Source organism: Micrasema longulum, unplaced genomic scaffold (assembly GCF_059751315.1).
Source record: "Micrasema longulum isolate JH-2025_06_02 unplaced genomic scaffold, ASM5975131v1 h1tg000381l, whole genome shotgun sequence".
NCBI classification, from domain to species: domain Eukaryota; kingdom Metazoa; phylum Arthropoda; class Insecta; order Trichoptera; family Brachycentridae; genus Micrasema; species Micrasema longulum.
The window spans coordinates 293151-406922 of NW_028277582.1; the positions used below are offsets into that span (position 1 = coordinate 293151).

The window sequence follows — 113772 nt, forward strand, 5'->3', positions numbered from 1 at the left end:
ATGTTTTACACACTTTATTGAAAGATTATTTGAATTACAAACTGAAAACGCAAAATTATAATTTTAACTATTTGTGGACAAGAAAGTGTGCGAAAAAGTTTTACAAGTTAAGGTGATAATATGAGGAATATTTTCTGAAAGGGCAATATACGTCAAGCTATTTGCAGGTTTGCCATTGGCTGGTTTAAAATATGATCTCTTTGTTTTATTCTGCTTTCATTTACTGAGATTCGTTGCAGAGATAATGTAGAACTATTACTAATTCGTTGCAGCAAACGCTCTCATCTCCTCCGATCCTCTAGCTCCCTCCAACTATGTGTAGTTCATATATCTTATAATTTGATCGATGTACTCTAGGTGGAATCCTTTTTTATGGTTCGTGTCTATTACCGTTTCCTCTACAACAGTCTTATTCAAATTTACGTGGCATAAAAGTGACCGATCCACACTTAATTAAATCCATTGCATCCCTACAAACATTTCAAAATAATGTTGATTAAAATTATGTCCACAAATACTTAAAAGTAAGGTAACTTTTAAATAAGGTATCATGTCATAATATAACTGCAAAACCATTGAACTACCATGCTTGAGGCATTGGGAATGTCAGAAGGTAAGGTTAACATAAAATACTTATACTAATGAAATATATGTAATTTCGCTACACCATTCCACGTTAAATCAGGACTGTTTTTTGGTATTGCAGATTTCAACTTAATATAATAAATTATTGATGTAGGTCGAGTTGGTGTACAAACATATAGATAGTACAGATATGGGGTATGAACATGATATAAACATAATTGAATAGCTAAATAAATCAGTAGGTCTTACAAAAACTATCATAGCATTGAATCTCACATATTTTTCTCGGTTAAGTTAAGTCCTATTAATTTATTATCTACATCAGAACCAAAATGCGTTTGGTATATAAAAACCGAATTTATTTGACATTAAAAAAATGATGCTGGATTCATCTAATGTTGCCATGTTGCTGGGAAAAATACGGCTTTTGCGAACAAACTAACCCCTCTACGTATGGCAACACTAATGAAAATGTCAAAGAATTAATGGCGTCCTCTCTGTGTCTGTTTACGTTTTTTTAGAAACTTGTCAAGTTAAACGCCGATTTCTCGAAATCCTTTTTATAACATGACACTTAAAAAGCAGGTAATGCAATAGTATTTAGTTTTCTTAAAATTATTTACGATTTCATGTCCTTCAGACATGTCAAATCCTAGGTTAAGTAGTCATTGTTTATTATAATTACGAATGTACAATTCGACAGGCAAATAGCAGCACGGAGTCAAGCTCAGGCTCTAGCTCGGACTCAAGTAGTAGCTCGGGCTCGTCCAGCAGCTCTGGCTCGGGTAGCAGCACCAGCGATACAGACACCAGCAGTAGTGAGGAGTCTCCTCGGCCGCAAGGCAACGCAGCCGCTCCAGCCGCTCCCGCCCCCGCGGCTGGATCGGAGGTCCCTGCAAAGCGCCTCACGCCCCGCCGCAGTACCGACACAGCCCCCGCTAAACCTGCCGCGTCAAACAATAAAGTTCAGGAAAAAACACCCGCGCCTAAAAGCAAAGTAGACAAAACACCGGCCAAAACTCCGGCAAAAAAGCCGTCTATTTCCTCTAGCGAAGAAGATGTGCAAATTAAGAGCGAAAGTAAACCTGCCCTCCCAAAGAGGCGCACTTCCGCTCCCACTAAACCCAAGACTAGCGCTACCGTTACTCCCCGCAATTCGCGCCCTCCCGCGCGCCCGCCGGCGCCCCCGCGGCCGCCCCCCCGCGCTCCCCCTCCCAAGGCTGCGCCGCCTGCTAGTAAACAGGAAGTCAAGAAGCCTCTTAAGAAGAAGAGTATATTTTCACCTGATAACAGTTCGGAGTCCGAACCCGAGGCCAGTCCACCCAAGCCGCAGCCTAAGCCGTCCGGGAAAACCATCCCTCCGTCGCAAGGGAGGCCCAAGGGGCGCCCACCCAAATGTTCCAGCTCTTCCTCGGATAAAGGAAAGGCTCCCGCTCCGCCTGAGAAGCCGAAAGAGAGTGAGCCGCCCCCTCGGCAGAAGCGAGGAAGTATTTCTAAAGCCCCCCCGACTGTGAAGAAAAAACCGGACAAGGATAAAAACTCAAAGTATCCATCCAAGGCGTTTGTGTCATCATGTAGTTCTACCAACAGTGAATCCACTGCGTCCGCCTCCAGTTCTGACAGTGAGAGTAGTTCTGTGTCTAGGAAGAGTGCAGCTTCGGACAAAAGTGACGTGTCTCGAAAGAGTCCGACATCTTCTAGGAAAAGTCCTTTTTCTTCCAGGAAAAGCCCATTATCTTCGAGAAAGAGTCCGTCAACTTCTAGAAAGAGTCCAGTGTCATCCTCTAGGAAAAGCCCTTTGATTTCTCGAAAGAGTCCGTTAGCTTCCAGGAAAAGTCCTCCATCCTCCAGAAAAAGTCCTGTTGCTTCTCGCAAAAGTCCTCCAATTCTAAGGAAGAGTCCGGTCCCTAAGAGAGCGGCCATTTTGACTGCCAAATTAAATAAAACTAGATCCAAAGTCGATCCTGTGAAGACTGAAAAGGTATGTTGAAGTGTATCCTAAATAATGTTCTATTTAAGTGCCTTTGTCATATGCGCCTTATGAATTAGGGTTACATGTTATTAATTTGTATTATTTTCATTCTTTATTCGGATAACCAGCAGCTACATTTATCATTTAAAAAAAGGTACATTCTCTGTTAGATAACTCCAAAAGCAGGATTGGTAGAAAATGTGACTAAATAATATGAACACACATGAAAAAAATGAAACACCAACTAGAGTAATTATCACAAGAGTCTCAAAATGTTCGGTAGTATGCACGTATATAGCAGAAATGAGAGCTAAATACGATTTTGATAGCATAAAGGGAGATAAATATATGAGATATGAATAAACTTACAAATCGCAGTCATGACATACTGGGGTTTGATCTATTTAACCTATATATTTTTCATGTTGAATATTTGCATTCTCATACTATTCCCAATTATAAATCGTACAGTTCATTATTGATTGGACAAGTTTTAAGGTAATTAGAAAATATTTGTAAAGAATTCAATATTATTGTTGTTTTTTCATTCCATCGAATTGATTTCACGATCTTTTTCAAATTCCATTCTAGGGCTTTGCAGTCATAATTGTTTTTTGGTAATGTATCCAAAATAAAACACGTTTATTTGATTTTAATTCTACTTTAAAAAAAAAAATACAATAGGGTATATTGTGACGCGTTTCGCCTTGTTAGGACATTTTCAAGCTCTGTCAAACATTTCCAAATTTAATATGGAAGTCTACCAATTGTCTGCATACACAATAAATAATATAACTGTTTTAATCGTAGGGCATATAAAAAAAATTGCTTTTGTCGCTATTAACAATTTATCAATTTATTAGTTTTGTTTTGGAAATATAATACTATTAATTCTTACGGATACAGTTAAAATGCATATGGTTTGATAGAAGATATATTAAAAACGAAGGTACATATTACATTGAATTGATAAACAAAACATTTAGGGCCTGTTTTATAAACATTCTACTGACAATTGTGTGTTTTATAAACCAATTTTGTTAACTGTTAGTCATAGTAAGTGTTTTTAACGGAATTCAAATTTTAGCTGTTATTTCTATGTTTTTTGTCTATAATTTTGCCTTTTAAGTGTTAAGCGTAAAAGGTACTAAAAAGATCACATATTGCGAATGAATTTAGTGGAGTTCTCCTTCGTACAGAAGAAATGATCAAATAACAGTGTGTCAAAATATCTATCAGTGTCAAACGCGGCAGCGGCGAAGAAGACCGATCGTAATGCATTTAACTGGCTGAAATGGAGTAGTAACCATTTAACCACTTTTAACCAACTGGTTACGCTACGAAGGTTTATAAAATGCTATAATTGGCCAGTATACCAAATACTAGTTAAAAATGGTATTTCGGATGTTTATAAGACCGACCCTTAGCATTCTATTTCATTGTTTCTTTATGTACAATAGTTTTGATATCACTTAGTGACTCAATAACTTTAATTTATAACTGTAAAAATTTAATGTATATTTCTAGGTGTTACATTTGCTCTCCTATCCCACCTATCTCCTATCTCCTATCTACCAACCATTTCCGTGATGAATTAAGACGATATGCGGTGTCAGAGAAATTTGATGAATAGGTATTTGAATATAGTTTTGCTGTCACTATGCAGATATTGTGCGAAAAAGACAACTGCACGTCACACTGATTATTCCCAAATAAAATTGAGGTTTTATTGTCCCATTTTCTGCACCCCAAAACTGAGCCGATTTGATTTATTTTTTGAGAAAAAGTATCAGAATAAAATTTTCTGCGTCAGTACCTTTTCCGTTTTTCAAAATTATTTATCATATTTGTATACCCTACGTCCAAAGACAGCAGATAAAACTGGGTGCTTTTATTAAATTTTAATTAAATTAATTTATTTGAAAAATAACATTTACATTACAAACTTAAATAAGTTCAAGACGTACATAATATAAAAAGAAAAAAATACACAAAAGAAACTTGTCTCGAAGTAGTAGGAGAATCCTTCCATGGAAAACCCCTTCAGATACATGAAATATATCAATATCCAGAGCGATGTTGTTTCAGCATAGCGGTAGCCCTTCCAACAGATTTAACCATCATAATTTCATAATTATCAACAATATCCCGCAACAATTGTTATAAATATGTAGTCAAATACATTTATGGGTTTTTGGATGGTCCTACCTCCCATAAGAAACGATTGATCAAAAAAGCAAAATGATAGAGACACGCCGATGGTAAATAACTATCGTAAATCACTGCATAGTAAATAACTATGGTAAATCACCGAAAATATGGGAATACATTTGTATGAAGAAATGTCAGACCCCTTTTCCTCTTAAGGGATGAATCACTACCATAAGTCATCTGCAAGTTATGTTTGGTGGCCTTTAACTGTAGGTAAATTATTATTGATCAAAAGTCCGATCCCATCAAAATATAGGACATAATGTAAATCAAGTTCATTTTATGAAATAGTGTAATCTGATCGACATAAAATGATGTGTGGGGTTTGACATAAAAACATGTGGAAGTGTACCAAATTTTTAAAAATGTAATAAATATAGAAGTCTAGGTTTATTTTTCTTTTAGTATTTTTTGATATCCAATGTGAGCACACACATGAAATTACGTAACACAAAATAATAAAATTATTTAGTTAGGAGCGTAAAAATACTAATGTTTTTGCATTCGAAATCCACTGTTTATTCAAAAGCTTTTTTGTTAAGAAGTTAAATAAACATTTTCTGTAATTATATATTTTTCTATCAGTCTAATTGAATATTTTTCAAATGTAGTCGTCTAATTTTATTATAATTTTTTTATGATCCTTTTTTATTTTTTTATTGTTTTGCTCCTAATTTTGTAGAAAAACAAAAATCCTTCTGTCTTTGGTCTATAGTGGTACCTACTATGAAAATGCTATCACGGCCATGAGCGAAATCGTTCGATGACTAAGCCAGACAGAAATCTTTAATACATATATTTTTTTAAAAACAAATGTGACAAATTTTTCAACTCTGCATCAAAAAGTTTTACCTGAAAGGTTGACATTAGGCTTTTTATGGTTTAATCTTAGGTACAGAAATAATAGCCCACCATTTCAACTTGTTGATCAACTTCTTTCAGAATACGCCTACGAAGGAACCGGCTTCTGTATTAGTAACGGACTCTGACGCCGAGAACAACAAGTCGGTGACAAACACGTCGAGTGCCACGAACAGTGTGACGGGGGGAAATGTGACACGGAAGTTGACTCGCTCGGCGAGCGCGAGGAAGTCACGGCATGTTATGGGGAGGGCGGCCAATAGTGACACAGACTCTGATACTGAAACTGGACCCGCTAAAAGGTATTGTATTTTATGCTATTAATTAATTATCAATAATACCGACCGCCTTTAACATAATAATAATAATTGATATATCACATCAGAGTTTTTTATTTTTATTTTCTTTTATTTAGGAAACATACAGTACAGTTACAAAGTTTAATATTTTACACGATTAGACTTAATTCTAATGGACCAGTGAAGTTTCCATATTATAAAGCAATTATATGTAAGGTTAATTATGAAAGTATAAAAAAGAGAAGGAAAAAGAAAAACATAAATGAAAGTTGTTTAAAAATTAAAATTTAAGCGAAAAAAATATATTTTAAAGTTTGTAGTTTGTAGTGAGTATACAAATGGAAATAATATTAAAAATGAAGAAAATTTGTAAGAGTAATTAAAAATTAAGAATGGAAATGAAGAATGAAAAACATGCTAAGATGTAAAAATAAAATAAAATAGTAATAACATTTTTTAAAAAAAAAGGAAAAATATAAATATACACATATTTATTTTAAGGGATTCAAAGAAACGATGAGAAGAATCTTTATGTGAAATATAAGACAATAAATTTAAGTCAATTTAAAAAACATCTTCAAAATTAATGACACATTATAGTAAGAGCAGCAATATATTGATTTTATTTACATATATAAGTAATTAAAAGTAGTTTAAAAGTATAAAAACATGCCAATGCAGCAGAGAAAAAAGAAAAAATAAATAAGGAATAACAAGTATAGCAAGTAATCTTTAAAATTTGAAAAAGCAATATAAGGAGAAGATTTTAAACCATGAGAAGTCGATAAAATTTCATTAAAGCGATTTTAGTAGTAATACAAATTTCAAAAGAGAAATTTGATTTATAATAATAATATTAACGTATGTAATTTGAGTGATATAAGAGAAAAAGGAATCATCGGGAGTTTTATTCAAAAGTTTGCAGAACATTAATGTCTAGTCATTTACAGGATTTATGACCTGTAATTGACTGGTTTATGTGGCCACTTTACACGCTGTGTAGCATTCACCGTTCTATGTTTGAACATCCATATTTATTTAATTCTTTCATCTGTGGATTTTTGCGAATTTAACTCTCAACCCTTTATAGGACATGTAGAACAAAATGGTACGTACATGTACTACCAGAATTCAGGTATTAAAAAAAAAAAAATCGTATCAATAATAAGTCTCATGTCACAAGAGTATTGTAATAACGTACACTGGAAGATCTGTCTTCCACTCAGCTTTTTCAAATGCAATAGGTTTATTATCTTAAAATCTCATATCACAACAGAAATTATGAACGTTTCAGAGAAACTAATATTTATTTATTTATTTAACTTTTTGTACATAATGTTATTTGTACATTGGCGGGCTTATTGCCAAATGGCAATTTCTTCCAACCAACCAACCACTAATATAGAAGTCTAGGCATCTACAGGGCTTATGACCCATCGTTGGCTGGCTAAAGTAGCCACTTTACACATTGTGTAACATTCTGCCTATATTTTAATATCATCAGAAAAATATTTTCAGGCGTTGCCTGGTATGAAGGTGAAATAATTAAATCAGATGAATCTCATCCGCATCAATAAAGGTTTCAGCTCTTTAATTTCACAAACATCAACAGATGGACTTTCCCTCAAACGAACAGGGTATTTTTTTCAGTTTGAAAACTGATAAATAAATCTGCAATATTCATGCATTTGTTCTTAAAGTATATGTTTATTCAGTCAAACTATGCACAGTATTTTTTCGACGATAAGACGCATTGGACCCTAAGACTCACCCCAATTTTTGGTTGAATTTTCAGTGTAAAAACGTGCGTCCTTTGGTCTGAAAAATAAGGTAGTTAAATTAATTTAAAACTTGCCTTAAATATCATTGAGAAGGATGAGTGGAATTTGCTTCCTAACAAACAAGCCATCCATTATCATTTGTAAAGTAAACCTTTTTAGCTGTTTTTCTTACTCCATATCTATATTTTGCACGCATATATTTTTAATATATCGATAATTTAACTAGATATATTTATTAAACTCTTTTTCAGATCATCTTCCAAGAGTCCTGTTAAGCGAGCTACAGTTTCGTCTAAAGGCCCCCCTGCTCTGTTATGTCCTGTAAAAGGCAGGGGGGGTTTGGGCCTGTTTGGAGCCCCTACAGTCGCAGGGGGAGAGCGAGGGTCACGGCAGGACACAGAGAAGGGGCAGGAACTGCGATGTCCCCTCCCTGGCTGCGATTCCAAGGGACATCTAAGTAAATATCATTATATCTGATTTGTATTATAATTGACTCAATTACTGGTAATTCGGGATTCAACCAAAATATGTTAGTGTGAAGGCTAGCGCTAAAAAGCGAAATTTAATTTGAAATATTTTGAGAGGTTGGAATTCTTTGAATTCTAGAGCATTTTAGTTTCGAGGTACATTTTGAGGTCATTATGATGAATGACAATATCGGGCATAAGATCACCTATTCGCTAAACTTACAGTGAAAAGGGCAATGGAAGCTGAAGAGTTAAATTCAATTAAAATTGTGGTTTATGAATTTGAAATTTAAAAAATTAAGTTTGATTTTTTACTTAAAAAAATAGTATTGTTTAGTATGAGCGAAACCTATAGTAAGGTCCCCTAGTTTTTTTTTAATGGTTTTCGGTTATGTAGAGAAAGTGCTTTCACTGTATTTTTGAGGAACTACTGAGTACATGTTTTGGCCATAACAATTTGGCTATACAAGGTGAGGTTAGTGTCGTAGTCACTGCGCTGTTTCTGCAGTGTAAGACATTTACTTTGTCCACGGGAATTTTAGGCTCGATTTCCGGTGAGATTGAGTGTGTTCGCAGTGTGAGTATTTTTTATTTTATTACAGGTGACAATTAAGCCTCGAACCTGTGAAACATTTTATCAATGAAAGGTCTGTGGGTGTGTAGAATGGTAAGCCTCCAAAAAAACTCGTGGCACCATCTGTCAATCTATAAAAAAATCTATCGGACCTATAAAAAAAAGTATCCATCAATTTAAAAATACTCATTAATGATTCTGTATTTGTTTCACACATACAACTTTATTATTTTTCTACCCTGACACAGACTACTGTTCTGTTCTCATAAGCAAAAGAGATATGACACTTTTGAGTATTTAACAACTTTATGTAAATTTTTAAGTAAAAACACAGTATGTCAATTGTTTCTAAGCAGAAAACCAATATACTGTTTTTTTTTGCTTATGAATCTCTAGATCTTTACTGCTCTTTGCTTTAAATCAAATAGTTTGAAATTTCTTATAGGACATTATCTCATATTGAATTAATTTTGTGATTTTTGTCAAAATGCTGTCTTTTTGCTTATGGGGGCAGTAATTCTACACTTGGCCAAAATCAGAAGTATTTTACAAAGGAAACGTTAACGAAAAAGTAGACTGTAATTATATAAAAACATTATAATTACAGTTGGCGGCCTCCGTGGTGTAGTGGTCAAGACGCTTGACTCACAGACGGAAGGTTCTGGGTTCGATTCCCGGTGAGAACACTAAAATTAAAATGTGATTTTTCTCAAGCCTGGGTGTTCTGTGATGTAATTCACCGCTGTAATTGGGCCTCCTGGCCTGTTGTGGTGCAAAAATAAAAAAATAAATAAAAATAATCATTCAGTTGTGTTAAAGATTGCAATATTAGAGAAAAGGAAAGGAGCACGGGAATGGACCTACCTTCAATGTGAAAATGGTGCTTCGTTCATCTTATTGGTACACTTGATGATAAAACCTATTGCACTATTAATTATTTTATTACCTTATATAATGACTTTTCACTTTCACTCACGAGATTGAAGAATGTTGTGTCTAATTTTGAATACATTCCAATTCCAAAGACTTCTATTTATGTATCTTAATATTAATGTAGGTACCACGAGGATAGATTAAGGGAAAGATAAGAATGAAAGCTAATAATCGGCTAGGGATAATATCGATAAAAGCTTTTTCGTACTAAACAGTTAGTCTTACAATATACACTGGAACTTTTTTTTTACACAGGAATACTTCCACACGGTACTGTGTAAAAAGATATACTAAAATATGAACAATGGTGGATAGGTTTCCGTGTATAGAAATCGATCCAAGATTTAGAAAAAAATATTATTCATATTTAAAGCATTTACTTTGAGGTCAAAAATTTTACTAAATGTGATTAAATATTTGTATATAACTACTAGTCAATAAATAGTTATATACAAATATTTAATAACATTTAGTAAAAAAAAATAATTGTTTTACCTTAATTTTATTAAAAAATATAACATGACTGCAAAATACTTTAGCGAATGCCATCATATAATATTATATGCCTAGTAAGTAAATGAGCGATTTAGAGAATTCTAAAATCAAATCATACAATTGTATTACTACTCATGTTAAATTAATGTTCAAAAATTTACTTAATTTTTGTACCGTGTTATTTCAAAATCTTGTGAAAAAATCCGTTTAAAAGCGGTTCTGGTGTAAAATATAATATTTGAGCTTATTAATAATTATTTGATTATATTTTTCAGGTGGTAAATTGGCAAAACATTTTACGATAGAAGCTTGTCCTATTTACCACAACACCACCCCTGATGAGTGCATAGAACGCTGCGCACGGACGCGACAGGCTGTGGACGCACGCAGGAGAGCACAGCACGCACTGGCTGTGAGACGGACGCACCAGCCCAGTCTCGAGCACAGAGCATACCAGCTCAAACTCAAGGTTTGTCCCGATGCTAGTACCTTCTTTTTCTCGGCGCTGTCTCAACCAATTGCCTTGGTAGGCTATTGGGTCGGCTCTTTTCTTTCTCTAGTTATATCGACGGTCCCTACATTAACTATCGAATCTGCATTTAGTGAGGTTTACAGGAGAGCAAAAACAAAGCTTAATGTTTTTTTAAGAAGCTATCACACTTAGTTTTTTCTCGCCTATAAACCTCGTAAAATGTAGATTAGATAGTGTACATAGCAGGGGCGAATCGCCCAAATGAGCGATTATGCACAGATTGGTTTATGATGTTTTATAGTAACTATGTTTGTGAGAAAATAAATAAAATAATTATTATTTAATGAATTACCACCACCGTTTATCTCTCCCTACCAAAAAAATATCTATTAAGTGCGCCCAGTGCCTAGCCTGTTCTCAGTGAATGATAAAACTAGCCGATTACCTCAGTTTATTCCTCCATTTAAAAAAGTACACTATATTTTACATCTTCAACAGTCACGGTTTTTTAGTACTAATACAAGCTTACAGATTACAAATATTATTTGAAGATTCTCTATTTGGAAACTAGTATTTCAAACATTATTTTCAAAGGACTAGGATACTGTTGACATATTATGTATCACAAAGGGCATGTGGCATTCGAAGTGTCAACATGTAGTACATAGTATGAAATAATAGAATAATTCAAAGTAAAAAATTTAGTGAAGATATAATACAAAAAAAAAGTAAAAAAGAAACATAACATCTCTAAATAAAATATAACAATAACCATGAGAAAATCTTATGCTCTAAATATAAATATAACACAGTAAAGTTGAGAATAAGTAGATAATAATAATTTTAAAAAGTAATGCAAAATTAGTATTTTAAAAAATAGAAGTTTTTTAAACAATAAAATAAAAAAACTTTAAATTAAATTAACTAAATAATACCTTTATTTAGTGAAATCATCATCATCAGTTGGTTGGAAGAAGTTGCCATTTGGCAATAAATCCACCACTGTACAATTTAAATTATGTCTAACATGTTAAATAAAGAAATAAAAATCACGTATTTTAGGAAACAAAGTTAAATTAATATTATATTTAAAAATAAATCCATTATTTTTCTAATAAATACCGAGTGAGAATTCGTTTTAATTCATGAACAGAATTTGTATTGAAAATATAGATTATTTGTTCTAATTCATTTCCATACCTATGTATCCTGGGTATAGGAGAGTGCATTTCGAAGTTGGTCCGTGAATTGTTGCAAAAAAATAATTCCTTCTAGTGCACCTACCAGGTATTCGAATTTGAATTAGTTCAAGCAGAGCAGGGCTGTCAATTATCGATTTCATTATTTTAAATAAGAATAATAAATCAGATATAACTCTACGATCAGATAATTCAAGTAATCTCATTTCATTTCTAAGGAAATCATAATTTAAGGATTCTACAGGTATTTTTAATTTATGTGATTAAAAGAAAATAGCATATTTATGGAAGAAGAAAAAAAACAGTGCCCACGTCCACATGAGTAGATTAAATGAGAAAGCATATTTATATACTAGTGTTTGGAATCCATAACTTAATACCTACCCATATACTTAATAAATATTATTATTATAATTTACTATTTAGAATTGCAGCAAAATTCTGACAAAAGCAGGAGCAACCTGTGTATATTTTATTATCGTATCACATTAGCAACAAACAAAGCAATAGTTGTCTTTGTCACTCGTAATACGCGTGTCTGAGCGTGAGAGAGACAGATAGTATTTTGATACTTCACAAAATGTTCTTCCATTCTTTTTTTATGTAATGAAGGGAAAATTTAAAATATATAAATTATTCAAAATAAGGCGATGAGGATTATACTCAAAAGAAATATGTATTCTAATGTAGAAATAATGCACAAAGAAATCGGCTTACTCGCAGTAAAGCAATAAATAAAATATAATCTAGCAATTTTATACATAAAATAATTAAGGGGATAAATAGAAAAACAAAAATAATATATTTTAACCAAAAAAGTCATACATATGAAGCTAGGGATAAAAAAAGATAAGTTTACCAATGAGGAGAAAAATAGAGCCTAAAAACTCAATTGTACAAGGGGTTGAAGCTGTACAATGAGTTACCTGAAGAAATAAAAAGCATTGAAATCCTTCAAATTAATTTGAAAAAATATGTTTTTGAGAAATTTTTATGAAAAATTGTACTGTTATCAAAATTTTATATCAGTTCTTAAGATGTTATGAACTAACTCAATCAAGCATAAATAAATAAACAAACGAAATGTGTAAATGTGTTGTTCGCGCCAGTTCACCCTAACACACCTGTTTATTATTTGTTCCAACTCGACACAGGACCTTAGTCCAATGTAGTTGGGACATGTCTCAGTAATAGTAAAAATTAATGTGGAAACTATAGACCAATCAGCTTACTCAGTTCACTCAACAAAATGTTTGAAAATGTGCCACATACTAGATTTGTCTAATTTATTAACAAGAATGGAGGTTTCGATCTATACCAGTATGCTTTTCAGAAAAATCTTAATTATATGAGTGATAAGATACATATAACTATAGGGGTCCCTCATGGGTCAATATTAGGCCCCCTATTGTATTTATTGGATATTGATAACCTTAGACATTCAAATGTATCAGGGAGGTATTTTGTATATGCAGATGATACTCTATTGATATATAGTGGTGATAATGAAACTCAACTGCAAAACAACATCAATGAGGATCTAAATAAATGTATGTGCTGGTTAGATAAAAACTCATTAACAATAAATACAAATAATACTAAATATATGATACAAAACAAAAAAACATATGCCCCATAAAACTTAACCTAATAATTAAAGATGAGCAAATTAAAAAACATTTGGAAGTGGATGACAAATAAGCGTGGACAAAACATATCAAAGCAGTTATTAAAAAACTGAGTCCAATTATTGGAACAATGAGAAGAACAGAAGTCTTTGATAAAAGTGCAAAATTAATGATATACAATGCTTTCAAACTTCCACTCTTTGTATATACACCGCAAGACAAATAAATTTACGAGTTCTCAAAAAAAACTAAAATTGACATATAATGAATTATTCTTGATATTTAATTAGTTTTTTTTATATTGTTTGACATATGTGATGACTACTCGTTATTTCAAGGTTAAAATAAAAAATCTTACTCATGAATTGTACTTAGAAATTGCCATTATATATCAGGTATCAGATTACCCGAACCTTAGAGACCCATAACGGTTCATTTATGGTCGAGTGTTTGTGATGGAATAATAAAAGACATGTTATTTTTTAATTCATATTTAAGAAGTAGGTTCTTATCGCTTTATTTTAAATTAAAGTATTTTACATTTAAACATATTTATAACATTTAAAAATATTTAGTACTTAGTGAATTCACCTTTATTTTTTATAACATGTAAAATTCTATTATTTAGAGAAGCGTAAAGCGAATCTAAAATTTCTGATGTTATTTCTTCTTCCCAAACTTGAATTAAGTTTTTTTTTAATTCCTCAATGTTTTTTGATTTTTTTTTCCCGACTTTTTTTTCATAATCGCCCATAAATTTTATATCGGGTTCAAATCAGGGCTATTCCCGGGCCACGTCAACGATTTTAAGCCAATTTTCTCCTTGAATTCATTGATCTATAAAAAAACAATAAATTATTTATCATGTGGTCACAAAATGCATTTAAAAATATATATATTTGTACTCACAGTGCGGGCTCTATGGCACGGCGCAGAATCGTCCTGAAAAATTGGGTCCGCGGTATACTGCGTAATGTCCTCGATTGTTGGAATAATATGTTTTTTTAACACTTTTTTGTACTGAATGGCATTCATCGTACCCTGTACAAAATTTAGAGGTCCTAAACCGTATGCTGTCATGCACCCCCAAATCATCACGTAGGGTGAATGTTTAACGGTTCGAGTGACGCACGACGGATGATATCTTTCCCCACGTTTTCGTCGAACTATCTTTCTGCCGTCTGGACCAAAAAGGTTGAATTTTGATTCATCAGAGAAAACAACATTTTGCCAATCCTCCAAGGTCCAATTCTGGTGCTCTTTCGCCCAATCCAGTCTAGCCTTCTTCATTTTGTCCGTGAGTAATGGTTTCTTTGCGGGACTCCGTGCTTGGAAACCATGCTCCAACAGCCGCCTGGACACTGTTTTTACTGAAAATGTTGATGTGCTGGTAGACTGCACCTCTGCGTGTATTTCAGGTGCCGTTAAAAATCGATCGCGCATAACAATTTTTTTTATTAAGCGATCATCTCGGGCAGATGTCACGCGCCCCCGTCCGCTTCCTTTTTTCCGTTCTATGGATCCAGTTTCTTGGATTTTTTTAAATAAAAACCTCACTGCACCTTCTGAATACCCAACTCGACGAGATATTTCACAATTAGATATGTTTTCTTGCGACAATGTGATTATTTTGGATTTTATCGCAATCGACATTTGCTTTGCACTTTCCATGATTGTTGTGTTATGTTCACTCAAACGCGGGTAAAACAAGACTGTTGAGACATTTTAAAATGTAAATATTGTAGAAAAGTGACACATAGTGTCCTTAATTTATTAAACAAAAGAAAGAGGTATCGATAAAGGATTTCTTAGAAAAAGGGTTCAGTAAAGTCAAGGGGCGCGGTAGCAGGTAAACTCGTAATTTTTTTTGTCTTGCGGTGTATATTAATAATATGGTCGCAAACAAATGCAAGAATCAATACAAAGAACAATGAATAAAGCACTTAAAGTAACATTTAATTTTAATAAATATACTAAAACAACAGATTTATATAGAATAACAAAAATGCTCAATTTAGATGAATTAATTTACACAGAAAAGGTAAAGTTGATATTTCAGATGAAAAAGAATAAAATAAAGACAAATATTAAATTTAATTTTAACTACAATATACATAAAATAAATACAAGAGCGTCAAATAATTCAACTTGCGAACAACCTAGGACTTGCGAACAACAGAAAAAGAAACAGTTTTTTGTATACAGCACTAATTTTCTACAATTCACTTTCTAATGACCTAAAAAATATACAAAACATATACGTACTTAAAAAACACCCAAATAAAACAGTTCCTTCAGCCCGTGTGACGAGTGATATGTGATGTTATATTATCGACTTTTTATTTACAAATACGCCCAATAGGTATTTTTATGACATATTTATACATAAAAAATTATAATAAAGGAAAGTAGATAGACACAATGGTATAAAGTAGACTTGGTGGGAGTGGAAGCGGGATAGAGGTGTTTATAATTGAATTTGATTCAGTGATCGTTTGAAAGAAGACAACTTGTTATCAAAGAAATCAAGACTGGTATGTTTGTTGGCAGACCTAAGAATTCTGGGCATAGGGGAATGAAAACCATAGTTAGTTCTATGGTTATCGGTATGAAAGAGGAAGTTTTGTCTGAGGTTTCTAGTTGGGATATTTCATTTTATTGAGCTCAGTAGTTCAGGCGCCTCAAAGAGTGAGTTGAGAATTTTGAATAGGACTAGAAGGTCGGATTTATTTCGACGGTCTTAAAGAGAAGATATATTTAAGACAGTTTCTAACTCATTATACGTATATTGGTCTCTGGTCTTATTAAAACTATTGTTTCATAATATAATATATCCCCCCATACCAGCCCTTTTGCTAATTGGGAATATTTCATTCAAATAAAATATGTAATGTAATATAATATGTAAAGTTAAAAATGATGTATTTTGTCATACATAAATAAATCTAATCAAAATAATATAGTCAGGTTTTTTCGCAATGTCTGGTGATTTCTTACTTCCTACCCTTTTCTGTTCTCTCCAGCGATGCTTGACCTAAAACAGAATTTATTAAGTTTATTCAACGTGATTTATACAATGTTTTTAGGAAATGCGCTCCAAATGGAAACCACCCTCAACGACGTCCCCCGACAGGAAACACAATGAGGAGCGGGAACCGGTGCTGGAAGGGTTTGTGCCCGACTATGACCTGGCTCTCTTCAGGGAGGCACAAGCTACAGCGGCCTACAGGATTGAGGCAGAACTTAAGAATATGCCTCCATCTAAGGGCACAAGGTAACATTTGTTTTTAGGATTCTTGTTCATAAAAAAAAATATTTTCATTCTAATAATTAATGGTTTTACTATTAAAAAATTACAACAGAGATGGAGAACATTTTACAGAAGGGAGTATGAAAGTCTAGGTATTTACAGGGCTTATGACTTGTCATTGGCTGGCTTAAGTGGCCACTTTACACAATGTGTAACATTCACCATTTTGTCTATGTTTGTTTCCATCCATATTTGTTCAATTCTTCCTTCTGTTGATTTTAGTGAAGTTAAAGAGCTGAAACCTTTATTGTTGTGTAGAGATTCATCTGATTGAATTATTTCACAAACTAACTATAACTAGTCAACGCCTGAAAACAATTTTCCAATTTTTAAACTTCTTGGACCAGTTGGTTTTATTACAATATTTTGAATTTGTTCAAATATTTGTAGACAAAAGACTGGATTTCACCCCCTAGGGAGTCATTAAGATTAACAAATTACAATAGAGATGGATTGTAATTTGTTAATCTTAATTTCTTAATCCATAAACATTTGGACAAACTCAAAATATTGTAATTGTTTTACTGATTAAATTTTTTTATTAGAAAACTAAGTTATAGTGATTTAGGGTTTCAATTTGTCAGTCTTGTATCACAAAGGTGCAATACGTCTATTTCAGTTTCTAAAACAAAAAGTTTAATTATAGCAATATAACCTAATTTAAAAATACCTGTTGTTAAAAAACATGTTTTAATACAGAATTTCACCTCATACGTTCAAAGTTTGAATAAGGTATCATTCGTTATGGCTGTTTTCTGCAAAATTACATATTTTAGGTTGTGTGCAGCCAGACAAAAACAAAAATTCTTTTAACACATAATTAAATTATTTTGAACGTTATTATAACAAAATAATTAAGTGATTCTTTACAATTAAGTACCCTAATATACATACAAAATAATATGTTCAATGAACATTTGTTAAGGATATTCCATCTTTCCTGCATTCTGCTTCATGATAATAGTGTTACAAGCTGTAAAATAGACATTGAAATTGCAAAGGGATGGTGAATTTTGTCTATGCGATAATATCTCACATAACGTTAAACATCTGTTATTTTCAATATTACAACAGAGAAAAATATGAAACCCTAAGAATTAACAGGTGTTATGACTTATCACTAATTATCAGAGAGCCGGTACAGAATTACAAATCAAGCGTTTCATCACAAAAGTTAATATGTAGGTCTAATAAATATGTATCTAATAAAGAGATTTTTAAAAATAATATTGAATAACATTGTGTTTTAAGATATACATAAATGAAGATAAAATATGTATTACGTAAAAGTAGGTAGGTACATGATGAAATATTTTCAAAAATTATTACTGTTTTAGGCAAAAAAACTAAGTAAAAAATAGGTATAGGTAATTAAAATACTAAATTTCTGTGATTTTTAGAGAATTCTAATAGTTGAAGTTATTTTGATTTTATCGCCGTAAGAATTTTTAATCTTAAAACCGACAACATAAAATGAAACATAAATTTTTCCACTCTCGTTTTTCAGTGTAGTCTGACGATTGAAAGATTTTCAAAATAATTCTGTCTACCAGACGCCACAACAATTATAATGATCATTTTATGTAATATCCAACACTATTGTAATACACATATTTTGCATTCTTTTTTTTTTTTAAATCATCTCTTTGTATGTATATTTACTTGAATTTTTTTTTACAGATATGTGTGCATGGGCAAGTACTGTATGGAGGCGTGGTACCAATCCCCATACCCCGCTGATGCCGCAAGATTACCCCAGATATACCTGTGTGAGTTCTGCCTCAATCATCACAAGACGGGCGCTGGCATTGCCAGGCACAAAGCCAAGTGTGTCTGGAGACATCCACCTGGAGACGAAGTAAGTTTAATTCTTTCATGTGAGCTTTATAATGTGACACTAAAAAATATTGATCTTGTGATGATACAAACAAAGATAAATTTCAAACATAAATGATGATTCCTTAAAATGTAATAATTTATTTGATTTTATTGTAAATTCAGCTAAGAACTGAACCCGTGACGTATCAACCGAGTTGCCTTTCGACACGTCATTGTAAATGCCCGAGCATTCTAGGTATAGAAGCACCAGTGGCTTGTGATCAAAAACACTGGCAGTGTATTTCTTTACATTTCTTCTTCCTCTCTCTTTTCCGCACCTAATGGTGCACTGCATCGGTACACCAATCGCATTGTAGTATCTTGATCATTTTTGTTACATGAAGGAAAGATGATCAGTCTTACGCTTTCTTTACATTTTGTAAACTTTTACTATAAGTAATGGATTCACATAGTGGTTTGCGATCTCAAAAGGGGTGTTCCGTGAGGCTGATTATGTAGTGCAAAACAAGGGAGTCTGGTAGTGTCCATTCTTTGGATAGACCCTGCCAGTCCCTCCTTGTGTGTCCCCAGCCGGACATATCTCTATAATCCTGGTATTTCTCACGCTATCATCCTCGGTGTCTTCATCTTGGAAGTCCAGGGCTGGTATTCTGAACGCGATTGCGCGCGAAGAGATCTCTCTGTTAGCTTGTATTCAGTACGTAAATACGCGTTGTGTGTTTAAAAATGTGTTTTTTATGCGCGCTTTTGAGTTCAGAATACCACCCCTGAATACTTGTTTGCTCCTTACTGTCTCTGCCCTTGCTTCAATGCCATATCGACGGTAAAAAAGCTAAATGACTGATACGCCAATTTTACAGGAGAGCCAATCAAAGTTTTTTTTTAAAGGAAAAGTGAGCAAAACTTTTTTCATTTTAAATCAGTTCTAAAACTATGTAGGCAAGAATATCATAAAACTTTTTTTTCCGGGACATGAATCACTATAACCACTCACATGCGTTGAAATCTATGATTCAAATACCCGTCGGCATTTGAAGTCCGCCATTTTGAGTTGATTTGAGTGTGACTGAAGTGCCAGCCTAAATAAAGAGCATTTTGCTTAAGCAATAAAATCCTTATTTTACTCACAGAGGAATTTTACCTGAAATGCCAAATGTGCAACAAAAACAAAATGGGTAAAACAACTTACGTTCGTTTAAATATGGAGTTCTACAAAATAAACACCAAATCAATCAATTACGTTTTCTTCGTACTTTATAGGTTTTGAAGTTAATTAGTTCAAACGGTATACAAGGTTCATTTCTATATGAAATAAAATGTTTGATGTGGTAACAATATTTGTTTACCAATAAGCAAAATTTGCTGAACAGTCCAAAAATATTTTTTAAAGTAAACCTAAACAACAATTCTTTAAAAAATGACTAAAATTTATTTCCGATCTGGTCCGATGGGAGTCGGCTCATATGATGCAGCTGAAAATTAATATATAACTCAATATCGCCGAAAGTAAAATGGTATACATAACTCAATATCGCCCAAAGTGGCGCATCAGTCACTTAGTTAGAAGCCAACTGGATTATAATTCTCCAATGTGGTCACCTTATCAAATCACTTTCTCAGATTCTATTGAGAGAATTTAGAGTAAGTTTCTTAGATGTATTAAATTTAAGATGGGTTTTTTTAGTCATCAATTAAATTATAACAAAATTCTAGACTCTCTAAAATTAACTAAATTGCAAGAACGAAGAAAATCGACCGATCTTACGACTTTATATAAAATAATAAAACCAATGTTTGATACCCCTGATCTACTGAAGTTGATTTCATTCTATGTACCACCTAGGTTTAGCAGAACATCTACAATATTTTATTGTCAAAATTCTCGAACGGTAGCTCAATATAACTCACCTATTTTTAGATTACAGAATACCGGGAATGAATATGCATCATTTTTTGATATATTTAGTTTATATCTGCCTAACTTAAAAAATAAAGTTACCAACATATTTTTATCAAAAAGAGCAAATCAACTTCAAGAAATTGGGTTAGAATAGTTATAATTTGATTGATTATTGTATTTTGTTATTGTATAATTACTTTAAAATATGTATGTATTTCAATTAATTTATAATATGTATAGTACGAGTATATTAATATATCATACTCGATTTTTTTATAATATTTATTGTCAAGCACTCTTTAAACCACAAATATGCAAATGGCGGAAATGCCTTATAATAAAAAAAAAAAAAAACAGTGACTTAGCCTTTATACCGTCGATATGTTATCATTGGTCTCTTACGCACGCTTTATAAATTCTTGTCTTACTCCTAATGACCATATCTTATTTTATATATCTTTATTTTTTCCATTTTGTGGATTTTAGAGCACCAGAGATTTCAGTCTGAAAGTGAATATGCTTATTATTTTACTAAAGGTATTTAAAAAAAAATAATATTTTAATTTTAATATACTTTTTTTTTAAAATAAAGAAATGACCCTTTAAGCCTATATTTTAGAGGCTTGTCAGCAGGTCGAAAATATAGGATATTGCAGGAAGTTATGAAAAATATTCCACAACACCCAGACTTAATAATTGAGAATTGGATTTTCTTCATGCAATTGGCGGGAATCAATTCCATGTCGCCATTCTAACCATTTGCGCCATTCATTAATTAATGAATAATTCTTATTATAGGTATATAGAAAGGGGAGCCTCGGTGTGTGGCAAGTGGACGGGAGAAGACATAAGCAGTACTGCCAACAATTGTGTTTACTCGCCAAGTTCTTCCTCGACCACAAAACGCTGTACTACGATGTGGAACCCTTCCTCTTCTACGTAATGACCCTCGTGGACAGCGAAGGCTGTCATACGGTTGGTTACTTCAGCAAGGTAAGTGATTTTATTTTTACCACTATACAATCATCTAGTAGCTTGAAGCTGATACGTTATGACGCATACATTTATTTGTGATTGTTAATACAATCAAGCGTATTCGGCAACATGCATTTTTTAGGTTTCATTTTTAAACAAAACTACATTTCTTTGTGTTTTAACAAAGATTCGCTAGCTACTTAACAGTCAAATATTAATGTGGTAAAATTCTATTAGGAGACTGGATCCATATATTAAGTATAAAATTTGTTATTCTTTCGTAATATATATGATTTTTTCTTTCTCTGAAATGCTTCCTATAGCAGGGGTGGCCGGCCGGTCGATCGTAGCCTTTAGGACTGTCGATCGCGACGAGGCAAAGAAATATTGTAGGCTTTCAAAAATACGAAGACTCAAGATTTTTTAGTTATCTAGTTCATGTAACCCAGTGTTTCCCAGCCTTCTTTATGCCATGCCCCACCGTAGTCTTTTCAAATGTCAGATGCCCCACCGACATATTTTTTAACTAAATAGGTAAATTTTCAAATCATATTGTAATATGTTTGTAGACACATGAACCCTTAATGAAATTAAATAAAACCTATTCTAATATATATATTATAACTGAAATTATTACAAAACACAAATTGAAAATGTAATTAAGTAGAATAAAATAAAAATTAAAACAATAATAAAACACTAATGGCAATTGAAATTTAGTACAAACACACACATATCTTGACGCCTAATTCATTATTAAATTTAGTAACGCTTCCTACAAATAAATTTTATGTCCGGATCTAACTTAGTTAATTTCAGTCTCAGGTTATTATTACTATTAGTTATATCCAACCGATTTCGTTTTTTAATGAGTAAAACGCTTATGGCGCTAAAACCTCATTCCACCAAATAAGATGAGGGAAAGGGTTTTCATTTCTTTCATTTTCATTTGAAAACAGGTTTCATTCTATTTTAAGTACAATTTGGCGTATATTACAATTTTGTACATCTACGGCATTTTTTGTATGACCGATGAGTATTCCATTTTATATGTGGAATGCCGACGTGTCTCATCTCTGAAGCGTGGTGCCCCACCCCTGAGGCGTTATGCCCCACCAGTGGGACTTACGCCCCACCGTGGGAAACACTGATGTAACCGATGATCGAAATACGCTACATTTGGTATTCCAATGGGAATGAATGTAATGGTAATTAAGAGCTAATTATTATATGCGTAAAAAATAAATATTTTATTAAATGTTTGGTAAAGTTGAAAAATACTGAAGGTGAAATACAACCAGTATCCTGAATTAGTATTTTCGACTCCTCGGGGTCCGAGGTTTGAATCCTGGCAGAGTCCAAATGATTTATTTGATTTTACACTGCAATGTGTCAGTTTCTGGACTAGATCGTGATGCGTATGACTTGTATTACTTATCTTCTTTGTAACAAAAATGATTGAGTTCCAATGCGGTGCCCTATGCGCCACTGGGTGCGGGTAGGGAATAATGATCGGTTTATTGCACGGACACTGGACAGTAACAATTAGACCTCTGGTCTGATCTAGTTGGCCACCCCAGCCTTATCGGATCTTATCATTTTTTTTGTTGTTAAATAAGCGACAAATTACGATGATAATGGCATTAATATTCTTTCCGGGCGATGTCGGATAAATTTTCTACAAAGGTTTAAAATACATATATTTTTAATTACCTGAAAACGAGACGTTTGGCGCCCTATGGGACAAACGCCGCGTATTACAGGAAGGGTAGAAATATCTTTTATGCGACTCCACAAGGTGGGAAAGATAAATCTACTCTATTATTTCATGCAAGTATTTTATGTCAATGCTTCAAGGTGTTTCAAATGACACACACATGTATAAATATTAAGAAAAGCTGTTGTTTCATTTACGTACTCACACTCTTGCGCAGCTCTTATGAGAGAGCTTGTACGTAATTTGATGATTTCTTTAGTCATTTAATTATATCAGTCTTCTATTCACACATAATTATTATAATATTGTGCGGTAACTACAAGTAGGTAACTTCAAAATCAGCATTTTTCAGTAACCCACCAAACACATCAATAAAACACACACAATTATTGTTTATTCATATTTTATTTAAGTAATTTATACACCGGTTCGAGTTCAGTAAAAAGGTAAAAAAACAGCGATGAGCTATTTAAACAAATGGTTATTAACACAGTTTGACATCAACATGTGGTGTCAAGATTATGATCGAGAATTTATTTATAGTAACCTTCTAAATTATTCATAAAACCATCAAGCAAGGTCATACGTAAGGGCCCAAAGAAGGGCGTGCATTCGTATTAATTGTCTAGTGAGTATTATGCAACTCTTTACAAGTCCATCAAGAATAATCTCGGGAGGCTGGCTAAGTACGCGAGCTGTTCCGAAGTATGCATGGAAGCGGCTGCTTGCAGCTTAGGCAAACCTCCATGAAGTGCTGAGATTCATCTCCCAGTACCAGGACTTTTCCTAAGTGCATGGAAGCGGTCCGGGAGCTGTGGAGATGAACTCCAGGCTTGAAAGCAAATATCTTTTTGTCATGACTGCCCCTAATATGCCACGATTCGGTTAAATTTTGAACTTTATGACCATTTAAATTTAAATAAAACATCGTCACAAATCTTGATGTCAAACATGTCGCGTTTTTGTTTACACATTTTTTAACAATTTTATTCTAAAAATTATGTATGAAAACATTTCTCCATAATATCCAAATTGATTTTGAAAATACAATGAATTTTTCTACATCCATATCACATGTTTTTATCAGTATTTGTAGTATATGATATTTCCCTATTCCGATACATCTTGGTATAAAATAAATAATATTTTTCCTGAACTCGCTCGTTATTACAATGTTTATTAACATGTGTATCCATTTTCGTGCGCTTACGTGTGAACTGTGGCCGAATGTTCGTATTGTCCCAGCGTTCTGTCCTGCACAGTCAAGGCTGTTCATGGAGCTGGGACAAGACAATATTGTTTTATCTATTGTATTGTTCACGTGTAAACGATAGGTACTTAATAGATGGTGTTGCTATCAGGCTGGTTTCGTAAATGTTATAACTACAGGCGGAAATATCTGTCATCTCAGTCATTTATATTACTGCTAATTCCTTGTGAGTATGTTCCTTTAGTCATTTTATTTATATTGGGGTACCTAGTACCTAACCCCCTCTTCCATATCATCCCCCTTTCCCCCCACATGACAACCACAACACCCTCTCAGCCGACCATTTGGGCCAGACAATTCATGCAAATGCGATTTTCCTAACATTTGCATCCACTATACCGCCCTCCCTCGGGGTGGGGTATTTAATGAATAAGTACTGCCATAAATACACCTCCCTGAAGAACTGGAATGTATTTTCAACTGGGAGAGAGTATCGATGAATGATATTGATGTTTTTTGCCTATATTTGATAATAAATTAAGGACCTTGCATGAAGGAGGGGGACAGGTCTAGTTTAGAAACATTTTAGGAAATTAGAAAAAAAACTGTTTAAAAAAAATTGGTAATACCTGGAAGTATAAATTATACATAAAATTTTAATATACCTTTACATTTTTTATGGAGCCCAATCAGATTCTTTCCTTTAATTCCTTATAATTTCTACCTATTAATTTTTTGTTACTGGATTTTTGATAATACTAAAGTAATATTAACTAACACATAATATATTTTTGAAAATCATATTCCTGCATAAAGTGTACTCCTGTTGGTAAGAAGAGAGGAGTTTGACGTTTGCAAAAAGAGTTCTATATTTGAAATTTAATTATCAAATATATATCAAAATTCCATGTCACGCATATCTTCACAGTTTATGTAATCCAAAACACGAAAATATTCATGTATATGTACATATTCAATTTGAACTAAGTACAATCATTGATATCAAACTTTTGATTGTGTTCATTTAATCTATACACGAGTATATACTTAAATCTAGCAATAGCAAAGTATTGCCGGGTTCAACTCGTAATGTACGCTATAGGAACTTTGACTTATTAACTATAAAGGAATTACAAAAATATAAATATTAAATTGTACATTACAGTCCCGTTTAACCGAATGTTCGGATCAACCGAATTTATTATTTATTTATTTATTATCATTATATTACATACACAAAATTATAATTTATGTAAAGTTGCTTTGACTGTCTAACTAGGGTTATTTACCCCGTTCTAAGACAGTCAAAAAAATATAAAAAACAGTAATCAATTTATAGAAACAGTTATAAAGATACAGGACAAAGTGAAAAACAAAGTAAAAAATGGAGTAAAAACATGGTAAAAAATGTAGTAAAAACATAGTAAAATGTAATAAAAACATAGTAAAATTGTAGTAAAAACATAGTAAAAATGTAGTAAAAACATCATAAAAATATAGTAAAAACATAATAAAAATATAGTAAAAACATAATAAAAATGTAGTAAAAAAAAACGTAGCAAAAAAAATTAATTAAAAATTACCGATATACTTTTTGTATTACCATATTCTATACTGCTTTCATACAGTAAGCGTTGCGGGTGCACGGATTGTACACAAGCATTCGCGTAGAAGTCGTAGCTGCTGAGCTGCTTGTCATTAAACGTCGTAGAGATTGAGTTGCACAGAAACAGTCTTCTTGTACGAAGCAAAAGAAAATATTCAATGCTGAACATTTAGCTATGTACATATTTTCCAGCCTTAGCCTCATCGGTCCCATCAAATTCGGTTGAACGGGACTGTAGTGTATCTAAGAACTCACGAGAACTTAGAGTCGCTAGCTATAAGATGCACCCGAGTACAGCTGAACATAATCCGACACATCCCGGCCGCAGGTTTCGGCTGAGCCGAAACGGAAACTGTCGCCGAAACTCGTTTTATTCTTACCTTGCGCTTGATTTCTCGTGCATCACGATCTATAAGGTTCATAAGCATGTTTAAAATGGGATTGATTTATTACCATTTATTATTTATTTATACACAAATATATATATTTCAAAAACTAATAACGTATCCCCTAACTCTATGAGGCCAAGGGCCCTGTTTTGAGTTGGGATACAACATAATGGGAAGTGGAAGCACGTACAAAATTAAACAATAGCGAAATTTTTTAAAAAATATTATTACATAAACATAAGTTTCATGAAAATGTAAGAAATTTAAAAAAAAAATCAAAACGAACTACTTTGCACGACGTCACTAGTTCTTCCGAATCAACCAATGATAAAAGAGTTGTGTTAGGTTTCCGGTTTACGGTAAGTCGAGTGAAGAATTAGTAGAACTCATCTAGAAGAAGGGAAGAGAATTTGAGACGTCACATTCAGAGTAATTTTAAAAATACAGAACTTTAAAAAAATCATAGCGCTGATAATACGATACATAAAAAATATAAAAATATATTTTTTGGCCTAGTTCAATAGTCTTTTAACAAATAAAAATACATTTATTTATTAAACTTTTTGTCTATAATGTTATTTGTACATTGGCGGGCTTATTGCCAAATGGCAATTTCTTCCAACCAACCGTATATAAAATTATCACTGAATTTTTTTTTTATTATTCTTTTTATTTTAAAAGGAGTAATCCACTAAGCCTCTTTAGAGGCTTGTCACGGTGGGAAATGGAGGATATTGAAGGAAGTTATTAAAAATTACCACAACACTCAGACCAATAGAGAAAAAAATCTTTTTTGGATTTTTTCTTGCAACTGGCGGGAATCGAAACCGCGACACCAGCTTCACAGTTGGCCGTCTAACTACTTCGCGACGGCGGCTGTGCAATGATACAAATATATGAAATGGATTTTTAATAAATAATTGTATTTTCAAAATTAATATGGATATTGTGGAGAAATATTTTCACACATAAATGTAAAAAAGAAATTTAATAAATAAACGTTGCTTAAAAAACGCGACGTGTTTAGCCTTAGTGGCTGTGACGTCAATATTCGTGATAATGTTCTAAACAAATTTCAAAGGCCAGGAACAAATAAACATGAATCGTGACATATTAGGGGCGTGGCCAATAGAATAACCATTTTTGCGGGAATTCAAAATTACAAATTAAAAAAATATTTTTTATATTACTAATAATAAGCAATTTTTTTTTTTTGCTGGAGAGTATTTCATAGACCTTTATTACGTTAAACATGTAAAAAAAGTTATATTTCCCTATTATTTCTCTTTATTTCTATTGTAAAACGAGAACTTAAGTCCTTGATTTGAATCTTGAAATAGGGCGCACATGAACATATTCGTATGTGCTCTAACAATAACAATGCACATATATTTAATTTATAAGTTGTTTAATACATATTTCTTAGTCTCCTGTTATTATTGCCTTGCATGTGCCGCGACCCCCCAAGCAGAGCTTCGTCCCCCTCTGGGGTTCGCGATCCACAGGTTGAAAAGCACCGGTGTATAGTAAACTATCTAAATATATCATGTACAATACATGTGATTACCGCCATGACTCCGATGATTTTTCGCTTCGGAATAACCCGAAATATTTATTTGCGTGGCGGCGCGGCGTGCATTGGGTCGGCTCTAGAAATAGCGACCGGAGTTCATATTCGAGGAATTTGCGCACGCGGTCTCGTCAAATACATACCTGGAACTCAGCGCAGGAGGAGGCTTTTATTTAAAAAATATATATCCACTAAGAAGAATTCTCCGACGAGAACTAATGACGTCACGTGCGGAGTAATTTCAAAATTACGAAACTATAAAATCGTAGCGCTGATAATACTATACATAAAAATAAAAATAGGAGTTTTAATTCCAATATTTATGTTTGGAAGTGAAAACGGAACTGGCTGAGGAAGGATGAAATCCGAGTGAACGCGGTCGCAATGCAATCTCTTAGACGAACGTGTAAGAAATCAATGTATGACAGGGTTGCGAATGATGAAATCAGGCCAGAGTGTAAATCTGAGTCACGCATGATTGATTGATTTGAGATCAATAAATTTAAATATCCCAACTAGAAACCTCAGACAAAACTTACTCTTTCATATAACCATAGAACTAACTATGGTTTTCATTCCCCTATGCCCAGAATTCTTAGGTCTGCCAACAAACATACCAGTCTCGATTTCTTTGATAACAAGTTGTCTTCTTTCATACGATCACTGAATCACATTCAATTATAAACACCTCTCTCCCGCTTCCACTCCCACCAAGTCTACTATATCCCATTGTGTCTTTCTACTTTCCTTTATAATAATTTTCTATGTATAAATATGTCCTTAAAAATGCCCATTGGGCGTATATATAAATAAATAAGATAAGATGGTTTGGTCATTAGAAAAAATATCGATTTAGCACTTGTACAATTCATGTTCACTTTTTAACATGATGCCCTGGCACTAGCCAAATGAATTTTTCAAGGTTTCTTCTCCGTAAATAAGAATAGTTTTTAAAATAGGTTGAAAAAAATAATTTTTCTTAAAAAGTTTTTTTAGAGCCCTTAAAAGTTAGTTGAAAAATTAAGGCTGCAGATTTATTTTTATTCGGAATTAAATCAAATAACGACTCAAAACTGTATTGTAGGATGAAAGGCTTACTATTGAGCTACTTGAAAAAAAAATTACGATCGTAGACTTAATAGTTTGGCTACACTTGGGACATCCAGCCTAAAATCGGATTTTTACTAAAATTTCTTAAAAATCCGAATAACTTTTAAACGACTGAATATCGCGGAACATACATGGGGGTTACATCGATAGGCATTGAGGTTCCCCATCGCTCTGCCACCGATAATCCATTCTCCCAGTTACCGGCTGTATATTGTTGTGTTATATTTACTTATAAAGGTGCTAAGCTTGCTTTGTTTCTTTGTTGTTCTCAAAATGTGTTTTTTTTATGTTAATATTATTTATGTCCCGAATTGAGTTATTGTAATTCATGGGAATGTAATTCATATGTATTATACTTGTAAAATACTTTGTGTTATATGATTTTTCAATAATTAAAAAAAAAATAAATGGAATAGTCCAAAAACCGCATACGCCTCTCAAACGGAATCCGACTAAACTACTCCCAAATTATTAGTTTTTCATTTTGGCCATTAGGTACTCCGTAGACGTCGCTTAGTACGCAACTGCCGATTTAAATTCAATTATGCCGTTTTGTGTCGTTTGCAAGTGTCAAAATACAGTAGTATCACATTTCATGTGTAAGAAGCGAATTTACAAGTAATATTCTTTAAGAATTTGATTATTTTACCATCTGTTAGATTGTTAAATAAAAGTACGTGTACATTTTGTTGGTATTGCCGGGTTAGTCGAATTTTTTACCTGGCTTTCTATTAATAAGCCTAATATTAAACGGTATTAATTAGCTTAATTACTATATTATTATTTAGTAGTTTTTTTTTACGTTTGCCTAATAAAAGTACCTGATTTTTCATAGTCTAGTCAGTAAAATATTATTTCTTGTAAAATATAACAACACAAAATTATCTTATATTTGTGTATATTGTTCATGGTCTGGCAACATTACGGGGCCACTTCACGCATGCGCGCAGGCGGTATGTCGGGTAGAGGGGCGACTTTTGGACACAGTACGATGTATACAAACTGGGTTCTACGCGCCTTCTGGTATGTTATAATTCCATGAAAAAAACATTTAAAAACAAATTATTAGAGGTACGCCAGTTATTTAATATATTTATATTTGATTGAAGTGCGTAGCAGTCATTTTCATTTGTTATTTCCTTGTAGATCTTAATGTCGTAGTGTAGCTTTTCAATTCTAACAGTCTGGTAACCCCGAGCCTTCAGTTTCCTGGTATTCGATTGATTTCTAGACAGACACACATACGGTAGTTCTAACGCTTGCCGGAAATCGCTAATCCCGAAACAGGCTGTTAGTTTTTTTCCTGTGAAAATCGTCCGCCTTTAAGGTGTGTAGTATCTGCGTATCGCATTAGGCTCACGCCATTTTTTACCCAGCTGAAATTCAATTAGAGTACATTGAATCGATGTAGACTGTGATTACAAGATTGTAAGATGTAATTACTAAGTCTAGACCCAGACACTTGTACTAAAAAAATCATAGAATTAAGAATAGTCCAGAAGGAGCGTAGAATCATATTTGAATACATCGGACAGTGTCCAAAAATCTTTGCCCCACTTTCGCCGCGCGCATTCGTGAAGTCGCCGCGTAATGTTGCCAGATGGGAAAAATATAATCATAACACAATTGTAAGGCAAAAAAAGCAATTTGTTGATTTTTCTAAAATTTTAATGTGCACGCGGAAACATTGATTGACACAACAGAGTAGATAAGTAAAGGGTCATTTAATAAGAGTAATTGAATGCATGAACCTTGAACTAAAATATAAAACAAATGTTATTTCACATAAAACGGATATTTTTATATCATGTCAAAAAATATTTGATGTTTTAAAGATAATTTACATATAAAAAAAAATGCGTTCTTATGATTTGCCCAAATATTTAATTTTGAGGGCCATTTTCAACGAGTTGTAAATAACTCACTATTAGAAAATGGAATCATGTTGGGGTAAAGTGGGATTAAATTAAATTGACATTAAAAATTAATATTTAATCCCTAATAGTAGAGTACAATATGCTATGTATATTTACATTTTTTTTAGGCATCTATCTATGTAGGTAAACCCGTACCAAGAAAATGAACTATTAAACAATATGTCTCCATGTTTTTTTTCAAACGTCTGAACTTTATATTCTAGAATATTCCGTCTTTTGCTTGTGGTAACACGATGTTACATCTCCGCACGAAGGGAATTATTTACCATAGTCTTTTAAGAGTTTAATACCAAATTAGATGAATATCGTCTAAATTTTTTAAATCCGCTATTCTAAGAATATTCTATTCATTTGAGAATTTTACGGTAAGGGACGATCCTATTCTATAAACATATTGTTTTTTTGTAATGTACAGGGTCGAATTTGTCAAATCTAAGGGCTCAATAAATGGCATAATTATAATATACTGTTGCGTTTTATTTGCCAACGAACGCCGTTTTTCGGCACCGAAAGTTTCCTTCAGTCGAAGGTTACCCGGTTATCTTTGAATTTTTCTGGGCTAACGTGCCGGCAGCCGGTGCGTACCGTCCGCGCCTCGTTCCTGGTTCTCGGGCGCACACGAGGGCCGGCGGCCGGGGGCCGGCGCGAGCCGCAAAAACCAGAGTACCGCTTCTCCGGCCAGACGTCGCGCTCCGTCGGCCGCCATCAATAATACATGAGGCGGGCAATTAGGGGAGCTTGCGCGAAAACTGCGCACTACGTAGACGAATTATCCCGTGTGCCGAGCACGAGAGTCAACGGCGCACATACGTTGATTTAAATGATTAGGCGGTCAAAATTATTTTACACTGCATTTTGACTTTCAATCATAACATTTTGTGTAAAGCATTGCCCTTTGTAAAATAGAATATTTTCCCCGCAAAAAAAGAAAAAAAAACACGCGAACTTAAAAAACACAAAATTGATTTTTAATGACAAATTTCACGAACAAAGACATATTTTAGGCACAAACTAATAATTTAAATGCAAATACATATTTTGGATTTGATTATTCATTAATAGATAATTCTTGATCCGTGTCTAAAATATTAAATTCGATATTTGGGTCAGCTGGTAGTAACATATTGATTTTTTCAGGGCAAAATGATCTTGGTTTTTTTTTTGTTTGTTTCATGCTACTTAATAATAATGAGTCTTAACTCAACAGTAGTCGACTGTATATATCAAGGTTACATTCCTCCCTCGAGAACATTCTTGTGCAGTTTTCACGGTATAACCGAAAGTGCTTATTTCGGGCTTCTTCTGCCTCTTCTGACAACTGTCCTATAATATGGCATTTTCAATTATTCTTTCTAACCAAGGTTTTGAGAAATAATGCTTCTCTTTTATGGGATTTATACCATTTTTCTTTTATTGGTGTTTTAAAGTACGCAAATCTTTGTTTTAAAATGCGTAAATTATCTGGTGTATCACCTTTACTTGACAAGGGGTGATTTTCCATAAATGTATTTACTTTTTCCATCTAAATTAGGCAAATATTGCTGTTGTATTTCATCGTAAAGATATTTACGGCTCCGTGTTTTTGTACCCGGCGTATCAGGTATACCTAAAATAATTAAAAAATCCCAGTTTATTACATTTTAAACAAAAGTTGTTTTTTTTTCATGTCATCCTTGAAAAAACCTATAACCTGGCCATCCGCTGCTATCCGCACTCAAATTTTATGTTATTATTTAGCCTAAAATATGAAGTATACAGCGCAATAACAAACATTACGCGATAAGAGGCGATAATATAACAAAATGTCTTATAAACATGAAATTTAAAATAAAAAATCATTACAAAACAACCTTTTTATGAAGTTCTACAAATATTATAAAATAAAGTTAAAAATCGTGTAAAAGTATCAAGACATATAAATTATTATCTGAATTATTCGAATCCATTACAATAATTAAAAAAAGTTACGTAGACATCACAAAATGTATCTTTGTTTAAATGTTTACACGGAGCGCTGAGAACAATGACGACCTGCACTTCGCGAGACGACCAAGTTTCAACTAACTGCGCGCGCGCACGGTCAAAGGTGCGTGAGTGGGGATGGTAAATTTTTGTTACTGTGACATTTCTTCTACTACAAGATTTTTTTGGTATTTTTAACGTCACTTTTGAAATTTCACTTTCGACCGGCTAATTCTTAAAAATAAACGTTTGTGCGGCGTTCGTTCGTATGTAGCCGAAGCAAGAGCGAAATACAATTTTTATGGAATTAGAGTGAGGTAGTTGCATGGGATTCAATCTGTGTCCAGGCGGGTGAGGAATACAGTTCTGTGTGTGTGAAATAGAACCAGCTTGACGGGGTTATCTTGGATATATAGTTATTAATGAGAATCTACCGTATTTTTTTGACCATTAGACGCACTTTTTTACTTTGAAAATTCAACCAAAAATTGAGTGCGTCTTATGGTCCGATGCGACTTATCGTCCGCAAAATACGGTAATTGGTTGAAATTTTTTGTCTGCCTTTTTGTTCCCTTCATTTGGAAAAAAACCGATACAGCTTACGTTCAGAATTCCATGTCCGCTCCCTAGTTGGAGCATATGGTATCCACAAAGAGCCTTCTCGCATCTTTATCGGCTGCCAACTCTTCTGCGTCCTCCTAAGTCAGGTTCTCGTCCCAAAGTTCTGACATAACTGCCGACTAACTGTCAGTAGTGGACGTCCAGGACGTCGAAAACTTATTTTAAAAATATTTTTCTCATAAAAACAAAACACATAGAATTTATACAATGGTTTCAATATGTCGGTAGAAATATATATATATTTATATAATGTGTCTCAATTACATTATGAGGATAACTTTTATTATAACATAATCATATTTATGCTAAGTACTTGTTTTAGTGTATCAGTGTTATTATTGTTCATGTTAGTGAGGGTGAGTATGTATATATTGTGTGAGGGTGTGTGTTATATGTGTATGGGTGTGTGAGTATTGTATGTATGTGACGATGTGTAGTGAATATAAGTAAACTTATTGTACAATGATCATAAAAAAAATCTGTTCAAAATAAAAAAGCCTCTTTACAGGTTGGTCCAAGATCCTTCAATCTTCTAACCAAGGAACTACAAAACATAAAATCACTGGTACAGTTCAAAGAAGGTTTGAGGTCTTGGATTAGCATGGAAGGAGCAGATAGTAACATTCTTAAATAAAAAAAATAAAAAAATAAATGCATACTGCAAATAAATCATATTTTCGTAATTTCAGCATATGTTATTTTGGTTTTTCTTTTATTTTTCTTTTCTTTTATTTTTCTTTTCATGGTCATGTCATACCATATATTTGTGGTATAAACTTTTTAATCATTAAAAAAGGAATGGCCCACGCTCAGACGCTGAAGTCTTTGTGGGCATTTTTTCCAATTCATGTTATAGCTTAATTTTAAGATGTATTTTTCTTAAGTGTATTTTTGTAATTATATTTCTATGTAAATTATATATGTATGGAACAATAAACAAATTAAAAAAAAAAAAATATATATATATATATATATATATATATATATATATAAATATATATATAAATTGAACGCGAACTGAAAGGGAGTCGAAAATGCTCACTTTCATATTGAAGGCTTGTAATCAAATAAAATAATAAATGTAACGTAAAAGCAAACATATTATCTTGTAGAGCAGAAATTTTTCTTTCGAATGACGTATAACCCTCACCATTTTGTTTTGTTTTTGGTGTTCATTTTTAAATCTGAAAAAAAAAAAACGGACACTACTTATGTTAACACCTTATACATGGTGTGTCCGGAAAGTAATGTCAGTGAGTCGATAACGAAGAATTTATTAAACTTTTCTTATCAAATTATTGAATTTAATAAATTATTAAATTTGTTGTAATAAAGGGAAAGCACTTCTGAGAAGGGGACCAGCCAACTACAGGTCATAAGCCCTGTAAATGCCTAGACTTCCACATTCCCTTCTCTAAAATGTTCTCCATCCCTGTTGTAATTTGCTCATCTTAAATAAGGATGTTTTATTTTTTGTAATCTCCAAATAGACGTTTTCACTCGGATTTGAAAAGTAAAATTTGTATAAATATGCTTGGTTTTGACACTAAAAATATTTATCCTCACTATGCGAAGAATAATTAAACGAATGAAAGTGACGCTAATACCACAATAAATATGTTTTACTGTATTAGAAAAAGTGCGAGAATAGAACTTATAACAAGAAAGACAGTGACGCTGACAAAAACAAAATAAGAGATTCGTTAAATGAGTCGGTTATTGGCAGTGAGCAGGAGTGCACGCTAGTTATATGACCGGCGTATTTCTGATTTTTAATTTATTTTACTATAACAGGCCTAAATTATATTATGATTTTTGTAAATTATGGAAAAGAATTTATTTTACATTTGAAATGTTTGAACTTTAGAATATTCTGTCTTGCTTAAGCTAACACGATGTTACATCGCCGCGTGTAAAGGATTTTTTAGCACAGTCTTTAAGAGCTGACCAGACGAGACATAACATGACGTTACGTTTTTATACGGCTTTTCAACATTATAAATACATATTTTTAAATGTAATAAATTGTTGAAAGTAAGGTTCCATAAAATAAATAAATAAGACATCGATTTGCGTCCATTTGGCTCGTGTGCCAATTCCTGGATATTGGCAATGTGACTAAGTCTTCCGGTCAGCCGCTCCTTCCTTCCTGTCTCCTGTCTCCTGCGCACGGGACGCCGGGCACGTCCAGCGCATGATGCGTGACGGCCGAGGGTACTAACGGACACGTGGAATATATTATATCAACTTGCTATTAACATTGTGATCGGCTACCTGGCTGTGGTTAACCTAAAGAGACGTCGTGACCACAAGGAAATTTGGCTTCACAAAAAATTGGCTGATCAGCAAATTAAAACTTTTTTAAAGTAACATTGATAAAAATATGTGTTCTATATATAACGTATTTTGTGGTTCTAGTTTTGCATCAATCAACCGAGGAAATATTTATATTAGGTACTTAAAATCAATACTCTTATTTTTCCACAGTTTTAACAAAGTTTTTCGTTCGTCTATAAGAACTAGCTTCCTCGGTACATTCGTAAATATTAATGTAACATCTGTAAAACAACTTTATGTAAAAGCTCAGTTATTGTACAAACGCAAAAATTATTCTCTACCTTCCATAACTCATTCCACAAATACAAGAGTTACTAGAGTCCTTAAAATATAGCATGATTAGAATGACAGCTGTCAAACTAATTTCATTAGTGATGGGAAATTACTGATCACTGATCAAATCGTTTTTATCAGTTATATCATGCAATCATGAAACTCTGTTTCCGAAAATTGATATAAACAACGAAAAAACAAGCCTATTATAGTTTGTTTAACATAATTGTTCACCAAAAATGAGACATTTATACTTTTTTCATGACACCATCAAACGAATAATTTTTTTATTCGATTTATTTACATTGATCAATTTGTCCCATCTCTAACGTTTTTGCAAAATGATGTAACCTTGTAAGAACGTCGTTAATAATTAGGTTTATTTTAGTTTTTTTAGTTTTAAAGCTGATTTTATACATTGATGTTGATTTATGTTTCGAGTATTGTAATAAAAAAAATAATTAACACGCCAGATACCAATGATTTTTCGTGTGTCAATATAAATAACTCCTTTGACGTTACTACAAAGTTATGTCGTCACCTTTTCTGACAACTGTCATTCTAATCATGTTACATTTTAAGGACTATAGATACTCCACCCTGATGCTGCAAAAACAATTAAAATATAATAACTTTGGTCAAAGAGGATTGGCCTACTACTCGGTTTAAGTGTGCAATCTACTTCCATTGTCCATGAGGACAATTAGTAAGTACTTAGTATAAAATTGCTATTAAGAAATGAATAGTGGAGTTGGGTTGCGCACGGATCGATGAGTGGATCAAGCAAAATAGGTAAAAAATTGTGTCCGTGAGTCTGCAACACTAATCACGGAACCACAACCCGATTTTTTTTCTTTCTAATAGTGAGTTATTTACAACTCGTTGAAAATTGTCACCGAAATCAAAATATTTTGATAAATTATAAGAACGCTAATATATATATATTAAAAAAAATATTAACCGAGGCGTTTTTATTGATATTTGTACTAAAGTCATAAACTATGGAGTTTTATAAAAAAATAAATATATATAAATATTATCAAATTTAAATAGGTACTAACGAATCTAGTAAATGTCAATCCACTATAATTTTACCGTGCCGTTTAGATTAAGATAATATGTGTGAAATTGGCTATTCTCCGTCGGGTATCACGCGGCTGGTTTGTTTATTTGGAAATTCTTATAATGATGAACAGACTTTAATGTAGTTATTCCGAAGTGCAGCATGAACTTTATTATGATTGGAAACGAGACATCAGTAAAGCAAGTCGTTCGTCGGTTTCTGGCACCAAATGCACGTGGAATGATTAATAGCACCTGGAGCAATACCCTGCTGACCTTGGTTTGGCAACCGACTACCGATTATTGCCAATACAGACTACGGACGCACTCGGCCTAACCATTGGCACATTACAAGCCCACGAGCCTGACAGGTCTGTCTTACGTCTAATTCGGGACACATTCGGCGAACTTTATATATTATTGGTTTTTTTATTTATGTACTTATTTAAAAAAAAAAAAAAAAAATTTTTATTGGTGATATTAACAGTAATACAGGTTTAAAAAAACATAGCAAACAAAATATACAGAGAAAAAAACCAATGACAGATATCCACAGAAATACAAGACATATGCGTAACTCGGTTTCTTTATTTATTTATTCATTCATTTTTTCCCATTTTAAACAAATATTAATAATAAAAATAATGTGACGTCACTGGGGTTACGCGTGCCGAGGACACTTAACAGTATACTTTTTAAAAATATTTTTACATGATAAAATATACAAAGACATAAAATACAGAGATAATCAACAAAATATTTTATTAACATAAACGGCACATCTACCTTTTACAAAAATATATAATAATAACGTATTCGGCTTCTTACCAGTCTTGAAGATGCCTACTTAGGCGAAAGCGCTCGTTGTTTAAATAATAAAACAGTACAACTAAACCAATAAGTTTTATTGATAACTTTATGTGTAATTTTATCAAAATCATGAATGTGCATTTTTTTTATTTTTTTTTATCAAACATGTTCAATTACAGGTTACCGATGAAGATATTAACAATTTTCGTGCACACTTTTGCACGTAAATTTTGATTTTACTTTACAGACAGTCGAAGATAACTCTGTTCACTTCCCACTGTAACCGGGGCCCTGAAGTTGCATTCGGATCCTTCATGCTTTTCTAAGGAACTGATTTGTTGCAGCCAAATACATTCAATTAATCATATAACATGTATTATAATACATGTTTTTAAATTGAGATTAAAAATGTATTTGACCAACGAAGCGATACGCACCGGACCCGGACTAGGGAAGCGGGGAGGGGTAGGAGCTTGTTGAAGGGATGCCGTTCCGAGACAATTAGGATTAACAAAAAGTTTACCACGAGGAATGCTCCTCTGAAGTTTCGCGATCTGGCCCTGAAACACCGCGCATATAAAATTCCTAAAATAATTATTTACCCAATTATATTTTTATTGGTAAAACAATGTTTAATTTAACAAATTAAAACAGGGATGGAGAACATTTCAGAGAAGGAAATTGGAAGTCTAGGCATTTACAGGGCTTATGACCTGCCATTGGCTGGTTTAAGTGGCCACTTTACACACTGTAACATTCACCATTTTGCCTATGTTTGAACATCTATATTTTTCGATTCTTACATCTGTTGATTTTGGCTCCCAAGGGGGGATCCTCTTTTGATGACTCCCTAGGGAGTGTCTTTTATCTACAAACATTTGGACAAATTCAAAATATTTTAATGTTTAATTTTCTCAATGTTATTTTTTATTTATTTAACTTTTTCTACATAATATTAATTGTACATTAATTTTTTTTTATTATTCTTACAAATACATACACATTACAAAATATATATAATAATAACGTATCCCAAACTCTGAGGCCAAGGGCCCTGAGTTGAGTCGGGGTACAACATAATAGAAAGTGGAAGCGCGTACATAATTAAATAATAATAAAATATTTTTTTTATAAAAACATACATATATTTCAAAAGGCATCTGTACAACACGCTTAGTAGTATATAAATCTATGCAATATTTCGCAGCAGTCTCCTGCAATGGTCTCTTCCCTTAGACAAAATCCAGACTTGTACAATCCTCCTGAAAATGGTTTTTGTTTTGGAGAACTTAATATGTTCGTCCAGGATACTGAACACTCTTGGGGCCACAAAAGAGAAATTACTCAGAGCAAACTTTATTGGCGGGCTAATTGCCAAATGGTAATTTCTTCTAACCAACCAATAAAATGAAAGTTTTATTTTTATAATTCAAGTTACAAAACATATTCAATAGAAAATAAAAATAAAGTTAGTTAAAGATACGTGTATTAAAATAGAAATAAATGTATTTGTGTATAAATTATCTTAAATCAATTCCATTACTCAATGGAAAAAAGGAATAAAGAGGAAACGGAAAAGGAGGAGAGATTAAGTAAGAGAAAGGAGATGTTCAGAATACATGCATAAGGTACATTTTTGGTCTTAGGAAATATGACCACATTTCTGATTAGCGTAGGCAACTGAAATGGCTCAAAATTAGACAACAGAGAGACTATCACTCCCTCTCACTTCTGTTCAATGTACTTCATAGTCCTAACGCTCCTATATACCTGCTTGAAACATTTCAACGCTTATCAGTTCATGGTTACCCTTACCCATCCACAATTCCTCTTTCTTCTCTAACTCATATAGTGTCCATGCGGCTCGACTGTGGAATCATCTCCTATCCACCATCAAAGTTACTACATTATCACGTCTGAAGAAACATCTCCTTTCTCTTCCTTAATCTCTCCTCCTTTCCCTTTTCCTCTTTTTTCCTTTTTCCCATTGAGTAGTAGTTTTGATTTAAGATAATTGATAAACAAATACGTTTATTTCTATTTTTATATATCTTTAGCTTTTTAATCTTGTTTTATTATTGAATTTGTTCTCTAACTTGAATTATAAAAATAAAACTATTATTTTATTGGTTGGTTGGGAGAAATTGCCATTTGGCAATAAGCCCGCCAATGTACAAATAACATTATCTACAAAAAGTTTAATAAATAAATGTTTCTTTAGTTATGATTTAAACAGATATACTATAGTAACATCTTTGATGTATGTAATGTATGTAAATAAAAGCTTGAAAATAAATCATTTTCTTTACATTTCTTGTACTTTTATCGCATGATTGGCTGTTCTATTTACTCAGTTGTTTATTGGCTTCCGGCCATAATTTACAATTTGTTTTCTCTCGTTGGAATTCAAAATATTGCGTTTTGAACCAGCTCAGCATTTTTTTTATAACAGAAGAATTATACTGGTGGTTTAACTTAAGCTGGCGGGTTCAGAAAACTCACACTAACGCATTTAAAATCTACAGAATGTTGATTTTAAAAAACGTTGTATTAAATTTTAACCAAATGCGCTACCTTTTTTTAAAAATTCGATGTTCGGTTAGAGGGTTGTGTATAAAAAAAATTACAATGGGTTAAGAAAATGTTATATTAATTTACTAAAAAAACTTTCTTTCATTATTTTTAATTTTTCAAATCATTGTTTTAAATGATGCATTTTACTAGTTATAGTCCTTCCAAAAACAAGGGGCAATTTAAATTTAAAAAAAGATTTTTTTATAGTTAATTACTCTAGAACTAGAATGTGATGTTGTGAAGATCGTTTAAAGTATATAAATAACAAATTTTTTTGTTCATCAATAAGTGTGTATACATATTTTTTCCGATATAATTTGTACTGTGCATTTAAATTACACTTTATTAATTATTATTATGACGAACACAAAATATTAAATAAAAAACATGCTTGTTTAAAAATAAATACTCGTATGAAGCTACATGGACGCGTAATAAGATAATGAACAAATTGAAATTCACAACTCATTTTTGCTTAAAATAGTCAATTGAACATTAAAGAACTACGTTAGTTTATTTTGCAATAAAAAAAGAATTTAATGATGTATCCATAATACATAAATGAATAAATATTTGACTAGTTTTTATGATTTTTAAAGTTTGGCTGACCACACGACTTAAGATGTGCATTTTGCAGAAAACAGCCAGCCCCAGTAAAACTGATGTATATTTATTTATTTCGACGGCTTACGCCTTTGACAAAGTATAAAATAATATTGAAAAACGATTATAATGAAACAAAACACCTGTACACAAGCATAGAAAATATAGATACATAAAATAAAATAAAATCAGCAGAAAATAAAGAATTAATAAAGGAAAATTAAATAAGAAATTATAACATAGACATGCAGCAAATTAACGAGTTTAAATATAAAAAGTATTGAAGTAACAGAGGCGATGTACGAGTATCATAGTATAAACAGTAAAACAAGTGTAACACTTAGTACATTTTTATAATTTAGAAAAGAAGTGATTGAAAATTAATGATTTTAATTTGTATAAAGATAAATGAAATAAATCAAAGTTTCTATGTTTGTTCGCTAACATATTGTATCATGTATTGAACATATTATTTTTTATTAATATTAGGGTACTTAATTGTAGAGAATTATTTAAGTCATTTGTCATAATAACTTAAAAAATAATTTAATTATATGTTAGAGAAATTTTGGAAATTATTAAAGTCTGGCTGATCACACAAACTAAAATATGTATTTTGCTGAAAACAGACAGATCTAATATTGAACGATACCTCATTCAAATTTTGAATGCCTGAGGTGACATTCTGTATTAAAACATGTTTTTTTTACTACAGGTATTTTTAAATGACTGAATTTATAAAATTAAAATGCTTAATTCACTCTAATTTATTTAAGAGAACTAGATTTCTTTGGTGGTATTTCGAACGAATGTATACGTAAGAACGCGCTATACCGCGCTATAAATGCTTTCGGAATACCAGTCCTGGAGGCATTTATTTTCCCATCGGCATCTACACCGTAACATTTTTCTAGTGCTGGGGGTGTTTTCTCCAAATTGAGAAATGCCGTTTTTGTGATCGAAACTATTTTCAGAAGGTGACAGCCTGACTGTTTTTAGCAGAACATAGAGTTAACTTATTGTACACGATAACACCAATATCTTATTTTTTCAAAATTTCTGCATGACTACGTTCATTTGTAAGTCGTATTAGCTTTAGCACTAGAATTACAAATATTATTTTCGTAAAAAAAATATTTGTGCCACGCGCGCCGTCACTCCTTTCTGGGAATCTTGGAGAGATCATTAGGCGTTGTCGTGTGCCACGTGTGGTATATTTTGACACGCTAACCTAAAAAACTATCATAAAAAAATTGCAACCATTCCAAACTTTTAAAATAATATCATTCTAGTTTTTCAGTTTCTTTTAACCCCTTAATGCCCTATGTTAACATACGAATCAAAATAGAATTGGTTTTATAATATTTAGCAACGTTAAATTTTTAGTAAGCACGCATAATTGCGTTTATTTATTTTTCTTATTTTAGTTTTATTTATTTTATTTATTTACATACATGTAGTTTATTACACATTATTTTAGACATAAGTCCCAACTCCACGGGAATAAAAGTTCTGTGTTGTGATGAGACGAGCAATTAGTTGACACAGACACATGAGTATATCACCACAAATAAAGGATCAGAAACAAAAAAAAAATTTAAAAAAACATATATATGGGACATCGATATGGTAAACAGTAAACTTAAACATTCTGAAAATCATTAATGAATGTAATATTGCGAAACACTGTATTATTTTATATCCATCTTGAAATTAATTGTATTGTATTTATTTATTCATGTTTTTTCACATTGTAAACACTAAAAAAAAAACTTGACCTCATATTGTAATTTATATCATAATTTTATTTATTTTAATCTTCAAGTACAAAGATGAAGTGCTTTGGCGGACTTATTGCTTAAAGAAATATCTTCCAGTCTACCAAAAAACAGAATGATCAGAAGAGTTGGTCAAAATTTTCTACTAAAAACAAAATACTTTATTTATTTATTTATTTTATTTATTTATTAGTTTATACATACATTGTTACAAAAATGCCACAAAAACACTCTGGCAAATTCTGCTTGTACTAGGAATAGGCTCAGTATATGAAGGGTCGGCAAGCCAAAAATATTAGTATGCCTAATGTTGCGATCGGTTCCTATATGGGCAAATGCATGTTCTAAGAAACCGATTTGTTGCGGCAAATATGGTTTTCGAATATGTTTCCTATAAATAAAAATAATATTGAAGAAATAGAAAAACAGTTATAGCCCAAAAGAGAAGAAAAGAGAAAAAAAAATAGTACAGTTTACATTAAATGTAAAAGTACAATTAAATATATAAATATATAGCATACATACTACATACATACATATACACATACATACATATATACACACATATACATACATATACATATATCAAAAGATACATACATGAAAAAACCCCGATTAATTAAAAATAACAGCTGTTTTTTTTAAGTATGGAGATGAGGCTTGCACATATAAACAAAAATTAATATGTATTTTTTCATGTACTTCTAATGTTTTTTCATTGTATGTTATTTTATATGTTTTAATTCCGTGTATTTTTTAATGATGTTTTTGTTCTGTACAATAATATACATGTTGATTTGTATGTTGTTAAAGTGCAATGCATATATTTGTCCAAACTCGGCACAGGACTTTGATTTCATGGAGTTGGAATTTTTGTCTCAATAAATGTTACATAAATGTATTGTGAATAAAATAAATAAATAAAAGTACGTTGTGTCATACATATTAAGGCTTTAGTCTGGTAAGACGAACGCAAAATTAGGAAATCATACGATTTTGCCATTTTAAAACAAATGTCTTTTTTTAATCGCGCAATAATATAACCGAAAACAATAAGGGCAGGTCTGAAGGTAAAAACGTAAATAAGATGTTGTTAGAAATTAAATATTACAACCAGAATTATCTTCTTTAAAAAAAAAAGAAAACAATTCTATAAACAAGGTTTATTAAAGTATTTTAATATTTTATTTTTTTAAAGTATTACGTGAAGAGTTGAGAAAGTGTGGATATTTCAACATGGTCAGTGTTGCGCAATGTCCAAAGTGGCCACTTAATCCAACCAATGGCAGGTTACTACTACTACTACCATCATGCCGTTTTCCCGTAGGGGTAGCCAGAGAGGATGGTTTGCCACACGTCTATCCTGACATACATTCCCAGCTTCTTCCATATTCATACATCTTGTCTTACATGTTTGACAGGCGCCGTGGCGCAGTTGGTAAGACGGCCAACCGTGAAACTGGCGTCGCGGGTTCGATTCCCGCCTACTGCAAGAAAAAAATCCAAGAAAGATTTTTTTCTCAATTGGTCTGGGTGTTGTGGCGTATTTTCCATCAGCTCCTTCCATATCCCCTCTATCCCACCTGCTGACAAGCCTCAAAATAGAGGCTTAGCGGGTTATTCCTTTAAAAAAATAAAAAAAAACATGCCACTCGGTTCTGTCTGCTTTTTGACATGACTAGACTTAAGAGTTTGGTTAATTTAGATGACAGGTTATATATAATACAGGTTATAAGCTCTGTAAATGTCTTGATTTCCATATTCCCTTCTTTATTTTTTTTTCGCTCTTTGTTGCAATATTTTTTTATGAAAACGGCCTATTTTATGTGTTACAAATATTCATGCGTGGAAGGTATCACACGTCATACGTCAACAGTATTTTGATATTATATATCCATTTTTTTTGCTTTTATAAAATATATTGGATTTGTATTTTAACTTTGTTTTGTAAACACAAGAATACGATGTGCATTTCGGGGTTAAATCCAGTTTAAATTATGGTCGAAGCGAAAGTTACGCAAAAGTTTTTGCACACATTACTCACTCAAGAGTGTCATGCGTCATGCAGCAGGAAGCTATTAACGTATAAAGGTATTCTTAACATTTTCCTCATCCGATCGTAAATGGCTATCTCCAAACTGATCGATTAAGCATGCATTTTTTTTTTATGGAATCGAGTGTTTTAACGAAAATTTGAGTTAACATCGTCGGCGTAGACATGTATTCGTGATCGGAGGCCTGGGCTGCAATTACAAACGCTGTCTTCATCGGTACATACCGAGACGGTATACTTAACTTTCCTAAAATCTCTGTCTGCCTCGTATGCTCTACCGTCTTCATTATGTCATTTCAACTAATACGTAAGCGCGGAACTTTACTCCGCGTTCAATGCTTAATTGAAATTAGAGTATTTCGCTTTCATATTTTAAATAGGCTGATCTGATAAAAAGTAGCCACTCCAAAACGACTTAAAATTTTAATAAATGACAATTAAAGCAAAAAGTCTTCGCTTGAACGTGATTTTTAAATGGCATTTGACAATTCCTGAAACGGTATCTTAAACTTTTCGTCCGTATGTATCTACTGAGATATTACAAAGTTGGCTTTATCGATGTGCAGATAGATGCTTTCAGAAATATAGGAAAAAATGTGGAAAAATTAGAATAATTTCATTTATTTTTCATAGTGGAAATCTGCTTCTATATTATCTCCGTACCAGCCCTTTGGTTTCGAAACTGACCGTTATGTCAGAATTAGTTCTACCTTCAAAATTAACCTATTTCTCTTTCATATTTTAAATACGCTTTTAAGAAAAAAAGGGCCGCCTCAGAACGATGAAAAAATCAAATAAATCGTAATTAAAGCAAAAATTGTTCAGTGCAACAAAATTTTTAACACGTTTAATGCGTAGATATGTGTACCGTGGCGTACGCGTCCCCTTGGTACATATCAATGTACGTACCCAAAACTTGAAGGTGAATCGCTCGGGAGAATTTATAATTAACTAAACCGTCATTATGAAGGTATGACAGTTATCTTTCATTTTCCATAAAGTAAAATCGAATTTTTAAATTTAAGTAAAAATATTGTATAATATTTTCATTTTTGCTTTTAAAGCCACGCAAGTATAAAAAAATACGCTGTTAATTTTTTACCTAAAAACATAATTATTTGTGTCGTGATTTTTCTTTCTTTTTTTTTTGTTAAGTGTTATATCATTCTTGTAAGAGGGTTAAAATATGCCATATTGTTTGTTAAAATAAAGATATTATTATTGTTTGTAAAAATAAAAAAACAAAAAACGAACGACATATCAAAACATCCTTCCTTCGATAATAATAATGGATGAAATATTTTTCTTATTACTTGTAATGAAGAACTAAAATGAGATAAATTATTAATGATAAGAAATTCAATAGGCTGTTAATATTAATCTTCCTAAAATTAATAACCAAATGAAAGATTTAAATAACAGACCTTAACTAAAAGACTTTAATAATTGAAATATCCTTCAATTCCATTTCACACGTACGGTAAAATAAGGGTGAATTGAAATTTATTGTATAGATGATTTTGATATAAATACCAATAAAATTCCTTGGTTTAGTTTTATTGGACCAACTAGCGCGTTTGCCTAAGTAGGCATGTTCAGAGCTAGTAAAACGTTTACTTAGGCGAAAACGCTCGTTGGTAAAATAATTTGAAATACTAAAACTTAAACAAGAAATTTTATTGATATTCATATCAAAATGGAGATTTGTCAATAAATATCCAGAAAAGACATCGATGTATTCTTTTGTATATTTTTATTATTTATTCAGCAGCTACTCAGGTGAAAATCTTGTAAAAGGAAGTCGTGTGGAGATTAGTCGGGCTATGGTGTACTTGTTTAGTACGTTTGCCTGCCATTAAATAAATAATGAAAAAAAAATGTAATACATACAATAAATTAAACCATCCACCTATTTTATTTTATCATTCCGTGTGGATTTATCCACATAATAAAATATTGTATAAAATGGTTTAAAAAAAAAAATTGACTTACAGGGGCGAATCGTGTATAGAAGCGATTACGCGCAGCTTACCATTTTATTTAACTATCCATAATAATGTTTTACGGTTACTCTATTTACATAAAAACAAACAAATAATTACTATTTCTTATAAATTATTGCCACCATTCGTATGTTTCTCCAAATATAAATAAAAATATTAATAAAGCGCGCCCAGCGCCTGCAATGAGCGAAGGAACTAGCCGATTACTCTAGCTTATTTTTTTATACAAATAAGTGTACTATATTTTGTACATATTAAACCCAGTGGCGGGATTTTTCTCCTAGAGTTAACTTGCAGATTACACAAATTCTTTCAAAATTCTTATTTTGAAAATAGTATTTCAAACATTATTTCTTAAGGACTATTTTTATTTGAGATGATACTTTTGACTCGCAATACGCGTGGCGCTCAACGCGGCTGTTTTTGGCATTATTAATTTCTAGAACAACTCGGTCAGTTGACATTTCAATCGTTATGAGAATACTTAATACTGACTGAATTATAAACTTTTATATAAGTTATGTGTTAAATTAATGGATAAAATAGCTGCACAATTAGAATATATCACGACGTTACGTCGTTTCAGTTGATTTTATAGATGAGAGTTGTTGTATCACACAGAACCACAGAAAAATAGCAATTTATAGTATATATAACTTTATTATGTACCTACTATTTAGGTACAAATAAATGATATTTTTTTTAGCTCACCTATAAATAAAATCACCGTTCGCCACTGCTGACTTATGGTTAAGCCAGTAGGTGTCAGGGGTGTTCGGTGAGGTTTTTCATTAAAAAAGAAATCATTAGGTATGTACGTAGGTAAAGTAAATACCTACCACCTACGCTATTGACCTCAAGCGACTAATGTGATGCCTCCCCATAAATAGTTCTTACCCTCCAAGCCTAGGTATTTAAATAGCCAGGGTACTGTGTGAAAGGCAAGGGTTCTTATTTTGCTAAATCTCCCATTAACCACAGTAAAAGTATCTCTCTCTTCAATTCGTGCCTCGTGTCTGAGGATGGTGATCACGCCTGACTCCAGGCATGGCTCACCTGTGGACAGTCTCCCTCCATCCGGAACGGTCTTGTGCTTTTCTGTAGGCATTTTCCAGTGATAATTCAGTGACCAAGCCGCTCCATCTTGTCGGTTGACGTCCACGAGTCCTTGTCCCTTGATATGTATACATTGTGATATATACAACAAAATAAAACAAAGCCATTCGCGGTTAGTGGCGGAACTATTGCCACTAGAAATTTCTAACAGTGTGATCAAAAACAAATAAAAAATATAATAATAATATAAATAAAAATTAAAAACATTATATTAGTTATGGTGTCTATTGCTTACATTATTTACATTTGTTTGCTCGGGGACACTTTTTTATCTATAGCTCCAAGAGTATTCAACGTCTTGGATGAACATATTAAGTTCTCCAAAACAACGTCTATATTTAAGATGAAGATCCATAATTGGATTGTATCGAGGGGTAGAGACCACTGTATAAGATTGCTTCGGGAATAAATATATAACATCGCTGCTGTCTTCATTATTATCCATATACGCATATGTGTATTTCATCACTGTCATACGTATTATATAACTTTTCTGCATTCCATTTTTCGACATGTATAAATTTTTATTATTTATATTTTTCTATTATTATTTTTATTTTTCTATTGTTATTTTGTATATTGTTTTGATTATTTTGTATATTGTTTTAATATGTTAATAAATATTTTTAATGTATTTATCGAAGAGTCCCGACTTAACACGGAATTTTATAATTAGTCGGGACATAAAAAACATATTATTGTGTCTATGATAAAATTCTGTATTTTGTGCATTAAATAAATAAATAAAGTTAATAAAATTGAATATGTTTTAATTTATTAGGAACTCTTTAACACATGCAAATTTTTTAATACAATTTATTTCCTTAATTTTTTTTGGGAAGCTTATTATAAATTTTTTCTCTCATGCATATGGGCCCTCTTTGTATAAATAATTCTTTCGCCAATGGAATTTTTAAAATTACTTTTATTCCTAGTGTAATGAAAGTGGCATTTTTCTCGGTAACTAAAATATTCAGGAGTAGGGGGCGAGCTCTTTAGCATCCTCAGTTTTAACCAGAGAACCCCGCTTAGTTGCGGACTAAACGAAAATTTCCATTATACAACCTCCAACGTGGAGATAATGAATGGTAATATCAAAAATATTTTTTTGATTATTTGGCAAGTGTGAGAAATCGTATTTCCTCCGGTTGACGTCCCCTGTCGCTCAAGCGTCCGTCAGCACCAATGACTCACGGTCTAGTAATGCCGGTGACGTCACCGCGGGTCAGGCAAACCGCCGGCCGCGGTCCTAATCGGGTCCGCGGAAACCGCGCGCATTCTTTCGGCCACAGGACGCCAGTGACTAAAGCACAATAACATTTGTAAATAAAGGTTGCAGTGACGTCATCTATTTATGCACGCACCGTATTGAGATATGAATTTTTGCACCGCCGACGTCATTTAATTTGTTACGTTCGCCTTCGACATAAATTAATACCTTAAAAAAATAACAATAGAATTTAACGAATGTGTAATAACTGAATTGGATTAGATTGACATACGAAAAATTATATTTTAAAAAAAATAACTTAAATACATATATATATACAGGATCACTCCGTGTCGGGGCGGATAAAAAATACAACTCTGCGTGTAAAATACATAGAACCATATTCCTGAAAGGGTGTTATTGACTGGCTGCTTGCTTTTAGGTAAAAATCATGAAAATGGAAATCGAGTAGTGGTATTTCACCTTGTAATGTAGTGGATAGCGCGTTTGCTCACCATGCTTGTCGACATGAAATATTCGGTTTTATCGTTGAACATATTATTACACATAGACATGCCCTGAGCCCCTCCAAAATGATGACACTTAACTCATGCCCAAATGCTCAGTCATGCCCAACGCGTATTTATTTTATTTAAAACCTAAATTACAAAGAATAAGTACTTTGGCGGACTTATTGCTTACAGCAATATCGTCCAGCCAACCAAAAAACAGATTGGTCAAAAGAAGAGTTAGTCAAAAATTTGTACTAAAAAACCACCAATATATATATATATCAAAAGATACATACATAAAATAAAAATAACCTAATTAATTAAAACTAACAGCTGTTTTTTAATTGGGAGATAAGGCTTGCACATATGAACTTTTTTTTAAAAGTACATTATGTTATACATATTAAATTATGAGGAGTGTGAAATCAGATAATGAGTTTGGAAAGAGAGAGAAAGAGGAACCAAGGAAAGAAAAAGGGATAAAAATAAATATTGGGAAAAAAACAGTAACTTTCAGGGAGTTCAGACTTCTGGGGATATATAATCATGTTTCAGGCGTTTCTTGAAGGTGGCTGGAGAAGTTGTACTTTTTATATGAAGAGGTAGCTCATTCCAAAGTCTAACAGCTAGAACGGAACGGAAAAGGAATAACATCATGTGTCATGTCGAGGAATGGAAAGTGTTATCTCCTGAGAAATAAGATAAATATTGTTTTGTTTTGTACACCATTTTGTGAAAAGGACCTAAACTATATTGTTATGGTATTTGTTACAATCAATGTAGTGTAAAGTTTCCGCAAACCAAGTTTTGTAAAATTGCCATTGAAAATAAACCTAAAAATGGGAATTTTTAATAAAAAATTATAAAAGTGCCATCTATGAATAATTAGTTTCATATTTTGTTTAGAATCATCTTAACTGCCACAATTAACTTCGTATAGACGCATACGATAGTAAAAATAGATTTATTATATTTTTTTATTCATTTTTTATCCACATAATTAATCAATGATTAATATTAAAAATAATGTGACCTCAATGAGGTTACCTGTGCCGAGGACTAACAAAATACTTTTAAAAAAATATTTTTACATGTGAGAATACACAAAGAAGACTTTAATATACAGAGATAATCAACAAACTGTTCTGACAAAACAATCGATATCACAAAATAAACTGCATTGAATGATTTGAGTATGTCCAAATGTTTGTAGACAGGCTGGGTTTCCTCCCTAGAGAGTCTTGTAAACGCCTAGACTTCCATATTCCCTTCTCAAACATGTTTTTACTCTGTTGCAATAAATGTAGTTCTAAATAACTCCTCGGCGAAGAAATCCAGCCTGTCTACAAACATTTGGACATACTCAAAACATTGTTGATAATTACAACTAGTTTGCAAAACAGTTCATTTTTGATGTATCGAGTTTTTCTACTGACATTTCTTGGTGCAACTGCATTTTAATTATAATAAAAAAATCCACTTTTGGAATAAAACTATATAGGTATGTATTTTTATTATTATAGTTTATTTTTGGGAAAGTTTGTTATGGGACCGAAATTGTGCTTAAATAATATTTATTATTTAAAATTGCCGAAGTTAACTGATAAATAATGCAGTCTTCTCTTCTTTGTTTTAATACAGCTGCATTTTCCCGGAACAGCTGCAACTATGTACGGTCAACAAAATGATGGTTTTATATCTCACTCTTTCATACAATAGTTACATTTTAAATGCTGAAAAGAGACATCATGAGGAAAACACAAATATATTTATATTGTTTTGAAAATATTATTTGGGTTTAGTGTGTGCTTAGTAGGTACATAGTTCAATAATAATATTTGATTTTGCATCTAAAAAAATACTCGCATTTTTTAATATTTGTATTTGTGAAAAACTTTAACAAAATGTTAGATAAATAATACAAAAAGCAGTACATACTGCTTTTTGTATTATTTATCTTAAATTTTTTCTATTTTTTTTTGTAAAAATGTATTTACCAAATCAATGCTCTTTTTTTTATATATTTTATTTATTTACAATTTTAAAAAACCCGTTAAGGTTACATGAAAAATTTTGTATTGTCTAGTCATTTTATTTCTCGTCTAGTCTAGTTAGTTCAGTCATCGTGTGCTTTTTCAGATGATTTTTAATTAATTATGTGCGGGTAACGGCAAGGAAAGGGTTAAAAAGACAGACAGGGTAAATAATATTATCGATTTGCATAGTACAGAGCGATTTATTATTAAATGCTTACAGTTTGTGGATATATCAAATTTGGGTAAAACCCTTTTGTATGAACAATGGTTATTGGTTAAAATCACCGTCTAGTATATCGAGCCATGATCACGAAAACATCGTAACCAACAAACACAGCATTTTACTGGTGAATACATTTTTCTTATATACCGCCAGAATAGGGTCTTTTCACTTTTCTTATTATTTTTATTATTAATTAAGCAAGAAATTAAGATGGTAACGGTATAAATATTTTTTTCTTGTGATTTCGGATAAATTTTCTGCAAAGGTTTAAAATACGCATCTTTTGAATTATCAGAAAATGAGACGTTTCGCGCCCTGTTTAATAAACCGCAGTATTTATTAAAAGCGTAGTCGGCGGTCATAACGCGTGACGTCAAAATGACGTGATGCCAACTGCGGTGCGCTTTGTATGTGCCCATTTTTAAACCCGAAAATACTTTAAATATAATAATAGTTTTATCATTAGAATCGTAAAAAAATTGCTCTAAATATTTATTTTAATTTTAATGTTATTCCAATGAGGAGAAAAACAGAATATCAAAACTCATTGTACAATGGATTGAAGCTGTACAATGAGTTACCCGAAGAAATATAGGAAATAGAAAAAAAAACATATTTAAAATTAATTTGAAAAAATATGTCATTGAGAAATTTTGATAAAAAAATTGTAATATTATTAAAAGTTTATATAAGTTCTTAAGATGTTATGAACTAACTTAATAATGCATAAATAAATAAAATAAATAAATAAGAAACAATTTATCAAAAAAGTAAAATGATAAAGATACGCCGGTAAATATGGAATACGTTCGTATGAAGAAAAGTCTGGCTGCGTTTCCTCTCTAGGAATATACTTTGAGAACTATTTTTTTTTTGAACGTTTATTTTGTCATATCAATAAAATAAATCTTCTCTAAGTTACCTGCCAGGTATCCCCTACGTTGGCAATCACTCTGGCGAAGCTCGCTCTGTCTTGCGCTGCCTGGAAAATCTGCTCCACAGCCCTGAAGCCAGTCCAGGATCGAATATTACGCAGTCTGGAAATTTGCCTTCTTCCAGTCAAATCAAATGAAGCAATAAATTGTATTCTCAAAGTTTATTCCTCAAAAATTAATAAGAAAACGTATTCTCCCTTAGAATTTTAAAGATTTATAAATTTCAAATTAAACATTTCAATTGAAGAGCTTAACTATAAATGTTTAATGAAGCAGTTAAAATTAATGTGTATTAGTGATCGAAGGGAAATTTTAGATTTAGCGCTGCTTTTCAAGTTATTCAATAATCTTCTTGACAGTCCCGAACTTTTAAATTGTGTTAATTTTTATGTGAGACAGCGTGAGACGAGACAAAATACTTCTATGACTGTTGATTTGTATAGTTCAAACTATGCCAAATATTCACCTATTCCACGGTTCCACATGTTAGCAAACAAACATGGAAACTTAGACTTATTTAATTTAAGAAATTTAAGGTCCATGAAGAAGTATAGAAATTAAAAAAAATAACATTTTCAGGCGTTGCCTAGTATGTAGGTTAAATAATTCAATTAGATGAATCTCACCCGCATAAATAAAGGTTTCAGCTCTTTAACTTCACAAACATCAACAGATGAAAGAATAGAAGGAATATATATGTTCAAATATAGGCAGAATGGTGAATGTTACGCAGTTTGTAAAGTGGCCACTTAAACCAGCCATTGACAGGTCATAAGCCCTGTAGATGCCTAGACTTCTATATTACCTTTTCTTAAATGTTCTTCATCTCTGTTGTAATATGTTAATTTATTTAATTTATCTTTAAACCAATTAAAATCAGTACTTTTAATCAGTTCTTTTCTAAATTATAAAAATGTACCAATTGTTATACTTGTTTTACTTTTTAATGCTATGATACATCGCCTATGTTACTTCAATCTTTTTTTTTATTTAAAACCTTTATTTATTGTTAATTTGCTGCATACCTATGTTATAATTTCTTATTGAATTTTTATTTATTATTTACTTATTTTCTGCTGATTTTATTTCATGTATCTATATTTTTTTATACTGTGTTCAGGTGTTTGGTTTTATTATAATTGTTTTTCAATATTATTTTATACTTTGTCAAAGGCGTAAGCCGTCGACATAAATAAATAAATACTGTTTTTGTCGGTTTCGATGTTTTGGCGATCATGGCTGATACGATACGCTCGAATTTCTGGAATCATCCGTGCACGTGTGGTTTTTGACCTAAACCGCCTCGCGTCAGTGTTCGTAGAAAATGTAAATAAATGTGCGAGGAATTTTGCAATATCCACTGGAAGAAATTCAATTTGGTTTCACTGTGATGTAAAAAAAAGAGCTTCGTGGAATAACCCCTTATTAGAATAGTTTAATCATCGCTCTATTTCAGAAATTCCCTAACAAAATTGCATCCGCAATCCATTATTTTAACACAACCCTAAGTAGTTGCTTCGGTCTATTGACCCCATGATCCTATCTCGAGTACTTTTGTACGATAGTTATCAAATAAACACATATAATTGATCGTTCTCTTTCAATATAGGTAAACGCCGGATGGTGATCGAGACCTAACGTCTGCCTGGTTACACAAAAAAAGTTAAGGCGCTGTCAGTTCATAAAACGGGGCTTTTAAAGTAGTTATGACACCGTAGCTCTAAACATAATAATTGTACATTAAAAAAATTGCAAAAATATTGTTTTTTTTTTCTCATTTTAAAGCGGTTTTTCTGCTCATCAGCGTTTATTATGTATACCGTGACTGGATTCAACCTCCTAGGAGGCCCTTAATATTAACATATTACAACAGAGATGAAGAACATTTTTAGAGAAGGTAATATAGAAGTCTAGACATCTACAGGGTTTATGACCTGCCATTGGCTGGTTTAAGTGGCACTTTTTACACTGTAGCATTCACCATTCTGCCTAAAGTTGAACATCTATATTCTTTCAGTTATTTCATATGTTGATGTTTGTGAAGTCAAAGAGCTGTAACCTATATTAATTCGGGTGAGATTCATCTGTTTGAATTATTTCACCTACATACTCCAGAATTATTTAAAAAAAAAAAAATGCTTCATGGACCGGGTGGATTTATCAACAAACTTTTGTAGACAAGGACTGAATTCAACCCCCTAGGGAGCTGTTAATATAAATTTATTACATCAAAGATGAAGAACATTTTATAGAAAAGTATTTTTTTAGACGTTGTATGTAGGTGAAATAATTCAGATGAATCTCTACACAAATTCATTATTATTGAATAGTATTTTTCTCAATTTTTTCCGAGATGCGCTCGCTCGATCCTCTTCACCTCTTCGTATTCATACAGCGCGCAGCGGCCGGATTGACGGCGTCTTGTGTTTAAAAAGATGACCAATTAAAAATTCTAGCGTTTTTATTAACTTAGCCTAAATGAGTTGCATGAAAAAAGTAAGACAAAACAGAATGTTTGGACGAAAATTCAACAATTAATTATTTTACTTTTAACTTGATTCAACTTAATATTTTGTGGTGCAACTGGTTATTGACATATAACACCGTCAAATCACCTCATTGCATGTGACTCATATCTCGCAAATTTACAGGCAAGCTTAGACGGCAAAATGATCTAGGTTATTTTTATTTATTTGCCAAACAGTCCATTTTTATGTTAGGAAAGTTTGTTACTGGACCGCAATTGGGATTGAGCAATATTTATTATTATTTATTTTTCAGAATGTTTGAGTTTACTTTTTACCATGTTGATGTGCGTATATATATATTTTTTTTTTTAAATTGAGCTGTTTTGCAAACTACTTGTAATTTTAATATCTGTCCCTAAATAAAATACATACCTGATGTTCTTATCTCCCAAAAGCCTTATATTTGGATAATTATTTTCTCTTAAAAGACAAAGGTAAATAATTCCCCTGCGCGCGGTGATGTAACATCGTTTTACCACAAGCAAATCGGTGAATGTAGAGGAAGCGAGATCTGTATCCAAAGATAGAGACATGTGGCGTTCTATCCTCTCTGCCTGCCCTTACGGCGTGATGGTTTGTTTGCTCGTTTGTTTAATGTTAGTATTATCTAATAATAATGTTAACATTAAAAATATAATTTCAAACAATTTTGAGTACACTACGCTTTAGTGTATTTGCAATGACCAATTATGGATTTTATTTTTGAAAATGAGGTAGGAGGCATTGAATAACGTTGATGCTTCGGAATTTAAATTTCTTCGGAGAAATCTTCTGTTAATTGGTGGTTCTAGAAATTTCATAGTTTCTATTTTGGTGCGTCCAATATCCCCTTCGACGCACCAAAATAGAAACTATGAAATTTCTAGAACCACCAATTAACAGAAGCTTTCTCCGAACCCCGAATTTAAACTTCCCGAAGCATCAACGTCAAGGCCTCTAACTGACCCACGGTATCGCAAAACTCCGCTGCACGTTGCAAATACAGAATCAAAAGTAGAAGGCGAATTGAACGTAGTTATGCAGAAAGCAGCCCGTCCGCAATTTTGAAAAGATGTGACATTGGTGTTATCAAGTCCAGGAAGGTCAATTCTATACTCTGCTTAAAACAGCCGGGTCGCTTTCATACAAAAAACTGTAATAATCACCTTGTGAAAAATTCCTCGATGTCAAAACGTCATGAAAATTAATATCACCTCATACATTCGGAGTTTGTATGAGGTATCTGGCTGTTTTCTGCAGAATGCGTATTTTAGGTTGTGTAGTCGGCCAAACTAAAAAAATCACAAAAATTCCTTTAAACCATAATTAAATATTTTTTCAAGTTATTATTTATTTAAAACATTTAAGTTTGTAAGTGAAAATTCTTGATGGAAGTTCATTGTAATTTATTATATAAATAAAAGACGAGGGATACTTTAATCCACAAATTTCACTAAATTTGTGGATTAAAGTATCACTCGTCTTTTATTTATATAATAAATTATTATTTATTGATATATTTTTTTATATAATTGTTGCATATTTACATATTTATTACAGCAACTTACATTTAATTATTTATACATAGGTTAATTGAGTAGTAAAAGAATACAAACATATTTTTTGTTTTTGCTGGGGAGTCATCTAAACTGCCTAACTAGGGATACCTTTCCCGTTCTAAGGCAATAAATAATGTATTTTTTATAGTTATTTTTGTCACAAATATAATTTACTTAAATAAAACATTTTTATAAATTTTGATAGGTTTTCAAATTTTAAGTTGTATTATAAAATTGTTTTTAATTGAGATTTATGTATTTACAGTATTATTACTAAAGCATATTATTACTAGAGTGTGTCCTAATTCCAGATTTAAAATGAAATAATATATGTACTATATTTGTATGGCACGGTCATTTTGTAAATTTAAATCTCAAGCCTGTCATTGGTCGAATAAAGACTGATGGATATTGCTGTTTGCTTCCAAACACTATTTTCAAACCATCAGAAGTACGATTTTAAACTACAATTTGCAACTCAACTCATGTTTTTTTATTTTTAAAAGATGTAAAACTATAGAATGACATCGAAACCAAAAAAAATTTTTTTTGGAGGTCGTTATCTTTGCTTCCAATGCCCCCAAAAATCTAAATCATATGTCATTACCATTAAAACTTGAAATTATTTTATCTATCTATTTACATACATACTTTTAAAAGAAATATATCAATAAAAAAAAACATTTCTATGTATTAAACTGCCTGCTTCCCCGTTAAAGAACAGTAAATATATTTTTGTTTTCAATAAATATAATATACATTTTTTTTATATTATTATTATTATTATTAGAGCACACATAATAATATCCCCATGTGTGCCCTACTTCCAGATTTAAAAGTAAATTAAAAATATACCACTAATACATATACGCCACTAATAAAAAATACCTAAATCCTAAGTCATTACCAGTAAAACTAGACATCAGCTTACGTCCTTCTGCATCGGACAACAATTTCTCTGACTCCCTCCAACCAATACAGATTAAAAATGCAGTCAACATCTTTTTATAAAAAAAAGAATAAAGTGATATATATTCTTTTTCTTTTCATTTCAATGATACTCTTATTTTGTTTTTTTTTAATACTACTATATTTTACTATTACTTTGTTGATTTTAATGATACCATTATTTTGTACATTTGATTATGTGTGATTCTTAATTTGTATAATTTATATTTTAAAAATTATTTCTGATTATCTTTTTTGCATTGTATTCTTTGGAGTTTTATTATTTATTACATTTACCTTTTTTTTCTAGATTATTATTCTATGTCATTATAATTTGATCTATTAATTTTACCATGTATTTTTATTGTTATTTATTGTGGCTTGACACGGGCATAGCCTAAAAAGCCTTAATAAGTTAATTAATATTAAAACTATTTTGAATGAATAATTAAATAAATAAATAAATGATTCTTTACAATAAGGTACCCTAAAATAATAAGATCAATGCGTAAGAGTTTTACAGAGGCTGACTGTTTTCTGCAAAATGCACAGCTAAGGATGTGTGGGCAACCAGAACTCTTGTCATATACATAAATTAATTCTTTTTTGTATTATAAAAAAACTAATGCATGCATTATTTATAATTTGTCAAAGTAAAAATCATTCAAACTGTTTTGTAGATTCGATTATTCACCCTTTTCACAAAAGTGCTATTATCTCAGTTTCACTTTTCTATAGCTGGCTGCTTTCTGCGTAACTACGTTCAATTAATTCTAGACTTTTTTTTTTTACAAAAGAAACTTACGCAGCTTTAAGGCAGACGAGAGTATTCGATTTAAGTGTTTAAATGCAACCGTTATTTTCTGTTTTATAGTGTTTAATGAAATTCGTCGGAATTTCATCAAATATTGTTATAAAATTAGCCGACAGAAAACATCAGAAATGCTTCTACTTCTACTACTGTCAATAGCACGCTGAGAGGATGGCATATACACCGGCAAACATTCCTAACTTCTTACACGTTCATACATCTTGTCATACATGCCCTTCGGTCGTGTCTGCTTTTGACATGACCATACTTAAGATTTCTGTTTATCTGGTTATTCCACGTCTTCCTTGGGATCTCTTCCTACGTTATTTATTTATATATACGAAAATTATTATAAAGAAAAGTAGAAAGCCACAGTGGTATAAAGTAGACTTATGGAAGTGGAAACGGGAGAGAGATGTTTATAATTGAATTTGATTCAGTGATCATTTGAAAGAAGACGACCGCTATTGTTCATTCTCGCCATATATATCTGTTTTACCATTCTTTCGTCATCCATTCGTTCTTCGTGACCAAACAATCTCAGGGACCCTTTCCTAATCATATCTATTGAGGGTATGATTTGCCTCAACAGGGAAGTATCGCATACCACGAATACCATATATGTAAAACGAATTTAGAAAAATTCATTGTATTTTAAAAATCAGTATGGATATTGTGGAGAAATGTTTTCATACATAACTTTAAAAAATAAATTATAAAAAAACATGTCCTTACAAAAATGCGACATGTTTGGCCTTGATAATTGTGACGTCAAGATTCGTGACGAGGTTCTATTTGAATTTAAACGGTCACAATGTTCAAAATTTCCCCGAGTCGTGACGTGTTAGCGGCCTGGCCAATGCCATGGATCGTTTTCAAGGGAATTCAAAATTGTAAAATAAAAATGTTTTATTTATATTTTTATTTCAAAGACTCTTGTTAATTTAAAATTGTAAAAAATGTTATGTTTTTACGTAATGCTTGTCTCAGATTTGCACTCTCGTCTGATTTCATCATCCGTAATCCAAAAGAGATCGCATTTCAACCGCTGTCATCTTTCATCTTTATGGTAAAAACAAAATAAGCGGACTATACATTGTATGTTGAAGTTGTTTAATTATAACAAATCAACTCGAATAATAGCTGCAGAAAAGCAAATGGCAAGTTCTACGAAATACCTTTGTAAGGTTTGTCCTTAGTATATGAAGCAACTAATAATCCGGCAGTTTTATGTATATTATTCTTCAATTAACTGTTATTTATTTAATCCAAGGAATGTGAAATATGCATGTATGTATGTATGTATGTATGTATGTAATACAATGTGCTCTTTGATTGCTAAATACAATAAAAAACTTTATCGGAAAGCCATATTGTGCAAGATGAATCGCCCTCGTGTACCTGCTCAATAGAGGTTTCTCACCGAGTGCCAATATCTGATCAATATTTTTCCAGCCTCCCGTACCCGGCTGTACCGGTTGGCAACAGCGCTGGACGATTTCTGCAACATTGTTGCAAATTGTTGTTCTGGATATCGGAATGGAAAAAAGGCAGAAGGCCGCAACACGGGCACTAGATTATTTTCCAAACCTGTCCCCCGAAGGATCCGATAATTTAATGCGCAAAAAAACATTAAACACTGCCCTTTTGTCCCGAACGCCGACAGTTTAATATGTAATTGAAAACTGATACGATTTTTTGATATTTTTTTATAATTAATGGAAATTGTGAATCCATATGTTTGATCTCCGTTAATTCAGAAAAGTTTGAGGCTTTCGTACCTTATCACGTCATTTTATTTTAATAAATTTACGAACTTAATTAATTTATTTATTTATTTTAACACTCTAAATGGATATTTATTTATTTATACATCAACGGTTCAAAGAACCTTTTACAAAAAATAATAATTTACAGAAATAATCACAGCAGTGCACAATAATCATGTAGTACATAGTATGAAATAATAGAATAATTAAAACTAAACAATTTAGTAAACATATAATACAAATAGTTAAAAAGAAAAATAACATTTCTAAATTAAGATAGCAATAACCATAAGAAAATCTTATGTACTAAATATAAATATAATACAGTAAAGTTGAGAATAACTAAATAATAATAATAAAAAATTAATACAACATTAGTACTTAAAAAAAAAAGTTTTTTGGACAATAAAACAAAATTAATTTTAAGAAAGGTTAAATTACTAAATAATAATACCTCTATTTAGTGAAATCATCATCATCAGTTGGTTGTAAGAAGTTGCCATTTGGCAATAAATCCACCAATGTACAATTTAAAATTATGTATAACATGTTAAATAAGGAAATAAAAAATCACGTATTCCAGGAAACAAAGTTAAATTTAATAATATATTTTAAAATAAATCCATTATTTTTATAAAAAATAACGAGTGAGAATTCGTTTAATTTCGTGAACAGAACAGTTTTTATACAAATAAGGGCGGCCATATTGCCTTAAGGCAATTTCTTCCTACCTACCCAAACCGTTCAGTTTGAGAAAATTACAAGTACATGGACATATTGAATCTTACAATTTTAGACAAAAGTTAAAAACACAGATTAAGAAAATAAAAATACATAAAAAATAACACTATACTATGAAGAGAGGAGAGGGGATGGGAAGGAAAGAAGAAGGATAAAGGAGAAACTTAAATATTTAGATAGTGAAATTTCAATCTTGACTTAAATGTGAATAAAAAAGTGGCGTCTCTAACATTAGTGGGTAGATTATTCCACAATCGAGCCGCTACTACTGTGAAAAAGGAGGCAAGAAAATTAGAGCGATGAATTGGTATTCAAAGGGTTCTCTCGTCACTAGAACGAAGATATAGTCCGTGTTGTGATAGAGGTTGGAAGAGCTCTCTCAGATAAACAGGCGAAGTAGGATTATTTAAATATTGTAAAGAAGTGATAGAATGTGAATGTTTCTTCTATGCCTGATACTGAGCCAGTGTAGTTTAGTAAATTTATTTAATTTACAATCAAAATAATTCAGATCCTGGTTTTCGTTAACGAGTCTGATAATTCTGGGCAGAGGTAAATCATCTGAGTTATCATAATTTAGCATGGGATATTTTCAATAACCCGACTCGTAGTTTTAATGTTCTTTGGTTTAGTTTTATAATACCTACATACCTCTATTTATTGACCAATTTACACTTTCTCCTAAGCGGACATCTTCTAAATTGGTTCTGTGGTAAACGGCGAAACATATGTAAAACTAAACCAAAAAGGTTGTTTGATAATTATTGATAGTATCGATAATTATCAACAATGGAGTTTCACAAAGCAATAGCCACAAAATATAAAATAATTATGTCTTTTTTCTTTTCTTGGCATTTTGATTTAGTTGGTATCGGATGACGTACCGAAACTTTATACTCCTAATTAGCGCCACATAACACCTACTTGTTGGCTATTTAAAAACTTGTAATCCTACACCGAAGTCGATGACACAAGACACGAGTCGACGTTTTTTCTCCGAAGTTACGTCACAGTAAAAGTGTGCCAATATCTCGACAGCACCATGTTTACTGCATTTCGGAATTACTTATGTTTCGAGAGATTTATATCCGCCGAGATTGGGTTCTTGCGAGTGGGTGCGTGATCGCCTACACGTATAAAGGTCGAGAGTTCAAACACTTTATATTCGTGCAGAAATACGTCCTATCGTAATCCATGGACGCCCGGATGTCCTCCATGAAACAAGACACCGAGAATCCAGAAGAAACAAATTCAATGCATCGTGACAGCAACAAGGCTGTGTAATTCAAAAGCTTTTTTTTTCTATGCACCTAATTACGGTGCGACGTTCAATTGCTGTTTTTATCCGTGAAATTCCATTTAGTTCTCGTCTTTTGGATCATTGTTTCCCAATTCGTCCTCGTCTAGTAACAAAGCAATCTAAATTATGATATTTTACCGCATAAATCAGTACGAAATATTATATGGATACACTCTAAGTTATATTATGTTTTTTGCCGTATTAAGGTATTTATGTACATATTTTCAAACGGATATTCATTGTAATATATTTTTAATTAATAAAATGTTATGAACGAATGAATGTACTGATGTTCTTAATATTCAATAGAGCATTTTCAAGCGCGTTACAGTTATTCTGCAAAATTCAGAGGACGTTGATTCTTTGTAGTCGCAGTCCCACATAATATTTAAAAAGGCATTTGGATTCTCAGAGAGCCTTTTTGGACTTCCACGAGTGGCACAATGTCACGAGTTTTTGCCGCCTTTTCAATATTCATACAAATAGCTAGGTAAGTGAAGTTGAATGCAAAAAACAAACACGCAATAGAGGTTCAAAAAATTCGTCAGATAGGGTGACTTTGAATTGTAATGTCAAATTTCAGTTGATATTAATTGGGAATCTTAAGAGGATATGCGGCGAGGGCGCTTTGATGAATAAGCACTTATTATAATATAGCTTTCTTCCAAATAACGCCTGCTTAAAAACTATTCTCCTCTACGATTGCGAATCGTGACACCTCACTAGGGCCCAAAACAGCGAAATATCGAGTTGTGAGTAATGGTGCCTCGGAATAATCTTGGGTGTGCGGTGGTTTGACTTCGTGAGGAATTAAGTAATAAGAGAATGGACGCAGCAAACTCCGGTGACTGTAAACTGTCATCAAGCGGAGGCGATACGGTTGGCTGGGCCATATACCGCGGATGCCTCCTGAGAGCCTTAACCACGCTCGCCTACTTCGCGAGGCACTGCTGACTGTTTGTCGGCAGTTTATGTCAGAACTACGGGACGCGAACCTGACTTGGGAGGACGCACATAAGCTGGCAGCCGATAGAGATGCATGAAAGCTCTTCGTGGACACTATATGCCCCAACTAGGGAGCGGACATGGAATGATGCTGATTTCTTGTCACGCACTCGCAGATGCCTCGTCAGACTGTTAAAGCCTAACTAAAATCGACAAAATTGAGGTATCATATTCCCGTTTTTCGCGCCTCAAAACTGAACCGATTTTGATTTTGTTTTAAAAGTATCGAAAAGAATTAGCAATTATATCAGGATACCGTACGTCCGGAGACGGCAGATAAAACTAGACGCTTTTAAGGGTTTTTGGATGGTCCTAGCTCCTGTAAAAGACAACTTATTAATAAAAAAATAAAAAAACGATAGGGATGTTTTATTTTGACACTTTATATACATTTACAATATAAATGCATATAAGGGCGGGGATATTGCCTTAAGGCAATTTCTTCCTACATACCCAAACCGTTCAGTTTGAGAAAATTACTAAGGAATTATAACTGCATACGCAATGCCCATCAATAGTGTATAATAACATCATCGCTCTCGTTCTATAATCCAGGGAGAAAATACGGGAATATTTTTCTATGAAAAAAAGTTAGACAGCGCATCTTCTTAACAACAAAAACTTTTGCAGTTTCTATACAAACATCGGAATTGTAAAAGGTTCTGTTTATTGAGAAAATGTATCAATAAATCTTCCATTTTGGACTGACGCGGATCGACGCTTTGCAAAATTTACTTTTGCAACACGTGACACAAATCTCCATTACATGTGTTTTCTCATGAATCTGTCTACGTATCGTCTCTCTTCTGTCCTTAATCCACTCCCACGCGCGGAGCCCTTTATCCGGTACCTCCGACGGCCGGTGTCGGAGAACTGCGGCCAAGGTCAGCCCGGCATAAACTGCATACAAAGAGCAGCAGTCGGTCTCTCGGCGATGGCGGTGGCGCGTCATACCCAGCCCAGGGACAGCTCTGATTTATTGAAATATTAAAATCATATTTATGAACGCGAAGTCGTCGGCCAAGGCTGGGCGTGGGGCATGTTTAAGTATTTCTTTCCACCGCACCGCACCGTACATCATCCATTGTCCCGGTGATTTTCAATCATATGACGTATTTTCCTTTGTATATCTGCATTTGCATTATTGCTCGACAAATTACGAGAAGTGAACAATATGGCGTAAAACCGTCCGATCCTCGTTTAGAATACGTAAAAAATAACAACGCTAAGAATATCTTTTATTATTTTACGAATTTTCATTGTATTTTAAGTTTAAAACATGGATCGTAAATTGTAACATAAATCTTTTTTAAAACATCAAAAACTGTGGTAGTGTGACCAAAAAACTATGTGTACCATAATAACAACTTATTTACTTTGATTTTAATTTTTAAACTATTTTCATTTATGTATTTTTTTTCCTTTTTAGCACTAAAAATAGTTAATTTTTAACCTTAGATCATAGAAATGATTATATACCTAATATGGAAATTTCACTGGTCCATTAGAATTAAGTCTAACTGTATATATTATAAAACTGTCATTGTACTGTCTGTTTCTTCATTGACAGAAAAAAAAAAATGATACTATAAGTGTAGCGTTCATCAGTATTTTGGAAATTGAGCTGCCGTTACCTCAGTCTGTGCTGACTAGGGTTTCTCAATTCCCGGGTTCTTTACGATTCCGGGACCCTGGAATACAAAAAAGAAATTCCCGGGTTTCCCGGGAATCAAGAATCTACGAAAAATGCATTAAATAATTCGGTTTACTGTGTAACATTCACAATTCTGCCTATGTTTAAACATCACATTTCCTCAACTCTTCCATCCGTTAATTTTTGTCAATTAAAAGAGCTGAAACCTTTATCATATGGGTGATATTCATCCGGTTGAACCAATTCACCTATTAGGCAACGCCTGAATTAAAAAAAAAAAATATGCTTCATTGACCGGGTGGATTTATCCACAAACTTTAGTAGACAAGGACTAGATTCAACCCCCTAGGGAGCTGTTAATATTAGTTTATTACAACAAAGATGAAGAACATTTTAGAGACCTCCCTTATGAGGAAGTCCAGTCTGTCTGCAAACATTTGAACGTACTCATTTTTTTTTTAAATATATTTTTTTGATCATTTAAAACATACAAAAACTTAAATGAAAGTCTACAAAATCATTTGCTTGTTATTTAGCAAAATGTATAGGCCTTTAGGCGTTATTTAACGCCTCCTCGTAAATCCGACTTCCAATTTCAGTAGCGAAATTGCCTGCCAGTGAAAAACTCTTTCACTCTTTGGTTTCAGATAATAAAGTTTTTTAAAGCAACTCCAGATCTGGAGTTATCAAATAATTTGAAATCCTCGTTTTATTTTAATGAACGTCGTTTTTTTGGAACTTTGTTACGAGCTTTAATAATAACTTCCTTTAGTTCAACCTCAAATGTTTTTTTTTCAAAATTTCAGCAAATTCCACTAAATTAATCTCGTTTTCGGAACATTCAGAATCAGATTCTGTCTGTAACAAAAATAACCGTCAAAATAGCTCTGCTAGGCTGATTATGTCAGTTTTTAATGCGTTGGTGTTTTTTTCCCAAAGGTCAAGAATTCGTGATAATTTTTCCGGGTGTTCCCGGGTTCCTTAATCCAGGAAAGAAACCAAATGCTGACACTGTCAGAGATATCAATCAGGAACTAATATATATTTTCCAATTTGGCTGAGTTCTTGATATAACCCTTTTATCAGCCTGAAAAAATGGATCAATGTGAACCCATTCCTTCTAAGTTGCACACAGTTGCAGTTGCATCCCAGCATGTCCAAGAGGAATGCGGTGGGATTAAGTACTTCCTCATGTAGAGATACCTCATGTTTTTTTTCTAAGCTCTCTTCAACATGAGGGAATATCTTCCCTCGTGTGGATTTCTTATCACCGAAGCACTCGCAAGATCTTGAGCCTTCTTTGACGACGGCGTTTGATGTCTCGGCGAGTTATGTTGGCGTAAAAAGAACACAAAATGTTGACAAATTTCTTTAGAAAGGCCTATTTATGTAACGTGGATACTTTAAGTACCTTTAGTTACCTTGAAATAATGTTATAGCTAAAGATAAGTAAATATAGGTGTTTCAGTGTAACAGGTAACAATTTTGCTTCATCTGCAATTGGTCCGAATCTGCTTGTCCGTGAACCCCTGTAGGTTTTTGGCTTGATGCTGTAATACAATACATGCTGTGTCAAAAATTATGGATACCACGTGGTTTTGTAAAATTTATTTAAATTATTATTTTTACTGTGCATTTTTGAATTTGGATTTTTGCTGCCTCCCTGGTCACGTGAGTGGCTAGCTTTGCCCCGATTGGTCGCCAGCGTTCCGCGGTCTCCGCATTATTTAATGAGTTTATTGAATGAGCCGACCTTCGGCGACCCACACCCCCCGCGGCCGCCTCCCGCCGCCGCTGCCCGCCGACATTTATTCGCGAAAAATCGAGAGGCAAAAAAGCGTTTACCAACACACCAGAGCCGGGGCACGAGTTTGGGCTTTATACATTCCGTATTCTTTTTCTAAAAAAAATGTGACTGAAATACTTTGCGTTTTTATGATTTATCCAAGCATTTGAATTTGCTGTTTTGTAAATATTTTACTATTAGAAAACCAAAATCAAGCTGTTCGAGCGGGGTTCGAATCTCGGACCTTTGGCCCGTGAGTCCATGACACTAGCCATTGGACCACAACCGTTGTGTAAATTTAATTATTATCTCTTTTTTTTTTACAAAAGTGCTATTATCTCAGTTCCACTTTTGTATGGCTGACTTCTTTCTGCGTTCAATTGTCAAATAAAAAAAATATATAAATATATTTTTCTTTCATTCTTCAGTCTTCATCTCGATAACAATTTCTGTGCCTCGATTATAAACGCTCTGATTATGATCTGAACGATAATGAATTCGGTAGTCAGATGGCAGAAGGGACCATCTGTATTTTTTCTGTTTTTTAGTTTTCAAAAGCTTTAATCAATATTTCAGTTAATACACATAGAATAAAAATAAAAAAACACTATAATTTAGAATGGTAATTCATTATTGAAAAGCAACACTAAGATATTTTAGTTTGGGGATTGAAGTCTAGAAATTGAGTTGTATTTCAGCTCTCCTGAACCTTTTTTGAAAATTACAGATGGTCCCTTCTGCCATCTGACTACCGAATTATCTTCATCTGTATATATCGAGACGGTATACTTAACTTCTGTACTATCTGTATCTTACTTTGATATGTTCTACCTCCTTGTCATATCGACATCATATGATCGAAACAAGCCAATGGAAAGACCGCAAACAATTAGTCCGCGTTCCTTACGTTATTAACATTTAAAATAGTTCTCATTTATATTTTAAATAGGCTTCTGTAATCAAAAGTGCTCACTTCAAAGCCCTTGAATTATATCGATGTACCAACCCAAAACTTGAAGGTGGGTCGGTAGTATATCTTTATAATCGCTAGAGGGAATTTATCTTCAACTATACCGTCAAAGTGAAGGTATGACGTCTTTATCTTCCCATCATAATCGAGGCCCTGGCCATTTCTTTATCTGTGCAAGTCTGGCTGGCCACCTTCGCCGTCGGATCCATCCCTGGTCCCGTGTCCAGGAGATTCGCCGTGCGCGGCGGAGCCCATGTGGGTCAGTGCCGCGGCCTCGTCTGCTGCCCCCCCTTCCCCGCTCCGCGACACCTCGTTACTTCGCGGCCGCTCCTCCCCAGTGACGGCAATCATTGCTGTTTTAATTAGCACGCGAAATATATTAGCTTAGCATGTGACCTGCTAAAATACTATTTTTCAAAATTAGAATCCCGGTGCCGACCCTCATGTATTGTGAGATATAGAATTGGAAAAACAGGAATGAAAGTAGGTGGAATGCTGTCGAAATGCGATCTTTCAGGCGAATGTGAGGTAAAACTATGTAAGATAGTTTCACAAATGACGAAATCTGTACATTAATGATAATAATAATAAAAGATCTTTATTAACCATAATATTATATTCAATGTAATGTAACTCAAATAAAACAAAGATATACACTGTCAAATGGCGGATTTATTGCCACTTGCAATTTATTACAGTCTGACTAAAAACAAATAAAAATTGCAATATCGAAAAAAAAAAAACTTGATAAATAAAAAGTTAGGAAAAAAAACATCAGTTATGGTTTCTATTACTTACGTTATTTACATTTTAATTTATTCAATTGCTTTCAAATATTCATTTATAATATAGAAACATTTATTTATAGGAAACACTTTTAACACTCTTGAAATTTTTTTATACAATTTTTTTCTTCATTTTTTTGCGAAGCTTACTATAAATCTTAGGCTTCGTGGTGTAATGGTCAGCGCGTTTGCCTACCATGCAAGAGGTCTCGGGTTCGATTTCCGACATAGTTGATGTGGAATATTTATTTAAAAGGGTGTTTTTACACTAGAATATTTCATAGTCCCTGGACTAGTACCTGACTGATCAATCTGATCATCTTACTTTCATGTTACAAAAATCATCAAGATACGCTGCGATTGCTGTACCAATGCAGTGCTCTATGCACCATTAGGTGCGGAAAGGAAATGATAATGATATTGCAAATTTTGACTGCCTTGCACATGGGCCCTCTTTGTTTAAATGATTGTTTCGTCTAGGAATTTTTATTTACTTTTATTCCTGGTGTTATGAAAGTGACTTTTTTCTTTTGTACTTAAATATTCAGGTCTAGATTTAACAATGAGACTAAGTTCTATTATATAAATGCCCATCAATAATAATACATTCAATATAATAAACATTTTCCTAATGTTGCCAGGTAATCGGCATTTACCATTTTCCTAACTCGTCTTTTTTTTATATTTATAAAACGTCCTGTACATTATCTAAGGCTGAGACAAGCATTATCGGCAAAACCATGAGGGGGGGGGGGGGGTTCTGGCTAAACATATTTACGTTACGAATGTTGATGGATGCAGAAATCGAGGAAGACCGAGAAAGACATGACTAAATCCAACAAATACTTGATAATGGTTGCAATCCATTTCTTTTTATATTCCCAATCGTGTAACCAGAAGTCACTACTACTACTACTACCATCACGCCATTTCCCCGTAGGGGTAGGCAGATATAATGGACCGCCACACACGTCTATCCTAATATACATTCCTAGCTTCTTCCACATTCATACATCTTGTCATACATGCCCTTCGGTTCTGTCTGCTTTTGACATGACCAGACTTAAGATTTTGGTTTATCTGATCATGCTACGTCTTCCTTGGTCGTCTCGTCTCACGTTACCGTTCATTTTCGCTATGTATACTTGTTTTACCATACTTCCGTCATCCATTCGTTCTACGTGACCAAATAGTCTCAGAGACCCTTACTTAATCTTATCAATTATACTTGACTCAGATTTACACTCTCGCCTGATTCCATAATTCGTAACCCTGTCATGCATTGATTTCCCACACATTCGTCTAAGAGATCGCATTTCAACCGCGTTCACTCGGCTTTCATCTTTCCTCTGCCAGTTACATGTTTCACTTCCATGCATAAGTGTTGGGACTAAAACTCCGTTGTGTACTGCCAGTTTAGCTTCGATTGACATATTTTATTAGCAACTACTGTGCTTATTTCTCTGTTCATGTTATTGCCCGCATTCACTCTCCTTTCAACATCTTTTTCTACTCTTCCATCTCTTGAAAACATGCTTCACAGATACACAAATTCTTCTACGCGTACCAGAAGCCAAAGTCTGCTATTTATCAAATCTTCTAAGAGCAACATTTGTTTTAATGCCCCAATGTCCAGAGTGTGTAGATTAGTCAATTCGTCACATAACTTGGAGATCTTTGAAATAGATCTTCCCGCTTTCCGTCGATCTCTTCGCCACTAAAACAGCTTGCGATGAAGATGGATTGGCATGGGTTAGCTCGAACTCTTATACATTGATCGTGTTTTTAAATATACGAGTATTGTATGTATACCATTATTGTATTGCTCTGGTATCTTCGCTGCATAGATTTATTTTATTTTTGTTCAGTTATTTGTACATATGTTTCTTCATATAACTGTTGTACTATAATTGGCTTAAGCCGTATATCTTTATCATTTTTTTTTTTTTGCACCACATCAGGCCAGGAGGCCCAATAACAGCAGTGAATTACATCACAGAATACCCAGGCTTGAGAAAAAACACATTTATTTGTTTTGTGTTCTCACCGGGAATCGAACCCGGAACCCACCGTGCGTGAGTGAAGCGTCTTGACCACTACGCCACGGAGGCCGCCCTATATATACATAATAAATAAATAATATAAAGGACATGTTAAAAGTTGAAATAATTGCGCGCGTCCATGTGAAGATGTATGAATGCAGAGGAAGCGAGGTCTGTATGCAAAGATATAGTGTATGGCGTTCTATCCTCTCTGCCTACGAACGGCGTGACGGTGTATTGTTGTTGATAAATGTTGAGGTCATTCAACTGTTTTAAATTTTTCAGACTTTTTCCTCGGGGGTTTTTTGTTTTTTATTTTTGAGGATCTTTCGGCCTTTTAACGAGTTTTTTTTTCATTATTATGTCAACATAATAATGTCCTTTTCGTGATAAAATGTCTGTGTTCAGTCAGATGTAAAATACAGTTTTTAGTGTGAAATAGAACCAGAACTACGGGTGTTTTTGACTCGATGGCTTCTTTCAGGTAAAAATCCTGAAAACGAAAACCGAGTGGGGATAAATCGGCCTCGTAGTGTAGTGGTTGGCGGATTCGCATACCATGCTTGAGGTCTCGAGTTCGATTTCTGGCAGAGTCGACGTGAAATATTAATTTGTTTTAGTTGTGGTTTAAATTTGCAATGTTTCACTGTCCCTGGACTAGTTCCTAAAGCGTAATATAGACAACCTTGCCTTTAGATGATCAAGGTTCGCTGTATTTGGTGTTCCAATGTAGCGCCTTGTATGATGATGACGTTGTCAAATGGGCAGCGCGTTTTCCTGCCATGCAAGAGGTCTCGGGTACGATTCCCGATTGTTGACATGATTGTTAAAGTTAATATTAATTTGTTTATTTTTTCTAACTACAATGCATCACAACTTTCGCAAAAAAAAAAACAGCCATACTACGTATTAACAAAACATTACACATTAAAAAAAATACGACTTCAAATTACAGCCAAAAAACGCAATTTGGTAAAAATGTCCACCAATACATTACCGTCTGAGCGTGGGCTATTTTTTATTGCTGTTTGTGAAATTATAGTACATAAATATATACGACACTTATACACACCTAAATAGAAACCAATTTATGAAGGGATTTAAAAGTTTTTGTAGTGGATAAGCAAAATAGAAAAATTCCTAAAATTTTACAGGAAAAAAAACGTACACTTATTATTTAAAAATATACAGCAAAAAAATAGAAACAGGATTAGAGTATGCTGCTATACATTATTTGAGGGTATCAGAAGAAGAATTAGAAATCTCCATTGAAGGAGTTAATAAGATATTTGCGAAGAACTTTGAAAAAATAATTGTAGGATTTTTTATTATGTTTCACTAACTTAATGTAGAATGCTGAGTTTGCAATGTCAAGTAGTATAATTAAAATCTGTTTTTGCAAGATTTAGAGACGGTTTTGAATTACGCTATTATTTAGGTCAGTGGGTTTTTATGTACTCGTATTGTTTATTTTGGCATCGATAACTAATTTTCCGTTTTTGGTGGAGATTTCTAAGTTTGCTTTTAATACCCTCATATACATACATGACTCAAAAACTTCCACATAAACTAGATTTATTTTCAGCACAATAATTATTCATAAATTGCACAGAAATCTTTAATCCGAGTAATTTAAAAAAAACATTTCGCTATCCAAGTGACTTGCTCTTCGAAGAATTCAGAGTACTGAATATTATTCAACAGTATATATTGAGAACAGTAGTGGTTACACACATAAATAGAGACATTTACCCGAACGTCAACCACAACCATAATACAAGATACTCTAATAGGGATCTGATACTAAGTGAAGGGGTCAACACTGTTCTGGCATCGAGACAACACTATTACGTAGGCAAAAAGGTCCATAACCTTTTGCCTGAATCGTGGAGAGACGGGAGTGTTGTCAAGTTGCGGAAAGTGTTGACCTCGCTCTTTCATGACATTGGTCGTAGGGAGTCAGAAAAGTTGATGCATGCCACGGATTGGAGATTCTTACTGGATGTCGAAAATAAAATATAAAAATAAGGAATAATTAAAAAATATATATTTATACATGGCAACCATGAAGTTTCGCATTGTAAATAAATTGTCTATGTTTTTATGAATGTATGTATGTGTATGCGCATGGGTGTATTATGTGTGTGTGTATATATGTGTGTGTATATATATATATATATATATATGTGTATATATGTGTATTAGGGTGTCCCAGAAAAATTAAAGTTTCATTTTTTCAATGCATACCCTCTAATTTTGTTTGAATGATGTCAAAACACTTAAATAAATAAAATTTCACGTAAATTGAATCACGGCAACCCATACGGCGCGCGCAAACTAAGTGTTAATGTGCTTGTTATATCGTGTTTGTTTTTATTAGTGAATGCATTGTTTTCGTTGTGTCAACATGTCTGTGGAGGTACGCGGTTCTAAAAAGGAAATATTTTTGGTTGGGGATATAAAACATCAAATTACAGGTTCTAAACTTCCCTCTAATGGACAAGTGCTGGCGGTTTTATGTTATAATATTCGCAAAGTCAATTTAAGCGTCAATGAAAGTACAAATCTTACTATTCGTGAGTGCATTATTTATTGGGAAAAGGCACGTATACCGACTAAATCTTTACCTAACTGTGTTAAGAAACTTGTAGCCTTATACCAAGATTGGAGAAATTTGCAAAAAGATGCAAACAAAACTCAAGATGTGTTTGAGCAGCGTCGACAAGAGTTTGTTACAAATACAAAAAAAATGTTTGATATTGCACATGCCGATGCGCTTCAATTAATTAAGATAAATGAATATAAGATTTTCTTACAAAAGCAGAGAGAGTCAGGACGACCCGGTCATTTAGCTGGAGTGGACAAAAATTGACAGAAAAGGAGGAAAAGGCGAGTCTTAGAAATATCTAGGAGCAAAAGCGGCTGGCCACTTATTTGGCATCCATAACACCCTCTACGTCTTTTCATGAGCCATTACAAGAAACTTCATCTTCTGATTCTGAAGTAACGGACTTACAAGAAGATTTGTCCATTCCAATTGAGAGGAAACAGCCCGATACTATTAAAACTTCTGTGAAGAAAAGTTTCGTTACTCCGAAACTGGTGGCGGCATTATACAGGTGTCAGTTAAGTATGAGAGATTCTGTCTTTATTATTGAAGCAACTATTGAAGCACTTGGCCACAACACTGACGAATTTCCTATAAACTAGTACTCCATCCAAAGAATTCGTACAGAAAAGCGAAAACAGCGCGCAGAAGCTATAAAACTTAATTTTCGAAACGATGTACCAGATACTGTAACTGTCCACTGGGATGGAAAACTGTTGCCGGCTTTAGATGTTCGCAAATCTAAAGAGGAACGTCTGCCAATCGTTATTTCATACGATAGTAAAAAACAACTTATTGCTGTGCCAAAATTAGAAAACTCATCGGGAAGCGAACAGGCACAAGCAGTTTGGAATGCTATTGTTGACTGGAATCTTGAAGATAAAGCACAGATCCTCTGTTGTGATACTACTGCTTCTAACACAGGCCAAATTAATGGTGCATGTGTGCTTCTCGAACAGAAATTGAACAGAGAAATGTAGATTTTTGCTTGCCGCCATCACATCTACGAATTGGTACTAAAAGCTGTGTTCGAGGCCAAAATCAGCCAAGTCACTACAAGTCCCGATATCCCTTTATTCAAAAATTTCGATCAAACTGGAAAAACATAAATGTAGAGAAGATACAAAGCCCCAAAGAAACGCTTTTACGTCTGAAAGATTCTAAAATTGATGAACTTTTAGAGTATTACAGAACTGAATTGACCAAAGAAATTGTAAGAGATGACTATCGAGAGTTAATAGAGCTCTGCATAATATTTCTTGGCGGAGATAAAGTTAATGAATTTAAAATTCGGCCTCCAGGCGCCATGCACCAAGCAAGATGGATGGCGAGAGCTATTTATTCATTAAAAATATCGTTGTTTAGCTCTCAATTCAAAATGTCAAATAAGGACAAAACAGCTCTATTAAACGTCTACCTGTTTATCGCGACATCCTATGTCAAGCCTTGGCTGCAATGCACTTTAGCGGTAAAAGCGCCCTACCAGGGCTTGTGCTTTTTGAAGGCTGTGAAGGCATACGAAATGGTTGACAAAACTATATCAAAAGCGGCTATACAGAAGTTTTGCCAGCATTTGTGGTATTTAGCAGACGATGTGTCTATCTTGTCTCTATTTGACGATGATATTAACCAAGAAAGTAAGGTAAAAATAGTTGCTAATTTGGCCAAAGAAAATCCATCGGTCCACAATAAACGCTACAATCCATCGAAAGAATAACTTAGCGGGCCTCTTTTCGAAAAAAACATCGATGACTTTGTTTCCATGAACAGCATATCCTTTTTCAGGCGACTCAAAATTGATGACAGTTTTCTTATGAAGTGTCCTACTTCGTGGCCTGCTAATGATTCGTTTCAACACGCTAAAATGAAGGTGCAGTCACTGAAAGCAGTTAATGATACGGCTAAAAGAGCTGTTAAGTTGATGCAAGACTTTCATGGCTTAATCACAGTGGACGAGGAACAAAAACAATATTTATTACGTTGCGTACAAGAACACAGAAAAGTATATCCTGACTGTAAAAAACAAACCTTAAAAAGAAAATTTAATTAATAATGTCCTTTAAATAATTAATATGTATAATACATAATAAATATGATACAATAATCAAAGGACCATTGTTTTATTTACAAAATAAATATTAAGTTAAAATATTCCCCTATGGTTTCCATACAAACTTTTATATTCAAAGTTTGACATCAAGTCGGCACGGGTTATCGCTATCCGATTTCAATAATATTTATTATTTCAGTTATTAAGGTCAAATGGAACAAAATAAGATGGTATGCGTGTCTCAATATGTAAAAAAATTGGCCTTATAGTCTGGGACACCCTAATGTGTATGTTTGTATATGTGTGTATGTATATGTATTAAAATGTGTATACGAATAAATTTATATTTTATTTGTCTGTGCTCTCTATTAATTTGTTAACTATTATAATATATTAAAATGTAATTGCCTAGCTTGGAACGTGGTATGTACCCTTGTTAGCTGGGCAAAGTGAACGTAAAATTGTATTTTGATAAAGAGTGTAAATAGATAAATAAAAAAATAAAAATGATCCTAGACCTTAAACCAAAAAAAGATGTTTTTTCCTGGACTGGCTCCTAGAGCGTATGACTGATCATCTTACCTTCATGTAACAAGGATTTTAAAACTGCAGAAAAATTGTTGCAGGAAGACGTAAATTAGTAAAATTTAACAATTGATTAAGAAAACCAAACATGTGCACTTAAGATCATTAAACAAACAAATGTATACAACACCATAAATGATATCACATAATTATACATATATCCACAGTGATAATGTGCAACCGTGCATCTGTGAAAATATTGAGCAATATGTGTATTTAGATTTAACAATAGATTGTAATTTTGAATGGGATGTACATATCGCACCTTTAGGACGAAAACGACTCAACTCAAAAAATCAACTTTTTGGGAAACTGCGAAAGAAGAATGGAATGTACATTGTGACACCTTCGTATTCTCTCGTCGATTGTTTCGTATTTTTCGAAGTAAGCACCAAATTTTGAGTTAAAAATTATACCGAAGGCATTCAGCTATGAATCTATGAAAAAAAGCTTTAAAAAAATTTATTATGAGTTTAAGCAAGACATTTACTTAATGAGTCATTATTAGATTGAAAAAAAAACAAACAAACAAATGCACTTTGATAAATGAGATAATGACATAATTTTTATTAGGTCAGATCAGGTCACCAAACACATGTTTTTCTTTATTCACGAAATGACCTAAGCGTAAATAAGTCACTAAGTCGGAACGAAATAATCACAAAGCTAAATTGGTCGTTTTAATATTTTTAAAGTAATGTAAAGTTGCCATTTATATCGGAATAAAATCGACTGAACCGGCTTTCGGTCACTATATGTTTGTCTGCGTTGCGTCTTTCACACAGCAATATAAACGCAACACTAATAGCGTCGCTTCGGTACTGACACGGAACCTAAATTCTCTAAGTAACAAAAAGACCGATGTAATTGTTTTGTCCTATTCACACCCGAATGTTGCTTTTTTTTAAATGCAAAAAGATGGATAATGTCCATTGAAGTCGTTTTATGATATTAACTCATTTGAAGGGTTTTTTGAGTTGAGTCGTTTTCGTTCTAAAGGTGCGATATAACAAAATTGTGTAAGCAATTGAGGGCCGTACGTCATAGAATGTATATATCAAAATATTATGCCCCTGTTTGCATTTTATGAGTTATTTATTTCTCTCTTAGAATTAAGTATACGATATGCCATAACTTTCTGGGGGTTATCAAGCGAAACTAATATAAATTTTATTCAAACTTTGCAAAATTAAATGATCAAATTGCTGCTACATAAATATGTATCCCGCCAGAGACACAATATTTCAATGGCGGCCTCCGTGGTGTAGTGGTCAAGACGCTTGACTCACGCACGGAAGGTTCCGGGTTCGATTCCCGGTGAGAACACAAAAATTAAAATGTGATTTTTCTCAAGCCTGGGTGCTCTGTGATGTAATTCACCACTGTAATTAGGCCTCCTGGCCTGTTGTGGTGCAAAAAAAATGTTAAAAAAAATAAAATGTGATAGCATTACTATTATCAATAAATGATCAGTTAAGGCTCTACTTTGATACAACTTAATTTGTCAGCATGCGTCGCACTCCGAGTATAAACAAATTGGTACATGATTTCAACACCAGGTTTACTAGTAAGGAAGGGCTAGCTGTTTTTAGATATTGCAATAAATGTGGCAAAAGGACAATGCAATACAGTATACCTAAAATATGTAACATGTTACCAAACAATATGAACTTTTCCCTGCCTGTGCCAAAAACATCCTTGCATCACGGTGCTGTGAAATGACTACACATGCAAAACATCAGAGAAGATGAAGAAAAATTCATGAGCAATTGCTTCAATTATTGAATGTTGCTATTTTTGTACAGAAGAGAATTAATAGGCTTGATTCATGCTCTTCATTCATAATTCGTTTAATCATTAAATCAAATGCAATTTTCCACTCTCACTTTCCTTCAATCATCCTTTACCACTCCTTATCAATTTCCTTCTTTTCCTTTCCACTATCTCCTTGTTTTGTCCATATTTATCTTATTTTAATATATAGTATATTTATTATTTATATAGTTTAAACTTCAAGCCGTCGTCGCTTTATTACAGTAGTATTTAGTGAATACATATAATTGGATGGCAGGCCCTACTATGTATACATTTTATATAAATTTTTTTTTTTTAAAATATTCATTTAACCTGTAAATCTGTTTGTATTCGAAATAAATAAAATAAAAAAATAAAAAATTTTTGGCACAAGTAAAAAACAAACAGAGCACAATTGAAAATTAAAATAAGTGGTTAAAAACATAATTATTTTCTATATAAATTAAAATGAATCGCCATTATTAGTCTGGCAAAAACTCGAAAGTGCCTTGACAGCTTTACGTGCGGTTTTTTGCAAAATTTTCTGATTAACGTCCTCAAGGTTTATAAATAAGAACATCTTCAATATGTTGAGTGCAAAAAAAAGTTTGAATTATATGTGTTTTTCAACGATTTTCCAAGTGTGCATTCGACTAAAATGCATATATTGAAAAATTCGGAGAATGTTTTTTTGGGTTTATTATTTTTTTTGCATTGTAACGTTTACAAGCAACAATTATTTTTGATGGATACTAAGACAAAAGGTCTGACATGCAGTTGTCATTTTTTGCACAGTATCGGGGAGGCATCTGCAAGACAGTGACTGAAAAACAATGTTCGAATACCTATTTATCAATATTCTCTGTCCTCACAATTCGGGGGTTAAGGGTCATAAGGGCGAAACTACAAAAACACAGTTTTGAGATAAATGATAAAACAGTTTTCAAAAAATAATACTGTCTTTTAAGGGTAACAAATAAAGAAAATAAAAAATACAGTTAATAGAGCATAAAATGTTTTAGAGACAAAAATATGAAACTATTCTTTCGTCTATATGACCCTAACTTGCGCTTACATTAGTAAATTAACAAAATGATGTAAAAGGTGTTTTATTCTTCTGACTTTAAACAAAACGCTTCATTTGTAGTTTCACACAAATTTATCCAGGTAACTACTTATCGGATGAGTTTCATCTTTTTGTCACTAACAGGATATTTTGTTTGGATATCAGATTAGTACTTAACACAAAACAGCATTTTTTGTAGTTTCGCCCTTATGACCCTAAGCCCCCGAATTTATGTAAACCGAAACACAAAAATAAACATGTATACGTACATATTTAATTTGGATTAAATACAATAATTGATTTCAAACTTTCAATTGTGTTCATTTAATATGTGTATATACGAGTATATACTCAAATCTAGCAATAGCAAAGCATTGCCGGGCTCAGCTCGTTAAAAATAAAAAAATAAATGGCTAAAAACAATGTTTTTATATATTAAAGTATTTTCAGTCAATTAATGAGTATTTTTACTAGAACAGCTTAGCTCCTGTGGTTTTCATATTGCATATTATGTTACACGACGAATAAATTATTGCTAATTATGAATTCAGATTGCTAATGCTAATTATTATATCATCGATACTTCTTATGCCATTTCTGTCCGTGTACCACACTCCATACACCTTATCTGTTGCGCGCTGTATGCGGAGAATGTTCCTCACCTTACTTGGCACTCGGCTACCGCTCACGGATGTCCTTCTGGAACTTTCAATCCCTTTTTTGCAATTCCTTGCGGTCTAAGATACAATCTAGCCGCTGTTTGTCTAGCGTTATTTTAACGGTTCGATACGATTTCTTCATTTTAAAACCAAAACTAGCATTTTTTCGCGTTTGATGTAGCGAGCGGCGATCAATTCGCACCTTTAAGACGAAAAAGACTCAACTCAAAAAATCAAATTTTTGAGAAATTGCAAAAGAAGAATGTAAATTGTGACACCGTCGTATTCTTTCGTCGATTGTTTTGTATTTTCAGAAGTAGGAACCAAATTTTGAGTTAAAAATTATACTTGGTTTTTATGCCCCAATATCCAGAATGTGTAGATTAGTCAATTCATCACACGACTTGTAATTTTTTGGGATAGATCTTCCGGCTTTTCGTAGATCTCTTCGCGATTAAACAGTGTGGGATGAAGTTGGATTGGCATGGTTTAGCTCGAAGTCTTAGGTCTTTCTTTTTTATGAATATATTGTATATACTTATTGTTTTGCCCTTGTTTGTCTTTGTTAAATAGTTTTATGTTCTTTTTGTTCAGTTTCTTGCATTTATGTTTCTTCATGTAACTGTTGTAATTTGCTTAGGCCGTATATATAATAAATAAATAAATAATACTGAAGCTATGAATCCATGAAAAAAAGCAATAGAAATAAATTATTATAAGTTAAAACAAGACATTTATTTAATGAGTCATTATTAGACTGAAAAAAACAAACAAAAGCAATTTGATACATAAAATAATGGCAATTTTTATTAAGTCAGATCAGGTCACCAAACACATGTTTTTTTTAAATCACGAAATGACATAAACGTAAATAAGTCACTAAGATTATCGATAATTTAAATTATAAAATAACATTTACTTAAATAAGTCAATAGGATTGTCGGTAAGTCGGAACGAAACAATTACAAAGCTAAGTTGGTCGTTTTAATGTTTAAAAAAATAAAGTAAACATGCCATTTGTATCAGAATAAAATCGACTCAACCGGCTTTCGGTCACTATATGGTTTGTCTGCGTTGCGTCCTTCACACAGCAATGTAAACCCAACACTAATTGCGTCGATTCCGTACTGACTTGTAATCTAAATTCTCTGAGTAATAAAGAGGCCGAATGTTGCGTTATTTTTAATGCAGTAAGATGGATAATGTTTATTGAAGTCGTTTTATGATCTTAACTCACTTTAAACCTTTTTTGAGTTCAGTCGTTTTCGTCCTAAAGGTGCAAATTTACGAATTTTGCTGAAATTGCTATATCGTAAACAAATTTATTTATTTATTGATTTACACGCCCTACGGGCTTTTACATATATTAGAAATTACATTCAAGTGCAGCAGTGAAACATAAGTATGTAAATTTAGTTAAAATTAAAGATAACATAAGAAAAACTAAAAGTAAAAATAAGGAAATGTACCAACATAGGTTTATGGGTACATAGAAAAATATTTCATAAATTTACATATGAAAACATACACACATACATACACATGCATATGCATACATACACACACATATACATATATGCATGTACATATATATACATATACATACATACATGCATGTACATGCACATACATATACGTTTATAAGTTTATACATGATTATAGAGATACGTGAGAAAAAAAAAAGTAAATAAAGAACAATATTAAGAAGTTTTATACAAATTAATTTATAATCTTTTGAATCTAAGTCTATATTTATAATATTATAAATTAATGCATCATCTTATAAACCTGTTATAGAATAGAATAAAGATGGTATAGTAAATGTTACTTATAAACCTCGCATAAAGATATACTCGATATAGAGACCCAGAGCATACATTGAATCTATACAATCACTATGCACTTCGTAAATTGTTTTAATTGACCAATTATTTAATGATCAAACTATATTAATTTGATGAAACAATCGCTATTAATCCGACATTGAGCTCCTAATGTGCATTTTGATTATAATCAGGATTTATATCTTACTTTATAGCCCATTCTTCCGCCCTTTTTCATTTCTTCGGCCAGATCATCTGAATTTGAGTAATTTTTTATCTGACCAAAAGTCAGTCCACGATCAAAAATAATGATGATCAATAATGCACAGCCTTAACATACATACACAGAATCGTTACTGGTTTACCATATATTATGTATCTCCTTTTATACGCCCTTTAATTTAAACAATAATAATAATGGTTTATTAACAATATTTTCTTTAATCTATTATTTTTTAGTGGTAATTCTCCGAATGGTGTGTAGTCTACCTTACTAAGTACGACTGTTTATTCAACATGTAAATAAATAAGATACGTTTTGCACAAAAAACTCCTAAATGTCTTCTAGCCTGTTTTACATATAAATAATGTAATAACGTGAATCTGGAAACCTTCTTTCCACGATTTCTTGGAAGAATTGTTTCCTGGCCTGAGCAGTGCGAAACAGCTCCTCCACAGTTCTTATCCTGGTCCATTCTTAAACTTCTGAAAACGCCTATCATACGAGTAATAATCATTGTACCAACTTTAAACGAGTCCATTCGGAAAATCAGACCAAATCGTCAGTATTGACTGTTTCGCGGAGCATGAAAATTTGATCAGTATTAAGGATTCATCCTCTCTAAAATAAAATTTTTAATCTGATTAAAATTTTCATGACTTTTGGATTGGACTTAAAGATGAATACCCAGCAGCCGTTAAGAAAGCTATCACGGTTCTGCTTACGTTTGTATCGACTAACTGATGTGAGTCTTGACTTTCCATAATATTGATGTTTTTTGTTGATATTTCTTGATAAAACTCCATAGTTAATGATTTTGAAAAAAATATAAATAAAATTATCAATGAAACTTCATGGTTTAGTTTTACTTTTTTGTTATTTTGACCAACGAGCGCTTTCGCTTTCTTAGTAGGCATCTTCAAGACTGATGAATTGTTTACAACGTTTACAGCTTTTATAGTATTCTTAACATATTTTGGAGATAAGAAGATCAAATAATCATTTTAACAGAAAACATAAGTATTTACAATTCGTTTGCTAAACAGTAAATTTTTGGGTGTTTTTTGACCGAAATTGGGATTAAGCATGTATTATTTAAAAGGTGGGAAAAGAACACATGGCGAAATACAGCAGTGGGAAATAATAAATCTTGAAGATGCCTACTTAGGCGAAAGCGCTCGTTGGTCAAAATAATAAAAAAGTAAAACTAAACCAAGAAGTTTCATTGATAATTTTATTTATAATTTTATCAAAATCTTCTGACTTTTCAGCTTACGCAGCACGAAAAACAAATTCAGAACAAGACTGGATGCCGCTCCTGATCTCCGTATTCAATTGTCGGATATTAAACCTAATTTTAGTGCTATTATAAAAAAAAAAAACAAAATTTCATACTTCACATAAAATACGTACAGCAAAGATTTTTAATTCATAATATCGCTAGCCCAAAGCAACAGTAAGATATCTCTGAGGAACCTTTTCTCAGATAATCAGACTTTGAGGTGTGCGAAGGGTCTGACGGAATTGATTTATTTAAAGTAGATCATGAATACTACATTTTTACATAGGTTAACTATCTAACTTCAAAATTTTATTATTTGAGAATATTAATTTATCTAAGTTATTAACATATCTGCATGTGAATCTCAAAATCGGAAATTTCGGGTTAATCTCATTGTTGCGTTGGGCTCGCTCTTAAAGGTAACATTTTTGTGAATTTACTTTGTAATTGTCGAGTTAGGGTTCCGCCAAAAAAGAGTAGTTAAATTAGGTTTTCGTAGCCAAAAAAAATTGGGATCACTATTCTAGAAGACTTATGGAATATGCATTTAAAATAAGTCACGAACATACCCCACGAAATACTCGAACACATATTTTTTTCTGTTTTATGATTCAAATCAGTGCTGAAACATTTGAACAAGTTTTACGTGTTGCTCCACTAACGCAACCTTGGAATTGAAAATTGTGTCGCGAACTGATCGAAAAACTGATTTGTTGTCAGATCTGGTAGAAACTCCGGCTCTTCGCACCATAGAGTTTGGGATACGTTTTTTTGTTGTTGTATGTAAGTGTATTTGTATGAATAAATAATTAAAATTAATAAACAATTTTTTACCAATGGAAATCCTAATTAATACGCAAAATATTATTTAAGAAGGTAATATAAAATGCAATTACACTAGAACCTCTTTTTACACAGTACAAAAAATAATCATTTTTTTAGCGCTAATTTTTTTTTTTTTGTTTACTCAGAAAACACAGTTTTACATAATAAGTATTTAAAAAGACCAATTTAGTTTTCATAAATTAAGTAAAAGATGTAATCATTAAATGTGACAAAAAAATAAAATAATAACTTTAAGTGAGAAAAGAATAGTCATTAACATTTACGTTTTTCATTGTGGCAATGAGGAAGTTCAGTGGTTTTTTAGAATTGTTTTGATTTGTTAATAGACCATTACACCAAGCAAACAAAAAAACTCATTGTTCGTTTTTAATACAATTGTTTTTTTTAAAAACTTTTTTAGACTTGATGTATCTTTATAATGTAATTGATTGTAATATTGATTCTACATTTTGTTTAGAGAATGTACCCTTGAATGTCCCCAGTCGGCAATAAAGATCGTACACTACATTTTATCTTCCAACCTTCAATTATGATATGGCGCACTTTAATGTTATAATTATGAAGAAAAAATGCTGATATTGATATCTTAAACCATACATAAAATAATTATAGGAGAACTGTAACGCAGTTTATAAATAGATTGAGTTTTTATACTGACATTTCTTCGCGGAACTGCATTTTAATTATGATAATGAAAAAACGTATATAGTTTTATTTCACCATGGACCGGGCTTCGTCGTGTCCAACATCGTCAGACTGGTAAAAAATTATAAATAAAAGTGGAATAAAACCATGTATGTATTTTTACTATTATAAGCAATTTATAAAATCAAATAGTCTGTTACGCAATAATCAAATAACCTGTTAGTACCTATAATTGATTGTAATAACTTTCAAAATATGAATAGAATTTAATAAAGCCACTTTTACATACAATTAATGAACAATATCGAAAACTAACAAACTGTGGTAATTATACCAATGTCGTATGTATTGTTTATTGTTTGTGAACCATAATAATTAAAATAAAATACACATTTCACGTTATTGCGTGGAACGTATCAACCGTGTAAAAAGAGGTTACGGCTTGTTGCTTATATTTTTGCTATCAATTATATCTTTTAGCAAGATTTGCTTTTTTTATATTTTAAACTTATTGGATGCGTAAGTGCGTAGTGCGTATTCAAATCAACATACCTAGTTCGCTCATAATGAATTATTGATCATTCGTATGCTAAGTCTGTTTTTCATTCTTGTATGTGTTTTTATTTAAATTATTTAAATACTACTAATTTTCCAGCTAACGTGTTCGTTGTCTCAAGTTCGTTGACTTGTAAAATATGCAAAATGATAAGTACGAATTTAGAAAATAAATTAATCTGTGGTTTTCGCTTGGCGTCCGTTTTAGCGATGTGTTATCAACATTTGGATTCGTATAATTTTTGGCACACCTCAGAAAACGATCACTTCTAAAATAGCCACGCATGAAGAAGTACTCATGATCTCATTTTAAACTACCTGAGTTTTTACATTGAGAATTGAGACTCGATTCGCCTATCAAGTCATGTTTACGTGGGAGTTTGCAAATGTCTCGTCGTATTTGCTGTCCAATCTTTGTTGTATGTGAATGTATTCCGCGTCTCGTTTATTTAATTTTTACACATTAACACATTACAACAGAAATGGAGAACATGTTAGAGAAGAAAACACAGAAATCTAGGCGTCTACAGGTCTTATGACCCGTCATTGGCTGGCTGAAGTGGCCACTTTACACACTGTGCAACATTCACCATTCTGCCCACATTTGAACATCTCTTCGATTCTTCCATCTGTTGACGTTTGTGAAGTTAAAGAGCTGAAACCTTTATTGTTGCGGGTGAGATTCATATGATTGAATTATTTTATTATCCATTTTTATACGTCTTCTTGGACCAGGTGGATTTATCAACAATGTTTTGAGTTTGTCCAAATTAATAAGAGGAATCTGTCTATTCGTAATTGATACTCCACAATAAATTTTACTTAATTTATATATCGTTGTTATATTTTTTTTTTGTCCTAAGTGGCCACTTAAACTAGCCAAAATCAGGTCATAAGCTCTGTAGATGCCTAGACTTCTACATTCCCTTCTCTAGAAAGTTCTTCATCTCTGGTGTAATATGTTAAAACAGATTAATTTGTTATAATAACAACTAACTGAAGAACCTAAAAGTTGCGCATCATCACGCCCCGTACCCCCTCTATAATGAATGTTTAAAACCCTGATACGTCAGATTAATCAATAGTTTTTGTATTGTCTTTTTCTATTCTTTTGCAATTTTGTACGATTTTTCATATTCATACATAATTTTATTTTTATTGTCACAACTCCTATACCAGTTTTAAGGGACAATTCTGATATTGCCTTGGTTTTCGAAATATAGGGATTTCGTGTTCTCATATTTTTATACATGTTTATTAAAATAAAGCATCTTAATTCTTTCATCTGTTGATGTTCCGTAGATGCATAGACTTATATATTCCCTTTTCTAAAATGTTCTTCATTTCTGTTGTAATGTATTAATATTGACAGATCCCTAGGGGGTTGAATCCAGTCCTTGTCTACAAAAATTTGGAGAAACTCAAAACATTGTTGATAAATCCACCCGGTCCAAGAAGCATAAAAATTAAAAAGTATTTTCAAGCGTTGCCTAGTATGTAGATGAAATAATTTATTCAGATGAATCTCACCCGCATCAGTAAAGGTATTATTATTTATTTATTTATTTAACACTTTATATACATATACAATATATATATACATATAAGGGCGAGCATATTGCCTAAATGCAATTTCTTCCTACACCCAAACCGTTCAGTTTGAGAAAATTATAAGTACATGGACATATGTATTCTAGGTAATTGTGGAGAATCTTATAATTTTACACAAAAATTAAAAACAAAAATTAACTACAAATTTACACTATACTATGAAGTATGAAGAGAGGAGAGGAGATGTGATGGGAAAGAAAGGAGGAGAAAGGAACAACTCAAACATTTAGATAGTAACATTTCAATCTTGATTTTAATTTAAATAAAGAAGGCGTCTCTAACATTAGTGGGTATATTATTCCACAATCGAACAGCTACTACTGTGAAAGAGAGGGCATGAAAATTAGAGCGGTGAAGGGGTATTAAAAGGGTTTTCATGTTACTAGAACGGAGAGATGGTCCATGTTGTGATTTATGATAAAGGTTGGAAGAGCTCTCTCAGATAAACAGGTGAAGTGGGGTTTAGTTCTAAGTTTTAGTTATTTAACTTCACAGACATCAACAGATGGAAGAATCTAAGGAATATAAATGTTCAAATATAGGCAGAATGGTGAATGTAACACAGTGTGTGAAGTGGCCACTTAAATCAGCCAATGATATTTCATAAGCCATGTAGATGCTTAGACTTCTAAATAACCTTCTTTTAAATGTTCTTCATCTCTGTTGTAATACGTTAATATTAACAGCTCCCTGGGGGATTGTATCCAGTCCTTGTCTACAAAATTTGAACAAACTCAAAACGTTGTTAATTTTTACTCGTTAGAAATTATTGGTGCCATTTCCAGTGCTCGTTCTCAATATTGAAATCAATGCATGAGTCTTGTGGAAACATGTCATATTGGTCTTGACAAGGCACTTATTCAGTATAGCGAAATTTGATCTAAATAATTCATATGAGTAATTGTGACCCAGTTTATTTGTTGATTAAAATAATAGTTAATAGTGTATCTTTCTAGTATACTATGCCCACCGCATGCCCACGCAATTCGTACCACAGCGGGAATCAAAGTGGACACATTTTTTTGAATAGCCAACACGTTATTTGAAAAAAATATGTATACAGGTAGGTCCCGCCTGATTCTAGTGTTCAAAAGATCAACATTGAAGTGTCTGCTTATTGTTAGGTACGTACTGTACGTAGTGGAACTTTGAACGAGATAAGGATCAGTTAGTTCTATCTATGCGACAGAACAGGATGTTGTCGATTGACACCAGTCGGGGGTGACGTCACACAGGCCGTGTGACGGTCTCTGACGTCACAGATGACGCGGCATCTGCAATGGGGTATCTGCATGCTGATTGGTCCACTTTTGCGGTCGTGCATACGCTATTCTAGAGCATCGGGAAATTTGGTTCCTACCAGTTATTCATCATATTATGTTGAATCAGCTCTTCATTGCTCGGAATTTTAAGTGGCACTTCTGCTGATCAAATCATTTCCGATGGACTGGTTTGCCGAATACAAATGCATTCAATAAATTAGTCCCAGAAAGAGAAAATACATACATTCGAAATAGAATACAATTTTTCGCAATCCAATCAAATTGATATTTTAATGACATCGCGATGGAGAATCAATTACATTATTATTTTTAATCAGATCTATATAGTGTTGTCGCTTTAGACAAATTATGCAAAAGGTAAAAAAAATATATATGATTTCTTCCCGTATCTTCAGTATTAGTTTTCATTTGCCGATTAGGGGCCGTATTGCTATTTTAATCGTTTAACCCCGCTAACCTTTAAATGCAAAATGTTGCTATTAAGCAACATACTGTGTAAATCTCAATATTTATTCAAAAGTAATAATATCTAAGATATATCTGAGTGGAACAGATAGTTTGAGATTTTGTCCCTATATGTTTTTACGACTATTGTTTTTACCGGACAAATTTAGAAATTTTACATTTCACAAAATTTAGGAAATATCTGGGTTCATTAAATTGTTCAGTCTTTAAAAAGTGGAATAAAACTACGAACAAATATTATCGCCTTTGTTTATGTATGAAGTATACTTATAATAATTTATTAAAGTATAAATCAAATTGTTCTGAAGTGGGGTTCCTTGCCATCGATCTTACACCGATCGTCCGCTACTCCAAAAATCAGTTTCGTATTAAATCGTGCCAAATTTGTAAGTCTAAATATTTTAAATTATGCAATTTACAAAAGTTAATCTTCATTTGTGTCACTTTACTCTTTAATTATCTTTATTTGTGTCATTTTACGACAACATATTCACCACTGCGGATAGCAGGGGATATTTCACGTTTTATCTTTTACAGTTATAAATTATCAAGGGTCTATGAAATACGGTCAAGTAATTTTTTTTTTGCACTTATTAGTAGCATAAACAACATTTTTAAATTTATAATTTTAAATTCCCGCAAAAACCGTTCATTGCATTGGCCACGCCCCTAATACATTACGATTCGGTTAACTTTTGAACTTTGTTTGTGACCGTTTAAATTTAAATAGGACATCGTTACGAATCTCGGCATCACAATTATTGTCAAGGCCAAACATGTCGCGTTATGGTTAAGATACATTTAACAATTTTATTTAAAAAATTATGTATGAAAACCTTTCTCCACAATAGTAACATTGATTTTGAAGATATAATTAATTTTTCAAAATCCATTTCACATGTTTTTATCGGTATTCGTGGTGTGTGATATTTCTTCTTTACAGCTCAGAACACCTAGGCTCGAGAAAAATCACATTTAGTTATTGCGTGCGGCAAACGTCTTAAGGTGATGCTGAACGAAAATATTCATAGATAATTTTTTATTGAAAAATGCAATTTTTACGTTTTTTTTCAATGTAAATTTTACAAAACTTGGTTTGCGGAAACCTTACACTATATTGATTGTAACAAATACCATAACAATATAATTTCGGTCCTTTTCACAAAATGGTGTACAAAACAAAATATAAGATGAGTTTTTTTTGTTATGTTCACCATTTTGTGAAAAGTACCTATATTTTATTGTTATGGTATTTGTTACAATTAATTTAGTGTAAAGTTTCCGCCAACCAAGTTTTGTAAAATTTCCATCGAAAATAAACGTAAAAATGGCATTTTCAATAAAAAAATATAAAAGCGCCATCTATGAATAATTAGTTTCATATTTTCGTTTAGAACCACCTTAAGATAATTTATTTATCGGTGTAATAATATGCTAATCCATATTCCTCTTACGGTCCGTTCATATTTGGCGCAAGTTTCTATGAAACCAAAAATACACATACAATAGCAATAAATAAACATAATTTACAATGGCCGTTTGTATTGTAACGTCATTATCATAACAGGATAAGTATTCCATTCATGCCTGGAACCGGAAATCCTCCAATTAGGTACCTACACCTACCCGACGTACGTAACGCTCCTATGTATATGTACCTTTTTTTTTTACATACAGAGAGTATATTATAAATTCATTTATTTATTTATTAAGTTAGTTTACGTCACGTGAACATGAGAGAATTAAAACTGAGTTCACTGCATTCGTAAACCGATCGCGGCGTCATTTTTTTGTGACCAAAAATTGTTCCACTGAGCAATCGTTCCTTTAATTGCGATTTAGTTCTGAGGTTAGCACTTTTTCTTAAAAGCGTATTAAATATATGAGAGGGAAATAAGTAAATTTTGAAGTCGAATCGAATTCTGAAATAACTTTCATTTTTTAATACGAACGCCTAGATGCACAGATAATGTGGCTAGATTCAGCCCTATTAACATATAAAAGCATATAGGTGTAAAATGTTGCCACTTTAAAAAAGTCATTCGATTATTCAATTTTTTTAATGTGATTTACTATCTTCCTGGGTGTACATATCGAGACGTTAAAGGAGCCGGCTTTGTTATCGCTCGGTAGTTGAATACAGTCGATCTTTTAGCTTACCATCTTACCGGCATGCTTTTAGCATACCGTCCAGGTAATTGTCAAAAGTCATATAAAAATCACGTTCAAGCGAGTATTATTTGCTTGAATTAGGATTTATTGAAGTTTATAAACGCCTTGAAGTAGGCAGTTTTAAACACAGAAGCATATTTAAGATATAAATGAGAGCTATTTTAAATTTTAATTAAGCGAGGAATTCGGACTCAACTATCGGGGTCATTCATTGGTTGGATTCGATCATACGACGTCGAGATGGCAAGTCGGTAAAACATACCGAGGTAGATAGAGTTAGTACAGAAGTTAACTTTACCGTCTCGATATGTACAGATGAAGATAGAATTCATAATCGCGGCCCAGGGCCCCGATTACAGTGGGAAGGGAACGAAGCTAGTTTTATTTCGTTTTATTATATTTATTATGTGTACGGCCTAAGCGAATAACAACAGCTATATGAAGAAATACATCTAAGAAACTAAACAAAAATAACATAAAACTTTGTAGCCAAGACAAACAATGGTAATAAAAAAATGGTCTACAATATATTCATAAACATTGTCAACATATTATGTATATGACTTCGAGCTGACCCATGCCAATCGGTCTTCATCCCACACTGTGTAATGGCGAAGAGATGTACGAAAAGCCGGAAGATCTATCCTAAAGAATTTTAAGTTGTGTGACGAATTGACTAATCTACACATTCTGGACATTGGGGCATAAAAACAAAAGTTGCTCATAGATGATATGATAAATAGCAGATTTTGACTTCTCCCTGGTAACACGAAATATGAAAATAAATTTATTGCAAACAGAGATTGGACATGACTATAGATAAAATATCTAGAAATATAAAAATATATTATAGATTATCTATCAATATGTTGTCGGTATACTAGCAAACCTCTTTTAATGCCAAAATTTAAGAGAACAAGCTATAAATGCATTTAAGAGAAGGTAATATAGAAGTCCAAGCATCTACATTCTTATATCTGTTGTAATATGTTAATATAAACAGCTCCCCAGGGAGTTGAATCCAGTCCTTGTCTACAAACATTTGGACAAACTTAAAATATTGTTTATAAATGCAGTTATATGTCATTTTTGGAGCTTTCTCAAGGTTTTGGTACGCATGTGTTCATTTATCAAGGTGCCCAAATACATTTTTAAAGTTCTTTATTATTATTATTATTTTTAATGTCTCTTACTATTTTTCATCACCATTCTCTTTTTGCACTTAATTGTGCATAGGGCACTAGATTGGTACACCAATCGCCGCGTGTCTTGATCATTTTTCTTGCATGGTGATCAGTCTTACGCTTCAGGTACCAGTCCAGAGACAAATATTCTAGTGTGAAAACACCCTTTTTAAAAAATATTTCATATCAACGGTATATGGTAGGCAAACGCGCTGACCATCACACCCGATTATTTTTCATATAATGTACATACATAATGTGTTGTGCCAGTTAAAAAAATTTTTTTTTGCTGTCTTAGAACATGGTTACTTACATAGTTAGACAGTCAAATCAACTTTATATTATTGTAAAAATTTTATGCATATTAAATAAATAAATATTTTTACAGAGTATTTTTGTAACGAGGCACTTCAGCCCTACGGGAAATTGGATACACAAGATGTTTTCTCACGCGCGGTAAACACTCAAGCATTAAATTGTACGGTAAAAATTCTTAAAAATGTACGAAAAAAATAAATAAAAACGAACTTCTTTAAACGGTGTCACTAGTTCATATGAATCAACCGATGATAAGAGAGTTGTTAAAGATTTCCTGTTTACGGAGTTCAACTGACCAATCGGCAGAACTGACCGAGAAGAAGCGGAAGAGGTACCAATAAAAAACCAAAATTAAAAAACTATTATTTGAAAAAAATTATGTTTCGTTATAAAAAAAAAATATATATATTTTTACATTATAATTTTAAATTGTTTCTATTCACTCATATCAAATACACACTTACCCTGTCCTTAAACCTACCCTCACACCCATATACAATCACACACATATTCACATACCTACCAAAACCACACTCCACTTTTTTACACACGCATCCTCACACACAAAAAAAAACTCGCACACATGCACTTCTATGAATTATATTTAACTGAACTGGATTTTTATAATTGTATTTATGTGGAAAACTGATTTGGCTTTATTTTATGTTTTTTTTATAATGTTGTGTTTATTTTTTTGTATTGCTGTTGTTTTTCTTAATAAACAAAATAATAAAAAAAATAATAATAAAAAAAATTAAAAAAATAATAAAAAAAAAAAAAAGAGAACTTGAGACGTCACACGCGCAGTAATTTTATAAATTCAAAACTTCAAAACATCACAGCGCTCATTATCATAACGCTATGTATCGCTGATTAGCCATACATAAAAATTGAAAAATTATATTTTTGGCTTAGTTTGATAGTCATTAAAAAAAACCACTGATCTTCTTCATTGAGTCCATTTCGAGTATGTAGTTCCAATTCCATTTATACAAAATGTCGAAAATTCTTATAACCCTTCTTTTTATAAATAAACAAGAGTTTAAAAAAATAAAACAAAAAAATAATACGGCATTTTTGTGACTATAATCATTTATTGGTAGATACTGTTCTTTTAAAAAAATATAATTCTCGTTATTATGCGAAACCGCTTTGAAAACGTTTTTATTATTCCACAGAGATTTCCCAGTGATATGATGGGTAGACTAGACCGTGAAGGATAAAACCCTTGGAGAATAAATGATACACCTTAATTCGTCGTTTTTCAATCTTTTTAGTAAAGCGATCAAGAAATTAATTTGTCCAAATCTATGTAGACGGGTGTGCTGGATTTATTAATTTGAATGTTCCTCAGTTACATTTTAAGATTCAAGCGTCTTTGTTAAGGTAACTGTTTTTTTTAAAGCTGCATTTATTCTTCAATATTAGAATGCCATAGTAACATATTTTGCATAGAATATAATATATTTTATTATGACTGGTTTGTCAGTGTGTATTCCACCCGTTATCTACCTAACTGAATCAGGTGTTTGGTATAAATTGTTTAATGTCTAGTATGCGAGTATTTTTCAGTGAGGGTGTATGGTGCTGGGTGCAAGGAACGAGTAAAAGCGTTGTGATAATCACCTCCATTTTTCCATTTTCCTTAATAATCACCCCATCTCAATTTCAGATACTCGGTTGAATCCAATATTTGTCTACAACGGTATTGCGCAAGGGTTTAAAATTGTACGATGAGTCACCCGAAAAAATTAAGAATATAGAAAAACTTTAAAAAAAAATTGATATTACATGAGTGCTGTAATTAAATGTTTTATTCAGTTTTTTTTTAGTAAAAAAAAAGAATTACTCGCTAATCCTCTATGTTATAGGCTTGTCAACAGATGGGAAAAAGAGGATATGGAATAAGGTTATGAAAAATAAACCACAACACCCAGACCAGTTGAGAAAATATATTTTATGTTTTTTTCTTTCTCGCAACCGGCGCAATCGAACCCGCGACTCCAGTTTCACTGTTGGCCGTCTAACCAACTACGGCGGCGCTTGTCGAATTTACTTAATAAAGCATAAACAGCGATAAAGATGTAATTCAAAATATTGTTATAAATCTAAGAATAAAAATTCAATGCTGCCTTCAATCTTCAATATTCAATGTCTATTTTTCATTCATTCGATTTATACATTATTTCCAAGTCTGTAATTTTCTTTACTTAGATTTTAGGTTTTGGAATACAAAATGTTAGTTGCCAATTAATTATTTTTTTTTTAAAACTTTTTTGTCACGTATTCTTTTATATATAACATTATATTTTTTTCTTATTATTGTTTCAAATTTTCAACTTGTTCATAAATAAAACATTTAAGTTTGTAAGTGAAAATTCTTGATGGAAGTTCATTGTAATTTATTATGTAAATAAAACACGAGTGATACTTTAATCCACAAATTTGGAATATCCAGTGACACCAACAATAAAATAAAATACTTAAACTCATTAAAATAACATAATATCCATTCATTAGTTAACCCATAGAAAATTTGTCGATAATGATCCTTAAGATAAAAATAACTTTATTTAATTTACTTACATATAACTTTGAATTATGTATCCTTACCTCTGTTCTGTATAAATACATTTAACTTTTTAATAAAGATACCAGTCTCGAAGATGTCGCGAAAGCGATGAAACCGGTCACTGGATATTCCAAATTTGTGGATTAAAGTATCACTCGTGTTTTATTTACATAATAAATTGTTCATAAATGTTTTTAGTAGTTTAATTTTGTTATTTATTTATATTTATTACAATCATCATCATAAGCTCGACAGCCCTGGGCGGGCCTTGGCTGAATCCAGGAGTCTCCTACACTCTTGCCGGTCTGCCGCCCTTCCTCTCCAGTTCCTCACTTCCAACATTGTCATATCTGCGCTGATGCAGTCCACCCATCGCATTTTGGGCCTTCCCGGTCTTCGTCGTCCTTGTGGCACAGAGAGAGCTATTTTTATTACAATGTATTACTATAATTGCTGTGATAATATATTATAGTGTATATAAATATTCATATATTTTTGTATCCAGTGAATGTGTTATGATTATTTTCTTGCAATTCAATTCAATAAATGATTATAGGATTTTTCGCATGCGTACCGCATTTTTTGACAATTTGCTACCCCCCGTAAACCCCCCCGCGACCCGCAGTTTCAGAAACGGCGTCTTAATGCATTATGTTCGTGATGCATCTCCACGACGTGCTTTGTGTGGCGTTGTGTGGCGTTGTGTGGCGTTGTGTGCGCGGGTGCACTGATCATTAGTAATTCTGGCCGCCACAGGGTCACCCGTTCACGGCCAAATATCTCTTCCTCCATCCACTGCATGTATTTGTATCTTATGTTAGCGATACAGTCTCTTTGGTGGTCCTGTATTTATGTAAATTATTGCTTTTTTGTTCGTTTTATTTAAGCATGCTGTCTGAAATAGCGTGGCAAGTTGAATGCTCTTGCTATTTGCTAAATCACACCACAGGGTTTTCGTTAAAAAGCTCACTGAAATTAAGTTTGTAACGTTATTAAAAAAATATTATTTAAGTAACAACAACAAACCATCACGCCGTTTCCCCGTAAGGGTAGGCAGAAAGTATAGAACGCCACATAACTCTATCTTTGCATACATATCTCGCTTTCTCTACATTCATACATCTTCTCATGCACGCGCGCCGATTCTTCAGACTTTTGACATGTCCATCTTCAAGTATTTGTTGGATTCGGTCATGCCAAGTCTTTTTTTCGGTCTTCCTCTTTTTCTGCATACATCAACATTCGCATTGTACCTAAATATTCTTAGCCGTTCTTTCGCTGTCCATTCGCTCAATATGTCCAAACCAGTGCGGAGCTCCTCTCTTGATTTTGTCGATAGTGCTTGTCCCAGCCTTACATAAAGTACGGATCTCAACATTTGTGCATCTGTCGTACATAGTTTTACCACACATTCGCCTGAGAGATCGCATTTCTGTATAAAAAAAAATTAAGTAAAGGCTTAGAATAGGTACAACGACAGCGGATTATTTTTGACGTGTTAGTAACATTAAGTGATTGAACGATTGGGTATTTTTATTTAGTGTAATATTTTTTGTTACCAATATAAAATACGTTTTTGATTTTATATCGTTTAACCTGTTGATCTTTTTCTTTAACTTATAACTTTGTAAAAAAAAAACATATAAATCCTCCTTACTGGATGTTCAGTTCTGAGGATTGTGCGGTGTACAAGTGTTTTTTTATATTATTCTTACGTTTTTAAAGCATTACATACAGTATCATTTTTTTCTTTGTTGCGAAAATACTTTATCGAGATATGTTTGCGAATTTGGATCATTAAATTCCACCATATTAAATTTTTCCTCAACGGGTGTTTCTTTATTTCTATTCTCTGAATCTAATACAAAAAGCATAATTTTTACGTTATTTATATTTTTTCTATCTTTATTATTTTTTTTTATTTTTAATTTATTGGGGATATCAACAGTAATATATGTAACAAAAATACAACAAATAAAATATACAGAGAATAAAACCAATGACAGATATCCACAGAAATACATTAAATACACGTACAATACATACTAGTGTGTTTGTGTGAATGTAAGTGAGTGAGAGGGTGGGTGAGTGGGTGTTATATTGGAATGAGAGTGGACATGTGTGTAAATATTGTAATGTGCAAATATTAAGTGTCAAGTGTCGAAAATACAAATATATTAAAAATATTAAGAATTAGAGATAAAATATAGTAAAATAAAATAAAATAAGATAAGATAAAATAAGACTTTATTATTGAAACTAAGTATAAGACAAAAAAGTATGTTTTAAGACGCGCATTTTAAATGTTATTTTTTTACAATCAAATGGATCAATAAGGGGAAAGTTCAAATTATATTCACTAACAAAACGTATAAGTGGAGAGTTCTGGGCATAGTTCGTACGAACTGCTGGCACATGAAATAGATAGCTCGACGTGTGACGGGTGCGGTAGCCGGGGACATTTAATGATAGCTCCGACAAAAGAGCCGGACTATCAAGGCGTCCACTAAGTAGGTCATGAAGCACCCCCATGTCCAACAGTAGACGGCGATCTTCTAAAGTAAGCAAGTGGTGTTTTTTGCAGGAAGACATATAATTGAGATCGGTATACCTGCATCTCCAGTTAAGATGTCTAAGAAATGTCCATTGAATTTTTTGAATTTTTTTTTTTTTTTCTTCCAATATATTTTAACACTTCATCCAAATCTATTGAAGAACGTGGATGTTAACTAGTTAAAAAAAATGTTTGTTAATAGATTATTCAACTAAGACAAATAAAAAAAATATCGTATTATCAGCACTATGTTTTTTTAATGTTTTGTATTTTTTAAATTACATCGCGTGTGACGTCTCAGATTCTCTTCTTAACGAGTTCTGCTCATTCGTCAAGTGACTCCGTAAACCGGAAATCTATTACATCTCTCTTATCATTGGTTGATTCGGAAGAACTAGTGACGAAATACAAAGTAGTTCGGTTTTATTAAAGTCTTTTATTTTTTCATTGGTTTTCAAGAAACTTCGCCGTATAGTTTAAATGCTCTAATTTTTACCGCGTGTAAGAATACATTCTTTATATCCAATTTTCCTTAGAGCTGAACTTCCTCATTGAAACATTTTATCTCTGCCTTGTTTTAATATTTCTCCTCCGCGTTTTGCGTCGTAATTTTTCTCATTTCTATTGTCTAAATCTAAAACAATAGCCTAAAATGGAATTTTATCAGTATTTGCTTCTAATGATACAGATAGACGATAGTCAGGTTTTACCGAACCTCTAATTAGTGGGTCCGAATAAATACTCGTCCATCGACGGGCTGTGAGCGGCCGATTGAATAGTCCGCCAGTTTCTCAGGTTTACGTGTGAGTGCTTTGACTCCTTGTTCTGGGAATGGCTACGACTTCTCATCCTATGGTCTGCAACGCCTTTGTGTGCATTCCGCCCACTTGTTAATCCTATCTCAGATTTTCATTAACACCTTTTATTTTCAAATAAGTTTATATGATATTAACCATATTCACAAATTAACGGTACACTGGACGTGAAACACCGATGTCCTTAAAAATGTAACGAAGCGGGACAATGATCAAAGGACATTTTTTTACGATGTTGATTCGATAATATTTTTTACGAAAATCGAATGAAAATATTGCAATCTTAGGGTGCATGATATGAAGGATGAATGTCAAAAAAGTAACTTTTGAGACATGACATTTTTAAGTTTTGAAACCTTTTGAACATGTTATTTAATTTAATTTACTAAGAATACATCAAATTATATGTATTTACCATAGAATTAAGAATAGTCCAAAAGGAGCGTAGAATCATATTTGAATGCGTCGGACTTTGTCCAATAATTCCCCCACTATGCCCTACTTTCGCCGCGCGCATTCCTGAGGTCGCAGCGTAATGTTGCTTAATGGGGAAAAAAAATCATGACACAAATATAAGGTAAAAAAAAGCAATCTGTTTATTTCTCTAAAATTTAATAGTGCACGCGGAAATATTGATTGACACAACAGAGTAGATAAGTAAAGGGTCATTTAATAAGAGTAATTGAATTAATGAACTTTGAACTTAAAATATAAAACTAATTTTATTTGACATAAAACGGATATTTTTATATCATGTTAAATAATATTTGATGCTTTGAAGATACTGTCGGTCAAATGTCTACCACTGAGTTGTTTAATCCGAGATCCAATTTTCATTCATTCTCTCATTAGATGAGCTAAGTAGGGTAAAAAAATTTACTACCCTGGCAACACTAACGAAATTTGCATTTTGTTTCTTCGTCAATTTGATAGATGGAAAAATAAATCCATTTTTAAGTAATGCATTTGTTATATTCACATTCATTTGCTAATTGCACATGAAATGTGATTGCATTATGTTTCTTTAAGATCCTAGCAGTATTTCTACACTTTAAAAGGACACAACACGGCATAGTTGAATTCAAATCAGGAGTTGCGTACTGAGCGACGTCTACAAAGAAACTAATGGGTCAAAACGTAAATCTACTCATTTATGAGTAGTTGAGTCGCCTTCTGTGCGTATGCGGTTTCTCGACTATTTTTAATTCTATGGTATCTATTTAATTTTAATTGGGTAAAGCAGCGAGCTAAACTGTATAAAAAATAGAATAAGTGTTGAAACAATGTCCTCGATATAAACGAGAATATGAGAACAATATTATATGAAACATTCTAAAACGAGACAAGGACAGTCGATGCGAATAAACCAGAGATTGAAATTATACAATTAACCACCAGATAGAAGTGAACAAAGGACTCAGACAACCTTTACAAAACAAACTAACCATCACGCCGTTTCCCCGTAAGGGTAGGCAGAGGGGATAAAACGCCACATCACTCTATTTCTGCATGCAGATCTCGCTTCCTCTACATTCATACATCTTCTCATGCACGCGCTTCGATTATTCCGACTTTTGACATGTCCATCTTCGAGTGTTTGTTGGATTTGGTCATGCACCATGTCTTTCTCGGTCTTCCTCTATTTCTGCATCCATCAACATTCGCATTGTAAATATTCTTAGCCGTTCTTTCGCTGTCCATTCGTTCTACACGTCCAAACCAGCGCAGAGCTCCTTTTTGGATTTTGTCGATAATGCTTGTCTCAGCCTTACATAATGCACCTACGGATCTCACCATTTGTGCATCTATCGTACATAGTTTTATCACACATTCGCCCGAGAGATCGCATTTCGACGGCATTCAGCCTACTTTCATCCCTGTTTTTCCAAGTCCATACTTCGCTCCCGTACATCAGGGTCGGGACCAGGACTCCGTTGTGAACAAAAGATGTTTAAAATATTATCACGAATAATAGAGTATGAATGAAAAAATATAAATAAACAAACAAAAACAAACAAACCATCACGCCGTTTCCCCGTAGGGGTAAGCAGAGAGGATAGAACGCCATAACACGCTATCTTGGCATACAGACCTCGCTTCCTCTACATTCATACGTCTTCTCATGCACGCACGCCGATTATTCCTACTTTTGACATGTCCATCTTCAATTATTTGATGGACTTGATTGTGCCATGTCTTTCTCGGTCTTCCTCGTTTTCTGCATCCATCAACATTTGCATCGTAGATCCTTTTAGCCGTTCTTTCGCTGTCCATTCGCTCTACATTCCCAAACCAACGCAGCACCCCTTTCTTGATTCTGTCGATAGTGCATGTCTCAGCCTTACACACTTCACGGATCTCGACATTTGTGCACCTATCATACATCGTTTTACCACACATTCGCCTGTAGGATCGCATTTTGACAGCATTCAACCTACTTTCATCATCATTTTTCCAATTCCATACTTCACTCCCATATATTAGAGTTGGCACTAGAACTCCGTTGTGAACTGCTAGTTTAGCGTCCCTCGATAAACATTTGTTTGCCAAAGTAGATTTCAGTGCACCGTTCACCCTTTAATATGAATATATTTTTTTAAATAAATGTCATAATCCGTAAGGGTTTATAAATTAATTTAAAATAAAAATATTTGGTTTTAACTTCATAAGTAAAATGACTACATAACGTTTTTTTTATTGTAACTAAAATGTATTCCCACAAAGAAATGTCATTTGAGAAACGTAATATTTTTATTATAGTGGAATTCTTATTTAAACACATGTAAAAATGCGAGAAAAATATATGTCTCGTGTTGAATTTGTTAAAGAGAATGAAGGTCTCTATGTCGATGCACAAAAATGCCTTCGTTAACAGAGAATCTAAGATTAGACGCGAGAGTGCAACAAGATCACTGCACTTCTTTGTCGTAATCCTGTTGGTTAGTCACCGGGCATCGGTGGAGGGAACAGCGAACTTGATGAATCAGGACAAGTCGAGGGGACGCTGCGCGCTGATGCTGCAGTCGGTGACTTCGTCCGCGGGTCGTCACACTCGGAGGGGCTAATATTAGGAACCGGAATAAATACATAAAACGGATGATGGCGACTGATGCATGTAATTATGCGCGAATGCATCTCGTCGTGTCTTCGTGTTCGTGTCGGGAGAACCAAGGACATTGGAGAGACAAAGAACGTTTGCATCCGTGTGCCAAGTTTGTCTACGTCGACAGAAGTTTGATTTGCCGTTCAGGACAAATAAATACAAATAATTTGCAACGAGAAAAACCTAACAAAGACTTAATAAAATTTCTTTACTCGTAATAATATTAGACAAATGCTCAAATCCCGACTAAACTGTTTTTTAGAAACAACGCAATTATCGCAATTCGACTAATTTATTAAAAGTGCAAGACCTAGATGTCAAGAACGATTTAAATCTATTTTATATAAATGAAATAATAGGAGATTAAACAGTATTTATTAAAAAAAAAGATTATTTTGGATTTAACCGAGTTTGATATAATTAAGTGGATTTAAGTAGTTTTTACGAAATTCATTATTGAATACATAAACCAATTGTTATTAGTTCTGTCATTTCTTGTCCATGTAAGGGTTGTCATCACTTAAATGAAATTCAACTTACAATAAAAATAAAAACAAAAGCAACGATTTATCACAAAAAATGCATCACTTTGATTGGCCACATCGGATATTGCTTGTTTTGAAAAAAAAACATGGTATGGATGTTGCCTATTTTTGTGTTAAATTAATTTAATTTCATCCTTTAATTACTATAGTAAAACGTTGGATCTTTTTCCACTTTAGATATAAACAATCTACGAATTCCTAATATTTTCATAGTTTTGCATTAAAAAACTTTTTTTACCTAAAGTGGATTTTACCGATATAGGTTCTAACCGACACAGATACTCCCTTAATATTTTATAAATTATAATTTATTTATTTCTTTTAAGAATACAACAGCCATTACTAAATTGACGAATGGAGGAAAAAACTGCCAAAACTCGCTAAAAACTGCATTTTAAAAATATCAAATTCTTACGCTATAAATTATCCGCTAATAACCGCTAATCATATATTAACAACTCATTGCAATAATTTTAATTGGGCGCTTATGAAATATAAAAGATAATTATAAACTCACAATTAGATTACATTCAGGTTTGCTTGTAAGGTGTAATTTTTCAAAACATAGTTTGTTCTTGCGATTTGACGCGAATCACAAAAAAACCCTCTCCTGAAAAAATACTTTTCAAGCGAATGTCGTGTTTTGAAAAAAAAAAAGGTCCTTAGTTTGCTTCACAATCTTTAATTAAATGTCATAAAAAGTATACTCGTGTCGGGTTTCTCCTTATCACTTTATTTGCAAAATAAACAATATTTTAATATAAATGGAAACCAAAATAAAGTTTTTCGTTAACTAACTGAAGTTTCGGCTTTAAAATAATGTTTAATTGAATTAAAATGATTATTTACAATTAAGGTTCTAGAATTTTCCTTGCATTTGTTTAGAGTAAGATGATTATTATTATTATTTTTTCATATTCTCGCCCATAAGGCTTTTACATGCATAAAAGCTATGTTAAACACGAGTATATAAACAAAATACAATATAAAGAAATTAAAGATAGAACAGTGTTTATAAATATAGCTGGTATAAAAAATATAAAAAAGCTGTAAAAGAGAAAAACAATTGTAAAAGATGTTGGAAGAAAAAAAAAGATAAACAAATAAAATACCAACATATGAAAGAAATACAGTTTATAGGTTGAAAGCCGCTAGGTTGATAATATTTATTTTATTTTATTTATTCATATTTTTCGCTTACAAACTATAATTAATAATAAAAATAATGTGACCTCACTGGGGTTTCCCGTGCCGAGGACGCTTAACAATTTAGTTTTTTTTATTACATTTGAGAATAAACAAAGAAGACTCACTTAAAAAACAAACATAATTAACAAATATTCAGACAGTTTTAAAAACAAGGTATTTATTATTTTTTATTTTTTTTATTTATTTAATTTTACAATACGCCCAAGGGGCATTTACAAAAAATATACAGTTAAGTACAAACATAGTGCGTAAAAATTTAAAAAATAAACAATACATTTAGAAACAATAAGAAGCATACTGCCATGCAAAATAAAAAGTGAAACTTTACACAGTAAAAAAGAAAAAAATAAATTTATATGGATATAATAAAAGTAATTGAATTAAAAAGCAAATTGTAAGTAACTTGTAAAGAATTCAAACAAAAAAAATATATACATCTATATTATTTATATTACAAAACACACAATGAAAACAACAAAAACCTAACATAAGCCATACAGTTGTGGAGCAGTTGATTCAGCATTGGTATGGGCGAATGAGACAATCCATTTTACTTCTACCTAGCTCCACTATCCATTTTTTTATAGCCTTTTTAAACATTTTCTCATTACTAATTGCTTTAATAGATAGTGGAAATAGGTTATAGATTATAGATAATACAATATAAACAGAATATTAACTTATATTTGATATGGAACATATACATTGCATTTTTAAATTTAGACATCGATGTTGTTAGCATATTGGTTCGTATGTACATTCATCCGTACTACTGGTGAATTCGCGCTGTAATTGGTCGATGGTGGACGGCAGAAGAATAGAATATTACATCGGGTAACTCGACCAGGCACTCGCACACCAATAAAATTTATGAGTTGACAACAATCGAACATTGATGTCATTACTTTTAATAAAAAGGCGAGTCATTTAATTTTAGTCTGTTTTCTAGTGTTTGTATATTCAAATAATTATTATTTAAGTATGTGTACTTTACACATTAAATCAGTATATTTAGTTTAAAATTGATAAAACGCAAAAATTTATGCTGAACTCTTTCGATGTCCTTAATCTGTCCTGTAATACGGTGACCATATAACCGAGTTTTATTCGAGTTGACTTCGCACTAAGACAATATCCTTTTTTTATTTTTTTATTTACATACATAAGTTTATTGTACATTATTTGAGATATAAGTCCCAACTCCATGGGACTAAAAGTCCTGTGTTGAGATGGAAGAGCAATTATTTGACACAGACGCATGAGTATTTCACTACAATTATAGGATCAGAAACATAAAAAATAGTTTTTAAAAAACATTTATTTTATGGCACATCAATATGGTAAACAGTAAACTTAAACATTCGGAAATTCATCAAGGAGTTTCCTACTCAAATCCCTCCCACTAAGGAAAATCCAGCCCTTAACTCCTTTTTTGAAAATAGTTTTTGTCCTTGAGAGCGTAATACGCTCTTCCAAAATATTGAACACTCTCGGTGCGATAAATGAGAGATGTCTCTAAGCAAAAGTCGTACGGGTTTTGGGTATGACATAATTCGTATTCCGGGAAAACCTCGTACGGAAATTTTGCTCGTTATTTTTTTTATTTTTTTTTATTTATATTTTTCGCTTACAAACTATAATTAATAATAAAAATAATGTGACCTCACTGGGGTTTTCCGTGCCGAGGACACTTAACAATATACTTTTTTGAAATTACATTTGAGAATAAACAAAGAAGACTAACTTAAAAAACAAACGTAATTAACAAATATTCAGACAGTTTTAAAAACAAGGAATTTATGCACATCTATATTATTCATATAAAAAAATACACAATGAAAATAACAAAAACCTAACACAAGCTATACAGTTGTGGAGCAGTTGATTCAATATTGGTATGGGCGAATGAGATAATCCATTTTACTTCTACCTAGCTCCACTATCCATTTTTTTATGGCCTTTTTAAACATTTTCTCGTTACTAATTGTTTTAATAGATAATAGAAGTAGGTTATAAATTTTAATTATTTAACGTATTGTTCAACCAGAAGTGTGTAAGTGCTTATTTTAGGTACAGTTGTCTCATATCCAGCACCTTCGTGTATAGGAACAACAGTTCTGACGGGTATGTTGGAGGGCGCACGAATATTATTCGCAATAATAATTTCTGTGAAATTATGAAAGGATATGTTTTCATTATTTTTATGGACTCGAAGTAAATATCTATTTCTGCAAATGGGTGTTATAAAAATTAATATATATGTACTATATAACAGTTATAATTATATTCCATGTAGAAATCGTCTTCAGTAGATACTAAATGTGTGTAACATCCATAATAGCATTTGTTTTCATGTTTGTTTCAGGAAAAGAATTCCTTACTGAATTACAACGTGTCCTGCATTCTCACCCTCCCGCCTTACCAACGCCAAGGATATGGCAGACTTCTCATAGATTTCAGTAAGTGCAACCATTTATCATATTTTTTTATATATGTCATAACATCTACTAACATTCTTACCAACTTTATATAAAATGGTATCCCACTTTTATTTTAGAGTAATTAAAAAGTGTGTTATAAAATAAATACAAGTTACGCCGTCTCTACACGTTTACGTCATAATAAATACGTAACGGCAGAAATGACATATAAGTAAAATATATAAATAAAACACGAGTGATACTTTAATCCACAAATTTGGAATATCCAGAATGGAATATCCAGCTGGATATTCCAAATTTGTGGATTAAAGTATCACTCGTGTTTTATTTATATAAAAAATTACAATGAACTTCCATCAAGAATTTTCACTTACAAACTTAAATGTTTTAAGTAAAGTACTTAATTTTTTTATATTTATGTTTTTTGTGAATATTTCTTGATATCTCCGTAAATAATGATTTAGATAAAATTATAATGAAAATTATCAATATAACTTCTTGGTTTAGTTTCACTTTGATGTAATTTGACCAACGAGCGCTTTCGCCTTAGAAGGCATCTTCAGGACTGGTAAATTATATACAACATTTTGAACTTTTATATTTTTTTTTTAATAAAATAATAATAAAAAAGAAATATTAGCGTTCTTATAATTTACCCAAATATTTTAATTTTGGTGACCATTTTTAACGAGTTGTAAATAACTCACTGTTAGAAAATGGAAATCCAGTTGAGGTAGAGTGGGGTTCGAACCCCGGACCTCTGATCCATGAGTCCGCAACACTAACCACGGGACCACAACGTGATTCACAATATTTGTTTCATGGTTTGGAAATAAAAAGGTTTTATTGATAAGATTAAAAAAATATTAAGATTTCATCTCGATTTCGGTCAAAACTTTCCTAAAAATGAACTGTTTTGCAAACCAGTTGTAATTTTATTTTTGGTGTCTGTCCCTTAGTTAAATACTCGTGTGATCTCTTTTTTATTTTATTTTTTTAATTTATCACAATTTATTTTTTTCATTTACAGTACGTATACATTAGTTACAAATACACACAAAACTATTACATTAACACAAAAAAACCCTTACAAAGGCATGTGTGAGTATACATTTTATTTTTAATTGAAATAAAGGCTACTGGAAGAGTACAATGGATTCAATAAATTAAAAATGAGTGGTGATATTAGAACACATTTTTTTTGTCACTAAAAATGAGAAAATTATAATAAAAGTATATTCATTAATTTTTTTCATTCTCATTATTATTATTTTTTTGCACCACAACAGGCCAGGAGGCCCAATTACAGTGGTGAATTACATTACAGAACAACCAGGCTTGAGAAAAATCACATTTTAGTTTTTGTGTCTCACCGGGAATCGAACCCCGAACCTTCCGTGCGTGAGTCAAGCGTCTTGACCACTACACCACGGAGGCCGCCGATTATTATATTCAAGACAACAAAATAAAATTCTTAAACGAACATACAACCTACCCTACCTGACCTCTACGACTGAACTGTAAAAAAAAACACACCAGTTTGACATAAACTACTTGACTAAAATTGAGACCTTAAAAATTGTGCACAAAATAACACCGGGAAACATACAAGACGACGACATAATATTAGTCAAAAATGCTGACATACACAAATATAACACCAGACAACAACAACACTATCATATTGAAAAAGCAAAGACAAACACAGGACAGTCAAAAATACTACATAATGGACTTAAACACTACAACGACTTACCTTACTACTTGAAAACTTTTACTGGAGACAAATTTAAAATCAATCTGAAAAAGCACATGATGACTGAACTAACTAGACTAGACGAGACATAAAATGACTAGACAATATAAAATTTCTAATGTTACCCTAACGGGTTTTTTTTAAATTGTAAATAAATAAATATTTTTTTTTTTAAACAGTAGGTATTTAAATCCGTTTTTTTATCCATAATTTCAACTAAAATTTAAATTGAAATATATTCAAATAATTAATATCTACCATACTGTCCATATGAAATGCATTGATTTGCATCTCTTGATATCCAAACCTTATAACAAATATTATAAACGTTCAAAATGTTGTAAACAATTTCTCAGTCCTGAAGATGCCTTCTTTGGCGAAAGCGCTCATTGGGCAAATTTAAAAAAAGTGAAATTATAATTTTATCTAAATCATGACCCATTTTTTCGATAAACGAAGTGGTTTAAATACTGGAGGAACTTAAACTTTCAAACTAAACACAATTACCCCCTCCCCTGTCATTATCAACAACCACTAATTTGTCCAGTGTTTATTTTATATATTATAGTTGTTAATAACCCTGAAGAGGGCAACGTGCTGATGCCGAAACTAATCGGTTGTGTAAATGTATAAAGTGGTTAAAAAGTATTTTTCAAAAGTAATATATATAACAATGATCGACAACGTTAGTTTTACAAACGTCTAAAATACGAGTAGTATAAGAACTACATGTAATACAAAACCGCCAAACTTAATACAAGAAATAAGATTATAATTTTTTGAACAGTTTATTATAATTTTTTTAAAACATAAGTGTGTTGACTCATTTTTCAATTTTTTTATTACAGATTTAATCAAACTCAATGTCCTTATTTAAATAAATTATCCTTTATGATTTATTTTTTTAAAAATACACATGACTGTTGAACACCTTTTTACATTTATATCACTGATTTTTATTAATATTGTAATCATCGTTTATTCTAATTGTTTAAAAAACTAGTCATATCATTAGCCAATGATGAAATAATTAACAAATGCATAGGCCACCCAATTATGTTTAAGCTGATGAAGGTACGCTTATAAAATATCACCCATTGTCTTATGCAGCGGTTTCTTCTGATATAAAATATCATGTATACTTGGGTGGTATTAGATGGATTTATCTTTTATATATTTATGGAATATTTAACAATGTGGTCGTCTCGAAGGCGTTAGGGAAGCTTAATAAAAAAATCACGTAATAAGTTTATTGAATGATTAAATCGTCTTTTGGCAAGCAAAACAGCTTAACTCGAGATTCGTGATAAATATTTTGATACGATCTCTTCTTCAAATGGAGATGAATTATATATTACAATAAATACTAGTGGCTGATCATCTTACATTCATGTAACAAATATTCAAGGTCATCTTGCATATTCATGTAACGAATATTTAAGGTCATCTCGCATTTATGTTACAAATATTCAAGTTCATCTTGCATTCATATATCGTATATTCAAATTTATCTTGCATTCATATATCGAATATTCGAGGTCATCTTGCATTCATATATCGAATATTCGAGGTCATCTTGCATTCATATATCGAATATTCGAGGTCATCTTGCATTCATATAACGAATATTCGTTGTTATCTTGCATTCGTATAACAAATATTCGAGTAACAAAAAATTTAACGAGTAAGACCTATGTCATCATCATTATCATCGTTAAACCCTTATCCGCACCCATTGGTGCATAGGGTACTGTATTTGAAGAGGTTTGTTTGTTAAAAATCTGTTAAGCTGATCAGACTTACGTTTACGGTGGCAGTTCAGGAACATGAAATATTTCAGTGCACAACCCTCTCAATTAATATTTCATGTTGACCTTCCCAGGAATCGAACCCGGGGCCTCGAACATGGTAGGCGAACGTGCCAGCCACTTCACAACGAGGCGGACTTACCTTCGCTCGATCACTTTATTCAGGATTTCCCCCCGAGAGCAGCCATCGAGTTAAAAACATTCGACCATGGTCCTGGTTCTATTTTACTCACAGAACTGTATTCTTCATCCGCCTAGACATAGAAAACACCTACCTGTACGCTGTGCTAGTAGTTAGCAATTAAATAATATTTTGGCTTTAACATATTTCACGCAATTAGAAATGTGATTTACTGCGTCCCGTGTCACGACCGTTATGGAGTAATCTACGAAAATGAACGAGCAATAGTTTATTTTTAGCTATGGAAAAATTTGAATGTTTGGGCTAATAATATTAATGTATAAATAATATTTGAAGCGCTGACTTTGCAGTTTTCGAAAGTTAAAAATAAAATATATTCATAAATCGTTGTCCGTTCATTTTTGTAGATATGTATATTCCTTAACGGTCCTAGCGCAGGACGCAGTAAATCACATTTCAAATTGCATGAAATATTTTACTGCCCCACGTCCTGTGATTTGGTGTGTTCGTTTCCTCTTCTTCCCCAGACGTGAGCCTTCTCTTCTCGCCGCTTCCTGCACGATAATCGTATTATTTATCGCAGGAATTTATTACATAATTAATAATAATGGACGGAATACTCTGAATAATAAAATTATAATATATGCTTACTGCACTCGAGCCGCAGGGCCACAAACAACAGTAAATTCTAAGTTATGCCAATACTACTTGTTATAATATATCTTTGTACGCGAGCGATTATTAAATATTATTTAATATTTACTATCATCATTTCCCTATGGTGCATTGGTAATCCAATGAGATAGCTCAGACCTACGGGAAGTTCGATTTAAAAAATGTTTTCTTGCGCGCGGTAAAAATTAGATTAAAAAATTATCAAATTTTACTGCAGTTTTTTGAAAACGTATGAAAAAAAGTAATCATAAATATTTTTATAAAAACGGAATACTTTGAACGACGTCACTAGTTCATGTAATTCAACCACTCATAAGAGAGTTGTGAAAGATTGCCAGTTTACGGTACGTCAACCGACCAATCGGCAGTTCTCACCGAGAAGAAGTAGAAGAGAACATGAGACGTCACTCGCGGAGTAATTTTAGGAATACAAAATTTTAAAAATCATAGCGCTCATAACACGATACATAAAAATTGAAAAAAATTTTTTTGGCTAAGTTAGTTATTAACAAATCAAAAATAAGAAAAACCACTAAAGTTCTTTAATGCAGCGTATTTTAATAATTTGGTTCATGAAGGCAGATTTTTCATATTTTTTTTATTGGACTAAACTCGTCACCATCATTCCCTTTCCGCACCTAATGGTGCATAGGGCACTGCATCGGTGCACCAATCGCACCGTATCTTGATTTTTTTTTACATGCAGGTAAGCTGATCAGTCTTACGCTTCAGGTGCCAGTTCAGGGACTATGAAATATTCTAGTCTGAAAACATCCTTTTAAATAAATATTTCATATCAACCATGTCGGGAATCATGTGATTTATAAAAATATAATCGAAACAACAGAGTTTATAAAGGCGGGTGGTGAAATAATTTTTGTGTGGCTGCACAAGCTTTTTAACCGATGTTTAGAGGAAAAATACACTCCTCTAGACTGGAGAAGGGCTGTTGTTATGCCTCTTTTACTAGGGAAAAGGTTCAAGGGTGGAATGCGGAAACTATAGAGCAATCAGCCTTTTGACCGCTGGCGATGTTGCAAAATGTATGGAAGAATACAGATTTGGAGAGTAAGAAAAGTTACTGAGGATCGAGTGTGGGATATACAGTGCGGTTTTATGGATGGAAGAGGGTGTATGGATCAAATGTTTGCTTTACGAAACATGACATAAAAATTTCTTGAGCGTTTGATAGAGTTGACAGAGAAAATTTATGGACGGTGTATTCGGAGTATGGAGTGAGCGGAAATCTGACACGGGCAATTGCTTCTCTGTTTAAAGACAGGACAGCATGTGTTGGGGTAAATGGATCATACACATCGTGGTTTGACATTCATAATCATCCTAAATCATTTGAATAAATCCGTAGCATGACAACAAAATAAATTGTTTTAATTAAATTACAAATTTAAAAGCTTCAATTAAAGTGATTTATCTATAGAATCACTATGTAAAGCGCTATCCATAATGTTATCCATAATAATAATAATGAAAGGAGTCAAACAGGGATGTGTGATGTCACCATGGCTGTTCAACGTATTATGTGCCGATAACTGTATGAAATAACTGAAAGGCTTATGAATGGGAGCAAAAATGGGTGATTTAACTGTCAATTTTCTTTTGTATGCTGATGATGCCATACTTCTTGCTAACAACAAAGAGGAACTGCAGTTATTGGTAACAAAGGTCTACGATGTATGCAAGGGAGGGGATTTGCTGATGAATGTCGATAAATCGTATATGATGGTTTTTGAAATAAATGAAAGTATGACTAAATGTGAAATCACTTTGAATGGGTAAACTAAAACAGGTGGAAGAATTTCTGTATCTGGGAAGTATGTTTACTAGGGATGGAATAACTGAAAAAGATATTGAAAGGAGGGTGAGTGCCGGGAACAGAGTGGACGGAACCTTGTCAAATAAATGTTTGAAGCAAAATAAGCTGTTCACAATGGAGTCCTCGTCCCGACTCTGATGTATGGGAGCGAAGTATGGACTTGGAAAAACAAGAATGAAAGTAGGCTGAATGCTGTCGAAAAGCCATCTCTCTGGCGAATGTGTGGTAAAACTATGTACGATAAATGCACAAATGTTGAGATCCGTACGCCATGCGTCACTGGATGCGGATACGGAAATGATGATGATTTCCTTTCATTTGATTTCCGTTATCTTTTACAAAGGCATCAAAAAACGACATTATATTTGTATTTATTTTCTTACAACTGCGACTGTCTACGTTTCCGGGGTGATACGGGGTGATCTTATATAGCGGGGGGTGGAAAGATGTAGGTAGAGACCAAAAGGTTAAGGAAGGAAACGCGAGAGACTTTAGATTCGATGCTCACCAGTTCTTGTCAAGATATTATATTTTGCAGTTAAAACTATATTAAAATTAGAATTGTTTTAAATAATGTCCCTATCCACACCCAGTAGTGCATAAGGCATTGCACTGGTAGTCCAATTGAAATTAAAAAAACTTCATCAATAATTTTAACATATAAGAGTATCTAGGCGTTAGAAAGTTACCACTGTAAAAAATAAATTTAGTTATCATATTCTTTCCGTCTGTTTTACTATCTTTCCGAGTTTTCGGCTTTGTAATCAATCGGTAGATACATACAGACGATCGTTAAGCGTACCGTCCAGGTAATTTCCAAATGTCATACAAAATTCATGTTCAAGCGAGCATTTTTTGCTTGAATTGGGATTTATTGGAGTTTATAATCGCTTTGAAGTGAGCATTTTTTATTGCAGAAGCCTATTCAAAATATAAATGAGAACTATTTTAAATATTAATGACGTAAGGAACGCGGACTAATTTTTTGCGGCATATACAGATGAGTATACCTTAAACATTTTTTTGCACCACAACAGGCCAGGAGGCCTAATTACAGTGGTGAATTACATCACAGAGCACCCAGGCTTGAGAAAAATCAGATATTAATTTTATTGAGTTCTCACCGGGAATCGAACCCGGAACCTTCCGTGCGTGAGTCAAGCGTCACTACACCACGGAGGCCGCCAGTACCTTCCCGATATATACAGATGGCGTTTATAATCGAAGCACTGTAGCGTAAGCCTAATCCTCTTGCCTTTATGTAACAAATATGATCAAGATACGCTGCAATTGGTATACCAATGCAATGCCCTATGCACTATTAGACGCAGAAAGGGAATGATGATGATGTAAATAGGCCTTCTGGCCTGTTGTGGTGCAAAAAATAAATAAAAGAAAAAAAGGCAAGTAAATATAAAGAACATACATAATGGTGTCCAGGTTGATTAAAGGTGCAAGGAATTTATTTAATATATATATTTTTTCAATTAATTAGTAAGATTTTGTTCAGTCTTATTATTCGGTGTAGAAGTGCCTGGTGCCTGCAAAATTGTGCTTAAAAGCGTCATTTTTATATAAATTTAATAAAGAATTACGGTTACCAACTGAAATAATCGCTTTTAAATAGCCGCACGTTAGCTATTTCATTAAATAATTGCTATACAAAACTCTCTTATGGGATTGCATCCACAAGCCCTCATTTTCGCACCCCTCGTCGGCTGCTGCAGTCCAGTGACCTGCCCCTACTCCTGGCGGGTCACTGTCCTCCTGTCCCGTCTGCTCTCCGCCCCCTAGACTACCCCCTCCACGAAATGCACCCACGCCCTTTGGATAATTTAATTTCCCTCGGAGTCTGCGGCCCGCGAGGTTTATCTTCGTCTTTTGAGCTCTAGAACCAGGGACAACCATAGAAAATTGCTACATAGGTAAACGTGTATTTAATTTTCAGTAACGAAATAAAATACCATGAAGTTCTTGTAAAAGTCTACAGTCAAAATTTTTTCATTTTCTCAACGCTAATGAGATAGAAATATTTTTTATAAAATTAAATCCGCGGGATAGTAAACCTTTCTAAGTATGATATTTTTTTCACCTAATATAAATTATTTTCTCCTCAAAAAGTTATCT

The 113772-nt window shown here is 32.6% G+C and overlaps 1 protein-coding gene across 1 annotated transcript; it reads left to right on the top strand.

The window, feature by feature from the left end:
• Window positions 1–1049: 1049 nt before the first annotated feature.
• Window positions 1050–105448, top strand: LOC148282067 (uncharacterized; the record flags this gene model as incomplete). Its single annotated transcript, XM_088225673.1, has 9 exons — window positions 1050–1170; window positions 1289–2566; window positions 5711–5931; window positions 7961–8166; window positions 10454–10647; window positions 16564–16751; window positions 18468–18645; window positions 21325–21519; window positions 105355–105448. Coding segments are annotated over exons 1-9 (2572 nt in total), but the record flags the coding sequence as incomplete, so codon positions are not given.
• Window positions 105449–113772: the final 8324 nt, after the last annotated feature.